This window comes from Leptidea sinapis, chromosome 17, assembly GCF_905404315.1.
Source record: "Leptidea sinapis chromosome 17, ilLepSina1.1, whole genome shotgun sequence".
NCBI classification, from domain to species: Eukaryota; Metazoa; Arthropoda; class Insecta; order Lepidoptera; family Pieridae; genus Leptidea; species Leptidea sinapis.
Window position 1 is genome coordinate 9,237,210 of NC_066281.1, and position 121,896 is coordinate 9,359,105.

Sequence of the window (121,896 nt, forward strand, 5' to 3'; positions counted from 1 at the left end):
GAATTGCTCTAAGAGATTTGAGCTTTTAAAACTTGTGTTTTATATACGTTTTTAAATTAAGTGGTCAACTTTAATTAATTGTAAGTAGAAGCAAGTATTGAATAATATTTAGATAATATACATTCTTTCTTGTTATTTGGATTACTTCTCGTGACAGGCCTCGTCATGATCACTTAAATGACATTGGTTGTGGCTGCTCAGAGGGGCGGGTCGCTCCCTACCCTGGTTAAAGTATGGTCGAGGGAACCGATTCATGGTGTGCTCTACTTCATATTCTTAAAATATAAAGTTATATTATATATTATATTTATAGTACACTACATAATTTATACTTCTAGACAACCAATGAAAACAGGCCAGGTTTATTAGTCGTGTTACACTCGCGTGCGTGACAAGCTACGTCTTACACTCGCGATTTGTATATCGCTTTGTGTTAGTATGCGTACATCGTTCAAAATAGAGGTTAACAGTCAACCTCAATTAATCAAGGCGTATAATCAATGATCTAAGACAATAATATATTTCTTAATAATTGTTAATATGTGTAGTGCTCGCATATAATATACATTTATTTACTGTGTATCTGGATTGATCCATTCACATAACTCAATAACTCTAGTATTTTTATTAATAATTTTATACTTTTTACTTACTCTTGTAAGTCATGACTTTTCACAGATTTTAATAAAAATATTTTGTGATAGATGAAGCTGCCACCTCCTACCACTTCTTCTTATTAAAGCTCAACCTTTTCCGAAATGGTTGTAAGTGGTAAAATGTATACATAAATGTGATTTGCATTCACCAAATTTCATTATTAGCAATTATTAACGGGATATTAACATTGACGTACAGTAAAGAACCAGGCTTACAATCACGATCAAAAATTGTCTGAAGCAAAAGTCTGTCTACGCGTCCATTAAACAGAGTTTTCGGTCAGTTGTGTTTCGACCGCGCTTTAAATACAACGCCACGCAATGATAAAGTGAAACACTGTTCGAATAACCGTATCCAAACTTAAATAGGATGTCGTATTTCAGGTAAGTGTCCCTTTAAATTTATTAAATTAATATTAATAAATATTTAATAAAATTTTAATTGCTAATACAAAAATATTCTTGCCTCATGTTCGCGTCCGACCTTCTAATAAGCGTATACAATAGACCTTGAACATTGCTGCCACGAAATAAGGTGTTAATTTGAAAATGAATGGGTTAATTTTTTAAATTTTAATTAATATACAACGCCGCTTGAACATTTTTTGGTGTCCCTATAAAAGGCGATTGGAAGTCTAGTTATTTATTGTACTTCACGTTTTCGCGTTACACAGTGCACATAACCCACAAAAAACCTGAACAGTTTCACTTTATACCAAGATTGGTATAGGAGGTTATTGAGATTACCATACACGGGGTTTCCAGTGCTAGGCTTTGTACATACAAAAAGATTGCCGACGCGGACGGCACGACGCAGCTAGTTTAAGTCAGACATCTACCAGTTTCGGCGGCTTACGGCGTGGAAGTCTATAGTTTTGTCTCCCCAAGATTGCTGAGCGAGCGTGTAAATCGTTTTTATGTGTGCGTGCGTCGATTCGGGTACTCTAGCATGAAGGTAAAGTACTATTACTATATAGTGCTATATATAGTCCACGCTATGCGTTGTGATCTAGATAATTTGTGTGAAAAGCGCTCAATTAATACCTTTTGTATAAAGTGTTGTTCGTGGTAAGTACTTAAAGAACGTGATATAAACTTACCTCATGAATGAGGAGGTGTTAAAAGGCATAAAAGGCATTTATTTTCTCAAAATTGATTCCTTTAGAATTCTTTTTGATGTCATTTCTTATACTACTAGATACTACTACCGCTTCGGAAACAAATGGCGCTCTGAGACAGAAGAAGCGGCGCAAGAAACTCTCCCAGCATTCTTTTTTTTGCGCTCTTTTCAATAAAAGTATACAATATTGTACAGTCATTTCTATCGCTATAAAATAATCACAATCTAGTCCCAGGCTGTCCGATCATTTAGATCAAAAAATGGCTGTGTCGTAAATCCTATTACTCCACTGCTGAATATCTAAATTTAAATTTATTTATGGATAATGCCTGAACAGTGGCTGGGACTTTATTGTAGAAGTGTATACATTTGGTTTCAACAGTCATGTACGGAAGTGAAATTTGGGTATGGCAGAAGAAACATGAAAGCAGAATATATGCAGTTAAGATGAGAGCGTTAAGAAGTATGTTAGTAGTTAAATTGAGTGACAAGATATATATAGTGAGATAAGGAAACGCTGTGGTCTGAAAGAAGATGTAGTGACAATAATTGAGAAAGGTATGCTGTGATGGTTTGGCCATGTCGAGAGAATGAATGAAGAACGATTAAGGAAATAAGTGTTTGGCGAGTGTGAATGAAAGTGTTGGAAGGGGTAGAGCTAGGCGGAAGTTTTGACACCAAATCAGGGACGCCTTGAAAAAAGTCTAGGTCAAGAGTACCCTGAGCCGAAGAGCATGTATGAGATTATAGTGCCCACTACTAGGCTCTGTAAAATAAACAATTCTTTTGCATGCAATGGTATTAAATTTTACAATAAATTACCAAAAAGTGTATCTGAATAATCAATAAATAAATTTAAATCATTTATTAAACGCAGACTTATTTTGAAGGCTTATTATGGACGACCTGTATTGCCGAGTGGTTAGCGATCCTACCTACTAAACTAGAGGTCCCGGGTTCGAATCCCGGTAGATGCAAGCATTTATATGATGAATATGGATGTTTGTTTCCGAGTCATGGATGTTTAAATGTATTTATGTATGTTTAAGTAAGTATATTGTATTAAATATGTCGTTGTCTTGTAACCAATAACACAGGCTATATATGCTTAACTTGGGGCAAGATAATTTGTGTAAAAAGTGCGTCAATATTATATTATATTATTACAGTATTGAAGATATATAAGATATATATATAACAATACGGAATTGAATAGTATTATAGTTGCTTTTTTATGGATTTTTTGGTTCCTTGTGTTGTTTTACTGGATAGCATTATTTTAAAAATATGTATATGTTTAAAGTTTTGTGTATTTAACAAGTATTTGAATTGTATTTCTAATGATTGATATTGAGGAATCTTTTGATTTTATCTCAATAAAATATTTTTGACTTTGACTTTGACTTGAAGGGAATAATGAAAGTGGACGAAGCGAAACAAGTATGTTAGGATCGTAGCAAGTGGAATGAAGTGGTATAAAGGCATAAAGGCATTTATTTTCTCAAAATTGATTCCTTTAGAATTCTTTTTGATGTCATTTCTTATACTACTAGATACTACTACCGCTTCGGAAACAAATGGCGCTCTGAGAGAGAAGAAGCGGCGCAAGAAACTCTCCCAGCATTCTTTTTTTATGCGATAATTTTTTCTTTCAATAAAAATATACAATATTGTACAGTCGCTATAAAATAATCACAATCTAGTCCCAGGCTGTCCGATCATTTAGATATTCAGCAGTGGAGTAATAGGATTTACGACAGAGCCATTTTTTTATAAAACATTTAAATTTATTTATAGATAATGCCTGAACAGTGGCTGGGACTTTATTGTAGAAGTGTATACATTTACCCTTAAAGCTATTATGTATCTTATGGTCTCTGCCTACCCCTACGGGAAAGAGGCGTGATTATATGTATGTATATATAAACTTACAACCCATTAAAATCAATCATTCGTGACTGTTTACATATTATGGTCGACCCATTAGCCATATGACTCAAAAACAAATTAATAAGCAATCAAAACATCGGCTATCAACAATTCCCAAGACTCAACTCATTACCTTTATAGAGGGAGTATAGTTCATTCAATCCCTGATCAATTTACCTAATAGATATTTTATAGCAATCATCAAACAATTTAAATTGACTGGTGTAACAAACGCAATCTTTCAATCTATCCAAAAGCAATGGAGCCTAACAATTGATGTTAATGATTTAAAACATTATGCTAGTTATTTCGGGTTTAATCTGATTTATCTATTGACTTAGAATATACCAGCGTATAGACGATCTAACAGCGCGATAATGCATCAGCAATTTTGTTTTTTTTTTATGAAAAAAAGGGACGAGACGAGCAGGACGTTCAGCTGGTGGTAATTGATACGCCTTGCCCATTACAATGCAGTGCCAATCAGGATTCTTGAAAAACCCCAAAATTCTGACGGCACTACAACTGCGCACGTCACCTTGAGACATAAGATGTTAAGTCTCATTTGCCCAGTAATTTAACTAGCTACGACGCCCTGCAGAGTGGAACACAGTAATGCTTACACATTACTGCTTCACGGCAGAAATAGGCGCCGTTGTGGTACCCATAATCTAGCCGGCATCCTGTGCAAAGGAGCCTCCCACTGCATGACACGACACTCCCGTTCCCAACATAAATATAAAAGGCATAAAAAGCATTTATTTTCTCAAAATTGATTCCTTTAGAATTCTTTTTGATGTCATTTCTTATACTACTAGATACTACTACCGCTTCGGAAACAAATGGCGCTCTGAGAGAGAAGAAGCGGCGCAAGAAACTCTCCCAGCATTCTTTTTTTGCGCTCTTTTCAATAAAAATATACAATATTGTACAGTCATTTCTATCGCTATAAAATAATCACAATCTAGTCCCAGGCTGTCCGATCATTTAGATATTCAGCAGTGGAGTAATAGGATTTACGACAGAGCCATTTTTTTATAAAACATTTAAATTTATTTATAGATAATGCCTGAACAGTGGCTGGGACTTTATTGTAGAAGTGTATACATTTACCCTTAAAGCTATTATGTATCTTATGAAGCCTACTAGAATTAGTTACAAGCAATCCCTTATTTCTAGTGTTATAATAATGAAAATCACTATTAAGAGCAAAAAGGTGACGATTTTTGTGAACATACATTAAATTTTCATAAATGTACTGACAATGAACAGTCATAATATTTATTTCTTTAAATTTTTCTTTGAGAGACTGTCTATAACCAAGCTAATATATAGCACGAACAGCTCTCTTTTGCAGTGCAACCACTATATCAATGTCAGCAGCATGACCCCATAGTAATATACCGTACGTCATGATGCTGTGAAAATAACTAAAGTAATCTAGCGGTCGCAACATTCGTGTACTCTCTAATCTTTCTAACTGCATATGCCGCAGAGCTGAGTCTATCTGCTAGATGGGTAATATGTGAACCCCACTGAAGCTTTTTATCTAACGTGATACCCAAGAAGACCGTAGTGTCCACAAGTTCCAATCTCTGGTCATTTATAAGTACGTTGGTTTGTACCTCCGCTGTGTTTGGTGTAATGAACGTAAACACTTTGTTTTTTTACTGTTTAAGTGCAGATTATTCGTCTCAAACCAACGCACTATCTTTGAGAGTGCATTGCTTACCTCGTCATAAATATCCGCACGTCGCTTCACTTTAAAAATAAGTGAAGTATCATCAGCAAACAATACAATCTCATGGCTATCATCTACCACAAACGGTAGATCGTTAATATATATAAGAAACAAGAAAGGACCGAAAATAGAACCCTGTGGAACACCTATTCCCACAGGTTTACCCGAAGACCGTTTGCCATTTACATCGACTATCTGAACTCTTTCGCTCAAATATGATTTTAACAGATTTAGGGCTCTATTTTTCACTACATAATGTTTTAGTTTTAGGAGTAAAGTTTCATGGTTGACGCAGTCAAATGCTTTTGACAAATCACAAAAAATGCCCAATGCATCCTGTGACTCTTCCCAGGCGTCAAAGATGTGCTCAATGAGTCTAGTACCCGCATTAATTGTTGATAAGCCCCTAGTGAAACCAAACTGATTTTTGTTCATTAATTTACAAAAATGCATTTGTAGCTGTTGAAGCAAAAGTTTTTCAAAAATTTTACTAAAAACAGGCAGCACTGAAATAGGTCTGAAATTAGCAGGGTCAAAAGAACTGCCCGATTTAAACAAAGGTATAACTTTGCTGTATTTCATGAGGTCAGGGAACACACCCTCATCTATGCATTCATTAAATATTATTGCTAATTCAGGTGCTATAATGTCAAGTATGTATTTTACAATATTAGTCGAATGGCCCCATAGGTCTTTTGAATTTTTTAGGTTAATTAATTTGAAGATTTTTATTATATCGCTACCTGTAACATACTTAAATTTTAAATCAGTGGAAGATACTGGTACGTGTAATTTAAGCATATCATATGCTGCTTTTGGCGAAGAGTTAAGGTCTTTGGTGGTGACAATCGGGATTTCGGAGAAGTATTTATCAAATTCATTTGCAATTTCTATTTCCGAATTTATAACGCGATTATTAATATTTAAATAGATAGAGGTGTTACGGCAATTCGATCTACCAGTTTCATTGTTAATTACACTCCAAGTCGCTTTTACTTTATTATTACTGTTTTTAATTTTATCTGCAATGAAACGTGTTTTCGCTTCATGACAAACTACTTTAAAGAGCTTGGAGTATTTTTTTACATATATTTTAAATTCTTCACTATTATTGTAATGTTTCTCATAATAAAGGTCATATAAGCGTTAACGACTTTTGTGGATACCCATTGTTGCCCAATCATTAAAACAATGTTTGTTGTTTACTGTCACCGTAACTGGAGTAAAAATCCTGTCAAATTCCTCACAGAAGGAATTGAAGACAAAGTTATAGTGAAAATTAGCAGTTTCACCACAGTGTTAAAATGGTATCGTATTTACCAAATTATTTCTAAACCTCTCAAGACGGCTACCCGTAACCGGTATAATCGTCACCTTTTTTGGTCTGACATTGTCCAATCTTGTATTTACTTTTATAAGTTGCCCACTATGGTCGGACTGAAGATTATTAATTATGAGTTTACTAGTAAAACATCTGTAAAAATATTATCTAAACAGGTTGCTGTTGTAGAAGTGATTCTAGTAGGTTCCCAAAATACATTGAACAAATTAAAACTTTGAAATAAATTTTTAAGGCTAGTACAATTGGCCGAAGGTGCAAGCAAGTTTATATTAAAATCTCCACACACTATAATTGACTTGCTGGTTTTGCTAAATTTTGATAGTACCTCCTCCATTCTATGTTGGAATTGTTCATATGATGCATTGGGGGGGCGGTATACACTAACAATAATAAATTGCTCTAGTTCTATACAAGCTATCTCAATTAGTTGTTCTAAAAAGAGATTAAAAATATCTCTTCTATTTTTACATTTTAATCTATTATTAATAATAATTAGGGGACCTCCATGTATTGCCCTACTTCTACAAAACGAACTGACTACTTTATGCTCTCTAAAACTAAACTGGAGCTGATGACTCTTACGCCAATGATCTGTAATACATAATATATCTATATTACAGCAGCTCAAAAACAGTTCAATTTGTAATTCCTTACTTGAGATACCTTGTATATTCTGGTGAACAATATTTATTAGCTTTATATAATGATTATCTATAGCAGTAACATTTATATTTGGTGAATGTTGCCTATTTTGTATGATATTGCAAGAGTTGTCCTCCCTTGTCAAATAACTTAATTTAAATTAATTGAAGAAAAATCTTCATTGTTATATTTTTGTACATTAGTACTAATACATTCCCCAATAGAGGCTTGTATGTCGATTATTTTACAATTTTGCCCAATAGAGGCATGTTTATTAAATAATACTACAGAGGAAGTAGTTTGTTGACTAAGACTATAAGCTACTAAAGTAGCCAGCTGTCGCTTAACTTTAAATGGTAGGTATAGGTTACCATTGGGTATACGAATCTTATTTCGAGGAAGATTGCTTTGGCAAACTAAACCTACTATTGGTATAGCTATAGCTCATTCTTTTCTTTCCCAGGGTCTAGTCTATCGCTGCACCAAATGTCATCAAAATCGGTTCAGTAGCTCCGGCGTAAAAGCGTAACAAATAAACTAACATTCACATTTATAATATTAGTAGGAATAGTGACTCGCCCTCAATTCATTTGACTTAAAAAATGTTTACGCCTGTGAAACTTACACAGCAATTATGTCTTCTATTATATGTGTTATACAATTTTATATCTGCCGAAATTTCCCGCTCCTCCCCTAGTTTTCACTCCTTTTGTAAATATTTTGTATAAACATATTAAAAAGAATAAGATTAAGTTGTAAATAAGTAGGTACTTCTATTTAAGTAATTATGTTTGTGTATGTCCTTTACAGTCTAACAGCATGTATATTTGTTTCAGGTATAAAATATTAAGAAAATAAAACTTGTTTCAACCTTTAGCACCGATCACTACCATTAAAATTAAAATACAAATATTCTACGCTTGGTGGTCTATTTTACGAAATTGGCTAAGTTTTTTTTATGAAAAAGGAGGACAAACGAACGTACGGGTCACCTGGTGTTAAGTGATCATCGCCGCCCACATTGTCTTGCAACACCAGAGAAATCACAGGAGCGTTGACGGCCTTTAAGGAAAGTGTACGCTCCTTTTTTTGAAGGTACCCATGTCGTATCATTCCATAGCTTTGTAGTATGTGGAAGAAAGCTCCTTGAAAACCGCACTGTGGATGACCGCCACACATCCAGATAGTGGGGATGATATCCTAGATTGAGCGTGTCGTGCGAAGGTGGAATTCGGCGGCAGGAATCAGGTGAAACAGCCCTTCGGAACACTCCCCGTGATAAATGCGGTAGAAGACACACAATAACTTGCGGTATACCTTCCGCAGAAAACACAGTAGGAAGAATGGAATAGTATAGAACATCCCAGATCAATAACAAATTTGTTTTAATTGATTTCAATATGTTCACCACTAGATAAATACAAAATACACTATCTATAGTTTTCGCAGCCCACGTCCACTTGTAGGTAAATAAGCAAATTTTTGTTACCTAAGATGCCTCCATATTATCATCCCAATTTTTATGTTGATTCCACTAAAGCTAAATACTAAAGCCTTTATTTCAATTAACATTTACATAAAATTATAATAGATTTTTTATTCACTTACTTAACCTAGTTAACTTTATTAACAATAGCCACCACTAAGGTCTTCGATTCTTTCCGATTCTATGTTTTTCTTTGCGTTCAATTTTGCTTTAATTCGTCCTGCCAAGTCCCATCGTATGGATCATATAAGAAACAAGAAAGGGTCCAGAATAGATCCCTGTAGAACTCCTATCCCTTTACAGCTCTAACCGTAGACTAATAATAAAAGTCTTCTTGGGTATCACGTTACATAACAAGCTTCAGTGGGGTCCACATATTGTCCAACTAGCAGATAGACTCAGCTCTGCGACTAAGAAACTGCGCCGTTAGAAAGATAAGAGAGTACACGAATGTTGCGACCGCTAGATTAGTGTACTTGAGTTATATTTACAGCGTCATGACGTACGGTATTTTACTGTGGGGTCATGCTGCTGACAAAACTAAAAAGACAGCTATTCGTGCTATATATCTGGTTGGTTATAGACAGTCGCTCAAAGAAAATTTTAAAGAAATAAATATTATGACTGTTCATTAATTAAGCAAGTCTCGAAAAATAAATTTCTATGGCATACCTACCTTAGGCCACTTGTTCACACAAGGTATTTTGCCGTGAAAATCTTCGGTTAATTCGCCGTGGATAGGCACGGTCGTCAGTGTGTATGGCTCACTATGGAAGCTTGTTTACATACACGACGGCGCCACCTGCCCCTCGGCACGCCACGCCATGTACAAGTTTGTTAACCGTAAGACAAAATTACCAGTGGGAGGCTCCTTGGATCCGGCTAAATTATAGGTGCAACAACGGTCCCTATTTCTGCCGTGAAGCAGTAATGTGTAAACATTACTGTGGTCCGTAGCTAGTGAAATTACTGAGCAAATCAGACTTAACATCTTATGTCACAAGGTGACGAGCGCAATTATAGTGACCCTCATAATTTTTGGGTTTTTCAAGAATCCTGAGCGGCACTGCATTGTAATGGGCAGGGCTTATCAATAACCATCAGCTGAACGTCCTGCTCGTCTCGTCTCTTATTTTCATAAAAAAAAATATGTACGGTTATGAAAACGTATCGTGTACACTACGCCTTAGGATACATAAAAGTAACGTACGTAGAGAAATGTTGGTAATTTTTCTAAAATCTCTATCTGTTACGGTTATCTCAGAGTATGTATACATTTCTTTCAATAAAACGTTGATTAAAATTTTCTTATTTGCAGCTGTTTACAGTATCAGTTAATACTTCAATAATTTGAATCGTCATGCTAAATTCTTGGGCATTGTATTTCATTCAAATTTACTTTAGAAGCTGTCAATGCTAACTCTAGACACTGAGCACTGAATGCTTATGTGAGTTAGTGTGAAGTCGGGGCAGGCTTAGAATAAAATAAAACTAAATTAGTTTGTTTAATACACTTTACTAAAACTGTATGAGATAGAAATGTATAAACTGTTCTACAAACTACACAGTTCGACTTCAAGATTAAATAAGAATAAAAATTAAATTTCAATTGGATTCTATCATTTTTAACCACTCAATAAATATTTCATAATTCATTCGCATCTAAAGAGTAAACATTAGCTGAGGCCTTTTTGAAGTGGAAACTTCTTTTGCCACGTTGGGCACTTTTTGGTAGGGGAAAAGATTAAGGGTTCGCGTCACCGACATGCTTATGACTGGCGCACGCGATAAATATTAAAGCAACAATTAATGCAGTTATACACTTTTTGGATGTTTGAAATCACGTGAGTTACGAGTCACCGAAATTTTTATAGCAGTATATCTGTAGCTATACAGCTGACGTATTGTGCAACATTAGTGCTGTGTATATCTTATAAGTGAAATTAAATGGATCTAGTGATAACTCCTATGTGTATATACTGTGCAATATTGAAATAATGTTTTTGTTTATAAATATATTTTTGAAAATAAGTTTTAAAAATAAATTGAAATAAATAATAATAATATAATTATTTACACACTTTTACACAAATTATCTTGCCCCAAATAGGCATAGCCTGTACTATGGGTACAAGACAACGATATATTTAATACAATTACATAAACATAGTTACATAAATACATATAAGCATTCATGACTCGGAAACATATCCATCATATAAATGATTGCACCTACCGGGATTCGAACCCGGGACCCAGAGGAACTTAGTAGTCAGGAGTCACTAACCATTGGGCTATATCGGTCGTCAAATTTAATCAGTAAATTTAATTTGTTTTTATCATTATGAAATTTCAACGTTTTAAGTTTTCGCTTCTATCAGCACTGTCTACAACTACCATTTTTTTAGATTTAACAATTCTAAAACAACATACCGTCGCGCTAACGCGGGCGAGACAATCATCAACGTTAAAATCGTGAGTAAAAAATTAAAAAATCAGGCTTTCGTTCTAGAAAATTTCCCTGTCCAAAAATTAGCCACTCGTGACGAAATTTTGGAATTCTGTTTGCAGCCTGTATAATTAAGCCGTTTTAAGCACTTTTTAAAGTACTCTAGCACTTACAAAAACAAAAAATATGTGTGTAGACCGCAGATAAGAAGATACAATTCTTTATGGAATATAATTTTTCTACTATTTACAACTTCAGAGATTTTGGGTAGATAAGGCTTAAGAAAAAAAATCCGTATTAAATTAAAGCTATCATTATTGTAGACATGCATACAAATAGATATTTTTATTTTATCACTTTCAAACTAATGGTCTAAGAGCCCGTGGACCCCAGACCTACGTCATTTTATAAAAGTTGAAAGTTTGTCAGCGCATGCTCCCAACACAGGTAAGAACGATGGTCCATTATGAAATTTGCGTTACAGTGGCTTTAACAGGTAAACGGTACTAAAGGTGTGTAAAATACCGATCTAACGATCTACATCAAAGAATAAAGTGCGATTTTTCGGTATTACCTTCAGAATATTATTAAAAATTGTTCTTCTCTTCTCGTTCGGCTCTTGCTCTATAATATTTACTTTACGTCACTATACTAAACTGTGAGAAAAAACAACATGGCGCGTAACCGAAAATCGTGACGATGTTGCTATAAAATGTCTCTCATAGGTCGATGAAGAAGTTTTACTTCACAAATATCAATAAACAAGACAACGATATTGTAACGATGGTATTAATCTGGTTTCAAAATAATTTTGGTTTGGGGTTAAAACCAAGAATTTTTGCTCAGAAAAGTGCCCACTAATGTTTCCTCATAAGAAAGCAGCCGTGTGAACATAAAACATCTCTTGAGTAATTTTAGTTTGATTTGATTAATAATAATACTTTTTAATTTTAAACATTTAATCAATTGATATGGTTAAATTAATTAACGTACTATAAACGACTAGACTCCAAATTGCCTATTAAAAGGCCATCAAAAATAGTCCGAGCGGCGTTGGCATTAACTTATACAGATAACATTAAAACATTCATTCAAAATAACACCTTATTTCGTGGCAGTAATGTTCAAAGTCTTTGAACGAAAACTCTGCCTAATTGCACAAGGCAGAGTTTTGCTTCAGACAATTTTTGAACGTGATTGTCAGTGTAGTTGTTTATAGTACGTCAATGGATTAAATATATATAAATTTAATATATTCATAAACGTTAAAAGTAAAATAACATTTTCTTATCACAGTATTGAATGAAAATAGATATTGGTATAGTATCACCCTACATTTTACTGCCCTAAACATATTTTTAAACATGCTGTCTAAAATCTAAAGTAATCTTACATAAAATAAGCCGAAATAATTCTAATATGTATTATAATGTATTAACATAGTTCATGATTAAACATAGACTGTACGAATTAAATATTTCAAAATAAACATAACAAAATAATATTTTAAACAATGATTTAAACTTTAAACATAAAATTGTATAATAAAATTAACTGAAATAATGTTATGATTATAAGTAGCTAAGTTAATGTGATTATGTAAATATTTAAATAGAATCATCACTCCTCTTTACCACAGTACAGGTAATAGAGAACAGTAGCGTAACAGAGCGCTAGAGTTGCTACATACAAAAAGATTGACGACGCAGACGGCGCGGCGCAGCTAATTTAGCTCGGACAGCGACCAGTCTTAGGCTGATATCTATGGAGCGTACTAAGACTTTGCTCAGACTTTACTTACGTAAAACTTGGCCGAGTGTTTTTTATATTAAAATAAGGGACGAGACGAGCAGGACGTTCAGCTAATGGTAACTGTGCGCCCTGCCCATTACAATCCAGTGCCGGTCAGGATTCTTGAAAAACCCCAAAAATTCTGAGCGGCACTACAACTGCACCTGTCACCTTGAGACATAAGATGTTAAGTCTCATTTGCCCAGTAATTTCACTAGCTACGGCGCCCTTCAGACCGAAATACAGAAATGCTTACACATTAATGCTTCACGGCAGAAATAGGCGCCGCTGTGATACCCACTGTGTGATAAAGCACGAACTTGACTTTTACATTGTGCTGTCTTAGCTTAAGCTCATCCTAATTTCGGCTGATTATTCAAATGACTATACAAACGAAATAAAAGATTATGCTAAGATTACACTCCGCTAAGTTTTACGTAATCATAGTCGAAGTAAACTCTATAGATCTCTGCCTAAGACGCGTACGACGTGGTACTCAATAGTTTTGTCTCCCCAGGATTCCTTAACGGACATGTAAATTGTGTGTATGTGTGCGTGCGTCGATTCGGACGCTCTAGTATGAAGTTTAAGTGCTGTTCTATTACTGTATTGTGTCTATACTAATGTCGGAGATTCGCTACTACCAGTGCCATAAACAATCAGTGCTCTAATGACAGATGAATGTACAGTGTGCTTTTTGACACTGACCTCTACTATATACCACTGGACTGGCGGCTGTCAAAGTGCTTTTGTGCCTGTTTGACATTCGCCATTTTGGCACTGTTGGTCATGTAGCGAGAGTCTGCGGTACTAAAAACTAGTGGTGACAACCTCAGCAACCATCGATAGATGGTGGGAATCTATTTACAAAAATAATTGTATACTTCATTACGTTGATTCTTGAAATATAAATAACACGGAAAACGAACGAAATTAATTCAAAATGCAAAAATACACGCTCGCGAGTGGCGCTTCAAATAAGCACAAAAAATTTGTTGTCAAACATATGGTACAGCCTGTCCAGTGGTATTTAACAGGTCAGTGGCTTTTTGATATTATGGATTCATGACATCCAGTTTGGTATGTTATAAGTCGTTTTATTCGACGTTTTAGCGAGTTAATCGTTAAGCCCAGTAGCGTTAAATGGAGTATACACTGTACAATATGTAATTACTCTTACAAAATAATGATTAAATAGACACCACAATATTAATATCAACACTGGCAAAACCATCTGCATGCTATGGATACCCGCATCGAGTGTTTGACATCAGTAACGAATAATATTTATGATACACATTACATCACAAGTAAGTTACAGGATTAAAGCTATATACTACATTTTAATCTCACTTAGTAGACAATTGACTGTGATAATATTATGGTCTTTGCAATTTTAAAGAATTTATACAACTTACATACTTATTCTAATATCACGGACTTGTAAAAAAATAAGGACTCCGTGTCACCTTACATAACAGTGTAGCACCAAAACAAGCCGATTAACGTCTAAATACATAGCTCCACGCACACACTTACACTACTACAGGCCGATGGCGGCCATTATGAGAATTGTCATGACAGTCGTCTGTGACAGATCAGTTTGCGTCTCAATAAAATATTTTAAAAATGCCGTCGTGCGTTGTGAACAAGTGTAAAACGATATTATATAAGTATTTGTGGCTATATATAACTATATAAGGGTGAAAAAATTGTGTAACTAGTATCCCCCGTAACCGCACACACACTAGCATAACGGTGCTTCACTTGCTAATATCACGGCGCCGCTCGGAGTCCTTCTTTTTTTACTCGTCTGTGCCTAATATATTATATTTAACAAAAATTAGCATTATTATCACTTAAAAAAACATATAATATATCACTTACATAAAGATAATATAACCTTAATAAACAATTATATAATGCCCACATATCGCGTCAGATATATTTAAATTCCTACGCCCTTGCCAATTTCTACTTACAATTTTTCTCCACAGAAAAACCCAATACCTACCCCTCAACTATTTGATAAGAAAACCGATTAGTTTTGATATGATTTTATATACAAATTATTACCTTTTAAACGTTTAATATCAACTTAAAATGTCGTATGCTCAATTTAGTCACATAATCAAAAGAAAATAAAAGGATTAATTTTTTATACAAAGCTGTCCACTCAAATAAATCATAATAACATCACATACAGGTTGTTAAACTTTTCAATTAAAACAAGACTTTTCTTAAAATTATAATTTTATCAGACTCAACACGCCTGTAGATTATAGCGTGATTTTACTTATGGCAAAAAGAGATATTTCATGAATGTACAAGAGCTCATTAAAAAATAATAGCTATAGGAAATTGTGACTAAGTTTTATAATTTCTGACCATAAATTGTGATTTAAAAAATGATTTGTAAAAAATTAGCTCACTAGTGGCTTCTTAGACAGCTAGATGCTAGCTATAGGATACCTAGATGCTAGCTTTAGAATACCTAGATGCTAGCTATAGGATAGCTATATGCTAGCTTTAGGATATAAATATGCCAGCCATAGGATATCAATATGCTAGCAAGAGGATAGCTAGATGCTAGCTATAGGATACCTAGACGCTAGCTTTAGAATACCTATGTGCTAGCTTTAGGATATAAATATGCTAGCCACAGGATATCTATATGCTAGCAATAGGATAGCTAGATGCTAGCCATAGGATACCTAGATGCTAGCTATAGGATACCTAGATGCTAGCTTTAGGTTACCTACGTGCTAGCTTTAGGATATAAATATGTTAGCCATAGGATATCTATATGCTAGCAATAGGATAGCTAGATGCTAGCTATATGATACCTAGGTGTTTGCACTGTGGCACCATTTTCTGGTGCTAGTGTAATAGCTAGTGAATTTACTGGGCTAATGAGATATAGAAATATGACACATGTCTGCGACCGCGGCAAATCAGAATTTGCGCAGGGCTTTAACATTGTTCCTGAACACACATTGTTTGGCGGCACCACGTGCTTTGTAAAGAAGCTGTTTTCCATCGCTTTTAGTAAGACGGATCTAATAATTAGTTGGGGTATTGATGATTTCACCTAATCAGAAACTAAGAAAAATGACTTATGATATTTATTTACAAATACCCTCAGTTCACTTCAGACGTATACCTACCTCCTGTAAAAGTTTATATAAGCTTTATTTTATTATTAATTATTTATTAATTATCTTCACCGACATAATCTTTAAATCCAGCTCAATAAAAGCAGACTTGATGACTAATTATTGAGACTAAGACGTGAATAATTAAATTTAATTTTTAGTCCACCATCTTTGTAGGAATGTACTTTTTTAGTAAAGACAGCCTTAGGTTGTTAGTGCAAATTATACCATGTACGCAAAAACCGTTAAATCTCTTAATACACTTATAAAATCTTATCAGTTTTGTAAATATTACACTAATGAGAAGAGTAATTTAAAATAGGCCTTTTATGTATAACAATTATCCTTAGAATATCTTAGATATAATATCATGATGTAAAAATCTGTCACTTTTGAATAAGGGCTATATTACACTGGGACACCACGGTGGCGCAACCAGTCACCACTACCAACAAAATGTACAGCTCTATAGAGAGTTACTTACCTGATGTCCGGTTGGTGGCGAGAACAGTAACATTGTGTGGACGAGTCTAAGCTAACTAACTAGTTACTAAGAAGCTGTATGGTGTCTCACTCACTCAGCCGCCAGTCCGTCCGCCAGTGACACTCCCACCTTATTGCATGCAATAGTTGTGCACTGTTGTTTTTTTAACTGGGTTTGTTAATTGCATATGATGGTTAATTTCGACAGAGAAATATTTATTATCAAAAAATCGCAAAGTAGACCATCAAGTTAGGGTAACGTCTCAGTGCGGTGTGGTAACTGTATGGTGTCCAGTTTGGTAGCTTACGCGCGACTGGTTGCGTCACCATGGTGTCCCGGTGAAATGAAGCCCTTACTTCGAGCCGTTATAACATTAAAGCTACCTGCCGTTCTAAGGATACAATACATAAATTTTTCGTCCTTCAAACAGTAATATCAAGACAGTCCACTGCTTCCATGAGGGTCGGCACTGAATCAACTTTCATTCCCATTTTTCGAAGACCATTCAACTCTTCCACTAACCTTGATTTGTCACGTCCCAAGGTTTCCCTGCAAGTATAAAAATTGGGGTTACTCACTTACGTGATAATTTTCATTGTACAAATTAAATTTGTACACCAAACATTTTTGAACGATGCGGGATTCGAACCCGTTCCGCTCGGGTTACCTTACACAACCCGAGAGTTGAATAAAACATACCAAGATATTTCGAAATGTGCGGCACGCAGCCAGTTAACTTAGTTGGTAGAGCGCTGGGACGTAACCCGAGGCGCAGGTGCGAACCCCAAAATCGTCCAAAAATTTTGGTACACAAATGTAATTTGTATAATTATAATACCTATATATCACTTTAAAATAATAACAAATTTTCATTGTATTTGATACAATCGCGTCGTGCCTTTCAATTTGCCCGAAGCAACACGAGACGTTTGGAATAACTGATAAATAATATAATAAATTAATAAAAAGAACACAAAAATAATGATTGCTTAATTTGATGCTATGGTGGTATATAGCATCAAATTAAGCTCCTTTGCACAGGATGCCGGATTATGGGTACCACAACGGCGCCTATTCTGCCTTGAAGAAGTAATGTGTAAGAATAATTATATTATATTTAAATGAATGTAATGAAAGAAGTGTTTAAATATTTATTTCACAAAAAGTATTAAAGAATTAACTCTATAAAGATAAATACAACTCTCTATATCTACATACTACTCAATTATACTAGTGTTTTCCGAACCCTGTACTCCCAGACACAACAATATAATATCTATATATATAAAAATGAATTGCTGTTCGTTAGTCTCGCTAAAACTCGAGAACGGCTGGACCGATTTGGTTAATTTTGGTCTTGAATTATTTGTGCGAGTCCAGAGAAGGTTTAAAAGGTGAATAAATATGAAAATGCTCGGAATTAAACAAACAAAACAATTTTATTTTTCCATTAACGTGACCCCCGTCGTCCAGAAATAAATTTGAAAGAATAGTTCAAAATGAATAACTAATTAGAATATTTATACCTAATATCTTTCTAACTTTCTCAGGAGGTAAAAAATAAACTTACTTTTAGCTAACTATAGTTGGTAGATTAACTACAGTTGTTAATTTCTTCTTCTGATAGATAGTATCAGATTATTTTATGTAGATTGATAAATCTTAAGTTTTGTCAGAAATTTTATTTCTATGTTGATATTGAGGTTTCTTTTAGTGGTAAACGCGCAAATCTGAGTCTTCTGCGGGTGAAATTGGGCAAAAGAGAGAGGGCAAGAGAGGACTCGATAGAAGAATTATTCAAAATAGTTTAATATTTTCCAGTTTAAGACAGAACAACGTCTGTCGGGTCCGATAGTTTTCTATAAAATGAAAATATATAATTTATTAACATTTAATTTTTTTTTTTCTAGGAAACCCAGACAAAACAGATTCCTAGACTTGGAATAAAGTGATCTCATACTATTATATTTACTTGTCACATCCACGTATATACTTCATCTTAAGAGTATAGGATACAACTAGGTAATAAGTAGTAATGGATTAATACAAACCATATAGATATTCATGTGTATAGCATTGGAACATATGTCAAGTGGTGGTCTGAATCGCTCACTACATCATAATGTCTTAAGGCTAGATACTTGTGATATCCAGGTATATACTTCATCTTAAGAGTATAAAAGGCATAAAAGGCATTTATTTTCTCAAAATTGATACCTTTAGAATTGTTTTTGATTTCATTTCTAATCTCAATAATTCTAATCAACTAGATACTACTACCGCTTCGGAAACAAATGGCGCTCTGAGAGAGAAGAAGCGGCGCAAGAAACTCTCCCAGGATTCTTTTTTTGCGCTCTTTTCAATAAAAATATACAATACTGTACAGTCATTTCTATCGCTATAAAATAATCACAATCTAGTTCCAGGCTGTCTGATCATTTAGATATTCAGCAGTGGAGTAATAGGATTTACGACAGAGCCATCTCTTTATAAAAAATTTAAATTTATTTATAGATAATGCCTGAACAGTGGCTGGGACTTTATTATAGAAGTGTATACATTTACCCTTAGAGCTATTATGTGTCTTATGAAGCCTACTAGAATTAGTTACAAGCAATCCCTTATTTCTAGTGTTATAATAATGAAAATGACTATTAAGAGCAAAAAGGCGAGTGAGTGAGTGTATAGGATACAACTAAATAATAATAAAGGATTAGTAAAAACCATATAGATAAATACATGTGTGTAACAGAGGAACATGTGTCAAGTAGAGGTCTGAATGGCTCACTACTTTATAATGTCTCAAGGCTAGATACTTGTCACATCCAGGTATATACTTCATCTTAAGAGTATAGGATACAACTACATAATAATAAAGGATTAGTACAAACCATATAGATATATACATGTGTGTAACAGAGGAACATGTGTCAAGTAGAGGTCTGAATGGCTCACTACTTTAAAATGTCTCAAGGCTAGATACTTGTCACATCCAGGTATATACTTCATCTTAAGAGTATAGGATACAACTACATAATAATAAAGGATTAGTACAAACCATATAGATATATACATGTGTGTAACAGAGGAACATGTGTCAAGTAGAGGTCTGAATGGCTCACTACTTTAAAATGTCTCAAGGCTAGATACTTGTCACATCCAGGTATATACTTCATCTTAAGAGTATAGGATACAACTACATAATAATAAAGGATTAGTACAAACCATATAGATATATACATTACAGATAGATATATACATGATGACGACCTGTATAGCCGAGTGGTTAGCAATCCTACCAAGCTAGGGGTCCCGGGTTCGAATCCCGGTAGGTGCAAGCATTTATATGATGAATATGGATGTTTGTTTCCGAGTCATGGATGTTTAAATGTATTTATGTATATTTATATGAATTTATGTATATTTAAGTAAGTATATTGTATTAAATATATTGTTGTCTTGTAACCCATAATACAGGCTATATGTGCTTAACTTGGGGCAAGATAATTTGTGTAAAAAGTGTGTCAATATTATTATTATTATATTATTATTATACATGTGTGTAGCAGAGGAACATGTGTCAAGTAGAGGTCTGAATGGCTCACTACATTATAATGTCTCAAGGCTAGATACTTGTCACATCCAGGTACATACTTGATCTTAAGAGTATAGGATACAACTACATAATAATAAAGGATTAGTACAAACCATATAGATATATATACATGTGTGTAACAGAGGAACATATGTCAAGTAGAGGTCTGAATGGATCACTACATTATAATGTCTCTAGGCTAGATACTTGTCACATCCAGGCACATACTTGATCTTAAGAGTATAGGATACAACTACATAATAATAAAGGATTAGTACAAACCATATAGATGTATGTAGCAGAGGAACATATGTCAAGTAGAGGTCTGAATGGATCACTACTGATATATATGTCTCAAGGCTAGATACTTGTCACATCCAGGTATATACTTGATCTTAAGAGTATAAGATATAGCTACATAATAAGTAATAATGGAGTGATACAAACCATATTGATATGCATGTGTGTAGCAGAGGAACATATATCAACAGGAGATCTGAATCGCTCACTACTTCATAACGTCTCAAGGCAAGATGAGCCCATTTCTCAACGGGCCCTGCCAGAGCTCCACCGCTAGCTCCTGCACACGCCACAATACGACACAGCACACATAATACTACTCTTGAATGATCTGTATACACCTGAAATATAATACAGACAAATTATTGCGTCGAACTTTGACCGTATTTCATTAAATATTTTTAAAATTTATTAAATAGTTGTGGGTTTTTAACATAAAAACTAATCTGAATTTGTACGACATTTCTAGTGTGTACACTATGTGTTCAAATGCTTGTTTTTTTTATAAAAAATAATAATAACTATAGCGTTATGTAATTAAAACTAAGAAGAAAACGTTTTATGGAAGCCGTGGAAGTCCAGGGCAGGTTTAAAAGGTGAATAAATAGGAAAATGCTGCTAAATTAAATAAAAACAACAAATTTGTTTTTCCTTTGATGTGTCCATACATAATTTCTATGAGAGAATTTATTGACGCACGATTTGACAGTTTTGCTGTGAAACAATTTCATTACGACAGCAGGGTGCATATTTTACGAAGTAATTTTTGATGTTATGATATATTATTGACAAATTCATATAAAAACATTATTTTATTTATTATAATATACAGAACAATGTCTGTCGGGTCAGCTAGTATACAATAAATGTTTAACCTTTTGTTATAGATTCCTATTTACAGTTGATATATTTCATAATATTAATTAAGAAGTGTGAATTGATTTAGTAACTTACCTTACTCAATAATTTAAAACTAGTTTCTAGGACCGATAAAGCTTGATCGAATTTGTCTTCACTAATAAGTCGCTTTGCTTCAGTTAATTCAACATCTTGAAAGAATGCTAAAGCTGCCGGAGAATCCCGGAGACATGACTCATTTGCCAACAAGGTGAGTAGCGACTCAAATGCTTCACATCGACTAGATATAAGAGTTGGGCCAAAATTGCCCATAAGCATCTGAAATAAATTTCATATTTAATTAATAATTTATAATTCAAGTGAATTCTTCAAATCAATTTAAAATATACAACAGTGGAAGAAAAAAGGTCAACACAATGAATAATTATTACAAAATCAATTTTTGTTCTAATCAATTATTATTTAGTTTGTTTGAATCCATTATTATTGATAAAATAACGATAAGGAGTTGTCTCCTCCTTCCCATGGGCAGTTTCCGCAATTTGATGTCATATGCACATATTTTGCTTCAGCGGGTGGTAGAGAAAAGGGGTCATCACCTCCACTCCCATACCACTCACTAATGAATAGTCCAAATTTTTAAAAGTATTTTTTCATGTTAATGAATATTAAAATTAAAACCATAAGCCCTAATAACCATTTTTTCAATATTATGATTACATTAAATTATTATTACTATCATTTTTGCATTGGATAGCTAGGCTAATCCGACCGAAAAAGTTGCCAGCACTGGGGCGGTTCAATTACATATATTTATTTTTTCACCAACCCATTTTATTTTTCTTTGCAGGTGTGGGTAGTAGTGTGCCATCAATGTGCTTAGCATTAACATACATATGAATTTGGAACATTTAAACTCTTAATTGTATATTATGTATTCATTTGTTAAGGACGCTTTCTCAAAACAGAGAGGTATCGAATCGCACCACTACACTGACACCGCTCAAACACATACACGTACTTAAAGTTAATTGCGGGAATCAAACGAATTTGATACTTTAGCAAGTTTGAATTTTATTTTTTTAATACCTATGTATTTTTGATAATTGGTTGATGTATTCGTTTAGTAGTTAAATATTAGAATTTTAGATGGCAATTCTGTCGCATAACGTCGTGTGCAGTAAACGCAGTTTTTTTAAATCCAAGAGGGCCGCCGCGAAAAATTATGACTTCAACAATATGGGTATCGTATCCGAAGTTATCGAGGGTGCAGAGAACAATTAGATAGGTCTTTCAAAATCAAATTTTGAGATTTTTTAATTAGATTGGTAACGGAATGTGTTTTGTACATATTGTGAGTGAAAAGTCGAAACGTAAATATTTCTATATTTAGGGAATGAAGAATTAATTTAGCATGTGGGATATTGTTAGAAAGGCCTTTTATAAGATAATTTAAGTTTATGAATGAATTCTAATTTTGACCATGTAAATGACACCCATGAAGAAAATTTTGTAGATTTCATAGGCGCCATCATGGATTTCGATTTAGGCCCGCTATTCGTTATTGTTGACCCCAAAATCCATGAAAATGACACCCATGTAAAGGAGTTGGTAAGTTTCATAGGCTTTTATGTAAAAGGCATTAATTATTTTCTCAAAATTGATTCCTTTAGAATTCTTTTTGGTGTCATTTCTAATAACTACTAGATACTACTACCGCTTCGGAAACAAATGGCGCTCTGACAGAGAAGAAGCGGCGCAAGAAACTCTCCCAGCATTCTTTTTTTGCGCTCTTTTCAATAAAAATATAGAATATTGTACAGTCATTTCTATCGCTATAAAATAATCACAATCTAGTCTCAGGCTGTCCGATCATTTAGATATTCAGCAGTGGAGTAATAGGATTTACGACAGAGCCATTTTTTTATAAAACATTTAAATTTATTTATTTATATGTGTATAGAACATCATTGGGTTTTATAGCTGATTTATTGATGTCTTATGGATATATTTTATTTTGTTTAAAAGGTCAAAGTTATGACTTATCTAGTATTTATTCAAACCTATTGTTATTTTACTTATAAGAAAAATTTTTCCGATTCCTTACCAATGTTATGATATTATGATTTAAGTAATCTACTTATGGCAATTTTTAGTTTTGTTAGACTTAGTTTAATTTCATCACAAACTCTACCGAAAAATATCTTATTTTTGTCGGATTCGTAAACGCGTCCTTAAATTCAAGAATTACCTGCACTGACTTAGAAATTTATTTTTCTTGTAAATTTCGTGTGGACCACCCTTAACATTTAGGGGGATAAAAAAAAGATGTTGTCGGATTCTCAGACCTACCCAATATCCACTCAAAATTTAATGAGAATCTGTCAAGCCGTTTCGGAGGAGGTCAAAGTTTAACACCATGACATGAGAATTTTATATATTAGATATGGATTACAATGTGATATAGTACAATAAACATTTATAATTAAAGAGCATGAGGGTGTTCGCTTTAATCCCAGTATGTGGTGTCATTAAGAAAATCATTTATGCTAAAAAAAGTCATTTATTTTCACAAAATTGATTCCTTTAGAATTCTTTTTGATGCCATTTCTAATATACTAGATACTACTACCGCTTCGGAAACAAATGGCGCTCTGAGAGAGAAGAAGCGGCGCAAGAAACTCTCCCAGCATTCTTTTTTCGCGCTCTTTTCTTTTGCTTATAGTACCTTTCTCATACAAACGTTTTTTAAGAATTCTTTTAAATTTTGTAACACATTTGTTTTGTACATTTTCTGGGATCATATTGTAGAAGCATATACATCGCCCAACAAAAGACTTACTAACTCGACCCAACCGAGTAGTAGGCATAACAAGTTTATGTTTGTTCCTCATGTTAATATTATGAATGTCACAGTTTCTAGAAAATTCGGTCTATCCATATGTCACATGCCACTTTTCCAAAACTATAAGAACTAAACTGTTGGTACTTAGTAAGTAGATGTATTCTGTAAACCACATTATGATTTTTATCACTTCACACATCACAAAAATACTTAGAACTGAAACTCAAAAATTTTTTTTGATCAAACCCTTACATACATACATGGGATATCTGTGGATATGTCTTCAAAAATGATATTGAGGTTTCTAATATATTTTTTATCTAAACTGAATAGTTTGTGCGAGAGACACTTTCAAAGTGGTAATATGTCTTCTGGAACTTCTAAAATAAGAGAATGATAAAACAAAAAAAATATATGATGCATATTCCCATAAAAACTTACACCGAAAATTGATTTGAACTAGATCTAGTAAGAAGTTTTTTTTATATGACATAAATTGTATTATCAACAACTTAATTGAAAAGAATACACTATTATTAAAACAGCTATCAAAGTTACAACGAACTACAAGAACTTTTATATTCTCTTACTAAGAAACCCTTCATGGGCTAGTCCAACTCGCACTAGGCCACTTTTTTAAACATTTAATATAATATTATGTTGCCATCAATTACAAGATTACAATATAAGGCATTATACAATATCATAATGGTATTACTTCTAGTGATTCTAATAATGAGTTAATTCAATTAACAGGCATACTTCCATACTGGCATAATTCCACCTTCGCACGACACGCCACAAGTTAGGATATCATTCCCACCATCTGGATGTGTGGCGGTCCTCCACAGTGCGGTTTTCAAGGAGCTATCTTCCTCGTTCTACGAAGCTGTGGAATGAGCTTCCTTGTGCGGTGTTTGCAGGACGATATGACATGGGTACCTTCAAAAAAAGCGCGTACACCTTCCTTAAAGGCCGGCAACACTCTTGTGATTCCTCTGGTGTTGCAAGAGAATGTGGGCAGTGATCACTTAACATCAGGTGACCCGTACACTAGTTTGTCCTCCTATTCCACAAAAAAAAATATACTTAAGTATAATATTAAGAACTTAAGTTCTTTTACACAACAATACATAGTAATTAGAGTAGTAATTCATGCCACTATTATATGCAGAATTTAAGGTATATAAAACACATACAAAAATATAGTAATAGAATTTATTCTTTTTTCAATATGTGTTGCCTTTCACAAATATTTTTGTTTCTTACATGGTCAAAGTACTAGTTTTTATTTACTATGTTAGATTGATGTTACATAACTATTTTAAACAATTATATTATATTATTTATAATATTAGCAGCATTTTTATTATTATATAATATTATAAAAAAAAATTGAAAATATTTGTCTAATGAATATTGCAGTTTTTACTAAAGTATACATTCAATTTAGATTTGAAATTATTTGATACCTCTCTTATTATCTTTGGGATGTGATTATAGTTTTTCTTAGTTTTAAAACAACAGTTTCTGTGAAACAATGTAGTTCTACACAAAGGTACTTCTAGTTTTGTGGGGTCCCTGGATGGAAAAAGAGAAGTGTTTTCATAAAAACTTTTTTTTTCCATCAACCACACAGCACTCAAATATCTATTATTCAACAAACATTATTAAGTTATATTTTTTAAATATGAGTCTGCAGCGTTCAATAGGCCCTTTTCCCTCTGCAGTCCTCAAACATTTTTTTGCACTATTAAGACTATTTATTACTACCTATAGATTCCATGTAAGCATGGTAAGTTTTTAATCCCGCTTTTTCCAAAGGTAAGATATAATTCTTACCTGCTTTAATATATGCAGACAGTAAAATTGGAATTCCAATTTTACTCTGTAAGTTTATGTGTTTTTACCTATATATAGTGGCATAACTCAAAGCCATATCGAAGAACTAATATAATTATTAATAACTAGGTACAAATTGATAGTTTAGTAAGCGCGATAACGAGGCTATCAAAACAAAGGATTGTTTATGTAATGAATCATACCTTCCGCGGAAATGGCGTGTTACTCATAAGAACTGGGTAGTCTTTTTTCAAGCCATTATACAGTTCTAAAAAATGTGTATATCGCCTTTCAACATTAGCAGGTTCACGGTCATAAATCTCAGATTCTCCAGAATGTTGTCTTGCTTGCAACATGTACGCCACAAATTTTTTTTCATTGTCAACTCCTTCAACAACTCGAGAAGATACAATTTCAAACTTCAACATGGCTTAGAAGCAACTCTATCACAGTATAAATACAAAATACACAACAGACAACAAAATAAGCACACAGAAACACAGTTCTTTTAGAATATAAAAGTTCTGTCGGTAAAATCGAACAGTTTGCAATAAATAATCTCGATCTTCTTGTATTATTTGTTATAATTTGTTTTCGCTGCAATAGGGCACTTGCAGTTTGGGAGTTTGAACTTTAAATAACTTAAAAAACAAAATATGAAGTCTGAACATAATAGGTAGTAATTAATGAATAATGATTTGAATTTGACTACAAAATACAAACATAAATAATAAGATTTAAGTATTAACTGTCATTTGACAAATGACAACAGATTTTTTTGGCTTCTAAGTGACAATTGAGCGCTTTTTTCTAAATTATTTGGAGCATTGGTTGGGATAAAACCATGGACTATTTATGGAATAAACTAGCGTATAGATGACCCTAAAATCATATTTTATTGCGTGACTGATATTCAAAATTCTAAGGAACTAATTCCGAAAGTCAGCTAGCTGACTGTTTTCCCTTTCTAACATTTGTATTTCCTTTAGCGATGTTCTTCTCTCTCACACTCATTTAACAATTCACAGAGTAGTTTTATTTTACAAAGAAAACCTTGACTTTTTTATCTTATAACGGCTCTGGACACAAGACTTTTAAGCCAATACTTGAAAATTATATTTGCGCCACTTGAATTTTGAGTTCGGAATATTTGCTGGTAGTGGTGACTTTTTGCAATTATTTTAATGCAAAAATTTATAAGTTTAAAATTTATGAGAATTCAGGTTTTTTAGCTTTTTTTTATAAAAATAAATAAGTCATAATTTTGTAACAAAAAGAAATTATTTAAAAAAAACCGTGTGGTGTCTTGGGACACTTAGTTAAACGCATAGAAGCTATGTATGGGTGCATGCTAACACTATATATATGTGTATATGCTTACTTACATACATATATACACACACACTAACGTTTCATGATCTAAGCATGTCTTGTGTTCGTGTTGAGTTATTTTGTGAATTAATTTCATAGAAAACATTTTAAATACTGGAAAGTGAATTGAATACAGTGACAGAATTGGTGATTGATAATTGTATAAAGTCACCAAATACTATGTTAAAAAATTTAAATTTATTCAAAACATTTCACATATTATAGGCAACACGTGTTTTTATTTTTGTGGTTATAATAAATTATGTTATATTTGCTATGTTATTCATGTTGCATTAAATAATCAGCAAGATATAGTCGCGTAGCAACACTTCAACGTACATGAAGAGATTTGTCAAACTTCATGTCATACGTATAACGGACGTTTTTTCCTGTTTGGGGTACCCCTCCAAACTTCATTCCAAAACAAATTTACAATTTTTTTTTCTTCTCGTTTTTAAAAACAATTGAACACTGGCTATTCATCAATATAAAAACAACAATAATTATCGAACCAAATTTAATAATGCAAGACATAAAATTATTATTTCATATTCGTTTAACTATAATTAATAATTTTTTATGAAACCTAGTTTGCAGACTATTTTAAAATATGACCGCTTTTTTGGCACTCCTAATATTATTATTATTATTTATAATAGACTAAGCAGCTTTCGCTGATGCGTCTATATCATTTGCCATATCTATCCAAATGTTTGTCCAGTCTATTCTTAAACTGATTAACAGATTTTGATTTAACCACATCCTTGGGCAATCTATTCCATATATGAACGACTCTGTTGGTCAGAAAGTGTTTCAATGGATTTGATGATGCTAATTGATATTCTAGCTTCATATCATGTCCCCTTAGTCTAGGATTGCTCTTCCTTGGAAACATGCTCTCAAAATTTGGGACATAGATAATTATTTTGTATGTTTCAATTAGATCGCTTCTTTCTCGCCTGCTTTTGAGGGTGCTGAGTCCAAGCTTTGTAAGTCTTTGTTCATATGTAAGATTTTTCAGTTCCCTAGGCAACTTAGAGCTCGCGCTCTGTACCCTTTCCAACAATTCTATATCCTTACAAAATATGGATTCCAGACCTGAAATGAATACTCCAGCAATGGTCTGATATAAGTTTTATAGATTTTTAGAAATGTTTTCTTGGTAATGTTGAAGAATGCTTTTCTGATTAGGTACAGGATTGAGTTGGCTTTCTTCACAGTAGCCACAATGTGTGCTTCCCATTTGAGATCATTGCTTAAGATCACTCCTAGGTCTTTTTGTGTATCAACCGCTTTTAGTTGCTTATTGTCTAACCAATATGATACTCGGGGATTATTTTTTCCAATATGTAGAACAGTGGTTTTGTTGACATTCAGTGAAAGTAACCATTCCTTTGTCCAGTGTTCAATAGCTTTTAAATTTTGTTGTATATCACCCTGTTGATGTATAGGGTTCCCAAAGAACTTGGTGTCATCGGCGAATAATGAAAATGGGAGACTTATAACATTTTGCAAGTCAGTTAAGAATAATGTGAATAATATTGGTCCCAGTACAGAGCCTTGTGGTACACCGCTGCGAACAGGACGATTACTTGACATTTCATTCCCAACCCTCACGCGAAATTTTCGATCATTTAGGAAGTCACTAATCCAGACTAGCAGTTTACCACGTATGCCAAGGTGTTCTAATTTATGAAGTAGCCGACTAATTGGAACTCTGTCAAACGCTTTCTCGTAATCCAGATAGATAATATCAGTTGGTTGACGTTTGTCCCAATTTAATATCCACTGTCTAAGACAGCTGAGAAGGTTAGTGACAGTTGATCGCTTCTGTGTAAAACCATGTTGTTCTTGAATAATTATATTTTCTCTTGTTATGAATTCTCTTAAGGTGTCAACTATGATTTTCTCCAAAGCTTTACACAATATGCACGTCAAGCTGATTGGTCTGTAGTTTTCAGCATTTAACTTATTGCCTTTTTTGAAAATAGGCGTAACCACTGCTTCTTTCCAGTCTGTTGGGAGTCTTCCCATTGCAAAAGACAGATACATTATTTAGGTTACTTGGTTAATGATGGCGCTGCATTGTTGGAGCATAATAGCAGGAATATTATCCGGACCACTAGCTGTCGATTCATCAAAAGTTTTTAAAACCTTTAGAACTTTCTCTGGTGTAAATACAATGTTTTCTAATGATGCCTGTACTCTCTCTATGTTCACATCTGGTAATTTCCCAGGTGGCTCACACACATATGCGTGTTCAAATTGATCAGCAAATATTTCAGCTACCTCTACTGACTTTGTTGTGATTTCAAATGTTTTTGGATTCATAAGAGCTGGCGGTATGTCAACTCTTGTTGATATTTGTTTTCTGACATATGCATAAAAGGCTTTTTCTCCACTATCAGCAATGTTTGATTCAAAATTGATCCTATTTTGACGTGTTAACTGTACTATTTTATTATTTATGGCACGATATTTTTTATAAGATTCATTATCTCGGTCAAGTAAATATATATTCCATTGCTTCTTTTTCCTGTCCGTTAATATACATATCTCCTTAGTAATCCATGGTTTGGTTTTACTGTAACCCTTACGACTTTTTATTTTTGGTATAAACTTATCAATAGTAATAGAGATATTTTCTTTGAACATCCTCCATGTATTATCTATAGAGTCATTTTCTGGAATATCAGATGTGAGCAAGTATTTATTAATTGCATCATAATCACCATATTTGAAAGCTCGTTTATAGGACGCGAATTCTTTTACAACTTGACCCACCAGTTGTATCTCAGCCAACAGAATCACATGATCACTTTTTCCTATTGGAGGGTGATAATTGATTTCACTAATGAGGGACTCATCATTGCAAATAATAAGATCCAGAAGAGATTCTTGCTTGTTCCGTTTCCTGGTATTTTGATTTACCATTTGTGAAAGATTATTATCAATTATAAGATCAATAAAATTTTCGTGTAATTTATTATAGCCTGAGGTTTTTTCAGTAGGCCACTTTATGTCTGGCAAGTTAAAATCACCAATTATCAACAGGTTTGAGTTTGAATTTGCAGCTTTTTTAATATTGTTGAAAAGACATTCATCAGATTTTTCCATGTTGTAGTGAGTGGATCTGTATACACAAGCTAGTAAGAGGTTAAAATTTTGGTACTGAATATCAAGCCATAATGCTTCCACTGAATCCTCATGCAACATTATATTGGGCTTAGCAATCAAGGGTTGATTATTTAGTGTATAGAGAGTATAAATTGCTACTCCACCACCTTTTTTATTTTTCCTATCTAGACGAAAGAGTGTGTAGTTAGGAAGATTTATTAAGCTGTCACTTATCCCAGTGTGCAGGTGTGTTTCGGTTACTAGTATAATTGTTGGATTCAAAGTTTTGATTTCCAATGAAAAAAGATCAAATTTAGCCGTTAATGATGCCAGGTTTGTATATAAAATTTTGAGGCTTGTTATTGGAGAGTTTACTGTGGGTAGTTTTTTGTACTTTTTATAATTTTGGGTTGTTTGTTTATGTACTTAATTGTGAGATCTTTTTCCCCATTATTAGTTCTTTCTGCAAGCTCTAATCTCAATTTTTTTAACTGATCCCTTTGATAGGGTGTCATGTCTGATTTAACAGAGGTTGATGAAGGCAGTTTATTTTTATTCTTCAAGATTTTAATAGCATTGTGTTTGTTGCGGAGTATGACTTTGATTGGCCTGGGTTTGTTAGCAGTGGGCTTCCCAAGACGAATGGTTGTTATGAGCTCCGAGGATTGGAGCGGGACTTGAGCGAGTGCTTCCAAAACTCCAGATTTGTCATGGTTTTTAGCTTCCTCTTTACCACCTGAGCTCGCTTCCTCGATACCAAACATTATCACATTGCAGCTTCGGTTCTCACGCTCAACCATTTCCTGAATGATTGCATCAATATTTAAAGAAGACAACTGATTTTCTTTTAATTCCATCACTTGCTCCTTTAACTCCGATACAAGTTTACGCAGAGCAGGCACTTGTTTTAGGCCCTCTTGGCAATCCGCACACAAATACGAAAGTTTGGGGTTTTGTAAACAAAACACCCGCAGCTCTGTAGCAGACAACTCACTGCATTTGCCGCATATTTCGCGAGTGCAACCTTTACACTGGATTTTAGGGTTTTTCTCATCATATTTTTTAATTTGAACATTGCATTTATAACAAGATGCCATTTTTTTAATGATTTTTCGAGAAAAATATGAGGGTATATGAAATTTTTTTTGTTTCACTATGTGTTTGCTAGTTTAATCAAAGTTTTTCACTTTAAATACTATACACTTTAACAATATAACATTTCCCAAGATTCACAACACTTTATACTACAAATAGATCACAAAGTCTGCAATTTAGTTCAAGTTAGACACCAAAAAATAATTAAAAAAACTCTAAGCACAAGTTCCACTGTTGACAGTTGACAACATCAACACAACATGTATGTATGTATAAAAACTTTACTACTTTACTTAACAGAAATTCTACCACAGATAAGGAGTAAAGAAAGTAAGCCGTTAAGGGATTCCATTGATTATCATCGTCGATCACGACAATTACATGAGCATAAAGACGTTACGATAGATGTCTCAAATATCCGAATAGCATATGAAAAATTGGGCTAGTATCGATAAATTGCCCCTAAGAATTAAGAGATTTCAGTTACTTTGTGATGGATCCCATAATGAAAACTTAATCAAACTCTCGTCAAACTACCCTTGATGTAAATCCTTTCCTATAAAAAAAAATCACCAAAATCGGTTTGCGTGATATTGAACATTTCTTACATAATACACTTAGTGCAAGACTAATATGTTTTTCTCGAGGATGCCATTGTCAGAACTAGACCAAATTAAATTGGGACCGGACCACACGGGAAGTACCACCTTTCGAATAAAAAACAATCATCAAAATTGGTTCATCCAGACGAAAGTTCTGAGGTAACAAACATAAAAAGAAATACCACTTAAAAAATGTGGTTACTTATATATAATACTTATTCGTTCTATAAATACGTACCAGCGCTGGTTCTTGACAATAGTCTATCATCACGGACAGGATTATTGTCGCCTATATAAGCATGGTAATGTGGTGGTTAAACGATCCCGGCGCTAGGCTGTCCCCGTCGAAATCACTATCCTATATGAAGACTAACTCATGAAAGCTGAGACAGACAAGTTCAGCAAGTACTTTGACTTGGCTAACGAGATGATTGTCGAGACGTTGACTCGACCATTATAGCCCGGATAGTCCTGGTTGTCTTGTAGCGAAGTGCCTCAATTGGTTGGCTCAAAGATCAAATACAGATGCCTCTGTCTGCGGCCCTGCCACCGATAACTCAGCCGTTGAGCATGACTCCGCTGCCGGCGGCACTCCAAGTATATGATATTTTGTTTTTATATCTTTCTAATAATTTAATACATAGTTTGTATACATATTTTAAAAACTTAGATTTATGAAAGAAAAGAAATACATGTGTATAGAAATATATTTCACAATATATTTCCTGATCATTATAGTACTGACCGTAGTATATTATAATGATTGTGATTTTATGAAATTATTTTTGTTATGTTATGGTCCTAAATAAATAGTGCTATCTAAAAGGGGCACGCGGGGATTACTTCTATAGTGTCAATATTGTAAGAAATTGCTCTAGCAAGTGTAACTAAAAGTGCTCTGTGGTGCAAAGAATATAATTTTCTAGTATTGGGCTTAAAAGTCTTGTGTCCATAGCCGTTAAAAAAAATCAAGGTTTGTTTTCTAAAATAAAACTACTCTGTGAATAATTGTGAAATATGGTTGGTGATGTTGAAATGTAGGTAGCTAACGTAGAATAATAATAATTATTCTCTTTGGTGAAATGAGAAAATATAAATTTTGTGTCTAACATACTGCATACCTACATAATACAAATTTTATTTAGAGCGTTTATATTTGTTACCTACTTCATTATATATTTTTTTTGTAGAAGTATATAAAATGATATCAACATAGTTTTATGTTAACGCCAGAAACACAATATTTGTAAATTATGGTTCATTGTTGTATCTTGGGCTGCCGTAGTCGCAGTCCTAGTGAGGGAAGACAACAACAGATTTTATATACATTTCACAAGTGAGTATTTATAGTTACAACTAGGATGAAATAGATAAAACAACTTTATTACTTCATTAAAGTATGAGGTAAATATTTTATTTATTTTAGAGCTAGAAGCACTGGCTCAAGAGTTTCCTATTCTTTTAAAATATGTAATTAGGAACATCATAATATTGATTGTGTTGACAATAGCCCCATTCCCAAGGTGTTATTTTATTTACCTATAAAGTAATTAAAATTTTGAAACAGGTGTATTTTATACTTTATCTGGTATCCTGATAAAGAAAAATATTGTTGAACTCAACTTAGAGGAGCAGTAGGCATAATTAGTCTATATTTTGTTATTGTCATTAATAATTACTGTTATATCACAAATACGGCTAAATTCATTCAATGTGCTCACAAACATGAATGATTATATGGTAATGTTGCATCTTTTCAGATTTCCCAAGACTGAAATGCGTGAATTATGGATTAAGGCAACTGGTAGAACTGATTGGGAACCAAATAAATATAGTAGTATTTGTTCAAAGCACTTTGACATTAAGGATGTTAAAAAAGTAGGACGTTTTACACATCTCAGTCCTGTCGCAATTCCAAAATTGTTTGTGCATGTAAGTAATTATGAAAATTACTAATCAATTATCAAAATCAATTCTTATGTATGTCCCCATTTGAAATTCCTATTTCAATAAGACCTGAATTATCAAATTAAACCTATTTTAATGAACTTTAACATTTGGTTAACAATTAAGACTACCATTTGAAAAATACATACATTATCTCCAGACATTGTGGGACTTGTGCAGTAATATTGTGTTATATGATAGCAATACACACAAAATACGAATAGTTATAATTCATAGAAATATAATATTTAAAAAAAAGTGGCCAAGTGCATGTCAATCTCACCCATAAATATTATATAGGTAAAGGATATTAAATCATTTAAATGGAAAAGGCAAAAAATCTTTGCTCGAAATCATACAGTGCAAATGAGCTAAAATCTTTGCTCGAAATCATACAGTGCAAATGAGCTCTCATCATTTATACATATCTAAAAAACTCAAACCAAAACCAAATATTGCTGGAAGTTTGTATGGATACATGGTATAATCGGGCCAATTTCTGCAACTCGACGACTGTGCGCCTATTTTGCGTGTGTGGGAAAATAATAGTTATTCCTGCCACCAAAATTCCTCCAGAAACCTTACCAACCTCTTCTCCTTCGTAAAGACTTCTGGGAGTGTGTTTGGGGTACCAAGATGTTGAGCCCGGTAAGTTGCAACACCTGGACAATGCAGAAGTACATGTGCAGCAGTTTCCTTTGCCACCATGCAGGCCCTGCACAGGGGGCTGTCAGTTATGCCCATATTAAAAAGATGTTTATTATAGGGACCATGCCTGGTTAGGGCCTCCATTAACCGTTTAAGTTGGATTCTATTGAGCTTAATAAGGCGATTTGCCATACTGGCATGAATGTTGGGGAGTGTATCCTGTGTTTGTCTGCAGTCCTCTAATGATAACCATAGATTTTTGTGTTGATTTCTTGTGTATTTCTGAATATGGCTTTTGTGCCAGCAAGAAGGTAGAGGTAAGACGGGTTCTGGCTCTATGGCAGTAATGTTTGAGCCTCTTCTAGCTAAATCATCTGCCATATCATTTCCACATGAATTGCTTGACCTTTTATCCATTGTATAGTAACTTCGGTATGGTTCACACATGATTTCGGGTGTTATGACATTCATAGATCATACCCGAAGTGGTGAAGTTGTTATTCAGTGTCTATAAAACGGACAAACTGTCTGATAGTATGCGGATGGGGAAGTCTTTAAGATTCCGTGATGCGATTTTTCGAACTGCTACAAGTATTCCTAAGTATTCAGCTTGAAACACTTATAGGTACCTAAGGGTAATGTGATTTTTATGTTTAGATCATCGCAGAAAATGCTGCAACCTGTTCCCGACTTGGTTTTAGAGCCGTCAGTGAATATAGAGGTCCCTCATGTTGAGACCTTCATTTGTATCCTCTTCAAGCTGTATTTTATATTTTTTGTCGAAAATATATTTGATTTGAATTCCATCATTAGGTGCATGGATACATAATGTACATGATATTTTTTTTTATTTTTATCATTCTCTTATTTTAGAAGTTACAGGACACACATTATTCCACTGTATAAGTATCTCTCTCGCAAACTATTTAGTTTAGAAAAAAATTATATTAGAAACCTCATATCATTTTTGAAGACCTATCCATAGATAAGATACACCACACATATGGATAATACGAAAAAAAATTTTTTGAGTTTCAGTTCTAAGTATTTATTTTTTATTGTTTTTATTATTACCCACAAAATGTATTGTTTTTTTTTCTATTTTTATTATTATTTATGTGAAAATGTTAATTTGTTTCACAGAATACATTTACTTAGCAAGTTTCAAAAGGATAGTTCTTATAGTTTTGGAAAAAAGTGGCTGTGAAATACAAGGACAGACAGACAGACATGACAAATCTATAAGGGTTGTGTTTTTGCCATTTTCCTACGGAACCCTAAAAAAGCAGCAGTTTAGTTAAAAAGGTCCTACTGATTAAATGTAATGTTTCAAATAAAATTGTTAAAAATCCACCATTCACTACTTACTCATTGGTCATCAGTATGTCACCTTGGCTACATGTTTAATACGAATATGTCACTTCTAGTACTTTTTTATTTAGATTTTTTATGATTCATATGATTTTTATATTTTAACTGTATTAAATTGTTTTAGCCCTTGGAAGAATCTCCTACATCATCAACAGAAGAATGTTGCGATGACTTTCAAACAGAGCTAAAAGATGATCAAAATCCTCAAGACTTACCTGTAAGTACCTATTTGATTTTTTAGAAAAATTTTGTTTTTCATAAATCATGCAATCTGTCGAGAGGCTGATAAGATGTGTTCTGAAATTATTGGCGATCATAGATCATAGAAATTCTGGAATAGGAATATCTCTATATTTATTAATGGCTGTTTAGTATATGCCACACAGACTAGGCATTGCCTCAGGAAAATTTTAAGAAAGAATTCGATACATTTTTAAGTCTGGAAGTTTGAATGGTTAAGACAAACCATACCAGCATATTTGTAATCTACAGCCCATAATCAGTAGAACATCAAATTCTAATATTTTTATTCTAAATAGGATATGAAATCATTTATTGAAAGTCAAAAACTACCACCCCATATGCAAATTGATGCCTTCGACCTTTCGGTCTGCAAGAAACTCAGTGGGCTTCCCCTTTTTTTTATAAATAAACTTTAAATTCAAACAAAATTGTAATTTAAATAGCTTGACAGTGGTTGCTCTATTACCAATCTGTGGTATCATTAAGAAAGTCATTTATACTATAGTAACCTTCACCAACTAAACATCATTCTACAATTTTTTTGAATTTCGTATATACATTTGTTTTGAATATTTTCTGGGATCATGTTGTAAATTTATCACGGGGAGTGTTCCGAAGAGCTGTTTAACCTGATTCCTGCCGCCGAATTCCACCTTCGCACGACACGCCACAACTTAGGATATCATCCCCACCATGTGGATGGACCGACACCCTGGATGTGTGACGGTCCTCCACAGTGCGGTTTTCAAGGAGCTTTCTTCCACGTACTACAAAGCTGTGGAATGAGCTTCCTTGTGCGGTGTTTCCGGGACGATACGACATGGGTACCTTCAAAAAGCGCGTACACCTTCCTTAAAGGCCGATATCAATAGATATTAAAAAAATAAATTAACTTCATAGTTAATAGTGATTTTTCTTATGGTCAGGTACCTAATTATTAAAAATCTGTGATCAGCGCCGCGCCATCTATCGAAAACCGATAGATTCATTGTTCGATTTGGAAAAACGAATGTGCAATAAACTCCAAATATGGAACAATAATTACTTACATTTATTTCACTACAAAATAACTATTATATAGATTTAAGACCTTATAATATGTATTTTTCCAACTAGTACCAGTTGTTCCCAAGACTTGGTTTCATCAGGAATCTCTGGTATTATTATCCCTAATAGATATTACTTAATAATTAAGGTGTTGTGTTATATTATTTTCATTGTGACCTGAAATCCCATATTTGTAATGCAAAACAACCATGTCATGATAATTTCAATATAATTAAAGTTTTTTTTTTATATTTTTATTAATGACTGGAAACTAATTTTTTATCTTGAATTAATCGGATAATTTTTATAATATGTTTTGCAGGTTCCTGATAATGAAGTCCAAGACAAGATTAGATATAAACCCGTTCCAATACATAAGAAGAAATCAATTAGTTCCAAAACGAAACGAAAGAATATAGCACTGAAAGCCCACAATTGGCGCTTCACAAACAAAAATGCAGAACTACTTACAATTATCGAAAATATACAATCAAGATTAACAAATCACAACCACAATAAAGACTCACCGGTAACGAATGATGTAGAAAATGACAAAAGTGCTGGTAGCGATACAAGTTAAGCTTGAAAATGATCCTGTGGGATTTTTGATTTGTGTCAATAAGAACTCTATCTGGATACTTTAATATCTCCAAGCCTTCGTATCTGTTCAACCTGGACCATAAGCCATGTAGTACTTTGCTTTGTTACTGTATTAAGGCCTTGAAAACAATTGGCTTTGTCGTTGATTTAAACTTTCACTTAGTACACCAATGTTTTGTACGGTGGCAGCTTTTTGATTGTTATTGAATCGGCTGCAAGCATGCGGTGCACAAAAGATCTTTAGGCAGTTTATAAGTTAAGTAAGCCTAAGTATTGTATGAATTATCATACACTACTACTTTTATATGCTGCTTTCACTGAAGGTGATAAACACAGAGTCGTCAAATATTTTCTTGAAGTGAAAACTTCTTTTAGCGTGGTACACATATTTTTAGATGAGATAAAATCTCTGGACTCGCGACACCGTTACGAGACGCAGCTGTAGTCTGTGCATAATATATGCATGTATATAATATAGCAGACCGCGAACTCGTGTAGATAAAAAAAATGTAGATATATTATTGTTATTTATTTCCTATTTTAGTTACCATGAACCTTTAGTTTCTATTTTAGATTGTAATAACTTTAATAATGATGATATAAGAGTTGTCGAAATGGTTAACAATGATTCATAAAATAATATTAAATGTATTTTAAAGTTTCTAATAATAAATAAAATGAAATTCATAACCCTAGTACCCATCTAAAAAATATCTAACGTGCCAAAATAAGTTTTCACTTCTATACGATAAATGGCAACTTTCGGATCTATTGCATTCTTTAGCAATCTGTGTTAAAGCACCTTCTGTAGAGCTACCGAAGATTTAGTGATTTCCAATGAAAATTTTATCAGATTTCTTTCTATAAATATCTCTCCTCAACAGTGTAAAAAGTCCGCAAAGAATAACACAATGATTGGTATAAACGTTTGGCGTAAAGTGATTTGTAATAATTTTGTAAAAAAATATACATAACGCACTTTTCCGTTTAACAGCCCTTGGACCATCTGCTATTACTGCCTATTTTCATTATAAACATTGTTGACATTTTTTTTTTTTTTAATGGAATAGGAGGACAAACGAGCGAAGGATAAACGAGCTATTCTCTTGCAACACAAGAGGAATCACAACAGCGTTGCCGGCCTTTAAGGAAGGTATAATATGTGACCAATTATGATTCGTAAATGTGTGGTAGTTGTTGGTTAGAGCTAGTGTAATATTCAAAATACTAGGGAGGTAATTCAACGCGTGGCTGACTGTTTACGACTTGTTAATCAAAATAGGTTACAGTAACAATAGATTCGCTCTCTTTTTCTATCTTGCTCTATCTCAGTGTTTCCCAAAGATTGTGGTAATTTTTTTCTTGCTTGCCTTTGACTTGCTTTAAACCCAAGCTGGTTCTTTTAGGTAAAATTATAATCATCCATTAGGTATACTAAATTATAAATTGGTATCGCTTTAGTAACTATATTTTTGTGCGAAGTATGGAGCACCTGCTTATTTTTTACTAAAGCATACAAGTTCGCTGAAAATGACAAAAGTTTTATCCTTTGGTATTTAAAAAAAAGGCGGGAATGTTGCGACCCGGTATTTCATTTTGAACCAGTACCGGGTCGCGACCCGACAAATTGAAAACGCTGCCTATCTCCTTTAGAGATTCGCTCGCACTTCTCGCACGCCTTGTTTGCCTATAGGCTAGTATAGGTCTTTGGTCCACACTACCAATTAGTGGAACCCATGCTTGTTCAGTGATGGCCGACATAAATATAAAAACAAAGGTAGTAAGACATGAGTAGTGTAACACTATCTAAAAATGTCTTCTTTCTGAAATACTTTGGATATTTTTACAAGTTTTTGTGACTCAAAATAAGTTTCTTTGGCGAATATTCTTCATTACTTAGATGAAAAAAAAGTTTCGGCGATTTTTGTGAAATTTATATGGTTTAAGAAAGTGTATATAGTATTTTATTGTAAACATTAATTTATTACACTGAAAGTGGCGTAAAGTATTTTAGGTAAAAAATAAACTATTCACCCCGGTATGGACTTTAAGCGGAGTTTCTAAATGCGCGGAAGTAAAAAATAGGGTCTCAATGGCGGAAGGTGAGGGGGGGCGAAATGCGTGAAACCCATATATTCGATGTATGAAGTTTTTTTAATTTACTATAGCTTGAAGGTACGTACCTATCGATTTAGGAATACTGTGTGGCTGTGGAAAGTATGAAGGTGAAACGCAGCCGTGGAAAGACAGAAATCTACGTGGATTGGATTTAATTTAGAATTTCGAGGTAGTCTTACGCAGTGCCGGATAGCAAGCGCGGGGCTTTTAACAAATTCCTTGTTAGAGGCCTTGATTTGTTCAGGAAATTGCACGTTGCTTTCTTATGTCAGAGGAAGATACTGATGGGATGTTTTTTTGGCGGACCCTACTCAGAACACCAAGTGTTTATTGCTAATAATATTTTTACCATTAAAACCTTTTAAGCATAAAGGTAGTTTCTATAGTATATTTCATTTAATAATATAGGTACTTTTTTTCATATTCAAATATTTATATTCAAAAATAGGATGTGATATAACTTATTGAAAGTCCAAAACTACCACCCATTCTAAAAAGAATGCCTTAGACCTGACGAATGGACGCAACAAACTCGGCGGTCTTTTTTCCATCAAAAAATATGTTTACAAATTAATATTGTACAATTAACCTAATTATTTTATAGCAATCTGTGGAATCCACCACCACCACCCACCTTCCTTACCTACTTAAATTTTTCGTACTAAATTATTTATTGCTTTTCGGACTTTATTGCTTTGATAAATTTATTCAGGCCGCCATTATTTTACGACGCCGCCGAAAATTTCGGCATCGGCACACATAATTAGTAATAGTTACCTACCTAATATTGGTTATTAAGTGGGTAGGCGATGTATTTATTTTCTCAAAATTGATTCCTTTAGAATTCTTTTTGTTGTCATTTCTAATATACTAGACACTACTACCGCTTTGGAAACAAATGGCGCTCTGAGAGAGTAGAAGCGGCGCAAGAAACTCTCAAAGTTTTATTTAAGTATATTAACTTGTACAGGCATTAGTTTCGTTTACTATTCAAGATCCATGCCGGGGCCAATTGTATAATTTTGTTCTTACTTGTCTTAACTATAAGAAGCAATATGAATATATGTATTACTAACCGCATAGCAGAAATTTATTTATAAGTTATTGTGAAGATGTGGCGTGCCTTTCATCACTTTAAAACATTGTAAATATAAAAATATTTTAATATAGTTATTGGTTGATTGATGAGTCGATTTTATTTTCCTTACACATTTAGTGCAACTGGATAATAAGCTGGCTTTGTGGAGTTTCAAGAAAAAATGCTATTACTACCTACTGACATACCCGTTAAAAACATAGTAGCTACACTTAGATTAAAGATTGGTCTCCGCTTCGCTCCGACTAGATACCGCAGGCGTAGTCGCAAAGTGCGGTAACTAATACTACACCCTAGTCGATGTACTCGAGCCAGTCTCGTACGTGTGACGTTGACATGTTGTTAAACTTTGCTAATAATTGATGCACAAAAGTGCCGAGTTGCGTAGTAAAACTGTAAAAATAATACTACAAGAAATAAGAAAGACACTGGGATCACATATCATCAGTATTTTGTTTTTTTATCAATTTGAATGTAAAATAACACGAAACGTAGGTATGTTACAAAATTTGAAAGATACCATTGAGTGTCAAGATGCCACGCACGCAAGTATCTAGTTAGAGCGCAGCGGAGATCAATGTTTAATCGAAGGTTGCAATCTTCTAAAATTCCCCTGTCAAAAGAATCGACAAAAATTTTGTTTATTAATAGGCTACCTACGTAAGATTACGGTTTGTGAGCATTCCTGTATCCTCTGGGGAACTTTTAGGAACCCCTGGTTTATGATAATAACCTGCATTTGTTGAGTTTCAAGAAAAATTCTTATTAGTACCTACTTACACACCTACCTAATAAAAACATAGTAGGTACAGTTTATAGAATGCGGAACGAAACCCTCGAATTAATAGATTTTATGACTTAAGACATTCTATATTACACTATAATTTAAAAAAATCTACTAAATTATAATTAATTATTTAGCGATCAATGTCTCCAAACACTATATCAATAGTTGCAATAAGAATAGAAATATCAGCTAACATCATGCGTTCTCCCATTACGCCAAGGGCCGCCAAATGAAGGTAAGAACAAGGTCTTAAAAATACACGGTACGGTTTTGAAGTGCCGTCAGCTACCATGTAAACACCTAACTCGCCTTTAGGGCATTCTATTCCTACATATGTAGACCCAGGAGGAACTGCATAACCTTCACTGCATAATTTAAAATGATGAATTAGCGCCTCCATGGATGTTTTCATTTCAGCTCTCGAAGGCATTGAAACCTTTGAGTCATCCGTTTTTATCTCGCCCTCTGGCATTGAATCCAAAACTTGGTTACATATCCGAATAGACTGTCGTAACTCCGCCAGCCGCAAGAGATGGCGGTCATAGCTATCTCCAAAAGTTCCTACGGGAACATCGAAGTCATACAAATCATAATTGCAGTACGGATGCGCTATCCGTATATCCCACTTGACACCAGTACATCTCAACATGGGCCCTGAACATCCTAGTGAAATAGCATCTTCAGCACTTAAGGCACCAATTCCTGAAGTTCTCTCGAAATATAATCTATTTTCTGTCGCGATGTCCTCAGTTTCATCACAGCGTTCTGCCAATTTACTGCAAAATTCATAAACATCGTCCAGATAGCCGATTGGAATATCTTGACTGACTCCTCCAGGTCTAACGTAAGCATTATGTACACGAGCTCCACACACCCTTTCAAAGAGTTCATAAATTTTCTCGCGCTCTTCACACATCCAGAAAAAGGGTGTGATACCACCCGCATCAAGTATCGTTCCAGAAATATTTAAGAGATGATTAGCGATCCTGGACAATTCACTTACAAGAACACGAATCGCTTGAGCTCTTGGGGGGACTTCAATATTCAGCAGTTTTTCAACAGCCAGTGAAAATGCTACTTCATTTGCCATTGTAGAAACATAGTCAAGACGATCCATAAATGGTAAACTTTGGTTGTAGTGTTTATTTTCCATAAGTTTTTCTGTAGCTCTGTGTAAAAATCCAATATGAGGATCAGCTCTGCGCACATATTCCGTTTCGAGCTCTAAAATAAGTCGAAGAACTCCGTGAGCTGCAGGATGCTGTGGACCAAAATTGATCACCATATTCTTCAGTTTTCTCTCAATCGGCCTAACCTGGCCCTGATAGTATACCTTGCAATATTTTTCCATCTCGGGGGTTGAATAGATCGCTACACCATCAAACTTCTTCATGAACTCAGCATCTGGGTACCATCTACGTGCACACAGAGGTGTGTATATTCTATAACTTCGTAATAGGTTCAAAATCGACTTCACCTTCAAAAGCTGCATGCTTTAGGTAGGTATTGTTTTATTATTTGGTGAAATAACTAAATACCAATTAAAAAACTTGGATTTTATTTCAGATAAAAATATGTCATTTATTCAGCTGATAAAGTATGAAAAATGTCATGTACCTACATACAAATCTATGATGAAATGATAATAAATAAAAAGTTTTTATGCTAATATAATTTACAAATGAATCCTTGTAGTGTATAGATAGATATTATAATGACTGTGGATAAGGAAGTAAGGCTACTTTAATATATATTATTTCTTCTCTATTTCTTACTGCGTGGTCGGCTGATATAGTAGTATAAGTAATAGTATATTATGATACACGTGACCAACGTTGCTACGGCGAGGGTGTAAATCAGCCGATTGTCTAGTGAACATGTTGCTCACAAATTTCATACGCACTTTTTTAACACACTTGCGAGAAAAAACAAACATATTATATTGCATAAATCGTTCAAACAAAATATGAAAATTATGGGAAATGGTGCGCAAGTTTGCACACGCCAAGTAAGGTCTTTGATTAAATATAGCCATACCTACTTCAAAATTGTAATTTTTGTGATCAAATGCATATATTTTATGACAAATTACTGTGTCTGGTAATAATAAATATTTTTTCGTTTCACTTAGGGACACATTTATCAATTCCATGCAATTGGATTTTCAGCGGCATAAAACCTCTTTGTAGTTACAAAAAAACTTTATTATACGGTTAAATTGAAAATGTTCTGTTTACTCTCGTATAATTTGCAGTTAGGTACTAACTTAACTTTGTAGGGTTAATAATTATCTATATTAAGCACTAGTGTGCAAAATGAAAAAAAAAATCACTGTAAAATATTTTACAGTGATTTCACACTTTATAAGTTATTTAGTGCAAGTCAGGATGAAGTACAAAAGTTACAGTGCAATATTATTATAAGAACTAAGACCGTTGTAGTTAGTAAGGCTCACTTTACGAGCAAGTGTGTTGAAAACTTTATTTCAGCAACTTTTCAGATGTATTGAATATATACCTTTTGGTATAATAATTCATTCAATTTTGTGTCTAGCATACTGTTTTGACTAACCTGCTTTGAGCGTGAGAATTTTTGATTAACAACCAGATTGTTATACCGATAAACTTAGTAGGTATACTAGCGTAATAGACAAACACTCTCCTCTGTGTCATTACGGCGACACTAAATTTCAAATATTCATGTGTGTTAGTTTGACAGATGTATTAGAGAGTTGGTGAAGTGTGTAGTATTTTGCTTTTGGTCAATCCCTATGACAAATATTGATAAACGGCGTCATATTCACGTATTCAATATTTTATTATCTTATATATATTTTCTTAAATGATTTTAATCTTAAGAAAGTAGAGTGTTTACTGCGTAGGCATATAAAATGTAATATTAGTAATAAATAGTCCTGGATAATATGTTCTACGAAAATAAACATCACGAAAATAGTATTGATTGTTGCTATAGGTAAAAACACAATCTAATACAGAACACGACATCATTATATTTTTATTAATTAAAAAATCCGTTAAAACACAGAACAATAACGATAAAAACACTAAAATAAAAACGCGGTCCAATTTGACAGGAGACTAATGGACACAAAATTGTTTCAAAATGGTTTTATGGTATTCCTCTATTCCGTCTCTTTCTCACAACCGGCGTGAAATAGCGGCTATGCCGCTGTGTTTCGTCCGGTGAGTGGGGTATCCGGAGGCCTACACCCTCCCTCCCAAATACAAATGGCAGCACAGACTAAAAAGAGACTACTCCAGGACGGTACCAGGCTATGCAGCCCTGGAGAATCCGTCCCTGGGCGTCCACAATTAGGGCCTGTAACTAACAGTGGCTGCCCAGGCTGCCCCGCGTATTCTGGAGGGGGCAAATCTGCGCTGACTCGGGGCAAACAGAGCAGGCGGCTCAAACCACCCTCCTCCACACTCGCTGTGGACTTTTGCAACATCAGGGGGCTTCGCTCAAATTTAAATGCCGTCCACTTTCACCTGGAGACGGCGAAGCCGGCCCTGCTCTTTTTAAACGAGACACAGATATCCTCCCTGGCTGATTCATCTTACCTTTCCTACCCGGGGTATAATTTGGAACACTCCTTTATACCACGGGCTGGCGTGTGCGTTTACGTCGTCGACGTCAGGGAGGATGTCTGTTCTCGACGCCTGAGTTTTTTGAAGGACACGACCTATCCATCATCTGGCTGCGTCTAGACTGCGATGACCATCCGCGAATCTACGCATGCCTGTATAGGTCCCATAGCGGTAACGCAGAGACTGACCGGCTCCTTGAACACATCCAAATGGCTACAGATTCCGTGTTGGAGTAGATCCCCACTGCAGAGATCGTGTTTCTTGGCGATTTTAACGCCCACCACGCTGAATGGCTAGGCTCACGTACCACCGATCATGCAGGGAGATCTGTTCACGACTTCGCCTTAGCATATGATCTGACGCAACTGGTTATTGCGCCAACGCGAATCCCAGATGTGTAAGACCATACAATTTCACTGTTGGACCTTCTGTTGACCTCACATCCGGACGGCTACCTAGTTTCCGTTAAACCTCCTCTGGGATGGTCGGACCACTGCCTGATCCGGAGCACCGTGCCGATCACGCGCCTAACACCGCCGCCGCGTGGGCACTATAGGTCAGCAGAGTGGGACGAGATGCGGTGCTTTTTTGCATCCTACCCGTGGAGGTTTCCTACCTCCTTTGCATCCTACCCTGTTTTTCGCTGGGAGATCCAGATGCCGCTGCTGACGCTGTTGCTGATGTGGTACTGCAAGTTATGGAACTCTTCATTTCATCCTCCTCTGTGCCTATCGGTGGCAGGTCCCAACCATGGTTTGACCGCTCCTGCAAAATGGCCTCTCGCCGAAAGCACGAGTGCTATCAGGCTTGGGTCAATGCGGTGGTATCTAAGGATTTCGAAGCACATTGGCAGAATTGGCGAGAGACTTGCACGCCTTCCCTCGGGAACTCGTGCGTTCTGGTCGCTCGCCAAGGCTGTCCAAGGAAACTTCTGCCAGCCAGCCATTCCGCCACTGCACGGGGATGATGACTCGCTGGCCCATGACGCGAAAGAGAAAGCTGATCTCCTCGGCTCCCTCTTCGCGTCCAACTCGACTCTGGATGACCAAGGTCCAAACCACCACCACCGCATATTCCGCGGTGCGATTCATATATGTCGGAGGTAAAAATCCGGCATGGTGCCGTGCTTAAGGCGCTTCTCACCTTGGACATTCACAAATCGAGCGGGCCCGATGGCATTCCCCCGATAGTGCTGCGGACATGTGCTCCGGAACTGGCGCCGGTCCTTACCCGTCTTTTCCGGCTCTCCTACTCATCAGGCGTAGTCCCGAAATTATGGAAGGCGGCTTTAGTGCACCCGATCCCTAAGAAAGGTGTACGCTCAGATCCGTCCAACTACCGCCCCATTGCCATTACCTCCATTTTCTCCAAAGTAATGGAGTCGATCATCAACCGCCAGCTCTTGGGATACCTAGAGGGGCACCAGCTGATCAGCGACTGCCAGTACGGTTTCCGTCAGGGTCGCTCAGCTGGTGATCTTCTTGCGTACCTCACCCATAAATGGGCGCAAGCGGTTGAGTCGAAGGGAGAGGCGTTGGCGGTGAGTTTGGACAAAGCGAAGGCCTTTGATGGGGTGTGGCATAAACCGCTTATAGCGAAACTGCCATCCTATGGGCTTCCCGAGAAGTTGTGCAAATGGGTCACTAGCTATTTGGCTGATCGGAGCATCAAGGTTGTTATCAACGGTGCATGCTCCGACTTAAAACCCATAAACGCTGGTGTCCCGCAAGGCTGTGTGCTATCCCCTACGCTGTTTCTTCTGCATGTCAATGATATGCTGCAAATCAGCAATATTGCTGATATTAATATGCTTCCTACACCGGCCGTGCCAACTTGTCCCGGGATAGCGTCGACGAGAACCGGAACAAACTTGTGTCTGAAATCGAGACTATGCTTTGCAAAGTCTCGGAATGGGGCCGACAAAATTTAGTCCAATTCAACCCCAAGAAGACACAAGTTTGTGCGAACACCACTAAAAAGTCTCCCTTTGTCGTATCCCCTCGATCCGAGATCACTCCTCTAACTGCCACAGCCTGTATTGGCATACTTGGCGTCGATATATCGAGCGACGTTCAGTTCCGTGGTCACTTGGAAGAGAAGGCCAAACTGGCCTCTAAAAAACTTGGTGTACTCAGTAAGGCTTCACTAAAAGCCACCGCCTGCAACTTTATAAGGCGCAAATTCGGCCTCACATGGAGTACTGTTCTCACCTCTGGGCGGGTGCTCCCCAGTACGGCTCGAATCATCGACGATCAAGTCATCTCCGATCGGCTTGATTCTCTAGCATTGCGTAGAGATGTGGGTTCTCTCTGCATCTTCTACCGCATTTATCACGGGGAGTGCTCAGAGGAGCTGTTCGGGTTGATTCTAGCGGCCGAATTCCACCATCGGACATTACGTGCAAAGTACCATCCGCATCACGTAGACGTCTGGCATTCCATAACCGCGTGTTTTCTTCGAAATTTCTTGCCTCGCACAGCAACTTTGTGGAATCAACCACCGGCAGCGGTCTTCCCGAACAGATACGACTTAGGGACCTTCATAAGGGTAGATATCTCACTTTCACACAGGGTTCGTATATACGGTAGTACACTAAGTTTATGTTTATACCTCTCTTATTCTAATCTGACATTTGTCTGAAACAGAAAAAGCAGTGTCAGCGGTTGCAAACATTAAGTACTTAGGTATAAATAAAACCAAGTTTGCAGCATAAGCCAATATTCTTTCATGTATTTATTAGATAAGTTGATATTTCGTTTCACAAACACGATATTGCAGCTACAAACATAGGAACGGTATTTTAAATTAATTTAAGCTAAAATTCACGTATCAGATCCATAATCGGCAGTTATTGTCATACCTATCCAACGTACAGTACTATTTTCACTGATAAATGAGAGCAGCGTTTAACTTAGTTTCTTAAGTTTATTTAACGTCTTAATAAATATAGTTTAAGCACGGACGAGTAAAAGAAGAAGGACACCGCGCCGTGATATTAGCAAGTGAAGCACCGTTATGCTAGTGTGTGTGCGGTTACGGGGATAGTAGTAACACAATTTTTTCTCCCTTAAATAATCATATATGGCCACAAATACTTATATAGTATCCATTTTACACTTTTCCATAACGCACGACGGCCTTTTTAAAATATTTTATTGAGACGCAAACTGATCTGTCACAGACGATGACAATTATCATAATGTGTAGTAGTAGTGTAAGTGTGTGCGTGGGGCTATGTATTTACACGTTAATTGGCTTGTTTTGGTGCTACACTGTTATGTAAGGTGACACGGAGTCCTTATTTTTTTACTAGTCCGTGAGTTTAAGGTACTTAATGTGTGTTAGTTTTAATAAATAAGTTGCTTTTTACAGTAAATAACAAAATATAAAAATAGATATCAAAATGTTATTAACATGTCACAGATAATACTTTTATTTAGTTGTTTCGTCACCATTTTATAAAATTGTAGAATGCCATAAACAAAAGCAATCGAGAGTATTAAGTTTTTATTATTACTAAGCAATAAAATATCACATCCTTGTTCTCGATCTGCGACAAAATGTCTGAGTTATATTGTCATAATATTAAACTACACAGCAATGATATTAAATATACGTTACATCGTCAAAAAAAGGCGGCCAAGTGGGAGTCGAACATGCCCATTAAGGGTTCCGTAGCGGCTAGTAACAAACGATTTAGGACGTATAAAAAAATACTTCTTACTAGATATCGTTGAAACCAATATTCCGTGGAAGTTTGCATGGTAATGTACATAATATATTTATTTTAGTTCTATCGTTCTCTTATTTTAGAAGTTACAGGAGGGGTTTGGAAGTGTCTCTCGCGCAAATTATTCAGTTTAGAAAAAAAAATATATTAGAAACCTCAACATTATTTTTGAAGACCTATCTATAGATCCCCACACGTTTGGGTTTGATGAAAGAAATTTTTTTCCCTATTTTTGTGTAAAAATACATCTACTTGCCAAGTTTCAACAGTTCTACTGTTAGTAATTTGCTGTCAATAATCTGAAGCTGTCCCAACATACCCGATAAGTCATTCTTATCGCCTTATATAGATACGCGTGAATTGCAATTTTCATACAAACTTTATATCGCTGGTAAGCTATACGTCATCCCATTTACAGACAGCGTGCACGGATTGAGTTACCGTCGATAAATTTATTGGGACAGAAAAGTCAACGATAGTTACGATTTTTATCTCAAGTAAGAGATACTGAATATTGGGAACGGCCGTAATCCATGTTTAAATTATTTTTTTGTAATAACTCCGTCGATGTTTGAGTAAGCATCGACATTACCATACAGCATACTGTCAAATAATATAAAATGCGTTCCAAATTAGGACAGCCTTCGAGACTCGATAAGAAATAATCGCCCCTTTTAAATCTTAGGTATATATAAAATTCTCGTGTCACAATGTTAGTTACCTTACTCCTCCGAAACGGCTTTACTGATTTTTACCAAATTTTATATGCATATTCTACTGAATGAATGGTCTGAGAATCTGCTACTAACTATTTTTCATCCCCCTAAATGTTAAGGGTGGTCCGGTCCACCCCTAAATTATTTTTAAATTTTTTTGGACGTAATTTTTTGTGATACAACATATAAAAAATACATACAACCCTAAATTTTCAACTCTCTACGATCAACCCCTATTTTTGTATCGCGCTTTTTATATCATTATGTTCCATCCACAAATCCGCTATAGAGTTGCAAGATGGCAATGGATCAATACTTACAATAATTGTAGTACGACAAATTTGGTAGGTCTGAGAATCGGTTGCATCTACTTTTTACTCCCCAAAAACTTTTTTATTATTTTATATGGCAATACAACGTTTGCTGGGTCAGCAGTAGTTGCTAGTATATTATAATATCATTGCTTTACAATAAATAAGCTTACGTCACACCACATAAACATGTTACAATATTGGTCCTTTAAAATTAATCTCAGTACATAAGGCTTAGTTCGACAATTTCTCTAACGATTCCACATAATTGCAAGAGCAAAGTTTTTGGAGAAATCTCAGCAAATACCCGGAAGCTGTGTGGTAAGCGACAGGCTTATTTTCCCATCTAACGCACACATAGTACACGGGGATGCCAGATAGAAGAATTCCAAGACCTATAGCTGTGTCGATAGGTTGAGTGATGGCTGGTATGAGGACCAAACAGGCAATTGCTATGAGGAACAACAATGGTATCGCTAGATTAACTTTAATTGGCCGTGGTAAGTCCGGTTTTGTTCTTCGCAACCAGAGCATACCCACAACTGACGCACCGACTGAGAGCCACAGCGTTTGAGAGAAGTAGTTGATGAGGTCGAAGATGTTGCTGGTCGTCAGCATCAGTAGAGAGAAGAAACACTGAAAATTAAAATATTATGGAAATGTATAAAGTATTAAGTGTTACACATTTAAATACACTTTAAAGGATTAAAAAAATACTTTTGAGTAATTAATTTTTTTAACCCGACGTTTCGTGAACGTTCCAGAGCGGTAACTTTCACGCAAAAACTAATGTAAAAAAACAGTTACAATTTCACGCGTTCTAATCCTTTAAAGTTTAAAATACATATAAAAAAAATATAGAGTTCCCACACATTCATAGATTTCATCATAAGAACTAATCTTACATTGGGACCAATCCGGGAGTTTATACCATTTCAAATGAAAAAAAAAATCATTTCGACTATAAGGTAACAAACATACATAAAAAATCAACAAATAGTCGAACCGAGAGAGAAACTACAATTTTTATTGAAGTCGGTTAACAATATGTACATACATTGACATACGAACATCCAGAACGGGGAAATAAACATTCATGTTCTTTTTTTATAATAATTGCGTATTAATTGCAAATCACTTAAATGTACTTACCGTAAAAATAAGGGATGGTATTGGAGTTTGTTTTTCGGTGTGGAAGAGGGAGAAGAAAGCAGGCATGTGTCCTTCTTGAGCACCGGTCGCGAATAGTCGGGCAGATGTGAACAATACCCCGTTCACCCCCCCGAAGGTTGACAAGGCGACGAACACGGGAATCAACCAGCTCCAGCTGCCGAACAGGCGGTCGCCGAACATCTAAAAGTGGGTAATAAGATAGTTTAGATAGATATTTCGATCTAATAGAAATAGCTTTGCAAATAACTAAACCGCATTAATCTGGCATAATTTTACTAATGCGCTTCCACTACACTGCTCGGGAATTCAAAATTATTGCAATGTCATAGAAGTATTTAAATAAAACTGATCTATATGAATAGAGCGCAAGAATTTGGCAAAAATATATCAAAGAAATGCTTTACTGTCTAAATTCTCAACCATTGTCCAATACATTGTTCGGGAATTCAAAATAATTGCAATGTCATTTAAAGTAAGTATTTAAAGCCTTAATGCTGTCTGTTAAGGTTTAATTTCGAATAAAGTGCGTAATGATTAATGAACATAGGACCTGTTGGTCCGCAATACTTTATTTATTATCTTACGGCATCAAGGGGAGATAGGTAGACGATGTTTGGCCAATGTATGGCGAGTTCATTTGAATGACAAAGTAAATTGGCCAAACATGCAGCAACAGGCGACGCTTTTTTTCGAGCTGTTTTTCATTATGCGAAATAAATGTTAAATAATTAGTTCATTAATAATTTGCTGATGTCAAATTAATACATAAAATATTATATTATGTACTAACTGACCCGACAGACGTTGTTCTGTATATAATAAATAAATTAATGTTTTTATATGAATTTGTCAATAATATATCATAACATCAAAAATTACTTCATAAAATATGCACCCTGCTGTCGTAATGAAATTGTTTCACAGCAGAACTGTCAAACCGTGCGTCAATAAATTCTCTCATAGAAATTATGTATGGACACATCAAAGGAAAAACAAATTTGTTGTTGTTATTTAAATTAGCAGCATTTTCCTATTTATTCACCTTTTAAAACTTCTCTGGACTTCCACAAGTAATTCAGGACCAAAATTAGCCAAATCGGTCCAGCCGTTCTCGACTTTTAGCGAGACTAACGAAGAGCAATTCATTTTTATATATATAGATAGTACGTATAAATAGACATTAGACAGTGACAGCTGTCAACAATATTTTCAGCAACGCACGTACGTACACAAAAACAATGTGACTGATGTATCACGAGTGTAAGACGTAGCTGTCATACTAAAGTAATATAAACCTGGCCTGTTGTCATGCGATGCCTAACAGCAAAAGGCTCTATCTGGACGCATAAATTATCAAAGGGTAAAACCTTGAATGCAATAATGGTTATAATATTATTTTCAACACACTTGCTGGTGTGGGTCATATTGCATCGTTTTAGGGCCATAAACCGAACACTTGTACATAATAGAATTATCCCTACAAAGTTAAGTTAGCACCTAACTGCAAATTATATGAGAGTAAACAGAGCATTTTCTATTTAACCGGGTAATACAGTTTTTGTATCAACAAAGAGGTTTTATGCCGCTGAAAATCCATTTACATTTTGGGCATAAATAAATGTGTTCCTAATTAAGACTAAAAACATTTATTATTATCAAATTATTTATAATAAGAAATAAATTGTTACAAATATATGGCTATATGTAATCAATCAGCTTACATTTGGCACGAGCAAAAAAAAAGAAAACTTGCGCTTCATTTCCTATAATTTTCTTTTGTATTTGGTTTATATAAAGTTATTTGTTTTTTACTCGCAGGTGTGTTGAAAAAAGTACGTATGAAACTCGTGAGCAACTTGCTCACTAGAGACTTGGCTGATTTACGCCCTCGGCTACGGCTCGGGTTGAAACCCACAGCCGTATAATGAATAACTTAGCTCACTTGCATCACAATAAACTATTATTTTGCCAGTTATATTTAGATAATGATTAGAAGCCTTACCACTGCAACAGCAGGGTTGGAAGTCATCTCAGACTTGGAGACAACTGCAAAGTAAGCCAAGTTTGCCATCACGTATATTATTGTCACCATCGGCATGGCAATCCATATAGCTCGAGGCAGGTTCCTGAAATTAAAACAATCAGTTAGGTAATTTAATCAAATGTTTGCTTAAAAACGGGAATAAAGTGTTGTTCATAAAAAAATACGGGTTATACTCTGGGAGTGCCGGAGTATAAGTGAAAACTTGAACAAAGAAATACAAACCATTTGTTATGTTTTTAAAGTGATAACCCTCACTTCTAGGATTAATACACAAATAAAATATGACAAACAAAATTTTATGAATGATGCGGGACTCGCGTCGCGTGCCAGTGCTCTGCCAACTGAGCTAACCGTTCGAGTTCGTATCGTCATAAAATCTTGTATGCTTTTTTCAACTCTCAGGTTGTGGCTTCATCTACAGGATCTACCTTACAGTTGATGTCGCTCTTGTAAATCTATACAATTTGATATGTTTTTAAAGTGATAATCCTCACTTCTAGGATTAAAACAGAAATAAAAGTATAACTATTCACTTAAGGAGCGTCTTCGCTAACGGCATAGCTTAAAAACCAAATAATTAATCTGTAAAAATATTTGACGGCTGAGAATCGATCCCTCGACGTCGCGATGTTTCGGCTTCGCAATCACAATGATTCAACTACTGGTCCAATGGCCGTATGATCATTAAGTTGAAATAGCCGAATTATAATTAGTTAGAATTATAAATCTTTCATCCATAATTTCAACGACTGTCTTACGAATTTCCGATCAGACCACGTGTCCTGACGTGAGTTTAACATTTTATACCCATCCCATGAAAAGTGTTCAACGCCGGTAAAGATCTTTTAACTTCAAAAATAAAATACAAAATATAAATAAAAAAACGGATTGCACTTTCACATACAGACAGCTTGTTTTTATCGGCTGTCTAACAGAACGAGACTCTATCTATGCTGCAGAAGAGGGATATTCGCGCTATTATTAACCTACGTCCTAAAGAATCGTTGAGAGCAAAATTTAAAGAAATTTATTATTATTCATGACTGTTGCTTCTTAATATATTATTAATAATGTAATGTTTGTTCATATGCACATAAATGAATTTGCTAAAAATACAATAAACTCATAATGCCTACTACTCGGCTAAGTCAAGTTAGTAAGTCTTTTGTGGGGCGATGTATATATGCTTTAATAACAAGATCCCAGAAAATGTTCAAAACAAAAGTATTACGATATTCAAAAGAATTGTTGAAAAACGCTTGTGTGGTTAAGGTTACTATAACATTAATGACTTTCTTAATGATGCTCATCATGCGCATCAGGCTATTACATATTAAGTTTAATTGTACATATAAATATTACTTTGTAAACAATTTTTTTGATGAAATAAATAGCCCGCTGACTTTGTTGCGCCCATTCTTCTCAGGTCTGAGGCATTCAATAAGTGATGTCACATCCTATTTTGAATAAAAATATTTAAATTTGAATCTAGAGTATATATTAATTATCTAAATAAGAAACATTAGTCACTGAGTGTGATGCTACCCCTATCTCATAAGAGAATTTTTCATATTCGTACTAGCACAGCCATGCTGTAAGATGGAGGAGCGCGTGACAGATTAAGCGTTTATTAATAAAGCGCTACCTCGACGAGCGAGTATTCGCGCAAATATCGTTGGACAATCCACATGAGACGACGAATACTCCGTCACTGTAACGATGCCGCTTGCTGCGAAACTGAAATGAAGTGCTTGGAGTACGCGGGCCCAAGTAAGTAGAACTTTCTCCCTACTAGCGTTGATTCAAAAAGGTTTAGCGAGAGACTAAGAAAAGATTACACGAATCTTCGATCAATCATAGTTGTTCGTAGCTCCATTAACTTCTAATTTATAAGATATTTATTTACAACTAGGTAGGTGTTCATGTTAAAATTTAGTAGTAGTATTTTGAATGTACCTAAACAACAGAAAACGATGAAATTGTAAAATAAATTTGACATTTGAATAACCATTTTCAAAATAACTCACAATTAGCTAATAAGCAGAATGAAATAAAATTATTTTATTATAAATTTTAATAATAACTCAGATAATATTTAAGTGTATTTTATCTATTAATGTAAATGCAATGCTATCGTACGTTGGAATAGTCTCCCCTAAAATTTTACCTACGCGTCTAATGATATTACTATAGAAGACCCTGCTGTTTGAAGATGTTTTACTTAGGTCTTGTCTTCATACAACGAACAAAAGGTCTCCATTCTCCTTCATTCACCACACATACCTACTCAATCTCTTTTTGCTCCACATTTTTTTTTTTGGCAAATTCGTGATATGAATGTGGAACCGGCCTTGTAATATTAGCCTACGCGTCATCTCGCCGCTATTATAACATTGCAATGTGTAGATACGTTCTGTCAGAGCACAAGTGTATAGAGAGGTATATCGCTCGACGCTAATATCACTCGTGGAGGTGGCGCCTAATAGCTGACCTCTCACGTCTGACAAGCAAAGAATGTGAGTAATGAAATATAAGACCGACAGCTCCTATTTCTGTAAAGTAATACAGCGCCTTACGACCCAATGAATAAAAGGCTCGTAATGAATTCGCTGAACGATACCACATGAATAAACCATGCAATACATATAACAGCAGTTACTGAAGAAAACAAAGGAGGAAATAAAAATACTAGTTGATGTTTCGTTTCCAAGCAAACTTAAAATTAAAGGAATATGTGGGATTCAAAACAGCGCCACTCGGTAAACACTCCAACCACTTAGCCAACTGTCCCAATATTGTTTTAATTATTATGTCGGGTAGTCACGATATCAGAAGGATCTCCAAAACCACCAAGGTTCGACTTATGAGGTGGCTTTTGTTTCCAATCTTCCTCTACGGGGCTGAAACCTGATGCCTTAGAGATGTGGTGTTGGAGGTGACACCTGAAGATCACTTGGACGGCTTTCCGAACCAAGAATTCCATCTAAAAAGAAGGCTATCGTCGACTGTGCAACTACGAATTCTGAAGTTCTTTGGTCATATCTCCAGTGCAGTGCAGCAAAGAGAGAGAGGGCGCTCACCCACTCGATGGACGGATCTTATTTAAGCAGTGAGCCAGACACCTGTGGTGGAGTGCTCCCGCAATAATACAAACAACCAAAAGTGGGGGAACATCGCTTGGGAGAAAGTGCGACCCAAAACTAAAGAGACCAACGGCGACTAATGATGAATCATCTTTGTGACCACGACCACTCTGACAAGAGCAACCGATTGAGAAGAACGCACGATATATATTTTATTAATTGATATAATATAATTATCCAATTGCATGAATCGTGGTCGCGGCCGTGGCGGAACTGCCGCCGAACCGAGTACCCGTCATAATAATTACAAAGTTAAAGTTCCACGATGATAAAAGTTTAAAACATGTCCCAATAACATTTATTCAATATAATAAGCTAAACTTTAAAAAAAACTGTGAATGAATTTTATGTACGCACGCCAAAATCATTAAACAATTATTCCTCGTGCTATATTACGTTTGTAGAAAGAACAATATTATTATACCGCACAATATACTTAAATAGCGATTATTTAAATATCATAATTTTTTTTATTAATTTAAAATTTATTTAATTCTCGTCCATTGGTTGTGGTTCAGTAGACATATGAGTTACAAGAGGCTTGGTAGCTGAAGTAAGCTATAAATGGTCTAGTTGACCAGCTAACGTTAGGGTGTCAAATTTGAATGACGTTGTTGCGCACATCGTATAAATTCACTCTGATAGTTTTTCCCTAACGCGCCAAAAGGAGTCAATTTTAAAAAATAAAAAAACACGTTTTAAATTTAGCTAGACGAACTAAAAAGCTTAGTTCATTTATACGTCTTTTATTCATGTCTAGCAACAAGCGGCTCTATCTTAACTATATACATTATATAAGCTATAAAAGTATTAAAGCAGTTGTGAGTGAAGAAGGGAATAAAATAGCGCATCAAACAATGGGAGTAGTTTCCAATCGATTCAACAAAGGACTGTTTACCAAACACTCGTGGGACACTGTTGACTGAAGTAAAAGAGTTCTCCAGTTCCCTGAGATATAAATAAGATCTTAGGATAGTAAATATTCGAGCTGTTGAATTAGTTTTCTGACATTCTAGTCAAAAGGATCAAAAAGGATAATTTTTATAGCCTATCTATCATAGATAATAAAAATGCTAGGCAGCAGTGGAGTTGCGTTAAAGACCTTTTTTATTACAATAAGAGACAAAGACGAGGCGGACGTTCAGCTGATGGTAATTGATACGCCCTACCTAGTACAATGCAGTGCCGCTCAGGATTCTTGAAAAATCCAAAAACTGAGCGGCACTACAATTGCGCTCGTCTCCTTGAGACATAAGATGTTAAGTCTCGTTTGCCCAGTAATTTCACTAGCTACGGCACCCTTCTGACCGAACCACAGTAATGTTTACACATTACTGCTTCACGGCGGAAATAGGCGCCGTTGTGGTACCCATAATCTAGCGGGCAACCTGTGCAAAGGAGTTCCCACTGGTAAAAGAAACCTCCCACTGGTAGAAATCCTAAGTGTGCGAGGTCTACTTGGTCGGAAAACACGTTAACCTTAAGATAAGACCTACCAGATCAGGTTTTCCTCGTAAAAGAAAGTTTCTTGGGAACCGCACACACCTGAAAGAGGAATATATCAAATCGGTATCATCTCTAGCCGTGCCATTTCAGCCGAAAGACGTCCACTGATGGTCAAAGGCCTACTCCAATCTCCACAACAATCGGTAGTTCGCTGGTCTCACACAACCTCTTCCGGCGGTCTTGACCAGGTCATCGGTCCATCATGTTGGGCTTACCAACACTGCGCATACCGGTATGTGGTCGCCATTCGAGAACTTTACTACCTCAAGGACTATCGGTCCTTCGAATGCCGTGATATTTGCTAGAAAAAGCGAAATGATGCGACATTTAGGTATCCGCGTTCAACCGGAAGGCAAAGTCAAATTGGCGTCCAAGAAACTGGGGGTAATCAATACAGCGAGAAACTATTTTAAGCCCATATTCCAGCACTGTATAATAAGCCAATCAATAACTGGCTGCTATTTTCCCGAACCGATACGACTAAGGGAACTTCGAGAATAGAGCATAAAAGGTAACCCCACCTAAAAGGCCAGCAAGGTATATCTTGACCCCTGGTTTGGGGATTTCCACGGGCGGTTAACTCACCACTCCCCGTCATATAAGCCCGTTCATTCTTGACGTTCCCTCTTATATAAAAAATATGGAGCATTGTTCTGATTTAAGTGAATTTGCCAGAAACTGTCATAACCATAATGATAACACCAGGAACAGACATAAGCTTATAATCTTTTGTGGGACGATGTATATGCTTTTACAACAGGATCCCAGAAAATGTTCAAAGCTTTTGCTTTGAAATTTTGAATAACGTTATACTTTTGTATTACGTTATTCAAGAGAATTGTTAAAAAACGTTTGTGTGGTAAAGGTTACTATAACATAAATGACTTTCTTAATGATACCACAGATTGGGAATGGAGCGACTGCCCTCAGGCTATTTAATAATAAGTTTAATTGTACACTGTTACTTTGTAAATGTTACTTTAATTGTAAAACATATTTTTGATGAAAAAAAAAGCCCGCTGAGTTTGTTGCGCCCATTCTTCTCAGGCCTGAGGCATTAATTTTGGAATGGGTGGTAGTTTTTTGACTTTCAATAAGTGATTTCACATCCTATTTTGAATAAAAATATTTGAATTTCAATTTGAATTTGATCTCAGGGTGCACAGGCCAGTACAGTTCGAGACTTTTGACCATGTGCAACGCAGAGCTGCACGAACAATTGGGAATCCAGTATACTGTCAACGGCTCGATCACGTAACGTTGCGTAGAGACGTCGCTGTGAGTCTTCTATCGCATGTATAACAAAGTATTCTGAACAGCTGTTTGACCTGAAGTTTGATTGAATCTTAATTATCATCTTCATCATCTGGATGGTGCAGCGCATCAGGCATGTTCGTGGAGGGTGGGGCCCCTGACTTCTTCGCTGTAATAAGAACCAGAATCGCGACATTTTGGAGTCGATTGCGAAACTCAAAAAATAAAATCCTCACGGCTATATCTGCCGATATCAGGAGCCCTATATATAAATGATGGATATCTGTTCACATGGAGAATAACAAAAAATAAATTGGACTTGTTATTAATATTATGAATTTTTATATCTTTATATTTTTATATTTTGGACACCACACCCTTATTCAGTGATGGTTTTCTAGTTTTTAAGTTTACTTTTAATTAGTATAAAGAATTTATGATAATTATGGGACGTAATTGGCCTGAAGTAAAATAATTCTTATTATTATTGCTCCACAGTGCGGTTTTCAATGAACTTTCTACCATGCCAAGCCTTGAAATGAAATTCCTCGACCAGTGTTTCCAGCAACGCTTCTGTCATTCCCTCGTAAGCGGCGGTGATCAGCGACCTTCATGTGACACGTGCGTTCATTTGTCTTCCGATTTTATAAAAAGTTATTTGGTATATGAAACCACGATGCAAGTGAAACCTTTTTCCCATAAAAAAAACCTATGCCTGGTGTTGTATTCAAACCCACGCTTGAACCAGAGCTTAAATCTTGCACCTAAGAATTCTCGGCCTACCTGACTTGAAAGCGGTAGTTGAAACTAATAACTAAACATCATCAATACTCCGCGGCCGGCTGTAATGCGACATGCGATAGATGGACGTATTATACTTAATAAGAAAACTGTATATTTAAACCTGCCGGTCCGCGATGAGAGTAAATATATGCGTGCCTACCAATAAGATCACGACGATTTGACAATAACCACGTCTGACCTCATGCAGAAATTGCATCAACAGCAAGGCATCAGCGTTATACGTTCTTGCACAGTTTTGAAATAGAACATTGTAATTCTGCACGAATTATCATGTAACGCAATGAATAGCTAACGATTGATCGCAAAACATTATCTATGTATCAAAATAGAATAACAATAAAAGAGAAACAAAGAATAAAACTAACACGTTAGCCCGAACGTGCTTTGAAATAACTACGGTAGTTGTACCAACGATTGCCCCAGTTTGTATAAATCACGTTTATCGGAAAAAGCGAAATGTAGGTATAGGCAAAGAATCTATAAGTAAAAGTGCGGAATTCTCACTCCGCAAAATCAATTAAAGAAATAGGTGCGGTCATACAATAAGGTGTAATTCAGATCACACAGCGCTATTAAGGCGACACTAAATGCCAGCGACTTTGAGCGATATGAGTTCACGGCTGCCGGCCCGCCATCTATGTAACAATATTTAGCCAATATTTTCAAAATTCTTGGGTGGAAAACAGTTTATATGTTTACAATCCTCGTTATTCACTACTAATCTGAATAAATGAACCTACACAAAAAAGTACAAGCTATAAGAATAACTTTTCTGAGAGAAGTACCAAAAAAATGCGTCACGCCATGCCAAAAAACTTGTTTGACTTCAAAGAAAAGTGGTAGTTCAAAAAGGCTCGTCAGTGTTAGCAATAACCAACAGCAAGCATTAGCAACCTACAAATAAGACTTAAGGATATGTGTAACAGGATTAAGTAGTGTTCATAGCTGGAAATGCTATACTTTCACCACAAAACTTGCCTAAAACACCATGTTTGCGTGTTTTCTGCTTACTCTTCGCCTTAACCTACATTTTTATTCACCTAGAAGTTATATCTATCGCGTGACTCTTACGTCTTCTGGCGACATTAGTATTGACTTCTTTACCTAAAGCTGTAGTTTTTTCTATAATATAAATACGTGTAATCGTGTATGGACACATATTTGTTCACTTTGGGGTGGAGACGATGGGTCCTTGGGGTTCATCGGCACAAAAACTCGTAAAAGACCTATCCAGGCGTCTAACCGATTTAACAGGTGATCTGGTACGTACCTCTGTCAAAGGATAAGTTTTGCTATACAAAGAGGTAACGTTGCCAGCTTCATGGGCACCTTACCTGCCGATAGCGATCTTAATGATATTTTCTATTTGTAATAAATTAATTTTGTTATTATTATAGATACAGATTATTTAAGTTTTATTTTATTATTATTTATATAAATAGCGTTATTAATTATTAAGTCATAATAATTTGAAATAAACATTTTTATGATTACGTGTAATCGTAATTTTAAATCAATATTCTTTCGTTGTCAAACCTACATATTAGTTACATATAGTAATGTATGCGTTGGAAAACCACCACATAGTCAAACCTACTTACGGCCGTTCCCAATATTCTATCTACAGATATAGATAAATTACTCCCTTCTACTGTCGGTAATTAACTGTCAATAATCTGAAGCTGTCCCAATATACCCGATAAGCCATTCTTATCGCCATATATTGGGACGCTTGAATTAAAATTTCCATATAAACATCTATCGCTGGTAAGCTATACGTCGTCCCATTGACAGACAGCGTGTGAGTGAGAGGTGAGTTACCGTCGATAAGTTTATTGGGACAGAAAAGTCAACGATAGTTACGATTTTTATCTCAAGTTAGAGATAGACTGAATATGGGGAACGGCCGTAAGTACATAGGAAATGAATAGATAGCTATCATGGATGGTAATTTGATAATAATAATAATCTTTAAGCTTCCTAAAGCTTTAAGCTATAGGAAGCTTAAAAAATTTAGATTGCAATGACCTTTAATATGCTTTGCTTTATCTATGTTTTTCCATTTTTAAAATATCGGTTAGATCTGTGAAGTAGGTGCCAACAAAGCTCACGCGTGCGTCCCTACTGGCTGGCCTACTCTGTAGAGGCCGCCGCACTTACTTTCGATCTCGATACCTACGCCTGGGGGCCAAGTCCTAAAATTGATTTTTGATATATCGTGGCATTAGTCGTGTCGAATCCTACTCTTAGTTACATCGTATTCAATGTCGAAACGATGATTGAACGAACGAAACATTTTTCGATATTATCGGTCCTAACCCTACTTCTTAGTTGAAAATGTCAATAAAATAATCAAAAGTCACTTTTACGATAATCTCAACGACACCTTCTAGGCTGTCGTTGCTATTATTGTTTCAAGTTGTATAGATATATTTGCCAAGTAATTTAAGTCATTATGTTGATCGTTTATGCGTAGAAAGTAATGCAAATGGCCGCCTAGTAGTCGATAATAGGAAGTCGAACCAGAAGGGTTGAGTTACTTTTTTTAAATTTTATTATCCGCAAGTTTTGTATTACTTATTCAATTTTAAATGGTCATATTATATTCATTACATAATTTTTGATTATTTACATTTTGTGCAAATGATATCAAATTGGTAATGCAGAGTCTGGCATGGTCCTTTTTGCCACTTATCAGCGACATAGCACAGATAATATATTTTAGTTTTTCAAGGTTTGCGCATAATTCATTTACTCTAACATCGTAAATAAATCAAAATATTAGTCTATGGTTACAATATTGTTCCGATAAACAATATGGAATGCGAACTTGTTAGAGTAGGGTAGGTTCGATATATTCGGAGTATTATCGTATCGTTCCGAATATATCGTTGTCGATTTTGCGAGTAGACAGGTAGCTAACGATAAACATACTTATTCTTGCAAATTACGATTTACGACATACCTATTTAACAAGAAGAACACTTTAATAAGCATGCATGAAGAGAAAGAAAATACGATTGAAAATATGGTCTTCAAATTTCAAGACCTTTTAATTTGTTCAGGATATCTTCACAACATACAAGGGTTGCTAAATTTCATGGTAGAGTTAGACTACAACTGAGGTTGCCAACTTTTATTCGAATAAATAGAGCATATCTTATTTCAAAGGAGGTAAATAAAGAGAACGGACTTCCAAAAAAAAAAATCAATTCTTTTATATTTTTAAAAAGGTATTTTTTTATGCATTATAAAAACATTAGTGGTTGCATGAGTGATACCAACATTCTAACGGCAAATTATATAACATTTTTGGTTATGATCATGGGCGATATATCATGGGCATATTAATACTAGTGGACCCAACAGACGTTGTCCTGTATACACGTCTTACATTTATAACCAATCTCAAATTCACTGAAACACACAAAAAAATCATCAAAATCGTTCCAGCCGTTTGGGAGGTAGTTCAATTGTGAATCTAAACCATTCTCGAATCCACCTGAAGACACACACCAATCTCAAATTCACTGGAACACACAAAAATATCATCAAAATCGGTCCAGCCGTTTAGGAGGTAGTTCAATTGTGAATCTAAACCATCCTCGAATACCCTTGAACTCACACAAAAAATTTCATCAAACTCGGTCCAGCCGTCTAGGAGGAGTTCAGTGACATACACACGCACACAAGAAATATATATATAAAGATTATTACATGACTGGCACTAGTATAGTAAACATGTGTAAAAAATATTATTTTAGCATACTCCATTAGTGTTATATATTATATAGTACGCCTACATGTTGTAGAGTGCAATACTCTATTTTAGAGTACGGTTGGCAACCCTAGAACTTAGTCATAGCTCGTCTGTTTTCAAAGCAAAATGATGTAGAAGTGTGAAGTGTAGAAGCCAGTATGTTCTCATAAATATTATAGATAATAATAGAATACTTCAAAGGTTTCGTAGTAACATAATTAAATTTTTATACAAATCATATTTGTAAACAAAGTTTATGAGCGTAGACTCGCACGGTTGGATCAGTGCTAAGAGCGCTCCCACGGCACCCGAGGTCGCGGGTTTGAATCCCACATCTTTCATAAATTTTGGTTACAATTTTAATTTGAATAATTTAAATAAATTTTAATAAAAATATTTTTTTTTTCATCAGAATGTTCATTAAAGAAATTTGAAATACTCGGTCTATCGGTATACAAAATTTGTAAAGCTATCAAAAACTTATAAAAGGTTATACGAATATAACCGAGTTAATACTATGAAACATCGACACCAACACGGTACCTCACTAAACCGTTCCAAGGACTAAGGCCTGTACGTTCGAATGAAATCGCGATATTGGCAATACTGTACCTATACAATATTTTTCATTAATTTCTATATGTTTAATAATAATATGTTATTATAGATTGATTAATAGCGAATTGTATGTTGAAGCGAAATTCATCACTCGAAAAAGTCTCTGTCAGAAACCCTTGTGAATTAATATAGTTGTAGACTTCTATAATGTAAACAACACTAATAATTTCATGTACAAGTCTAGTTTAAGGAACCTGAACTACCATCAATCATTTTAATAATGGACAGTAATTTAATAATACCCAACACCAAATTTCTTAATTACTTATTGAAAATAGTTAAATAGTCTTTTATATACAAGGCAATAAAAAGTACGATACTAGAAAAAACTATGCGCTGCAAAAAAATGCATATATTACAATCTCTGAAACGTCTATACCTTATAGACATAAAAAAAATGTACAAAACATTCCAAAGCAGAAGTTATGTGATAGTAGTTCATGTTATTTCAAGAATTGTGCAAGAAATAACGACCGGTTTCATTTAAATGACACTAAATATGCTATAAAAGGGTTTCTCACCGAGACTAATTTTAGTGCAGTACTACATTTTACGTCAATATCGATAGATATAAGCAATTTGTTATGTTTTTAAAGTGATAACCCTCACTTCTAGGATTATGCAACCTAAGAGTTGAACAAAGCATACAATATTTTATGACGATACGTCACCCGAACGGTTGGCTCAGTTGGAAGCACGGAACGCGAGAAGTCGTGGGTTCGACTCCCGCATCCATTATAAAATTTTGTTTTGAAATTTTATCTGTGAATAGATTTATCATGTAAGGTTCACTATAGCTCGTCATTATATATAACTTATCTTGTTAGTACTAAGTAGGAAACGCTCATAGATGGTAGGGTTTAAAAGCGACTAATAGAGAACAAGCACCGCTGTATACGTATGCCCTTATAATATAATTATTTCGTCTAGATAGAGTCTCTTGCTGTTAGACAACCGATAAAAACAGGCCAGAAACATAATTTTAGTGTGCGTGACAAGCTACGTCTTACACTCGCAATTTGTATGACACTTTGTGTTGGTGTGCGTGAATTGTACAAAATAGAGGTTAGTTTTATAGCCTGATTAGTTCTGTATCTAGACGTATAATTAATAATCTAAGCGTATGCCGTTATTCTTTGTATGCGGTCGAGTTGAACGCGCGAGTTATTTTTTTGTTACCTTATATCTTTAAACGAGCAATTTTTATTAAAAACGTATCGGTAATTCCCACGTTGGACGTTTCAATCATTTATGGTGTGTCTCCCATTGTAGTATTGTCGCGTCGCTGTTAAACTTACTTGTATGGGTCTTGGAGTTCTTCTGTCACGAAGTTGAGGTAGTTCCATCCACCAAACGCGAACAGTCCAGAGTAAAAGGCGAGCGCTATCTTACCAGCGCCATATTCCCCCGCAAATGCATTATTGAAATTCTCCGTGTGACCTGTGAAAAAATATTAAAAAAATAAAAAAGAGTTTTTCGCATACTACAGCGCCCGAATCAATGGCAGCACACATACACATGATTTACACCGCCGCTAAGCAATCTTGGGGAGATAAAACTATTGAGTGACACGCCGTACGCCGCCGAGACTGGCCGCTGTCTGAGTTAAGTTAGCTGCGCCGCGTGGTCAATTTTTGTGTATGTACCAACCCTAGCGCTGCGCCCAAACGTAGGTATAAATTACAAGAGGCGTGCTGAGTAACGCTACTGTTATTATTACATGTATTGTGATATTGTGGTCCGTTTAGATTTGTAGGTAATTAATTAGTGCCCCTTGTTATCAAACCAAGCTAAAAGTTTTAAGAATTCAATTAATTATGAAAAATTCGTACACTAAAAAGGAATGCCTTTAATTAAGGATGTCTTTTGTATTCCGCATTACTGGAGCGTCCATGCGTTATTTAGGGGAGGCGTGACCTCTTTCAAGGTCTAAAAATATGTATATATACTAGTGGACTCGACAGACGTTGCCCTGTACACACGTCTTAAATTTGAAAAATCGGTCCAGCCGTTAGGAGGAGTTCACTAACATACACATGAGCAGGAGAATTATAAAATATGGACGGAACTGAGAATATAAACCAATCCTAAATTCACTGGAACACACAAAAAATCATCAAAATCGGTCCAGCCGTTTAGGAGGTAGTTCAATTTTGAATCTAAACCATTCTCGAATCCATCTGAAGACACACAGAAAGTTTCATTAAAATCGGTCCAGCAATTTAGGAGGAGTTCAGTTACAACAGACGCATAATAGAAATATATATTTATTCTGGCTGACCCAGCAAACGCTGTATTGCCGATATTAAAATCGCGATACAAAAGTAACTGTTGATCGTAGATGGGTGAAGTTGTATGTACTTTTAATGCTGCCTCATATTCAAAAAAAAATTAAAAAAAAATTGGCTCGGACCTTTCTTAACATTTACGGGGATGAAAAATAGATGTTGTCCGATTTTCAGACCTAATATGCACTCAAAATTTCATGAGAATCGGTCAAGCCGTATCGAAGGAGTTTAACTACAAACACCACGACATGAGAATTTTATATATTAGATTATATCGTAGGGTTGGCAACTCCACATGCACTAGAAACGATGTGGTTAGCGAAAGTCTTGTTCCATTTGATAAGAATTGGAATAAAAGTTCGCTGTAGCGCTGAAACATTAGTTACCTCTATTAAACTATTAACAATGCAGCGCCACAAAGCGCTCACAGGATATAATTTCTCACGACCAAAATGTCATGATCGGCAAGAAATACGCGTTTCGTTTAACGTAGTATACAGCGATTAAAATTAAATTAAATTTAGCGTGTTTTAATGATAATTATATGTTGAACTAAATTTTGTAATCTCATGTGTTTTGAGAGTTAACTGTATATTAATATATCACAATAAGTAATACGAATATTGAAAAAATTCCCAACTTTCATATGTGGGATATTGCTACAAACGAATAGACTTCTAAACGCAATCTCTATAAGTAGATACGTAAAGAAGGGCGCGTTTATTCCTTCTTTCCTTATTTATATATTTTTATTCCGCTTTTATCGCGAAAATTGTTCAGGAGTTGCATGTTGAAAATTTTTTTTTATGAAAAGAAGGGACGAGAAGTGCAGGACGTCCAGCTGATGGTAATTGATACGCCCTGCCTATTACAATGCAGTGCCACTCAGGATTATTGAAAAACCCAATTCTGAGCGGTACTACAACTGCGCTCGTCACCTTGAGACATAAGGTGTGAAGTCTCATTTGCCCAGTAATTTCACTAGCTACGGCGCCCTTCAGACCGAAATACAGTTATACATTACTGCTTCACGGCAGAAATAGGCGCGGTTGTGGTAACCAAAATCTAGCCAGCTTCCTGTGCAAAGGAGCCTCCCACTGGTTCATATGGTACTCGTACATATGTTCTTCTCTCGCACGCTTCGTCTGTCTATACGCGAGTATTTTGTAAGTCTATAGACAAAGGTGTCTCTTGTCTTTCCCTCATCTCGCTACAAATACTCTTTCTCTTTCGTTCCATAAAGTTATATAGACGGGCCTAACGCCATGTACGGATAACCTACGTTGGATTCACAACAGAATTGAAGTCTAGAAACAGTTTAATTTGCCACTTTATAAAACAAACATACCAAACCTACCAATTCCATATTTACCGCAAACCGTGTTCCAAAGAGCTGTTTGAGCTGATTTCTGCCGCACCATTCCAGCAGCCGAATTCCACCACCGGACATTACGTCAAAATTCACCCGCATCATGTTGGCACCTGGTATTCTACAACCGCGCGTTTTTCCAGAAATTTCTGCCTCGTAGACACTTTGGGGAATCAATTACCGGCTGCAATTTTCCCGTACCAATACGACTTAGGGACACTCAATATTGAGCACACTCCGATCTTGAAGGTCGACAACGCATCTCTTGCCCCCTGATGTTGCAGATGTGTATTAGCCGTTGTCTCCCCACTTCCCATCACATGAGCCTCTTGCCCGTTTTTACCCTCCAAAAATGTTTAAGCTTTTGAGCACATTATAGACCAGGGTCGATAATTTTTTAAACCAAAAAGAAAAATAATAGTAGGAATAAACCCATTGGAAAAGGACGAGAATATAACAAAAATGAAAGAAAAAATAAATTGCGGGAGAGTTGAGGTCGGGAAGTTGAAAAGGGGGGTGTTTTAGGGTAAAAAAACAGTTTATCTCGATTTCCGGCAAAACTACAAGTCCTATCCCACCAAAAGGCCAATCAGAAGGTTATGTGAAAAAATTTGCCATTTAACTTTTTACCCTAAAACATCACTCCTTTTCCATTTCTCAGATCGCCCGTAATTTATTTTTCCTTTCATTTTTGTTATATTCTCTTCCTTTTCCAATAAGTTTCCACCTACTATTATTTTTTTTTCACTTTTTATCATTTCAAAGGCTTCTGCACTGGTCTTTTACAGTAATTTCATACTTTAACCACAAATACTTAAAAACCAGATATGTCAGCAGATCAGACGATGAGAAAAAGTCAAAACTTCCAGCATTCTTACCTATTCCGATATAGTAGAGTCCAGAAATAATGATCACAACCAATGCAAGTAGCTTCGAAGTCGTGAACACATCCTGAATCCGCATCGTGTACCGAACGCTGATGCAGTTAATAGCAGTCAGAACACCTGGAGAAAACATGGGAAATTATATATAACTTATTACTTCTTAATAGCTAGAAAATGCAATCAGCAATCTGCGCAACTTTCGTTTCTATAATAACATAGGCTTGGTTCATTTTCTCCTGTCGCTGAACTTGATAATGAGATTGTCGATACAGTTGATAAATTGTTACGAGATATCCCAGCGCTCTGAGCCCAATTGGGTTAAGTGGAAATTTCCTCCGATACTCCTAAGATGCAGTGGAATATAAGACGTAATGCATCTATTGTTTTAAGTGAAGGCAATTCAAACTGTTCTACTTTATTGATGTACATTCTTGTATAAGTTTTACTTGTGTAAGATTTTTTTATCAGTCCCGAGCTTGATAACTAGATGGTGATCACCTGTGCCCATAATAATACGCCGCCGATTGTGCTAAATACTAAAAAGCTAATTCCAAACGTGGCAGGCTTTTTACGACTTGTCAATCAAAATACGTTACTAATAGGTTATTTGACATTATAGTGTTTAGTCTAATAATTTAAACATGGAAATATTAAGTTTGCAATATAGTTTGTACTACGTTTTACCTAATATTTCTATGAACCTACCATACCTAACCTAGATTTAGTTGTCTCTGGCACCAAAATCTGTGGTTTTTAAAAATACGTAAATAATAATGATTTTTTGGGCCATAGAGTCTTTTATAAAGACTTAATAAAGTATGTATCTAGTTATATTAGTGGTTAATTCATATTTAAATATGATATTTGATTAAGTATAACATATTTTCAAACTTAGATAATGTTGACAAGAATCGGCCAGATACTCAAGAAGTGCTCATATTACATTTTATTTAATAAAATGCACGTCCCACTTTCGTAACAAAAACCACACAAAAACATCATCAACAGGAAAACCAAACAACATTTGAATATCGAACTTTAATAACTGTAAGTAATTGTAGGTACTATGTTATCGCAAAATGTCCACTACGTAACTATAAAGAGGGAAGGGTATTGCCATTTGGCCGTCTCGCTCACTCTTCCGGGCTAACAGGAAGGGCCAATAATTATGTTACGTTCTACTATCGATTATCGATAATTGATTATCTAAATATAACATTTACTCCCGTTTCGTAATTTGAAATATTTTTAATATCTAATATGTACTTATCTATATATATAAAAATGAATTGCTATTCGTTAGTCTCGCTAAAACTCGAGAACGGCTGGACCAATTTGGCTAATTTTGGTCTTGAATTATTCGTGGAAGTCCAGAGAAGGTTTAACAGGTGAATAAATATGAAAATGCTCAGAATTAAATAAAAAATCGAAATAAAATTAAAATGAATAACTAATTAGAATTTTTATATGTTTCTAACTTTCTCAGCAGGTATAAAATAAACTTGATTTTAGGTAACTATAGTTGGCAGATCACCGACAGTTGTTAACTATCTATCAGATTATTTTTATGTAGATTTATAAATCTTAAGTTTTGTCAAAAAATTTAATTTCTGAACCTATGCACACCAAAAAACAAAACAAAAAATATAGTTTATCAGAAAGCTTTAAATTGATTAACACACTGCATAATAACTGTGTGTGTCTGTCAATATCAAATTGAAAACTTATAAATAGCCAGTATTTTAGGAATACTCTGTTTTGTACTTTTTGTGTGTACTTAATCGAAAATAATAATAAAATTTCATTGATACTGAGCATTTTTTTTATTTGTTTTAATAAAAAAAAGGATTCCTTTTGTTTTGTTTTAAGTTTATTTTATACAAAAAGTCTAGGTATTTTATTCATCCATTGAAGCAGTACGAAGTCTGCCGGGTCAACTAGTATTTAATAAAAAAAATCATTATTTAGCTTAATAAATCTATGTTAATATATTTTTTCTTTCATATTATCTTCTATGGTCTGGTGAAATACGTACTAGTCTGAACTCCGAGTATTGTGCAACGTGTTGCGGGTTCGATTTCCACCGTAAACCGCAACATAATATATTTTTCTACTCCTATACTTATATCTATCATTTATATAACCACAACCACTATTATAAGTAGGTAAATACTTTCCCCCTTATTCATAATAGTCTGTTAACTTAAAGCATTGCTAATTCTCACTCTGCCTTCTTCTATTGACCTAAGTCAGAATGAGAAAAAACACTCCTTAGCGGCTGTTTAAAGTTAGCGGACCATTTTGAATAAGAGGGTTTATATAAGACTCTATGGCCTAAAACAGCATTATTATTTACGTATTTTTAAAAGCACAGTTTTGGTGCTACAGACAACTAACAGCCGTTCTCAATAACCTATCTATCCTTAGTTTAACTTACTAGAGGTAGACAAATCTATCCTTTAACGCTTACTTACATTTCAATAACCTATCGTATAACATCTAACCTATATTGGACATAACTATGGATACATAAGATTTGTCATTAAACGGTGACAGCAATTTATCCGTAACTAGAGATACGTTATTGAAAACGGCCGTAAATCTAGATTAGGTGTGGTAGGTTCATTGAAATATTAGATAAAACTTAATACATACTATATTACATTCTAATATTTCCGTGCTATTAATACATACACTCCTTTGAAAAAAAAAATGGGAAATTTTAAATTATTCGAGTTGTTTTAGTATTAATTAACAGTTGTAATAAGGATTTGATGAAACAAAATAAAAATGTTATTTAGTGATATATCCTCTTATTCATAATAGTCTGCTAACTTAAAGCATTGCTAATTCTCACTCTGTCTTCTTCTATTGACCTAAGTCAGAATGAGAAACACTCCTTAGCGGCTGTTTAAAGTTAGCGGACCATTATGAATAAGGGGGATAGTGTTAACTTTTGTTAATTAAGTAAGTCAATTTTAATTTGTTTTATTTTGATTTTGAGTATTTTACTAATTTTGGTATACAATAAGGTATTTTTTATTTACCAGTGGGAGGCTCCTTTGCAAAGGATGCCGGCTAGATTATGGGTACCACAACGGCTATTTTTGCCGTGAAACAGTTATGAGTAAACATTACTGTGTTTCGGTCTGAAGGGCTCCGTAGCTAGTGAAATTACTGGGCAAATGAGACTTAACATCTTATGTCTCAAGGTGACCAGAGCAGTTGTAGTGACGCTCAGAATTTTTGGGTATTTCAAAAATCCTGAGCGGCACTGCAATGTAATGGGCAGAGCGTATTAATTACCTTTTAAATTTATATTTTGAAATAGCATTAAAATTTTAAAATTTTGTACATTTAATTTTACTTGGTTACTAGTACTTTTTAATACGTAGACAATTGTATTTAATTAATTGAATGCATAAAAAATCTCTTGATTAAGATTTCTATAGTTGTACGGAAAAAAATTGAGTGCCCATTTTTTTGCAAATGGGTTTATATACTCATACCAGCAATAATCATTTCACAGTAATTGTATGCTGGTTAATCGTATTACGTATAATATACCTGGGTGGACCGAGCAGTAATCGGAAACAGTAAAAGAAAGAAAGAAAGATACCTGGAAGATGCCTGCATTTTTACTTGTGATAAAACTTATAGCGAAATACTTGTAACTTAACTCTATCTCCCTCCTTTCCTTATCCGCGATCCCATCTCTCTTATATTTATATATTATACGTGTATATACATATCTATGTATTTATTTACTTTAGCTTTAAGTTCTAGTCATAGACTTAAGTTTGGTTAAGTGATAGGAAATGGCCAGGTTTTCCCAGTTTCCTGGATTTTACCCCACAAACGATATGACGTTATTAGTTTTAAGCATAATAAAGTTTTATCCCTCAACACGTAGATAGGGTTGTAGAAATAAGTTTCTAAGACCTACATATGTAAGGGTTGATTGTAAATCTATATATATATATATATATATATATATATATATATGAGATTTCCACGTATATAGTCACTCATCACGATATCTCTGGAACCATTAGAGGTAAAGACTTCAAATTTGGTAGGAATATTCTTTTCACCGAGTAGAGGTCAGCTTAGAACGGATTTTCCAAAATTCCATCCGGAAGAGTTTTTTTTTTTTATTATGAACAGAACAACGTCTGTCGGGTCAGCTAGTTGCTATAATAAGTAGATTATAAGTTATTTTGTACACATTTTAATAGCAAATACAGAAATTAGATATTTTTCTGTTACTTTAATTCTAGTTATGCATCCACACTGTTTTATTATGAACGAATTTATATTGAACGCTGCAAGTAACTCAATCGAAGTGCAATCTACTTTCACAATCGTATTTAATACTGCCTAAACGACCTTCGTTTCTCGTTGTTCTAGATCTAGAGTCTTGTTTGTCAGCAAAGAGTTTTTGAAGCGATTGGAAATAAACCGCTATTAATCAAATTTAAATCCATAATTTTTTTGAGAAATATTTATATTGAAGCTGCTTACATCGGCAAGTCTCGTCCCAAGAACAGCGGATCTCCTCGATGCATAGATCTGAGATGTAAGCTATTTCCAAAAGACCCGGAGGCAGAATGCGTGGATAAGACTGCTTGGTGAGAAAGACATAAGGCTTTAAAGGCATAAAATGCATTTATTTTCTCAAAATTGATTCCTTTAGAATTCTTTTTGATGTCATTTCTAATAACTACTAGATACTACTACCGCTTCGGAAACAAATGGCGCTCTGAGAGAGAAAAAACGGGGCAAGAAACTGTAGAAGTTGTCATCTTGGAGAAGGAAGGTCGGTGACAAACAACAGAAGCGTGGAGATGGGTAAGGGTATCTAGTAAGTAGTAGTAGTTACTTAAGGTAAGAAAGTCTTGAAATTATTTAGGCAATATTTTGCATTTTTATTTAGGCAATATTACGAATCAATGTTAAGTATAATTTATTTAAAATATACTCGAAAATGTTAAAATTGTTTATTAGGAGCAGATTTTATTTGAGCAAATAAATTACGGAACTGAAGTACAGTTTACAATTTAAGTAAAGAAATGATGGAACTGAAAGATGACCTGCTAAGAAGCTGCAGATAACAGAGACAATATAAAATCTGAATCAGCCTTGAGTTACCAAAGAAATATCGACCTTAAGATACCACGTGACGACCTTCGATGATGCAATGAAGTCAAATCAAAGTGTCGTGCAAGTAGTATGATTCATATCAGGTTGGCAGCTATAAGATATTGGATAGCAGTCGCTGTACCAGTAGATAACATTGAAATATTTGTACGTATAGCATTATATTAAGGTATTAATTTTTTTTTTTATAAAAATAAGGGACGAGACGAGCAGGACGTTCAGCTGATGGTAATTGATGCGCCCTGCCCATAACACAGTGCCGCTCAGGATTCTTGAAAAACCCCAAAAATTCTGAGCGACACTATAACTGCGCTCGTCACCTTGAGACATAAAATGTTAAGTCTCATTTGCCCAGTAATTTCACTAGCTACGGCACCCTTCAGACCGAAACACAGTAACGCTTACACGTTACTGCTTCACGGCAGAAATAGGCGCGGTTGTGGTACCCATAATCTAGCCGGCATCCTGTTCAAAGGAGCCTCCCGCTGGTAATTTAGAGATGGAACGGATATCCGGTAACTATCCGGCCGGGCAGATACCAGATAGTAATTCAGTATCTGGCCGGATTACAGAGTACAATTTAAAGAATTCTCATTATTGTACACAGGGCAAATCATACCACAATAACAATTTATGGACACCGTTTATTTTTATAATTGCACGTCAAAAATGTTTGTTTTATTAATTTGTTTAGTACCTACTCAATATTAATAAGTGGCAAATTGTTTGCACCGCAAATTTGGCGGATCAATACCGAACTTTCTTTCTTTCTGCATATAAAAGGCGACTCCGCTTGTCTTCGTATACCAGACTGTAGATTCACTATATCGATTCGAGATGTATTTAAAAAAAGTCAATCTGATCGCGTTGTGTTTCGCGATAAAATGCCGACTATCCTGTAAAAAGGCATAAAAGGCATAAAAGGCATTTATTTTCTCAAAATTGATTCCTTTAGAATTCTTTTTGATGTCATTTCTTATACTACTAGATACTACTACCGCTTCGGAAACAAATGGCGCTCTGAGAGAGAAGAAGCGGCGCAAGAAACTCTCCCAGCATTCTTTTTTTTGCGCTCTTTTCAATAAAAATATATACACAAAATATATATGTAGCAGGATATCCGCCGCTCCGGCCTCGTACCTTGCCGAACATCCGGTATCCGATCAAACACTATCCGTTTTATCTCTACTAATAATAATATTGAGATAAATGTACTATTCCAAATAAAAACAAAAATCTTCCAAGTACATCCAGAAAATAATCGCAAACTTGCTCTGCTACTGAGCAGACACTTAAGTCTGCGCTAAGGGTGATTGAAGAAACCTATCTAGTAGTTTTCTTCAGTCTAAATATAGTAGTGTTTGAACACGATAAAGCGGAACAGAAGGACACACCTAAAAATTGAGAAGTCTCACCACGCTAAATCAGATAAATCTGGGGGCACAGTAGTGCCCCCGCGAATTCGATTAAAAACAAACGGCACGGCCGTACCATCTTTTTCTCGAAGCAATTCAGGCCATTTTGAGTCCCTATAGGGTTCGGCAAGTAGTTTTAGGTGGGGTCCGGACACTGTGATAAAATTTTAACGAGAATAAAAACAACTGATAATAATTAAGTGTTACCTATTTATTGAATGGTTCGAAATAAATTTCAGAATTATCAAACACAAGACTAAAATTAATGTGAGAAGCTGAACCGACGGTATTAAGCTAGTTTTTTATAGTCCGGTTCTCGAGAAGAACAGCAAATGCAAAAAGTGTGTCTTCGAGATTAACGGACGCACACGATATTTGTTTTTCAAAAACTTCATCTTTGAGAAAGATGTCTCACATACCTACGTATGTCAAGCCAAAGATAGTGACTAAATTGTTTGCTGGTTTTTTACAATTTTCATATTTTCCTTCATCATTATATATTAAAATATTATTTCAATAAATAAAGGTATACTATACTTTATCTACGTATTAATTTGTACCTGATATACAATTTTGCGACCTACCGCGGTCCGCAAACTGTCTGCCTGCAGTTGCCGACCCTAGATTTATACAATTTGTTTTGATTTTATTAAACCAAATGATTTCCTAATTTATTGAAATCGTTATTACTATCAATATGTTTATTATTCATTTATCGTAATTTCTATTTCTAGAAATACATAGTCATGGTATTAATCATAATTATATGCAATCTTAAACGAAGAGCCTTGTTTATGAATACTGGCGCCAGTAAAATGTATTTAGATAATATCACAAGAATCTGTCCCCGATTTTAGAAGTTGATAATAGTTGTTAATTCATGTCCTTTTCGCGATTAAGACAAATCACATCTAAAGCAATTTATGCATGATTGAGAAGCAAACATACAAAGATTTTAAGTATTCAACAATTAGCAGGATGTATTTCTGTTGTAGTGAAAACATACGTATAGTTAAATCAACTTTCAATTTTAAACGAACTTTGTAGGCTTAAACTAAGTACATATGAATCGTTGTTAAGGTTAGTTTCCCTTACTTTAGTAAAAAGTAGAGTTCGTGTGTTAAACGCAAGAAATTTACCGGCTACTATTTAATCGTCAAGTAACTATTTGAAGTTTTCCAACAAGGTATAGAACGTAGTTTGCTTAATATTAAATTAAGAGATACGATAAATCTAACTAAAATAAGGAAGAAAACTAAACTAGAGAAGATATTGAGATTAGTGTTAAGAAACTAAAATGGCGCTGGACAGGTTATGCAATAAGGGACAGTTAAGGAAAATGGACAAAAGATGTTATTGAATGGTACCCTGCATACGGGAAAAGAAATAGAGGGAGACAAATAATCAGATGAGAAGATGATTTAAAAAAGGTGGCAGGAACCACCTGAAAAAGAACTGCTATGGATAGAATATGTCGGAAGACAAGCGGACAATGAAGAAATTAGCTAGTTAAACGACTGCCGTGTCAATGTTTAGTAGTAGACTGTAGTGTTTGCAAATAAAGGCTTTCATTCATTAATTCATTCAACTATTTGAAAAATTTTAATATTTACACCACACTTACAAACTCTGCAAAAATATAACAGTAATTCTGGAAGAAAAGTATAAGTTGAAGATTACAGTTACCTAGGATAGATAAATAAAAGGTTTACAATATGTGTACTTACTTACTAGACATGGAGACTTATAGCAAAAGCTTATCTCGGCTTAGCTTAACTCGGGACCGGCTGGACCAATTCGGCTAATTTTAGTCTTGAATTATTTGTGGAAGTCCAGAGAAGGTTTAAAGGTGAATAAATATGTAAAACCTCAGAATTAAATAAAAACAACGATTTTGATATTTGTTTGATTCTTTCCCCGTTTTTCAGAAGTTATATTAAAATAATAGTTTATAATGAATAACTAATTAGATCATAACTGTGTGTGTCTGACAATATCAAATTGAACCCTTATAAAAAGCCTAGGTACTGGGTTTTTCAGGAAAAATCGAAAATAATAATATAATTTCATTCACACGGAATATTTTTTTTATAAAAAAAAGGATTCCTTTTGTTTGTTTTAAGTTTATTTTATACAAAAGTTTAGGTCTTTTATTTATTGATTGAGGCAGTACGAAGCTGGCCGGGTCAGCTAGTCATTAATAAATAATATCAGATGGTCTATTGAAAGAAGCAATAGACGAACTTTAGAGAAAATTAATAAAATCCTGTGCCACTTAAAATAATGGTACTAAAATAAAATATTTTATTGTTAATTCCACTAAGTTTAATTATAATTCATTTCGACATGCGACCCGAGAGTGACTTGTTTTAGGAGAAGGCAGTTATTTTGTAACATTGTAATTAAATTCAATGATTTAAAATCCATATTCGTAGAAGACTGAAAAGATGGCGTAGAGGACAACTAATGTTAAGAGAAAAACGGGATAAACCGAATCGTATTCAAGTGATGGCAGCAGAAGAAAGTTTTAGAAAATTCAAGTTTATCAAGATTTACTTTTATATTAAATAAAATGTATTATTGTATGTTCTTTGTGAATAAAGCAATAAATAAAAAAATCTACTTATGAGTTTGTAATGTGCTGCATAAAATATGGCAAATCCTAGTCAAAATGTAAAGTATTTTTTTAAATAGATACGAAAGACACAAGATAGTTAAATAGTACAATTCCCCATTATTCTATTACAATGCCTAAGTATGGAGATTAATTCCCAAATTACACAGATTGCCGATTAGCCAACCAACAATTCCAATAACCAGCAAATCAAAATACCACATCTATAAATTTTACCGCAGCGAGGTTACCAATTCTAAATTTCGATTCACACAATAAAGTTCCTAGACAGGTGACATATAATAAAAAAATGTACTCACAAAGGCAAACTGCTGCTAATAATTTGACGGCGTCTTCCGGCGGATCGCAGTCGGGGAAAAACGGCTTAACGACATAATGACCGAAAGTAAGTGCAACAATTGCCTGTGTCGTCGGCCTTATGATTAATAAAGCGATCCACATCCGAAGAAAGGCCGGCAAAGGCCCGAACGCCGTGTAGATATAGGCATAGTCACCGCCAGACCTCGTGATAGAAGTGCCAAGCTCGGCGTAACACAGCGCTCCCAACGTAGACAGAAGACCACTTACAAGCCATATTATCAGCGATGCGGCCACAGATCTGAAACAAAAAAAAAGCTTTTATAATTCCAATTCAAATGTTCTTATTCAAATTAGGATTTGAAATCGCTGATTGAAAGTCAAAAACATTCTTAAATAAATGCCTCAGACCTGAGAACAACGGGCGCATGGAACTCAGCGGGCATCTTTTTTTAAATAAAATTTCCAAACAATCAAATTTAAATTACATCATTGTAATTAGTTGGGATTCAAGAAATGTTTTCTTTCCCTTTACGAGGGGCATACTAAATGGTAAATGGCTACAATGGTCATTTGTAATACAATTATGTAACTTGAAAATGGAACACTCCTTCTTTTTATGGTTTCATTTTAGTTTTCCATTGTGTCATCGTTTTGAAAATAGCTTGGCTTAAGTCAACAAAAGAGTTGACAGAGACTTTAACTGGCATTTGGTGATGATGCTGTCGAAACTCTGGGTATTACAGGTTCGGTGAATTCAGAAGTGGGCGTGATCATCCGTGACGATTTACGTAAAGGTAGCCCGGCAACCGACTAATAGAAATATATTTAAACAATTTGTAATATTTTTAAATAATAACCCTCACTTCTAGGATTAATACACAAATAAAATTTGAAAACAAAATTTTATGAACGATGCGGGACTCGAACCAACTACCTGTAAAGGTTTCCAACTGTAAAGTAGATCCTGTAGATGAAGCCACAATCTGAGAGTTGAACAAAGCATGCAAGATTTTTGACGATACGTCACTCGAACGGTTAGCTCAGTTGGCGGAGTACTCGCACGGAACGCCAGAGGTCGTGGGTTCGAGTCCCGCATCGTTGATAAAATTTTATTTGTGAAATATATTTATTTACCATAGGAAGTGACAATAATGTAATATAATGACGCTAAATCAGTTCGTAAAGGGACTATGACATTGGGAGTAGAACTAATAAATAACTCCCAGCCCATATTTTGAATCATATAACAACTTAGACTATTTAATATTACATTATACAATTTTAGGTGACCTACGCAGAAACAGACAAGAACCATGCATCATTATTCTTTACATAATCTACTAAGCCTTTCGGAAACAAATGGCGCATGGAGAGGGAAGACGCGGCGCAATAAACTCTCCCAGCATTCTTTTTTTTGCGCTCTTTTTAATAAAATATATTATATTGTACTGTCATTGCTATTGCTATAAAATAATCATAATCTACTTCCAGATATTCAGCTGTGGAGTTGTAGGATTTACGACAGAGCCATCACGCAGAACCAGACAACAACCATGCATGAATATCCTCTATATAATCTACTATAGTATTGTAAGCCTTCTTTGTCAAAGAACCTTTGATATATTCTTGAAGCTGTGCTTTTTGAGTACTAGTACTAGACTGTTACATAATTTACATGTCACATATAAATTATTTACATGTCAGCAAATTGTACTGTTATAAGTATTCCATGTACACACCTGGAAGTTTGGAACGTATGCACTCGATGATTTAAAGTATGACCGGACCGTATTGTAAAATGACAAATAAATATAATGGGAAAGAGGCATTGGCTTTATATAATATTGTTACCGGTAACGAAACCTGGGTATATTGCTATGAACCAGAAAGAAAAGGTCTTTCCTTTTGAAAATTCGCCTACGAAAGTAAAGTCGAAAGATAAGAAAATATTTGCTTCTTTTCTCCACAAATCGGGGCGTTACACTACAGTAATATTTGATGGCTACCTATATATTTTTATTTTATTTATTTACTATTTATTCAGACACTTTAACGCATAATATTACATTGTATTTGGTCCCTACACTAGGCATATCCTGTCCTGGCAAACAATTTACATTCTATGGTTTACATTGTGTGCGTGTGTGTGTGTATGAGTATTTGAAAACCAAAGAATAATTATTGCAAATTGGTGCTTAGCGCTGTGGTTACCGCCATGTGCGTGCTTGCCTCTGGGCAAGCGTATAAGCACGTAGCGTGCACGAGGCATAAATATAATAATAAATAATACCAAATCTTTATAAGCTGGTATATAAACTAATCTATGATACGACGTGCCACAGTACAATTAAATATAGCTCAAAGAGATATGGAAAGATCGCCTCTTTACATAAAAAAAACCTGTTTCCTAGATTTCTTTTATGAAATTAAGTTATGAGGCGAGCAGGACGTTCCGCTGATGGTAATTGATTAGCATTACATTACCTGCCCATTACAATGCAGTACGGCTCAAAAACCCAAAAATTCTGAGCGGCACTACGATTGCGCTCGTCACCTTGAGACATAAGATGTTAAGTCTAATTTGCCCAGTAATTTCACTAGCTTCGGCGCCCTATAATATATGATATAATATAAATAGGCGCCGTTGGGGTAGCCATAATCTAGCCGGCTTCCTGTGCGAAGGAGCCACTGGTGTTACCAGTGGGAGGCTGTCAATCCATTAAAAATATATAGAAAGATCACGCTTGCTTATCTGGTTCTGAACGCGATAGCTGAAGATAAAATTATTCACTCATCGCATTAAGATTTCCACCCGCCAACCACATCAAATAAAGATTGTGTTAATGCGAATCCTTGAGATATATTTGAACTTTGGACGGAAGAGTACAATTACATCGTCTCCGCAGTTTTCACTCCGTCAACACCGCAGTAAGACTAAGAATAAGAGAAGTTACTGCAACACGGCATGGCATGATATTCTGATCGAAACTTCGTGATTTTTTATTATTACAGTAAGGGCCAAGACGAGCAGGACGTTCAGCTGATGGTAATTGATACGCCTTACCAATTACAATGCAGTGCCGCTCAGGATTCTTGAAAGACCCAAAAAATTCTGAGCGGCAATACTCTTGCGCTCGTCACCTGAAGACATAAGATGTTAAAGTCTCATTTGCCCAGTAGTTTCACTAGCTACGGCGCGACCGAAACACAGTAATGCTACATGGCAGAAAAAGGCGCCGGTGTTGTACCCATAATCTAGCCGGAATCCTGTGCAAAGGAGCTGGTAAACATGACTTAACGTGTCGTAACGTGAATTATAAAATATCACTATTATTATTAAGCCTTCATTGGTACAATTTATTATAAAATTTTACATATTTTATCTTTATGTTAATTTAACAGCCTGTCCTGTGACACAAAGGCCTCCTCCATTTTCTTCTGTCATTTCCAGTTCTAGTCCGAATAGGACTTATTTTCTTTATATCATTTTCCCATCTCATGACTTGTCTGTCTTGTTTCCATTTTCCATCTCGTGGTAATTTTTATTAAGTAGGTACTAAGGATTTTAGATATTTTATAGTTGCCAACTTTACTACTGTAGTAGCGTCTCTAAAGTCGATGTTGTTATGCACCCTCTCAGGTGTGAAATTCTCTTAATAATTCCCTTCGAATATAAATGAATGAATCTTCGATTAAGGATTGGTCTCCGCTGCGCTCCACACTACCTAAGAACAATAGCTTTTTTATTATGGCAACTATTAGATGTTTGTGTGCGTGGCATCTTGACATTCAATGGAATCTTTTAAAATTTTGTGACATACGCTTCGTGTTATTTTACATTGAAATTAATAAAATACAAAATACTTACTCATTATATGTGATCCCAGTCTATTTCTTATTTCTCGTCGTATTCTTTTTACAAAGTTTTACTACGCAACCCGGCATTATAGTTTCAATTATTGGTCGAGTTTTTTTTTTATGGAATAGGAGGACAAACGAGCGTACGGGTCACCTGGTGTTAAGTGATCACCGCCGCCCACACTCTCCTGCAACACCAGAGGAATCACAAGAGCGTTGCCGGCCTTTAAGGAAGGTGTACGCGTTAGGTCGAGTTTAACAGAACGTCATATGGCACGTCAACGTCACACATTTTTTTCGACTGCCTTTCGCCTGCAGTATCTAGTTGGAGCTCAGCAGAGACCAATCAATAATCTAAGGAATGAATATGAAACTTATAGGATATCCTATAGTAATTATATTACCTCGTTTAATGACAACCTCATGCAAATAAATCTTGATATCAAAACAAAATTTGGAAACATTATAACAAGATAACAACATGTAGAAGTTAATTCGCAATATGATTTATGTGCAATAAATACTGTGTTGTAATTAGTTTATAAATATGTCGCTTGTTTTATACGTTATGTTAGACTAATGGTTTGCTAGTAGATAAGATGACCCTCAGATAGTGAACGATGGCTGAAAACTTTATCAGCAAATTTGAGTTACGCAAGAATACACACATAATCTGCTGAGGATTTTATCAAATGACCTGTCAAGTTTGTCAACCCATGCATCAAGGGTTGTAACAATTCAAAGGTCGTTTCATGCAATTGGATAGAAAATGGACTTCAAATATGTATAACTAGCTGACCCGACAGAAGTTGTTCCGTTCTTATGACAGAAAATTATAAAAAAAAACTCTTGCGGGTGGAATTTCGTAAAATTCCTACGAAATTTCAAGTCTCTACGCCTTATGGTTCCAGAGATATCGTGATGAGTGAATATATAGCTCGAAATCTCTTATATATTATATACATATACTAGCGAACCCGACAGACGTCCTGTTCACAAGTCTTAAATTTGAAAAATAGGTCCAACCGTTAAGAGGAGCTCACTAACATACATACATTGGTCAGGAGATTTATATATGGACAGAATTGAGAATCAAAACCATTCTAAAATTCACTGGAACACACAAAAAAATCATCAAAATCGGTCCAGCCGTTTAGGATGTAGATCAATTGTGAATCTAAAGCATCCTCAAATCCACTTGAACACGCACAAAAAATCCATTCAAATCGGTCCAACGGTTTAGGAGGAGTTCACTGTCAACACAAGTACAGAACAATTATACATATAAAGATATAGGTTATGACCAATCGAAAAGAACTTGCAGGGAAGGAGACCAACAAAGATTAGAAGTAGGTATTAAGATTAAGTATCTACATACCGATACTAAATTTAAGCACAATCTGATAAAATGTGTACTGAAATAAAAACACTAGTCATAAACTAGGATGGAATTTGAACGATAAACTCTAAATTATCAGAATAGGGTTGCCAAATTTTTCTGGAAGAAGAGAATGTCAGAGAGTTTAAATAATGAGGAGATCCGTAGGAGAACGAAAGTCATCGTCACAGCCCAAATAATTGAAAACTGAAGTGGAAGTGGGCAGGGCACACAGGTAGACGGACAGATGGCCATTGTGTCAGTATGTATGTATTTATGGCAGTAAAGTCCTCGAATGGCGACCACGTACCAGAAAACGCAGTACTTGTATACCCACAAGGACTTGACCACTTGGACCCACGATCTGGTCAAAATAGCCGGAATACGTTTGGTAAAATCTTTATATATATAATTCTTGTGTGCGTGTGTATGTCACTGAACTCCTCCTAGACGGCTGGACCGATTCTAATGAAACTTTCTGTGTGTATTCAGGTGGATTCGAGAATGGTTTAGATTCACAATTCAACTACCTCCTAAACGGCTGGACCGATTTTAATGATATTTTTGTGTGTTCCAGTGAATTTGAGATTGGTGTGTCTTCAGGTGGATTCGAAAATGGTTTAGATTCACAATTAAACTACCTCCTAAACGGCTGGACTGATTTTGATGACTTTTTTGTTTGTTTCAGTGAATTTGAAATTGGTTTAGATTCTCAATTCCGCCCATATAATATAATTCTCCTGCTCATGTGTATGTTAGTGAACTGCTCCTAACGGCTGGACCGATTTTTCAAATTTAAAACATGTGTACCAGGACAACGTCTGTTGGGTCCACTAGTCTATATATATAAAAATGAATTGCTGTTCGTTAGTCTCGCTAAAACTCGAGAACGGCTGGACCGATTTGCCTAATTTTGGTCTTGAATTATTTGTGGAAGTCCAGGGAAGGTTTAAAAGGTGAATAAATATGAAAGTGTTCGGAATTAAATAAAAACAACAATTTTGTTTTTCCTTTGATGTGTCCCCCGTCGTCCGATATTTGTTTTGTATGGACATATTTTCTATGAGAGAATTTATTGACGCATGGTTTAACAGTTCTGCTGTGAAACAATTTCATTACAACAACAGGGTGCATATTTTACGAAATAATTCTTTATGTTATGAAATATTATTGACAAATTAATAAAAAACATTATTTTATTTGTTATATACAGAACAACGTCTGTCGGGTCAACTAGTTCATAATAAAATTTGAAAACATAATTTTATGAACGATACAGGGCTCGAACCCACGACCTCTGGCGTTCCGTGCCAGTGCTCTCCCAACTGAACCAACCGTTCGAGTGTAGAATCTACAAGATTTTATGACGATACGTTACTCGAACGGTTGGCTTGAACTGCTTGTAGATTCTACAAGATTTATGACGATACGTCACTCGAACGGATGGCTCAGTTGGGATAGCACTGGCATGGAACGCCAGAGGTCGTGGATTCGAGCCCCGTATCGTTTATAAAATTTTTTTTTCAAATTTTATTTGTATATTAATCCTAGAAGTGAGGGTTATCACTTTAAAAATATAACAAATTGTTTAAAATTCATAATATTTTTGATTTCATTTCATTGATTTAGCGCTCTATTGTCACTACATAGTAAAACATGACGTCGCTACCCGCTGTCTGTCTCCATGTTTGCTTAGACCTTCAAAACTACGCAAGGGATTTTTATGCGTTTTTTAATAGATAAAAGTGATTCAAGAGGAAGGTTTATATGTATAAAACATACATAATATTGTAAACAAACACTGATAATATTAGATGTTTCTAATGTGATGTCCTAAATAAACACATTTTTTGCGCTTAGAATGCAAACGCTGGCTGAACCCTTCGATATAGTTATCTTAGAGATAACCTACAATAACCATTTTTATCCTTGACCTTTTTATGGAAGAGGAGGACAAACGTGCGTACGGATCACCTGATGTTAAGTGATCACATTATCTTGCAACACCAGAGGAAATCAAAGGAGCGTTGCCGGCCTTTAAAGAAGGTGTACGCGCTTTTTTTGAAGGTACCCATGTCGTATCTTCCCGGAAACACCGCACAAGGAAGCTCATTCCACAGCTTTGTTGTACTTGAAAGAAAGTTCCTTAAAATCCGCACTGTGGACGAACGCGAGTACATCCAGACAGTGGGGACGATATCCTAATTTTTGGAATGTCGTGCGGAGGTTGAATTTGGCGACAGGAATCAGGTGAAACAGCTCTTCAGAATACTTCCCATGATAAAAGCTTAACAAACAACGACATTCGTATTCGAATTTATAACATAAGATATGATAAAGCATTCAAATCCCTACTAATACTACAAATGTGAATGTAAGTTTGTTTGTTACGCTGGAGCCACTGAACCGATTTTGATTAAATTTGGTACAGCGATAGACTAGAGCATGGGAAAGGACATAGGCTAAATGTTACCCCTAAAAAAATCAATTGTACCCGCGGGATTTGTGAATAACTGAATCTCACGTCGATGAGCTATATTATTACCAATATTAGGTTTAGTTTGCCATAGCAATCTTCCTCGAAATAAGATTCATATAATATTTTGGGCGAAAACGGGAACCGGAACTGGAATGGGACATGAGATAATCTTCAATAATAAACTTGCTTATTATTTTTAAAAACCCTTTATCTTTGCGGACGAAGTCGCGGGCATCAGCTAATACAAAAATCTATTTTAGAGTACGGTTGCCAACCCTATACGGAATCGTATATGGAAACGACCTTGATCGTAGAATTTAAATTTGCGAGCCAATCTTCACTCGTTTGACTTACGGTCCCTGTTCTTCACTATCTATGAATTATCAATTATGTAACGTTAAATATAGGCAGTGAATGAACTGAGTTCTCACTATCCAATTATTAAGTGTCAAGTGAATACAGAGAAGATAGTGTGACGGAGATAAATGAGAATGTATGATACGATTAGAATGGGTCCTACAAAGAACATTATTGACCGCACAATTTATTTGAAATGCAGACTAAAAAAAAGTTCATGTTCGCTTTTTGCAACCGTTTTCTCTTATAATTCGGACTTAGAAATCCTAATTTGGATAAAGAAAACGTGTGTGTACTTATTAAAGAAGTAAGAAGATGTACTTCTTTGGCGTAACAAAGCAAAAATCTTTAAAATTATTTATTCCTCCTGCTATTCTACGTTTGTAGAAAGAACAATATTGTAAAAATCTTGCAAACATGGCTTTGACAATTAATTATTAAATAACGAATACGGCTGTATGGGCTTTAACCCTTTGCCTGTCCTAATAATGGGCGAAGAAACCAAAAAAAAATTACGAATGTCGCAAACGTCAGAAAATTTAGGAGCCAACTTCACCCTGTTACTTTTGTGTTACGCGCGCATCTTAAAATTTCACTCTCATATTTTTTTCATAACGTGACTAAAGAAGTATAACTTCAATATTTATTTTTTTAGTCACTGTCCATATCTCTTTCTAGACAGTCAAGTATCCATAAACGTTCTCTCCCGTATTCCGCGATATCCTATTTCACTTTTTACTCATCCAACCCACAGGACCAATATCAGTCATCATTCCCTAATACCCCGGTTAAATAGACTATACAATGAATTTATCGTTAGAGATAAGTCCATTAATCTTTTTAATGACAATATAACAGATCGATTTTATTGTAGATAAAATCTTGTATTTTTTATTTCTAATAACTTTTCCAATAATTTATTATAAAAAAAATTACAGACTACTTTTAGGTTAATACGGTCCTACCTGTTACTCCAACAGCGCTTTTAGAAAGAAAAAAAAAGAAAGAAAAACAAACAGATGGCCTATTTGTAGGTTAGTAAGTAATAATGTGTTACCAATGGGAGGCTCCTTTGCACAGGATGCCGGCTAGATTATGGGTACCACAACTGCGCCTATTTCTGCCGTGAAGCAGTAATGTGTAAACTTTACTGTATTTCGGTCCGAACTTTTGGACTTTTCAAGAATCCTGAGCGGCACTGCAATGTAATAGGCAGAACGTATCAATTACCATCACCTGGACGTCCTGCTCGTCTCATCCCGTATTTTCATTAAAAAAAATGTGTATGTGAATTCCAGCTTATTCGTAATTTCAAGAACTAGTAATAAACATATTTATGGCCCTACAATCTAACGAGTAGTAGGTAATCCACGCACTGTATTTATGAGTTAGTAAAACCTCCTTTTATTAAAGGTGGAATAAAATAAAAAACTCGCCTTGGCCTTATTGCCAACTCAAGCAAAGTGCATTCACCGCTTCGATTAAATGATTAGGTACATCTTGTAACTTGTAAGCAAACAGGCTCCCCAGTACACTAACCACTTAGTTTCAATTCAATATAATAAGGTCGTCGAAAAGTCTTTTCGTATATATGTAGTATGTTATATAAACTTACTAGCTGCACCGACAGACGTTGTTCTGTAGATAATACAAAAAAATACTGTTTCATTGGAATTTGCCAATAATATTTCAGAACATCAAGAATTATTTCATAAAAAATGCTCCCTGTTGTTATAATGAAATTGTTTCACAGCGGAACTGTCAAACCGTGCGTCACTAATTTCTCTCATAGAAAATATGTCCATACAAAACAAATATTGAAAATTAAAATAATTATGGGTCTTAAATCAAAATAAAAACTATCCTATCTCTCAAGTTGGACCAAACTGCACTGCAAGAAGTAATCCCCACTAAAATCCGTTCATTAGTTTAGTAGTCCATCGCGGACAAACAACGTGTCACGTAATTAATATATATTAAGATATTAAAATGTCTTTGGTACCATGGTTTGTATCTGGCTGAATTTAATTACCTACATTAAAAGGTTACATTACAAAAAGAGGAATAATTTAGTAATTTCTTTCATTAACGCGAATGTTACACAAAGGTTACACATTTAAATAAAACACTTTTAAAGAATTGAAACGCGTGTAATTGTAACTGTTTTTACATTAGATTTTTGCGTATAAGTTACATTCTTATTAGATCTTTCTAGATCTCGTTTTCAGGGGGACTGACGGGCGTATTAATCCTTTAAAAGTATTTTATTTAAAAGGAACAAATTAGTAAAAATTTGATTATTCATTTGTAACAAACAGCCTAGCGAAACTCTCTAAGAAATAAGCGATTCACTTGATTGTATGAAACGTGCTGTCATTGATAGATTGCCAGATGACGGCTATGATCTTGTAAAAAACTGAGATTCACTACGTTTCAAGCAACTGTTCGCTTTCAAACTTAGCTGGATTATACTTCGTCGCCTTATTGTAATTATTATTTAAAACTTACGTCAAATCTTAATGCACGTTTCATACTAAACTTCAATTTTTACTCAGGCAGTCTCGCGTATACATAGTATTTACATCGTCTTTGATTTGTAATTCTGTCAAAATGACTGAATGAAAAAAGGAAAAAATACAACGCAGGCGCGACAAATTATGTGACGTTTATGGTCTAACTAATGCAGTAACCTGACAGTTGAAAAAAGCATACAAGATTTTATAAAAGATACGTCACTAGAACGGTTGGCTCAGTTGGCAGAGCACTGGCACGAAACGGCAGAGATTGTGGGTTCGAGTCCCGCATCGTTCATAAAATATTGTTTTCAAATTTTATTTGTGTAATTAATCCCAGAAGTGAGGGTTAAAAAATAACTAAGAAGGAGACTTTAAAAAATAACAAATTGTTGAAAGATCGGCATGTAAGTACTTAACTTTAGATATGTCGTACTTAATTGCGACATAAGAGTAGCTGAAGAATTGGAAATAGACCGACCAATCGTAATATTTCTTCAGCAACGGATCATATTACAACCACAAGTACTACAATTCATCGAATAAAATGGCACTTAATATATGTTCTAATTAAATCATAATGAACTTTGAATAAATATCACACTATCACAATCTTTAGATAGAATGTGACAGCTGTGAAAACGTTAAAAAAAATGAGGTTGACAGTTAACCTATTTTGAGCAATGCACGCACACTAACACAAAGTGACGTATATACTCCTGTTTTCATCGGTTGTCTAGCAGCAAGAGACTCTATCTAGTCGTTTATCTAATTATCTAAGCATAAATACTGTCCCTAACTCATTTACAGAATCATACAAACCAATAAAGCAATAAAAAAAAAATCGAAGGACATTATGAAATTTTTACAATTTATATTTAATTTTACTGAAAGTATCGTCTTCTTTTTTGCTATGTGTAAGTTAATTTATGTTGTGCTTGTTTGTGTGAGTAAATGTTGCCAAAAACCACCTGTCTACAACAAATACCACATCCGAGGCAACAAATGGTGCTAAACTTCACAATGACAACGTCACTATAAAAAATACTATCTCCACTCCTATCAACCCAATCCCCTGAAAACATGCTCTGAAAAGCTCACGAAACATCGGGTTAGCTAAAATAATAATTAAAATGTAACTTTTACGCAAAAAATAAAAAGTGTTCTATTTAAATGTGTAACATTCGCGATAATTGAAGAAAATACTATAAGATTCCATTACTATAAAAAGGGCGCAAAAGCGTCAAAAAGTAAAGTTCTACGTAAGCGACCACGGACGAGTAAAAAAAGAAGGACTCCGCGCCGTGATATTAACAAGTGAAGCACCTTTATGCTAGTGTGTGTGCGGTTACGGTGGATACCAGTTACACAATTTTTTTCCCTTAACCAATCATATATGGCAAAAAATACATTAATAGTATTGTTTTTAAACTTTTTCACTTTTTATTGCGACGCAAACTGATCTTTCACAGGCGATGGCAAATCTCATAATGGCGGCCGATCGGCTTGTATTAGTGTAAGTGAGTGCGTGGGGCTATGTATTTACACGTTAACCGGCATGTTTTGGTGCTTCACTGTTATGTAAGGTGACACGGAGTCCTTATTTTTTTTCTCGTCCGTGTAAGCAACATAAACAGGTAAGTAACTTTAACTATTAAATATATTACGCAATTTAAAAAAAAACGTTAAGACGTAAAAGAACCGCGCGCAAAACGTCTTTATCCTCAATAATATAATCTTTTATAAGTATTGTATTATATAACATTTACCTAACGATTAAAACATTTTTAATTGAATCACGAATGTTTTGTCATTCTCAATAGCATAATATTTTGAAGCTGCACGACTGGGTGTGGGGTGCAATTTGGTTGCGGCAAAGCAGGCATTGCCTGTTCCGGTGTCTGCGGTGTATGGCCCGGTTCATGCACAAAGACCCCCCATCGAAAACACAATTCACTGTCAGTACATTTATGAAAATTTAATATAATGTTCACAAAAATCGTCACCTTTTTTTTTCATTATTATAACACTAGAAATAAGGGATTGCTTGTAACTAATTCTAGTAAGCTTCATAAGATACATAATAGCTTTAAGAGTAAATGTATACACTTTTATAATAAAGTCCCAGCCACTTTTCAGGCATTATGTATAAATAAATTTTAATGTATTATTAAAAAAATGGCTCTGTCGTAAATTCTACAACTCCACAGCTGAATATCTAAGTAGGTAATCGGACGCCTGGGACTAGATTATGATTATTTTATAGCAATAGCAATGACAATATTGTATATTTTAATAAAAAGGGCGCAAAAAAATAATGCTGGGAGACTTTTTTGCGCCGCTTCTTCTCTCTCAGAGCGCCATTTGTTTCCAAAGCGGTAGTAGTATCGAGTAGGTATATTAGAAATGGCATCAAAAAGAATTCTAGGATGATATTGATGACCACATTTTAGATTTAGAAGATGAACGAATGTACCTAAGTTTATTTATTATTGTGCATCTTCTTTCCTTCATATCTCATAAAATATTGATCCCAGCAAAAAAGAGTACAGAACCTTTTTTAATTAAAATTGTATGAAGATTACGTGAGATTTCTGCTATAAGCCACCGGTTATGAGTTATTTAAGAAAAAACTTTAAAAAGAGACCCTTAAGATTCTGATAGATCCGTTAGTAAGTATAATTATTTCTTTTAACAGATTCCGTAATGAATCTCAACATCCAAGACCGTATATTATTGTTGCAGTGGTCTAAGAAAGGAGGATACACCTACACCCTTTATTAGTTACTAGCTGACCCGGCAAACGTTGTTTTGCCATATAAAGTATAATTCACGCGATAGTTTTATAAGTAATAAAATATTGCCTATATTATAGCCTGTACATCATTTTGTTCTATTGTCAATAGTTTTTGCAGCGCACGCAAAAATAGGTTTTCGATTTTACACCTTGTGTTACAAAATAGCAATTTTATTACGGATCCCTAATTTTGAAAAAAAACATAGCCATCCTCGATAAATGGACTACCAAACACTGAAAGAATCATTCAAATCGGACCAGTAGTACCAGAGATTAGCGCGTTCAAACAAACAAACACTGCAGCTTTATAATATTAGTATAGATTACTGTAACACATAAGGAAACTGTATGCAATAGGTAGATAACAAAATAACCACTAAATAATTAGCAAGACAAATGTAACATGATTTTAAACTGTATTGAAATAAATGCTACGATGCATTACCTACGTAGATGATAATAGGTACATACATAATAATCGATGTCTATTTTAAAATAACACTATTAATTTTGCATACCACTAACACTTAAAAATTAAAATTAAACAACCTAATTTAAAAAGTAGGTTCTCATTCTTATTGCCAGTTGCATAAAAACTGTTTCGTGTTTACCTACCTACCTTCCCAGTAGATAATAACTATAGTTAGGTACCTAATTAAATATTATGATAATTTTAACATGAATTATTGTTTCCTAATGAATAAGTCGTAGTACCAAATAGCGCACTCTACATTAATAATGAATGATCCATTAATGAATTAATGAATTAATATTCATATGACTGGTCTATAATTTATGCTAACATTTGAATTGGTTTATTTTAATTAAAATAAATCAAAGACACACAGTATATTATAAAGTTAGTATACTTTCTAAGTAAGATTTTGTTTACTCACCCAGTGTAGAGGTAAACGCCAGTGGGAGATATAAATATTCCAGAACCAATAATAGTCCCTATTATAATACCAACGCCATTAAAAAGCGTTATTTTCCGTTTTAAGGTTACTTTATCCTCGACGACTTGAATTTCTTCTCCCATGCCGTAAAAAAATCAATCACAATTAGTATGTAAACAGTACGCACGTGGCGTGATAAAAATATGCACGCTTATTCACTAATTCAGCATTCACTGGATCAATATTTGTTACTGAATAGGTCGTCAGTCAAAATGTCCAAGCATAGTTTATAAACTTTCACACAACTATATCACTTTTTGTGTCTGATTGAAATCATTTTCACGATCGGAACGAGAATAGTCCGACGCGAACGGAGGAGTGACGGCAAGTGAAGTATTTTGTGAAACATGTATTTGTCGAGACGTGGCCTCGGCGCATGTGCGAACTGCCGACTGCGAACTCACAGTTTTGACTTGAGAGGACCGAGGACCGTTTTTCGCGCTTGATTGTAGAAGTAGATAGTTGTTTGATATGTTTGTTGTGTCATCATTAATTCACGCATGTCGATTTGAGCTCTATGTGCCATGTGACTGTGAGTCGAAAAGCCGGGACCGGCAAACCGTCCTTAGGTGTAAAAGAGACAGCAATTCGCAAAGGGTCATTTAATAAGTTGCGGAACTTGTTTCCAGGCATGCTAATTTGAAGACATATAAGTACCTACCTACATATTATAGTTGATAGAGACTGTAATATCATATTAAAATGTTATTTACAATTGTATATATTGCTTATTAAATTATCGAAGAAAAGGTAACTGTTTCAGCAATGTTCCAATAAAAGCAATGACGTTATGATGTAATACTAAAATTATTGCATCACCTTCATTCATCGAAAAAAATGTTTTAAAGCCTATAATGTACCTAAACACAGTAAGTCATGCTCATTGAAATGGCATTGCTTGCGGCGACGTCGAGGGCCGGGTCGTCTCCTTCCCTCAAATATGTGCGAAGGGAATGATTGCTGGTCCATGCGTCTACTGGTGAACGGGTGCTGCATGTGGTTGCGGACCTGTTAAAGTTAATAAATCATTGTATTTGTTGGATGCAATTACTTATTGTGACAGTAATCACGACCATCATGTTCACTAAGCATCCTTACACATATAGGTAATGAATTCAAGTTCTAAAGGTTGATGCATCCGATATTCGATTATTTATATTTATAGAGTTTAGTCTTAATACTTTTTATGAAATATTTGATATTATTTAAACAGTCATATATTGGTTGCAACACCACAAGAGTGTTGCTAGGATTATATATAAAGGTGTACGAACTTTTTTTAAGGAAAACCATGGTCATTTCACAGTTGCAGTTGTACCTAAGTGGAAAGTTCCTTGAAAACCGCTTGGTAGAGGAACGATGGAATAAAAAAATAAACCGACCTAACGATGACTCAGCAATCTACTTGGCATTCATCTACCCACGAGTTCTTAAATTATTATTTTTTTTTACAAAAAACTAGAGGTGAGACAGTTAATTTAGCCCTTTTTTTAAATATTAATTATTAAGTGAACTATTTTCTTTATTTCTACTTTTTCTCTGTCCTTTTTGCTTTGTTAGGTAGAAATCCCCACTTCATCTTGTTGATTAACATTATTTTCGTGTATCCGAAAGCTATATGCTTCTACTAACTCTCGTTGACTCTTGATATCAACACACCTGATGATGAAATAATAATATAATTAAATATATACTTTCAGAAATTAACCGTAAATAAAAGTAAATCGAAACTTTTCGTGTTTATCTTACCCCGTAAAATGTTGATGGGGAAAGACGGAAAGTTGTGTACTAAAACACTTTACATAGTTAATAGTACTTAATATCTCTGAAATACAATAGATGGACCTCAGAGGCAACTATGTGGGAAGGGCCAATAGGAAAAAGGAGAATAGGACGTCCTAGAAAAAGGTGTATAGAAGACATTCAAGCGACAGCAGGATACTTATGGAAAAAGATAGCAATGGACAGAGAGGCATGGAACAAGCTGGAGGAGACCTATACCCAAGAAGGGGTTCCAATCAATAATTATGAAGACAGTACATAACAACAGTCATTTATAAAAATAAAAATTATATATATATATATATATATATATTTTCTTATCTATGTAAATAATGCTAACAATAAGTAAAATTTATTATAATAGATGTAATCATAGATATAACTGTAAGAATGTAATTTAATGGTGGATTGGAAATAAATAGGCTTTATTAAGAACTAACAAAAATTCTTTCAATTGACTTTTGTACTGAGCGTTACTTCCGTCCGAAAAAAATTCTGAGTTAGTTTTACTTCAATTATAAGCAAACATTTTAAACACAAGCTCGTATCTACCTAGATAATAATGTAAAGAATAACGAGTCATAATAAATAACTCGAGTAGCTTGCAAAAAATCACAGCGAAGACATCAAGATTTTTCGCAGAAACACCGAGAGGTGAATTATGAATGTCGAGACGGACGCGATGGCATAGCGGTTTGCGGAGCTTTTATTAATAACGTTAGATTAAGAATTCTCTCATCTGCGCTCCTACTAGAGACCACACTTCCTAAAAACAATAGCTTTTTTATTACGTCACAAATCAGATGCTCGTGTGCGTGACATCTCGACACTCAATGGCATCTTTCAAATTTTGTAACAACGCTTCGCGTTATTTTACATTGAAATTAATAAAATACAAAATACTTACAGAGGATATGTGATCCCAGTGCCTTTCTTATATCTTTTAGTATAATTCTTTCATTGTATTATTAGTTCGTCGTTAAGCGTAGTATTAGTTCTAGCTGGAGCGCATAGAAGACACCTAAAACTGGTGTTTTTGTTGTACCAAGGGTGTTGAACACACCGTTGTTTCCCTTAGAAAGAAGGGGTATATAACATAATTAAATTTTTAGACATACCTATATATATCTATATAAGTTCAATATAATTATTATACATATAATTATATTCAATTATTTTTATTACATTTTGTGTACAAGTGCCTTATTAGTTTTTATAGGAAATTAACTGCTCAGCGTTTTTGCCGAGTCAACAACTCCTAGAGATTCCTGTCTAGCCAATAAACTAACTAACCGAAATAATTAACACGAAATATTATTATTTATAACAATTAAAATTTAACACGTCTAATTCTATTAAGTATTTATTGTATAATTAGTCGAGGTGATTTAAAGAAAAAATTTGATCTCTATATATAGAATGCGTTTTCTACAAATGCAATGTGTTTTTAGTAACATTCAAGTGGCACTTCTTAAGGCGACACTAAATGCCAGCGACCTTGAGCGATATTAGTTCACCGCTGCCGGCCCGCCATCTATGCAACAAAGCCAATAATTTCAAAATTCTTGCGTGGAAAACAGTTTATATGCTTACAATCCTCGTTATTCACTACAAATCCGTATAAATTAACCTACACAAAAAAGTACAAGCTATAAGAATAACTTTTCTGAGAGAAGTACCAAAAAATATGCGTCACGCCATGCCAAAAAACTTGTTTAACTTCAAAGAAAAGTGGTAGTTCAAAAAGGCTCGGCAGTGTTAACTATAACCAACAGCACGCATTAGCAACCTACAAATAAAACTTAAGGATATGTGTAACAGGATTAAGTAGTGTTCATAGCTCGAAATGCTATACTTTCACCACAAAACTTGCCTAAAAACACCATGTTTGCGTGTTTTCCGCTTACTCATCGCCTTAATTACTTAGACTTTAAGTAAAGTAAAAAACAATAAATAATACAGATAAAATATAGTCTATTCTCTATAATCTCAGATCACAGAACTGAATTCTTAAATCTGTGCATTAGTTGGGAAGTATATAGGTTTTAGCCGAAGAGAAGATGCAGATCTAGCGAGCCCTCCCAAGAGTCGTCTTTCTTCGAAATACAAAAACTATATAAATGTAAATAATACTTCAACGATACTGGTGAATGACCTAGTAACTTTCACAAAAATTATTAGCTTGCAATAAAATCTGATATAATTAACAGTGACTTTTTAAATTCGATGATATATTTAATTTTTAAACAGGGCTTATAGTATAATACTTGCCTATTACGATACTTATATATCATTATCATGTGCCCGAAGACGTCCACTGCTGGACAAAGGCCAAAGATCTCCACGACGCCCTCATGAAATGTATATATATACCAGGGGCGTGCATGCTATATAGGCTATTAGGCAGTGCCTACCTGGTTATAAACTTAAATAAATATAGCACTTGTGTTAAAGTTAATTTAGTTAAATTTGGTTCCGTTTTATAACCAAACTTGTATTGAACACCCACTCATAAAATTTTTCCTTACGCTAGATACTAGATACCTACGGTATGCAATCTTTGCATATTCCAAGGCTCAACTACGACTAGTTAGATCCACAGTGCCTACCTTGCTAGAAAACCAATGCACGCCCCTGATATATACTTATATATACTTGTATACAAATAATTAACTAAAAAGTTACCCCACGAAGGAAATACAAGAGGATTTGAGTACTTATTCAGTTTTTACACCTTACTCTCAAAGCAGACCACGGCCAAGACATCAACAGAATTTGCTACGCGCCCCACGCTTGCTTAACCCTGACTGACTTAAAAATGACCAACCAAGATTGTTGCAGGCGGCCATTGAAATTATCAAACAGGAAAGGCGACTGAGAATGCAGTTTTCAAGTGACTGGAACTTAGAATCCTGATATGATAATGCGGAGGAAGCAAATAAATTACCGTGCAGCTATATATCGGGTTGCTATCGACATTAAAATAGAATTGCATATAAATGTATTTATTTATATAGTTATGAATATAACATATTGCAAAAAATTTCAGAAACCTACATTAGTTAGTGAAGGGTCTTTGAAATGGTGAGAAGAACTGATAAGAAACTCTCAACGCATCTTTTACCTAGTTAACACTGAAAATGTTTAGAAAATGAAAACCGGCTTAATGTAGGTAGTTGCCAATAATATATATATATATAATAATAGTAATCTGTGTTCCTCTCTATACATCGTCACATTTGATGGAACCACTGAGAAAAGCAGTGGGCCCATTCTTCATTAGGGGTCCCTTCTATGGCATTTTCGTACGCTTTCATCGCATCTTCAGAGCTCGTAAAGCGAATACCTCGAATTTTATCTTTAGTTCTTGGGAATAAATAAAAGTCGCAGGGCGCCAGGTAAGGACTGTATGGCGGATGACTCATTATTTTGACACCTGCCATAGTCAAATATTCAACAGTTCGTTTTGCGGAGTGCGCTGAAGCATTCTCCTGGTGAAGGAGGATCCTGCTTCGAGGAAGCTGCTGTCTAATTTTTTCCAAGACAACAAATAGCGATTGACATACCAGTCTGCAGTAACTATCCTTCCATCTTCTAGCACAACTGTCGCGAAATGACCAAAGCATGAGGCAATCATCTTTTTTCCTTGACTTCTTCCTTTTTTTATCTTAGTTGGCCGATCCTCGAAAGGAAAACCCACTGAGCTGATTGTCTTTTGGTTTTGGGTTCGTAGCAATATATCCAGCCTTCATCACTTGTGACGATGTCAAATACAGCATTTGAGTCACCGACGTTGAAGTTATGTAACATTTGGCGACACCAGTCCATGCGAAGGTGTATGTGTATGTTCGTGTAATATTTTTTGAACATGACTGATACCAATGCCTAGGCTTGCCCGTATCTGCTGATAGGTCACTCTCTTACCTTCCTCTATCATGCGTCGCACATCACTGATGTTATCTTCAGTAGTCGCTGTTAAAGGACGTCCCTCACGCGGATCATTATTGAGATTGCTACATCCACGCTTAAACTCGTTAAACCAATTGTAAATAGGGCACGAGATGGGGCTTCATTAAGAAATGCTAATCGCAGCCTATCATAGCTTTGTTGTTGAGTAAGCCAACAACGAATGTCATAATAAATCAATGACCGAAAATTTTCTCGCGTTAGCTTTATTTTCACGTTTAACAAGAGTTTTAGATTTGTCGCCAATTCACAAAAACAAATTACAAATGTATGAAATATACCTACTAAATTAGGTTACCAGAGAGTTGTAAAATTTAAATTCCAAAAAAAGTTTTCATTAGCAATGTTTCTAACTGGCCAGTTCTAAACATTTTCAGTGTTACCCACGTAAACTATAGAATCACGACATTACTTAGCCTTTTTAATATACCTAGTTTTGCCCTAAACTCTACTACACCCTTCCTCAAGTAGCGCTATATTTTGTTCGCTGTTATCGTTATATCAACCATTTTACAGGCCGCTAAATAATGGTATCAAAACTTTAAAATATCTAGGGAATAGGACCATCCGATAGTAATTATCTGAAAATTATAGTTAATAATTATGAACTATCAATGATTCCCGCCACGATACGCAACTAACTGCAACTTTTGTTAAACTAACTTAAAGCATTGCTAATTCTGACTCCGTCTTCTTCTATTGACCTAAGTCAGAATGAGAAAAAACACTCCTTAGCGGCTGTTTTAAGTTAGCGGACCATTATGAATAAGGGGGTTAAAGTTTAGTTTGGAATAAAAAAAAATATGCACCACAACACTTCATAAGTGATAGTAATTTTGTCAAATGAATAACACCTCTTTTGGTACTGAATTTTCTAAAAGGACGAAAAAATTAAACCGCCTGTTTGTGATTATATTTCAATAGGCACTTAAATTAAGTTTGTCTAACTGTACTATTGCGGTTTATAATATTAGACAACGGACACACGGTCGGACTGAAGAATTCTGTCGTCCATGAAATTCATTCAATAAAAAGAGGTATTTATCTGCCTAATTATATAACATCTACCAACACTTTTATTGAGTATAATTTCTGCATAAGATAACAATATATTTTATCTCTATTTAGGTCTATTATGAGATCCATCAAATCTCTATCTTAGGCGTCTGATTAGGTATATTACTTAGGTTTCGGATAACTTATTTTTAAAGTATACTAAAGATAAGCTGAAATTAAATATTTAAAATTATATAAAATAGATTTTCTCTGCTCTTCTTTAATGATGCAGCTGAAATTACTATCACACGTATTATGTTACTTACCTTAAATATGAAAAAAAATAAGTATGATTATGTTTTTATATTAAATTGTCATTTAAAAGGCATAAAAGGCATAAAAGGCATTTATTTTCTCAAAATTGATTCCTTTAGAATTCTTTTTGATGTCATTTCTTATACTACTAGATACTACTACCGCTTCGGAAACAAATGGCGCTCTGAGAGAGAAGAAGCGGCGCAAGAAACTCTCCCAGCATTTTTTTTTCTGCGCTCTTTTCAATAAAAATATACAATATTGTACAGTCGCTATAAAATAATCACAATCTAGTCCCAGGCTGTCCGATCATTTAGATATTCAGCAGTGGAGTAATAGGATTTACGACAGAGCCATTTCTTTATAAAACATTTAAATTTATTTATAGATAATGCCTGAACAGTGGCTGGGACTTTATTGTAGAAGTGTATTCATTTACCCTTAAAGCTATTATGTATCTTATGAAGCCTACTAGAATTAGTTACAAGCAATCCCTTATTTCTAGTGTTATAATAATGAAAATCACTATTAAGAGCAAAAAGGTGACGATTTTTGTGAACATATATTAAATTTTCATAAATGTACTGACAATAAACAGTCATAATATTTATTTCTTTAAATTTTTCTTTGAGAGACTGTCTATAACCAAGCTGATATATAGATTATAACCAAGCTGAATAACCAAGTCTATAACCAAGCTGATTTATATTATCATCTTGTAAAAAAACGGAAAATACCTAATGCCAAAGAAACCTAGTTAGATAAATCATTGAAATTGGATAACGGTCTACTTTCCTACATATTAATTTACACGGACTAGTAAAAAAATAAGGACTCCGTGTCACCTTACATAACAGTGTAGCACCAAAACAAGCATTGGCTTGTTTCGGTTATGTATCTACACGTTAATTGTAACGTGTAGATACATAGCCCCACGCACACATTTACACTACTACAGGCCGATAGGCGGCCATTATGAGAATTGTCATCGTCTGAGACAGATCAGTTTGCATCGCAATAAAATATTTTAAAAATGCCGTCGTGCGTTGTGAATAAGTGTAAAAACGATACTTAAGTATTTGTGGCCATATATGATTATTTAAGGAAGAAAAAATTGTGTAACTAGTATCCCCCGTAACCGCACACACACTAGCATAACGGTGCTTCGCTTGCTAATATCACGGCGCGGAGTCCTTCTTTTTTTAATTATAGTCCGTGATTAGTTTATATGTATGTATATGAATATAATGTTTGCTAGAAAAATTATTATTCTGAATTATGTTTTCAATTCATTCCATCTAATATGTTAGGTAGAGTTAATGGCTCCTTTATACGTCTAGGAATACAATTTTACAGTAAAATACCAGACAGTATAGTAGGACTCACTGAGTACAAATTAAAGGAATGTATTAAAGCTTCTTTGATAAGAAAAACTTTTTTATTTATTTAAACTAAATTTCGTTACATGCGACTTATTTACCAAACAAAATTGTAGTACTAAATAATTATTACATGCACCTCGTAAGGCATAGCTATGAACGACAGAGGGGCAGACATTCAAATATACAATATGTATTAACAGAAAAGTAACTTTTTGAAAGAGCTTATTAATTTTTTAATATTGGTTTCGACTTTTAATTGTTCTGGTAACTTATAAATTTTAACTGACATTGGGTAGGGACCGGAACTGTGTAATGTTAATTTAGATTTAGTTTGCAAAAGATTTTTTTTATAGCTTTATATTGTATCGGAGATAATGATAATAAAATAATGGTTCTGGATTCGTCTGCACAGGCCACCTAAACCGTATAGGTAGTATTATTTTAAGTAGGCTTACCAATTTTATTATAAGTTGATTTAAAAGATGATCTAGGAGTTTCTATTCAGTTATTCTCCCTATGTCAAAGCTTATTTACGAACTGATGTCGCTTCATGAAGTTTACCAAGTGTTTTTGCAATATGTTATGTTATTGTAACTCCCTATAGTAAATAAATATATATCTATTCAATTCCTGCTGTGTTTACTTGTATCCTCGTTCGGAGTGCTGACTACATTACTGGGAGTTACGAAGTAAAGCGAGACAATAATATGTACTTTAAGCCGGCTCAGAATCATGGAATTTAGATGCAAGTTCGGATGCAAGACTCCAGTATCAGATGGAACCAATGATATTTGATGGAACCATTGGACCAAGTACGCAGAGCTACTCGAATTGTCCAGCATCCGGAATCCACTTCAGCTCAGCACCTTACAGACTAATTTGTTTTGTATTTTTACATCCATTGTAAAATCTCACGAGCTCTACTTTTCCGAAAATGTGGTAGATTCAGTAATTTTAAACAAATATTTACAGTGAAGATTCAAAAGAGCTTAGTTTAAGTCTAATTGAATCAAGTTTATTTCACTTTGACTTTGCCCAATGTAAGTTAGCGTTAGTTAATAATTAGACTAATAAATGATAAGACTATTCTGTTGTTTAAAGACACCGCGGGAGAAGTCCTGAAATAACATGAATTTGCAGCAAATAAGTGCGTCTGCGCATGAGTAGCGGCGCTACAATCGCAACAGAAATCCGACAGTGGACGGCCATTTTCACTCGGAGCTTTCCCACAAAAAGGTACGTACCAAAGTGTTGTTGTGAAACTAATTTTATTATATATTAAATGCTTATCAAATAAATTAATCCTTTCTAATCCATTTTGATTATTTTCTCCAAATTTATTAAATTCCTTAGTTATTACGAACAATGACCTCGATACGGCACGTAATAGATAGATACTAAACATGTTTTTCTGTTTTTACTGTTTTTACAGAATATATATTCATTGTTATATTACTCATAGAAAAGGTGAATACTTAATTGACAAGTAAAAGTTTAAAATATCTCAGTTACTGTCCGATCATTGTGGTTGGAGACAATAACATCTAAATCTGAACTAAAGAATGTGACGGTCATGTTTCTGTTACATCAACGGGTTAGTTGTATAAAGCGAAACATGTTTTTTGTGTAAAAGCAACAATAATAATTAATGTGTTAAGTATACCGTGCTCGAATAAGATCTATTTGTGTCAACATGTCCTTATTTTTTAATAGATCAGTAAGAGTCCCCCGCATCGTCAGAGATATCGAGACACGAGATTACAATCAAGTGTGGCACCCTTCACACGTGTTTGGAGAACTCGCGCCCAAGAATTATATTAAACTTTGAACAATTTTAAATGTTCTCATGACGTTATTTGAAATTTTGCGAGACGATAGTAAAGAAAACATGGATGACCCAACGCAAGGAGACAAGGGGAAATCCTTGAGGCCTGTAAGAAGCAGACGATACACACGGTTAGTTAACATGACTCATAGCTTTCAGTCTTTATGTAATAAATAATGTCTTTGTGCGTCACTTAACAATATTTTGATTGATCCCTTTGTGATAAGAGCTAACGATCCCTGGACGTAATTAACAAAATGATTTATATTAAATTTTAACATAATCTGATTTGATTTGATACAGACGATCTTTTATAACTGGTCAGCGACCGCAGAAAAGGCTTTTTACTCCCGAAATAAAACGTTACCTAAAGGACTGGCTTGTACGACGGCGGGACAATCCATATCCTAATCGCGAAGAAAAAAAAGTGTTGTCACGGGAAACTGGGCTTACATATGTACAGGTAAGTTATAAGTTACAAAAAGCATGTTATAGTCGAATCGATGTCTCAAATTTCACGATCACTTCAAAACAACCTAATTGGCTTTGTGCCAAGAATTGCTATTGTACATAAATAGGCACTATTTTTGTCTCTGCTCGGTTAAAGACAATTAAATCTTGTTCATGTTTTAATCTACATTACATTCGCTATAACAATGAAAGTACATATTAGTTAGTACCTATATGTTTTTCGGTATTTAAATAGAAATATACTATTAAAAACAAAATAAGGCTCACTTAGATTTGTTGCTGTACCACAAAATCAGTATAGACATTATTCACATTACTTTGCTTAACTTATATAACAACAAAATAATATTATAGTTTACAATTTAGGCTAATAATTGATTAAAAAAATGATCAGAATTGCTTTTTTTTTAATTTCATAATAAAATTCGGCATTCCGAATGGAAAACATGAACAAAAGAAAATCGGCGGAAAAGGGCAGTCATTTTTATTTCTTAATTTATTAACGAGTATGTCCACCTCTCTTAGCAATACATTGGATCAAATTCCTCACGTTTTCATCTAGAATCTCCTTCCAGATACGTTTTTAATCGACAATCAGCTGCTGTTGGTTATAGACTCACCCCCCCTCATTCTCTCTAACCCTTCGTTTCAATTGGTCCCTCATATGCTCGATTGGATTTAATCCGGACTGTTAGCTGGCCATGGTAATACCTCAATATGAGACTCTTCTACAGCACAGCTTGGGTCGTTTGAGCTGTGTGTGCACGAGCATTTACTTGCGTCAGGATGAGTCCAGAACCTGCTCTCTGTGCAAATGGGATCACTTAAGACCAGATGATGTCATTGATGTAACGTTCTGCAGTTACCGTACCCGCATTTAAGATAGTGAGCTCAGTTTTATCGTGTAAGCTAATCTCACCCCAAACCATTACGTTGGGATCACCTAAACTGTCAACTTCGTGGCTGCAGGACTCCGAAACTTCTTCGCGTCGTCTCCACGCGACTTTGTACTCGTCTCACACAAAGCACCTTTCCCACTGATTAATCCCCCAGTTAAAATACTGACGGGAGAATCTTAAACCTTTTGAACGTTGAACCCTGGTCAGATGAATTCGAACAACTCGTCGTCTTGGCATTTGCTGGTATTCGTGCAATCAATTACGGATTGTTTGGTCACTGACACGGGTACCCGTTGTCAGGCATATAGGTCGTGTTGTAACTTACGGACCGTTACTGTACGATCCCGCCGAGCAACTGAACTGGACGTACCGATCCTCGTGCGCCGTTGTTATACAAACTTTACCTGAACCAGGTCTTCTGGCAACACAGTCGATCTCTTGGAAGCGGTTCCATGCATTTTATATAGTTCTGCGAGAAACCCCACTACAAGCCCACATAACGGTGTGAACATCCTTCTTGATTATTTGTAATAGCCTTGGTTGCAGTAATCGTATTCGTCATCCAAATTAAGTTTTTCTTAAAATGGTGGCCAGTTCTTTTTAAATTAGGAACACGAACACCAGCATGAAAGAGATCAGACACCAAAAGGTCATAATTTAATGCTAATTATCTGTTCCTTGCAGTTTGCTAAAGTACCTACACTTAAATAATATTAATAAGCTAGTGGCCTTATTTTGTTTTCAGTAGTATACTTATGAAATGTATTTCTATTTAAATAGCTACAGAAAACCATTGTATTTAGGTTCCTATTTAAATATTAACTAAACTACGAAATGTAACCAAACATTTTCAATGCTGCAAAACTATAACCTACGTTATATGTTTCAGATATGTAATTGGTTTGCAAACTGGCGACGGAAATTAAAAAATGTCAACACTACAGATATGAATCAATTGACCTGGGGTCATCTTATTCGTACTTATAACGACCGTGCCCAGGGCAACGTGGAACAGTTCAGTATTGGTTCAGATGACAGCATTTGGAGTGAACCAGAATCTCAAAGTCCACAACTAAAACCGGACCACACAGATGATAAGCATTATTATGAGAACAGCTCAGATGCAACAACAGAACACAAAGATGGTGACACAGACGACACATCTAGATCCTCTGAAGAACGCAGCGGACCATTTAATAACAACTGTAACGAAATTGATGATAATAAATCAAATGAAGAGTTAAAAATCACTGGTCCACTATTGTTAACTAAATGGCTAGAAAGTGCAGCGCGATTTAAACCAAGAGAAAACAATTATTTGTGGTGGGCGGATGAGAAAAGAAAGAAATCGGATGCTAAAATGCAGAAAATTGTACTTCATAACCAAGTACATGACAGAGATGAGGTCGAGGCGGCTATGGCTCTTACAACATTGGCCGCAAGTCGCATTACTGTATGAAATATTTCAATATTTTACAGTGTGGAATTTGAATACCATTTGACTATTATCCGATTTGCTCAATGAAAAAAATTGTATTTATAAGTATTTGAATTATCTAAGGAAGTAAATAACTTTAATGTGTCGTCTATTAGAAATTTAAGTGCGTTGTCAAATAATTGGTGTTATTTTACTTACGTTCCTTGTTATTCAGTTTAGGTTTAAGAATCTAAAAGTTTGATCTCTTTTATACTGGCTGTAGTACGAACCAAAATGATATTATATTATTGTGATAAATTTATAGGCCCTAATTATTTATGAATACCAACCCCTTTTTACGTAATTTTCTGCTAGGAGCATAAAGTTATATATTCAAGAGCAAAATCCAATCAAGAAGGAAGAATATCCAAAAAAAAAACGAGAGCAAATAAGCGTATGGATCACCTGATGGTGTGGGATCTCCGCTGCACATATTCTTTTGCCTACACAGCAGCTTCGGTCGATTGAGTGTAGGTAGGTACCTTTTTTTATATACGAGGGGGCAAACGGGCAAGAGGCTCACGGGATGGGAAGAGGTGAGGCAACCGCCCATGGACATCCGCAAAAATAGGTGTCAAGAGATGCGTTGCCGGCCTTTAAGGTGGGAGTATGCTCTTTTCTTTAATGTCGCTAAGTCGTATCGGTTTCTTGGAAAAGAAATTTCTTGTAAAACGCGATGTTAAGGAAAGCCAGACGTCAACGTGATGTGGGTGGTATTTTGCATTGTGACCTACATGTGTCTATTAAGGTACCCATGTCATAGACCTTGCAAATACGTACTAAGATGCTCATTCGACAGTTTGGAATCTTGGCTTAGCCGCCTAGCAGTTAGCAATTTATAGAAAATATCTCAAATCACGGCTGGAAATGTACAAAAGGAATTCCTAATAGGAGACTAGTGGCGCTAACCACGTATCGTCGCCGCAGCACATGCTATGCTGCCCCTGCGGCGCCCGTGCCGCGAGTCTTGGAATTGCTTAATCACCTCGTAGAAGCCCGCCCTGATTGTGATCTATTTACTAACAGACTATAGATTGATTACTGTAATTGGTTTTTAATACCGTTTTAATCAAAATAAATAAATAGTCGTAAGTGCCAACTTTAACGGCCCGGCTAGTCGTTCTAGTGAACCTTCTTTAGGCATTTGCACTGAGATTACAAAATAACCCCACCTTTTACAATAAACCAAATCGTTGACTCGCCAAATTCTGAGACGAGACAGAGATTTTTTTTAATAACTGCAAATGAATCAGCGCTTGCACATACAAACATCCTAACGGAATTTTTGATAAATCTTTACTTACATCCTAACGCAATGTTCGGCAAAGTGGCTCTAGAGCCGCAAGTGGATCTTTGGCGCCTTATGTGCGGCTCTAGCACAAATATCCACGGAAGGTGCGATAATATTTTCATTTTAAATAAAACTTGGTACGAAAATGATTACATCGTAGGTATTTTGATAAATTAAAATTCATCTATAAATCGAGAGCTTTAATAATACATAATTTTGGTTTCGGCTTTATCAATAGAAGTTGACGAGTCTTGTGACATGATTTCAAGTTTCACTTTTTGTAAGATTTATGTCTTTCAGGCCCTAAAGAACTTTTAGGATTATTGGACGCGTCAGACGCAAATGCTGCAATTGAGTGTATGGATAAACATCATATTATTACCCTCGCTAAGAGTGTGTTGATTTCAACAGATGGGGCCAAAAGTATGACCGGTATAAGAAAAGGGTTTGTAGCTATTTTGAAAGAAAAACATAATCACGAGATACTCGTTTACAATTGTATTGTTCACCAAGAAGTGCTTTGTACGCAAACATTTGCGGATGAAATTTTTTAAACCTTTACTCCATTTTAGCTAAAGCTTTTAATCATCGCCAATTCAAAGAATTTTTATTTGAAATGGAGTGTGAGAACGCTGATCTTCTGCTTCATAACAAAGTACGTTGGTTATCACCTATTAAAAAGGAAAGTTTTAAAACGTTTCGCGTCTCTTTTTCCGGAATTAAAGCATTTATCCTTGAGAAGGGCGTTCACGATCTAGAATTAACAGACGATCAGTGGTAGATTTATTATTTCATGGTACATGTAAGGTCTCATGGAAACATAATATCATTCGAAAACAAATTATAAATTTTTCTTAGGATTTTGAAAGGGAAACATTGTTTCACTTTACAAGCCTGCTGAAGCATCGTCAAGGAAAAGAATTCCTCTATTGATAAATACTATTTTAAGACAATAATTTTAAATATGAGGGAAGTATTTTTCAGCAGATTTCAGAAATTTAAAAATAGTAGGGCTCTTTTAACATATGTCAAAAATCGTCTGAATGCCACGGTAACCACGTTAAAATTTTCTTCGTTTGAAATTCACATTAGTAGCTTTGAAATACAATTGCTGGATTTAAAAAACAAGGAGATATGGCGCTCTAAATTCGAACATTCATTCGATTGATTCCTGACTCTTACGATCAGGTGAAAAAGCTCTCGTTTGCTGTTCTTTCCCTTTTCGGTTCTACATATATATGCGAACAATCTTTCTCAAGCATGAACATTATCAAGAGTTAACTGAGAAGCCGAAGTTTTCTAAACAAGCAGATTTGGTTCCCAAGTTTTTTTAATTGTTGTACCTAATGTTCATACTTGGCTCTTTGGCCAAGTTTGCCAAACACTGTCCTAAAGGCACCAATTTTAGATAAATCTTTGCTTAACAACAGACCACCAACTCTCGTTCTTTTTGACGTAACCTAAAGCCTAAGTGTAGGTACGGATTACAGAGATGAATAATTCTTTATTCAGCAATCACCAAAAATTTACTAAACTTACACCTAGTCCCAGCCGAAATAACAACAAATGACTATTTAAATTTAAGGAATTTTGACATATAAATCTGACATTAATATTACTATTTTATTAGAATTATAATTGTATTGCTAAGTGTATAATACTTAATGGTTAGGTTCAATTGTGTATGAAATAAAATGTTATACTACATATATTTGCATGCCTTGTAGGTAGAATAAGAGAAACGTAATATAAATAAAATAAGACCCATTGTAAAACTGACCTTATTCAAATGCAAATAAGGCTTAGGCGCAAAAGCAGCGCAGTTGTGTCAGCCAATACCAAATCATTCAGTCAAATTAATATCAATTCTGGACCTAGAAGCTGAAAATTATGAACCAGCAGTTTCGACTAGAAACCCAACTACATACTAAACTAGGGCTGAATTTTCGGTCGCTATTAAAAGCGAAAAAATATTTTATGGTGTTCCGATGTGTGCGGGTGTGTTGATTATACGTATTGAAATAAAATACCCAGTCAAACTAAAAAACCAAACGACCAAAATCTTACCAGAGCTTCTAGATCTCTTCACTTTGCTTGGTAAATGTCAATTGGAGCTTTGTTTCCGGATTGTATTGATAAATTCAAGATCCGTCACCTGTGACGATGTCATAAACTCGCCGAAATATGCCAGCTTCAAATTTAGGTATCAATGTTTTGGCACCACCAAGCAGACAGTTCGGATCCGGCAAACTACAAGCCTCTTACTATGGAGAGCATGATTAACCGCCAGCCCATGGTATACCTAGATCGACCGTCAGTAAAGCTTGCTCCAGCTTGCTCGCTGGGCGCAGCATACAGGTCATTGTCGACGGTTATATTGCTCGAGCCAGAAGCCCGTGAATGTTGGGAGTGCCCCGAGGCCGAGTGCTATCTCCTATACTGTTTCTTCTGCATATCAATGATATGTTGGACACCTCCAACATACATTGCTATCCAGACGACAGCACTGGTGATGCCGTATACACGGGCCATGCAGGTCTCTCTCGGGAAGTCGTCGACCAGTGCCGGGAGAAATTTGTGTCTTCTATCGAGTCCTCTCTTGATAAGGTCTCGGAATGGTAAATTGAAAATTGTTCAATTTAACCTCCAAGAAGACTTGTTGTTCGCGTGTTTACCACTAAAAATCCCCAAATTTCGTAACAGCGCGCTTCGACAACACCTCCTTTAAAGCCTCGCAAGAATAGGAATAGGGTGCTCGGAATCTCGAGCGATTGCCAATTCCACGGTCATCTGGCGGGCAGAGCCAAATTGGCCTCGAAGAATCTGGGCTTTATAAATAGAGCACAGCAATACTTCAAGCCGGCTTGTAGATCGCTAGAATGTGTCTAGCGATCTACAAAGCGCAGATCCGGCCACAAATGGAGTATCTCTGGTCTAGCGCACCCCAGTATCAGCTCGATTGATTTGACTGCGTGCAACGCAGACCTGCTCGAATTGTCGGGAACCCAGTGCTCCGTGAACAGCTGGATCACTTGGCGTTATTTATTTATTTATTATTACAAGGAAACATAACAAACACGTCATAAGAACTGAACAATATACGAAAGAGATACAAAATATAAATGTAGATGCGTCCTAACACATGTTTCACAAATACAATAATAACAAAAAGAAAAATCAAAGGTATACAGTCACAAAATGCAAACATTCACAGAAGTAACTAATTTAAAAGATGTAGACAAATGAAATTAATTAAAACTAAACTTGGGGCAACGATAAGAACGATTTTAATTTTAATTCTAAACTGTGTCTGAACACAGCAGGGGAGCACGAAAATATGTCGATGTCGAGAAAACTATTGTTGTAAGATTTACAAATTCTGTGTAATGGCGCGCGAAACCCAATGTTTGTTCTTGGGGACGATAGCTCAAAAGTAATGCATGTGCGGAGAGACCTGGCTGGGACGTGAAAGCCTACGAGACTGAGGAGCTCAGAAGATGTCAGCTCACCAGTACATATTTTCTTTAAAGTTACACAGTCTGTTATAGTGCGGCGCTGACATAGCTGAAGAATTTTTATTTGAAATGGAGTGTGAGAACGCTGATCTTCTGCATCATAACAAGGTACGTTGGTTATCACCTATTAAAAAGGAAAGTTTTAAAACGTTTCGCGTCCCTTTTTCCGGAATTAAAGCATTTATCCTTGAGAAGGGCGTTCACTTTCTAGAATAAAGTTGTATTCAAGCAACAAATCATTATAATGGGCTCGATTTCCTTTTACACGATAATTTAATGTACGTAAGAACTTTTTTTGAACAGTCTCGACTCTTTTTTTCGTGGATCTAGTAAAAAGGATTCCATATTGGGCTTGCATTTTCTAGTTGGGGGGACTACGAGGGACTTATAAAGATATGTGTAAGTACACGTGTCCTTAAATTGCTTGGACACACGTGTAATAAAGCCTAGCATGCGAAGAGAGCTATTTAGAATATGGTCTATATGGGTGCCGAGGGTTAGTGTGCGGTCTAAATGAATACCCAGATCTTTGATGGTAGAAACTGACGTCAGCTGTTGATTGCCGAGCTGAAAATGAGTTGTGATAATATTTTTATTTCTGGTGAACACGATATGTTTACACTTTTTGTATGCCAAGTATAGTTTATTACGTGTGCAGTATGCATCAAGTCTGTTAAGATCCTCCTGAATACGGACAGCGTCAGATGGACAAGTAACTGTTTTGTATAGCTTTAAATCATCAGCGTAAAGTAAATAATGACAATGTGAAAAGCACTGAGATATGTCATTGATAAAAATAGTGAAGAGCAAGGGTCCAAGAATAGAGCCCTGCGGTACACCGGATGTCACGCGAACTGGAAAGGAACGATATCCATTGACAATTACCGACTGAATGCGGTCCCGCAGATAGGCCGCAAACCATCTCAAGAGGTTACCTTTTATGCCATTGAAAGATAGCTTCTGTAAGAGTAATACATGGTCAACCTTGTCAAAAGCTTTCTGGAAGTCTGTGTATATAGTGTCTATTTGTGTTTTACAATCTAAGCCAATGAAAATGAAGTTGGTAAATACGAGAAGATTGGTGAGAGTTGATCTGCCGGCAACAAAACCGTGTTGTTGATCAATAATAACATTTTTTAAGCTGGAGAGGACATGACGATGCAATAGCCTTTCTAGTACTTTGGGAATTGTAGAGAGGATAGAAATGGGACGATAGTTTTCTATGTCATTTCTTGCTCCAGATTTAAAAATGGGTGTAATGTAGGCCGATTTCCAGAGTCTGGGGAAACAGCCTGTTGACAGGCACTTGTTAAAAATAATTTCTAGTGGCACACAAATTGACTCGTGTGTGTGTTTAAGAAATATTGGACTGATATTATCTGGTCCAGGGCCTTTATTGCGGTCGAGTGTACGCAGTTCTCTGCTTATTTCCGCCTGGGAGATGCATACGTGACTAATTAGAACATGCGAGTCATTGACGATACTCTCACCAACAGCACTGGAATCAGAGAGAACCTCGTTTCCTGAAGGCTCGAAAACTGATTGAAAGTACTGCGAAAACATTTCAACAATGGCGTTTGAGTCACTAGACAAAGTATTTCCGTACTTCATGATATGTGGATACCCTGAGTTAGATTGCTTTAGCGAGGAAGTATATTTCCAAAAATGTTTAATGTTGCTTTTTAGGGAATCTTCAACACATTCAATATACCGATTATGACATATCTTAAGAAGCATTTTCACTCGCGCTCTTAACAGAGAAAACTCTTGATAATCACGAGGATTTTTATAAATGGCAAAATATTTCCAAGGCCGGGTGATGGGGAACAACGTTCAGCAAGGGATCAACAGAGGATTCGGTAGAATTTTGAAGAGTGGTCAGGACTAGGTCCAAAATCCTTTCGTTTTCATTAAATATATAATTAGATTGTTCTAAGTTCATGTATGACATAGTGTACAGAAGAATTTTTGACTGTTCTGTAATAGCAGATTCTAACAGGGCGTCAGGACCGGATGTCCTGTTAAGCTGAGGTAAGTTAAAATCACCGGTAATTAAATCGTTATTAAAACGCGCAATGGAATAAATATCATGAAGTTTATGAAAATACGAGCTATATGCTGTGGAGGGAGTAGAAGGAGGAAAATAGCATGCGTTTATCAAGAGATGTGACAAGGAAGGCAAATGAATATATATTTCCTCTAAATCTAGTGCTACAAATTCAGGTAACCTTATGGCCTTAATAGAGTTCTTAACTAGTACTAAGATCCCACCGCCCCCCTTTCTACCGGATATTGAAAGATTTCTATCACGCCTAAATATTGAATAATTGCCCGTGCAGACCTCTCCATCAAAATAAGACTCTAACAACCAGGTCTCCACCAATACAATAATATCATAGCTGCTTAATGCAATATTATGTCTTAATTCGTCGAGTTTACTTTTCATGCCACCACAGTTTTGGTAGAAAATGGATACATCGTTATGAGCCATTATCCATAATCAAATACAAAAATTGAAGAGTAATTAATCTTAATAATAAAAATCTTCGTGCCCCCAACAGCAATGATCAAATACAAAAAGAAAGAAACAAATAAAAGTGATAATAACAAAGACTGGAGAAAAGTCATAGTTTTAACTAGTCATACTATTTTACCCAAATCGTTTCCGGATCGCAGTTGTATAACTTTTGACTCGTCCGTTTTCCTGACAAAGATACTATTGTTTTTTACCCACACGTATTTGTAGCCCTTCTCTTTTGCGAACTGTCGAGCTTTGCTGAAGATGATTTTATTTTTCAAAGTTAGGTGTTCAGCGATGAAAAAACGGGAGCCACTGCCAGGGGTCACAGATACACCAAATAATTGTTCAGACGTCAGCGATCGCCGCGCCCGCGCTGCAGCAATCAGCTCATCTCGCTGTCGTCGAGTTGTCAGCTGTAATATGATGTTTTTTGGCCGGTCCGTTGCCAATCCGGGAGCAATACGGTGAATGCTCCTTATGTCGGTATCTTTCAGATCGACACATAACAATTTGCCAATCGCCAGCGAAAGTTGAACGAGATTTTCACCTTTCTTTTCCGGTATATTTTGTATCTCAACGTTACAACTCCTTGAGGCTTGATCCAGATCGTCAAATTTTGAGGTCAACGTTTCCAGCTGAGTGCGTAGTGTGGCATTCTCCTCTAACAAATTGGTGGGCGAGGATTCAATACTGGCCATCCGATCTTCCGCTTGCGAAAGTCTGTCTGAAATAGACTCATACGCGATTCAAGGGCGAGTATATCGTCACTAAGCTTTCGCGTCACATCCGAAATGGCCGCGTTTAGGTCGTCTCGCCACTGCTGCCTCAGGTCTGCGAGTTTTGAATCCATGTATTTGGTCAGGATCTCTGTATCAACGTTTAATGAGGATGCTAAGCCTGATTTAGGCGACATGGATAAAGCAGGCGCAGCAATCTTTTTAATGTTACATATCGAGCACTTCCACTTTTTTTTTTATTCATAGGAAGCATTCTTTTAAAATCAGGCTCTGATAAATCAGCGCAGAAGAAATGCAGCAACGTGAGACAAGATATACATTTAATAACTTCGTTATTGGAAATATTTTTAGAACATTTGCCACAATCCATACTCATTTATGTACTTTATAATATTCAAACAAATAAATAAAAAAAAAAACAAAAATAGATAAAAAAAATGCGGCCTTTCTACGCAGGATCGATCTCGCCTCTCACACAGCCCCAAACCTAGTGGAGATCGATTAAGCCACAGCGACTTTTGTGAGAGTGGCGAATGTTATGTATAAGTCTTTCAGTTTTGATAATAAAGTTAGGTAGGTATTTAAAGCAAGAATGATTTATTGCAAGTCACGTACACAATTTTTACACGGTACTGTTCGAACACAAATTCTCTTTTTGGTAATGAAAAGATAGATTACAACTGTGGATCCTTAAACGAAATGCACTTCCAGTATCAACATTCACACACTTTTAGATTATTTTTTTTAGAAAAGTATGTCTTAGTCGACAACAACAAAACACGAATTTGATGCTAATTTTCACTTTAAACTTCACTCAACGTGGACAATAATAAATTCCTTGCATAGAAATTCCACTAATGCAACCCGATAACTGTGTTATTTTAGGGATAACTATTTATTATTAATTTTTCTGTGAGGACGCCGTGTTTACGTTGCCACTAACCACTGTCACTATTGCCTAGAGACGTCGCTTAATTAGGTGTCTTTTACCGCATTTATCAAGGGGAGTGTTCCGAAGACCTGTTTCACCTGATTATTGCCAACGAATTCCACTTTCACACAACATGCCACAAATTATGATATTATCCCCACTATCTTGATGTGTGGCAGTCCTCTTCAGTGCGGTTTTCAAGGAGTGTTCTTCCACATACTACAAAGCTATGGAATGAGCTTCCTTGTGTGGTGTTTCCAGGACAGGATACTACATGCATACCTTTAAAAAAAGCTAGTACACCTTCCTTAAAATCCATAAAAAAAGCTTATTTTGCTAAAACTTAATACAAAATGACCCATAAGTAGGGGCTAAATAAATTAACCGACTTGGTATTACATGGATCCTACAACTTTTTACGGTAGAATAACTGTTTTTATTGTATCCTAAGTAATATATTTTTTTATATAAGAGTGGGAAAGAGGCTCACGGGATAGGGAGAGGTGAGGCAACCGCCCATGGACATCCGCAACAACAGGTGTGTCAAAAGGTGTGTTTAAAGTGGGAGTATGCTTTTTTCTTGAAGGTCCCTAAGTCGTATCTGTTCGGGAAAACAGCTGGTAATTAATTCCGCAAAGTGGCTATGCGAGGCAAGACATTTCTTACAAAACGCGCGGTTGTAGAATCTACGTCTACGTGATGCGGGTGGTACTTTGCACGTAATGTCCGGTGGTGGAATTCGGCCGCTGGAATCAACCCGAACAGCTCCTCTGAGCACTCACCGTGATAAATGCGGTAGAAGATGCAGAGAGAACCCACATCTCTACGCAATGACAAAGAATCAAACCGATCAGAGATGACTTGATCGTCGATGATTCGAACCGCTCTTCGTTGTATGCGGTCAAATGGAAGAAGCTGGTACTTGGGAGCACCCCCTTGGCAGCCCAGAGGTGAGAACAGATCTCTATATGAGGCCGAATTTGCGCCTTATAAAGTTGCAGGCGGTGGCTTTTAGTGAAGTACTGTCTCGCCTTACTGAGTACACCAAACTTTTTAGAGGCCAGTTTGGCCTTCCCTTTCAAGTGACTAAGGAACTGAACGTCGCTCGATATATCGACACCACGTATTCCAATACAGGCTGTGGCAGTTAGAGGAGTGATCTCGAATCCAGGGGATACGACAAAGGGAGACTTTTTTGTGGTGAACGCACAAACGCGTGTCTTCTTGGGGTTGAGTTGGACTAAATTTTTTCGGCCCCATTCCGAGACTTTGCAAAGCATAGTCTCGATTTCAGACACAAGTTTGTTCCGGTTCTCGTCGACGCTATCCCGGGACATGTTGGCACGGCCGGTGTAGGACGCATACCCTGTGCTGTAGTCCGCATAGCAATGAATACTGCTGATTTGCAGCATTTCATCGATATGCAGAAGATACAGTGTAGGGGATAGCAGCAGCCGCCTTGCGGGACACCAGCGTTTATGAGTTTTAAGTCGGAGCATGCACCGTTGATGCTCCGATCGGCCAAAAAGCTACCGACCCATTTACACAATTTCTCGGGAAGCAGCACCATGGGGTAGCAGTTTCGCTATAAGCGAAGAACCTTCGCTATGTCCAAACTCACCGTCAACGCCTCTCCTTTCGACTCAACCGCTTGCGCCCATTTATAAGTGAGGTATGCAAGAAGATCACCAGCTGAGCTACTCTGACAGAAACCGTACTGGCAGTCGCTGATCAGCTGGTGTATCCCAAGAGCTGGCGGTTGATGGTCGACTCCATTACTTTGGAGAAAATGGAGGTAATGGCAATGGGTCGGTAGTTGGACGGATCCGAGCGTACACCTTTCTTAGGGGTCGGGTGCACTAAAGCCGCCATCCATAATTTTGGGACTACGCCTGATGAGTAGGAGAGGCGGAAAAGACGGGTAAGGACCGGCGCCAGTTCCTGAACACATGTCCGCAGCACTATCGGGGGAATGCCATCTGGCCCGCTCGATTTGTGAATGTCCAAGGTGAGAAGCGCCTTAAGCACGGCGCCATGCCGGATTTTTACCTCCAGCATGTATGACTCGCACCGCGGAATATGCGGTGGTGGTGCACCTTGGTCATCTAGAGTCGAGTTGGACGCGAAGAGGGAGCCCAGGAGATCAGCTTTCTCTTTCGCGTCATGGGCCAGCGAGTCATCGTCCCTGTGCAGTGGCGCAATCGCTGGCTGGCAGAAGTTTCCTTGGACAGCCTTGGCGAGCGACCAGAACGCACGAGTTCCCGAGGGAAGGCGTGCAAGTCTCTCGCCAATTCTGCCAATGTGCTTCGACTTCGCGTCAGCAATTACTCTTTTGAAGAACCTCGGGGCATGATTGAAGTGTTATTTAAGTTCTCTGGAATTCACATCCTTAGATACCACCGTAATGACCCAAGCCTGATAGCACTCCTGCTTTCGGCGACAGGTCATTTTGCAGGAGCGGTCAAAACATGGTTGGGACCTGCCACCGATAGGCACAGAGGAGGTTGGAATGAAGAGTTCCTAACCTTGCAGTACCACATCAGAAACAGCGTCAGCAGCGGCATCTGGATCACCCAGCGACAAACAGATCTGCCTCCACGGGTAGGATGCAAAAAAATATCGCATCTCAAACTCTGCTGACCAATAGTGCCACACGCGGCGACAGCTTAAGAAGCCGGGCCGTGTTAGGCGCGTGATCGGCACGGTGCTCCGGATCAGGCAGTGATCCGAAGATACCAGAGGAGGGTCAACGGAAACTAGGTAGCCGTCCGGATGTGGAGTGGAGGAATGTGGAGAAGGTTGGTTTGAGACTCCTGCTCTGTTTGCTCCGAGTCAGCACAGATTTGCCCCCTCCAGAATACGAGGGGCAGCCTGGGCAACCACTATTTGGTACACGCCCATTAGGGCGTCCACAATTATGTGGACGCCCAGCGACGGATTCTCCAGGACTGCATGGCCTGGTACCGTCCTGGAGTAGTCTATTTTTAGTCTGTGCTGCCGTTTGTATTTCGGAGGGGGTGTGTAGGCCTCCGGATACCCCACTCACCGGACGAAACACAGCGGCATAGCCACTATTTCACGCCGGTTTCGAGTGGGGGAGTGGTATTTCTCCGGGTGTGCCGGCCCGATTTGTTTGTGTCCGTGAGGACCCAACATGGCACTACCACTTCTGAACCTTTCTAACAATATGTATTGAGGGACAATATAGTAAATTGATAGTATAAAGTACTTTAATTAACTACATAAACTGTATTTATTAACATCTATAATATCAATAAAAATTATTCACTTCTAGCTCTCTGATTTTGTTTCATCTTTCTCACAATTCTGTGACTGCTGTATCTCTACATGCTTATCAAGATGGGATACTAATATTTGTTGATTTTGATTCAGTTGGTTCACAAGGCATGATCCAGCGCTTTGAAGAACAGAACATAATTGACTTCTAGCGACATCTATATTAGGTAATTTACTAAATTCCACAAGCTCATTTTTGGATAATAATCTGTCTTCGATTATTCCAGCTGAAACAAAAACCAAAATTACTATTAAACAGGCTAGCAAAGCTCTCTAAGAAAAAAGTGATTCACTTGATTGTATGAAACATGCAGTCATTGATAGATTGACAGATGACGGATATAATCTTGTAAAAAAAGGAAATAGACAAAACCCACAACATTAAAAGCAACGGTTCACTTTCAAACTTTGCCAGATTATACTTCGTGGCCAATCGCAATACTGTAATTACTGCTATTTCAAACTTATGTCAAATGACCTAATGTTTCATACTATACTAAATTTAAATTTTTACTTAGGCAGTCTCACCTCTTATTACATAGTATTTACATCCTCTTTTCTACTAAACAGCAAGCCAATATACCAGTATAATTAAAAAAAATTAGAACCTTTACATGTAAGGTTCTATTTTTTTTATCTTTAAAGATTCTATGATGTAATGTTTCTAACATGGATGATATGATCCACATGAAAAGTTATTTTTCTTACAAATATAAGTAAAGGGGCACTCATTAAATAAATAAATATCACCCAATCTCTCATGGGGATAGGGGTCTCAAGAAATATCACATAATTGTTAAAATTAATCAAATCAAATCAAAATCACTTTATTCATGTAGGTCCTGGAAGTGACACTTATGAATGTCAAAAAAAAATTTCTTATTGAATCTACCGCTACTTCATAAAGGCTTGAGCTCATGAGAATAAGTAGCAAGAAACTCATTGCCACTCTATTAAGTAATATTAAACATTTGCTTGCACAGAGTAAAAATTATGTAAAAGCATTTTTTTTATGCAATAAATAACAGTATTGCAACTTATTGATTTAAAACAAACTCTCAGGACATCTCACAAAAGAGCTGCTCTCACTAAACTTGGTCAAAGGATCATCAGATACACCTGACATGATTAATAGATTACTATATTGTGATTACTGGAGCCTATGCATACTTGAAAATACCAGAGGAATAGCAGGTACGGTATTCTTGAGCTTTAATGCTAGTGTCAACAATTTTTTGTCAGCTACATGTCATACAACAACCATTGGTACAGAAAAGACTCTTCAATCCCCCTATGTCAAATCAAATCAAAATATTCTATTCTATTTTCAAATTCATGTATTGTTTATCTGCCTGTACCTGGAACGAAACTCAATATTTGTGTGACATTGGTAGCTTCACACTCTTTGGTGGGGATATATTATAGTACTAGAATAACAACAAAAGTATGCTCATTTTATACTTTGGTTGTATGTATAAGTTCCCCAGAAAACATGATCTGGAAAGGTCACAAAACATCTGGTTAACTAAAATAATAATAAGAATTTAACTTTTATGGAAAATCTAATGTTAAAACATGTTTTAATCCTTTAAACTGTTTTATTTAAATGTATAAGTATTTAAATGTGTAAATCTATACATGCTAGAGTTGGATTTGGGTGGTTTCCCCACCACATGTGTTATTTGATGCTCTACTATAACAGTGAGGAAAATCATTGAGAGGAAACAGTCACTCACATGAGAAGATTCAGAGGTTGATTATGAAATTGACTAACTCACACCAGGCTATTTAAAAGAGTGGCAATGAATTCCTTGCTACTTCTTCTCATTAAAGCCCATTTTTCCAAAGTGGTAGTAGATATTTCATTGAATTTCTACTTAAGCTTAATTTTATTTAAAATTATATTTAATTATAATATATAATAATAATTTAACACATTCACTCTATATTCACATTTTTTGGATTTCATATATATTATTTAATAGTATCACACCTACCCATTACCACGAGTTGAGGGGTTTTTTTCAATATCTTGAACATTTTGTTAGCTCTATCCGGCTGGCCAAATATAATGTTTTGATGTGAAGTGAATAAGTGGTTGACAGCCTCATACCTCGTTCCAGTTGTAGCCATACTAACAATCTTTTTACCATATGTTCTTAAGTGCATATCATTCTTTTTCAATGCTGCAAACACCGGAGTTTTGTCCTCCATAGAAATAGAGTTAAGATGTAAAAACACAACCATTTTAGAGGTGTTAAACCATTCAAGACATTCTCTGGCTAAAATTCTTTCAAATGGGTTGTCAATCTCTTTCTTTGCGAATTTTTTATTATAATTACATAGATCTATTTCCCTTATTGTGTATGAGGGTGGTTTGTAGAAAGGCTTAGATATGTCTAAGAAAAGTTGCTTTTCAAAATGGGGCTTTCGAGGTTTTTGTATATTAACTTTTCCGCGAAATCGTTTACTGATCAACAATGTTTGAGGGGCTCGCAAGAACGCTGAAATATACAAAAAAAGATATATGTAGTGACTATGTATAATTTTACCATCTATATACTAATTTGTTAACAATAACAATAGCCCACCTTTACCAACACTTGTCATGATCCCAGAAATATGCACCTATGAAGTTATAACTTATAACTGATAATTACTTAGTACTGCAAATGACCTAAGGTATTATTATAATCCTCGTGAGCTGCCTTCAGTTCATAACTCAGGTTGCGTTTGTAATTTGTACAAATGTGAAGACTGAAGAATCAAGAAGCTAGAATATAAACAAAGGTTGTAATTTTAATCTATGCTCTGTCATCTGTGCTGGCTCATGGCGCCTGTGACCAAAGAGTATACTCTTTGCCAAAGAGAATTTAAACACTACATTCAAGAGACGGGAGTTCCATACAAAATAATGAGAAATGTCGCTTGTATTGCACTAAATCTTGATACCAACATAATCAACTAATGACGTAATATCAGAGCTGCCAATATAATAAATATATAGGGTTGGAATCAATCCATAATGTTTATCGATAATTAACTAATAATATATATATATTTATAATATATATAAATTAATATGAATAACGTCTAATTAACGGTTCTCTTTTGTTAATTTTAATATGGACCTAAGCAAAGTCTAACTAGTTTAAACT

The 121,896-nt window shown here is 35.5% G+C and overlaps 5 protein-coding genes and 1 long non-coding RNA gene across 9 annotated transcripts; 2 read left to right on the forward strand and 4 right to left on the reverse strand.

Annotated features, from left to right (window-relative positions):
* Positions 1–10,416: 10,416 nt before the first annotated feature.
* Positions 10,417–26,962, reverse strand: LOC126968995 (sorting nexin-20). 3 transcript variants are annotated; one of them, XR_007730313.1, is made up of 5 exons: positions 26,439–26,962; positions 21,645–21,866; positions 20,838–21,031; positions 15,893–17,344; positions 10,417–15,848 (listed from the first exon to the last, which is right to left on the reverse strand). XR_007730313.1 is itself a non-coding variant. In XM_050814260.1 (4 exons), the coding sequence occupies exons 1-4, from the start codon at positions 26,661–26,663 to the stop codon at positions 17,218–17,220; spliced, it is 768 nt and encodes a 255-aa protein (XP_050670217.1). In that variant the 5' UTR covers positions 26,664–26,962; the 3' UTR covers positions 10,417–17,217. The 3 variants fall into 3 exon arrangements, 1 of the variants encoding a protein (XP_050670217.1); XR_007730314.1 differs by having other exon boundaries at positions 10,417–15,606; positions 15,871–17,344; XM_050814260.1 differs by having other exon boundaries at positions 10,417–17,344.
* A 6,477-nt stretch (positions 26,963–33,439) lies between these two features.
* On the forward strand, positions 33,440–41,579 carry LOC126969026 (uncharacterized). Of its 2 annotated transcripts, XR_007730321.1 has the most exons (5): positions 33,440–33,457; positions 33,611–33,756; positions 34,181–34,352; positions 36,511–36,603; positions 37,999–41,579. It is a non-coding gene; the product is annotated as an uncharacterized LOC126969026 (long non-coding RNA). The 2 variants fall into 2 exon arrangements; XR_007730320.1 differs by lacking the exon at positions 33,440–33,457 and having other exon boundaries at positions 33,469–33,756.
* A 760-nt stretch (positions 41,580–42,339) lies between these two features.
* Positions 42,340–44,076, reverse strand: LOC126968942 (NADH-quinone oxidoreductase subunit D-like). Its single transcript, XM_050814172.1, has one exon. The coding sequence runs from the start codon at positions 43,767–43,769 to the stop codon at positions 42,408–42,410; it is 1,362 nt and encodes a 453-aa protein (XP_050670129.1). The 5' UTR covers positions 43,770–44,076; the 3' UTR covers positions 42,340–42,407.
* Positions 44,077–48,586: 4,510 nt separating this feature from the next.
* LOC126968937 (large neutral amino acids transporter small subunit 1) lies at positions 48,587–93,741 on the reverse strand. Its single transcript, XM_050814165.1, has 7 exons — positions 93,274–93,741; positions 78,995–79,293; positions 69,480–69,605; positions 66,243–66,384; positions 53,818–53,941; positions 51,795–51,995; positions 48,587–51,278 (listed from the first exon to the last, which is right to left on the reverse strand). Exons 1-7 carry the CDS (start codon positions 93,414–93,416, stop codon positions 50,877–50,879), a joined length of 1,437 nt encoding a protein of 478 aa, XP_050670122.1. The 5' UTR covers positions 93,417–93,741; the 3' UTR covers positions 48,587–50,876.
* A 9,205-nt stretch (positions 93,742–102,946) lies between these two features.
* Positions 102,947–106,708, forward strand: LOC126968988 (iroquois-class homeodomain protein irx-3). Its single transcript, XM_050814252.1, has 4 exons — positions 102,947–103,010; positions 103,488–103,730; positions 103,903–104,062; positions 105,859–106,708. The coding sequence occupies exons 2-4, from the start codon at positions 103,621–103,623 to the stop codon at positions 106,426–106,428; spliced, it is 840 nt and encodes a 279-aa protein (XP_050670209.1). The 5' UTR covers positions 102,947–103,010; positions 103,488–103,620; the 3' UTR covers positions 106,429–106,708.
* An 11,945-nt stretch (positions 106,709–118,653) lies between these two features.
* On the reverse strand, positions 118,654–121,593 carry LOC126968996 (39S ribosomal protein L10, mitochondrial). The gene is made up of 3 exons (XM_050814261.1): positions 121,330–121,593; positions 120,736–121,242; positions 118,654–118,965 (listed from the first exon to the last, which is right to left on the reverse strand). Exons 1-3 carry the CDS (start codon positions 121,346–121,348, stop codon positions 118,733–118,735), a joined length of 759 nt encoding a protein of 252 aa, XP_050670218.1. The 5' UTR covers positions 121,349–121,593; the 3' UTR covers positions 118,654–118,732.
* Between the last annotated feature and the right edge of the window lie 303 nt (positions 121,594–121,896).

Coding starts and splice junctions, on each gene's coding strand:
- LOC126968942 (XM_050814172.1), bottom strand. CDS start 43,769: ATGCAGCTTTTGAAGGTGAAGTCGATTTTGAACCTATTACGAAGTTAT.
- LOC126968988 (XM_050814252.1), top strand. CDS start 103,621: ATGACGTTATTTGAAATTTTGCGAGACGATAGTAAAGAAAACATGGAT. Junction 103,731..103,902: donor AGAAGCAGACGATACACACG/GTTAGTTAACAT, acceptor GATTTGATACAG/ACGATCTTTTATAACTGGTC. Junction 104,063..105,858: donor CTGGGCTTACATATGTACAG/GTAAGTTATAAG, acceptor TATATGTTTCAG/ATATGTAATTGGTTTGCAAA.
- LOC126968995 (XM_050814260.1), bottom strand. CDS start 26,663: ATGTTGAAGTTTGAAATTGTATCTTCTCGAGTTGTTGAAGGAGTTGAC. Junction 21,032..21,644: donor GTTTTAAATTATTGAGTAAG/GTAAGTTACTAA, acceptor ATTATATTTCAG/GTGTATACAGATCATTCAAG. Junction 17,345..20,837: donor CACACATGCATATCAATATG/GTTTGTATCACT, acceptor TTATACTTGCAG/GGAAACCTTGGGACGTGACA.
- LOC126968996 (XM_050814261.1), bottom strand. Junction 118,966..120,735: donor CCCTCAACTCGTGGTAATGG/GTAGGTGTGATA, acceptor TTTTTGTTTCAG/CTGGAATAATCGAAGACAGA.
- LOC126968937 (XM_050814165.1), bottom strand. CDS start 93,416: ATGGGAGAAGAAATTCAAGTCGTCGAGGATAAAGTAACCTTAAAACGG. Junction 66,385..69,479: donor ACTCTACTATATCGGAATAG/GTAAGAATGCTG, acceptor ATTTTTTCACAG/GTCACACGGAGAATTTCAAT. Junction 51,279..51,794: donor TACCATCCCTTATTTTTACG/GTAAGTACATTT, acceptor TTTAATTTTCAG/TGTTTCTTCTCTCTACTGAT.